Source organism: Phoenix dactylifera, chromosome 1, assembly GCF_051530095.1.
Source record: "Phoenix dactylifera cultivar Ajwa chromosome 1, Ajwa_hap1_PhDact_Kaust_v1.1, whole genome shotgun sequence".
NCBI lineage: Eukaryota > Viridiplantae > Streptophyta > Magnoliopsida > Arecales > Arecaceae > Phoenix > Phoenix dactylifera.
In genome coordinates, this window is record NC_143190.1 from 4,644,755 (window position 1) to 4,788,933 (window position 144,179).

General features: G+C 38.5%; 7 protein-coding genes and 2 pseudogenes across 18 annotated transcripts; 2 read left to right on the forward strand and 7 right to left on the reverse strand.

Annotated features, from left to right (window-relative positions):
• Positions 1-8,269: 8,269 nt before the first annotated feature.
• Positions 8,270-10,659, reverse strand: LOC103718376 (senescence-specific cysteine protease SAG39-like). The gene is made up of 2 exons (XM_039114406.2): positions 10,153-10,659; positions 8,270-9,180 (listed from the first exon to the last, which is right to left on the reverse strand). The coding sequence occupies exons 1-2, from the start codon at positions 10,586-10,588 to the stop codon at positions 8,588-8,590; spliced, it is 1,029 nt and encodes a 342-aa protein (XP_038970334.2). The 5' UTR covers positions 10,589-10,659; the 3' UTR covers positions 8,270-8,587.
• Positions 10,660-14,891: 4,232 nt separating this feature from the next.
• Positions 14,892-15,853, reverse strand: LOC103718377 (senescence-specific cysteine protease SAG39 pseudogene; annotated as a pseudogene).
• Positions 15,854-16,106: 253 nt separating this feature from the next.
• Positions 16,107-18,426, forward strand: LOC103700184 (senescence-specific cysteine protease SAG39-like). Its single transcript, XM_039114405.2, has 2 exons — positions 16,107-16,624; positions 17,603-18,426. The coding sequence occupies exons 1-2, from the start codon at positions 16,189-16,191 to the stop codon at positions 18,193-18,195; spliced, it is 1,029 nt and encodes a 342-aa protein (XP_038970333.2). The 5' UTR covers positions 16,107-16,188; the 3' UTR covers positions 18,196-18,426.
• A 19,282-nt stretch (positions 18,427-37,708) lies between these two features.
• On the reverse strand, positions 37,709-40,185 carry LOC103722754 (senescence-specific cysteine protease SAG39-like). Its single transcript, XM_039114407.2, has 2 exons — positions 39,676-40,185; positions 37,709-38,528 (listed from the first exon to the last, which is right to left on the reverse strand). Exons 1-2 carry the CDS (start codon positions 40,109-40,111, stop codon positions 37,936-37,938), a joined length of 1,029 nt encoding a protein of 342 aa, XP_038970335.2. The 5' UTR covers positions 40,112-40,185; the 3' UTR covers positions 37,709-37,935.
• A 10,457-nt stretch (positions 40,186-50,642) lies between these two features.
• Positions 50,643-60,059, forward strand: ASPGA1 (N-terminal nucleophile aminohydrolases (Ntn hydrolases) superfamily protein). 2 transcript variants are annotated; one of them, XM_008813419.4, is made up of 4 exons: positions 50,643-50,942; positions 52,839-53,072; positions 58,264-58,350; positions 59,391-60,059. In XM_008813419.4, the coding sequence occupies exons 1-4, from the start codon at positions 50,679-50,681 to the stop codon at positions 59,883-59,885; spliced, it is 1,080 nt and encodes a 359-aa protein (XP_008811641.3). In that variant the 5' UTR covers positions 50,643-50,678; the 3' UTR covers positions 59,886-60,059. The 2 variants fall into 2 exon arrangements, with proteins under 2 accessions (XP_008811641.3, XP_088574341.1); XM_088718215.1 differs by lacking the exon at positions 58,264-58,350 and having other exon boundaries at positions 50,685-50,942.
• Positions 60,060-71,403: 11,344 nt separating this feature from the next.
• LOC103698106 (nuclear transcription factor Y subunit B-3 pseudogene) lies at positions 71,404-72,659 on the reverse strand (annotated as a pseudogene).
• An 11,541-nt stretch (positions 72,660-84,200) lies between these two features.
• Positions 84,201-97,794, reverse strand: LOC103722745 (DEK domain-containing chromatin-associated protein 1-like). Of its 2 annotated transcripts, none has more exons than XM_008813416.5 (12): positions 97,661-97,794; positions 96,104-96,831; positions 95,965-95,998; positions 92,003-92,079; positions 88,159-88,218; positions 87,924-88,034; positions 87,723-87,803; positions 87,416-87,502; positions 86,709-87,156; positions 85,165-85,274; positions 84,771-84,801; positions 84,201-84,694 (listed from the first exon to the last, which is right to left on the reverse strand). In XM_008813416.5, exons 2-12 carry the CDS (start codon positions 96,821-96,823, stop codon positions 84,525-84,527), a joined length of 1,929 nt encoding a protein of 642 aa, XP_008811638.1. In that variant the 5' UTR covers positions 96,824-96,831; positions 97,661-97,794; the 3' UTR covers positions 84,201-84,524. The 2 variants fall into 2 exon arrangements, with proteins under 2 accessions (XP_008811638.1, XP_008811639.1); XM_008813417.5 differs by having other exon boundaries at positions 97,536-97,779.
• A 14,055-nt stretch (positions 97,795-111,849) lies between these two features.
• Positions 111,850-123,111, reverse strand: LOC103722744 (DEK domain-containing chromatin-associated protein 1-like). 10 transcript variants are annotated; one of them, XM_088718260.1, is made up of 13 exons: positions 122,964-123,080; positions 121,393-122,113; positions 121,253-121,286; positions 119,022-119,098; positions 115,870-115,929; positions 115,631-115,741; positions 115,430-115,510; positions 115,120-115,206; positions 114,413-114,860; positions 113,135-113,244; positions 112,816-112,846; positions 112,583-112,740; positions 111,850-112,214 (listed from the first exon to the last, which is right to left on the reverse strand). In XM_088718260.1, coding segments are annotated over exons 1-13 (1,929 nt in total). In that variant the 5' UTR covers positions 122,966-123,080; the 3' UTR covers positions 111,850-112,205. The 10 variants fall into 10 exon arrangements, with proteins under 10 accessions (XP_088574386.1, XP_008811637.1, XP_088574390.1 ...); XM_008813415.5 differs by having other exon boundaries at positions 114,413-114,866; XM_088718264.1 differs by having other exon boundaries at positions 121,393-122,120.
• A 10,962-nt stretch (positions 123,112-134,073) lies between these two features.
• Positions 134,074-143,562, reverse strand: MTACP3 (mitochondrial acyl carrier protein 3). The gene is made up of 3 exons (XM_039114408.2): positions 143,374-143,562; positions 142,042-142,270; positions 134,074-134,529 (listed from the first exon to the last, which is right to left on the reverse strand). The coding sequence occupies exons 2-3, from the start codon at positions 142,240-142,242 to the stop codon at positions 134,338-134,340; spliced, it is 393 nt and encodes a 130-aa protein (XP_038970336.1). The 5' UTR covers positions 142,243-142,270; positions 143,374-143,562; the 3' UTR covers positions 134,074-134,337.
• Between the last annotated feature and the right edge of the window lie 617 nt (positions 143,563-144,179).

Sequence of the window (144,179 nt, forward strand, 5' to 3'; positions counted from 1 at the left end):
ACATGCTCTGCAAGTTGCTCATTATAAGGATATTCATTTCTTAATCTCTAATTACTTGAGTCTAAAGTAATATTCCAGCATATGTCTCAGTTTGCCAATTTATGAAAGCTTGTTGAAATAATAAAATAAGAGATCCAGCCTTATAAGTTTTAGAAACAATTTGTTGTTAATATAATTGCGGGAAAAAGATTTATATTTAACACATATGGTTTTCTTATATATAGAATTAAAGACAGAACCTAGTTTGATCCACCAGATGTGCAACTAAGTTACCACCAATAAATGTATACTAAGAATCATGTAACAAAATCTAGAAATACGTCACTGTTCCTGAATAGCCGATGTCATGATTCTAAGTTCATACTAGCTAACACTATCAGCCTAATTTATTCAAATCAAAGGCATTCACTTAGTTGTTTTATTTGTTTATAATATTTATCTAATAAAAGATGTTTTATTGGTTTATCCCTCAATAAAATAGCAATCGGTAGCCTTATGATCCATAACAAGCTTTTCTTTGCATGGCTTATCTCTACCATACCCATATGTGGAGCCAAAAGTATCACAGGGTTGTTTTTTGGAATTTAGATAAATTGTGTGGGGTGCAGAAAATTACTGCCCAAAGTGTAGTAGGAGTCAAACCATAGCCTCTTTTATTGTCATACATTTTAATGACTTGAATGGGATTCAACTTTTGATTCTAGGTTAACCATCAGACACCTGTACTGCAATCAAAAGACAATGCCAGCAAGGGATCTAGGAGTAATTGTTGATATACAGGTTCTTCATTATTAAATTCCTATTTAAATGGAAGTCTCTACTATAAATACAAAATATATTGTAAGGACAAAGTTTGCCCTTGCATTAAAATTACTACCTAAGCATATTATCTCGATAAGATGTTTTTCCTTTCTTTTTGATGAAATATTAGTGTTTCATTGTTTATTTACTTTCATTACACCATCCCAGCATGATTTCAGTCGCAATGCTGCTGACAAAAGGTACCATACCAATGTGTAAAAGAATATTTGTTCATGATTCATAGACTAGTGTAAGATTATTTTCGACTCGGATGGATTTACATGGATACAGCTTTTAGATGGCAATCATTTTGATAACCAGTATTAAATTTGATTTTGTAAGTTTGATGCTTGAGCAATTTGAGTGAGATTTTTGAGTCCACCAAATTCTTCTTCCCTCATGACATGCATTTTTTTTCATCTCTGAGATATTCTTTAAAGGGGACAAATTGCTGTTCCTTAAAGAAAAACAATTGATTTGAAACTTTTGGTTCGCAGAAGTCCAATTAATGTTCTTTCCTCTCTGAAACAGTAAAGTTTAATGGATGTGTCAACTGTGCATCACTGTTAGACACTCTATCACGCAGGACTTACTAGGCATTACTTTTGATCAACAACACCCTAGTATCAATTTTTACGGTCTTATTATAGGTTCATCATTTCGGTACCGAATTTTGTATTAATGCCATACTAACACTGTGTAAGTATGGCACTAGACAGAATCTTTTCGATATACCGAGTATTCGTATACTATCTTTACCGGATATTGGAATGGCATGATATATTCTGTACTGTCTGGTTCGGACCGGTATAGCAAATAATGGTCTCATTCTTTTTATTTGTCGGACCTTATTTTTAACGGACAGAGCTGGCTTTCCATTATTTAGTGTAGTGGAATGCATGCCCCTTACCCAAAAAAAAAAAAAAATCTCCTGCAGTCTCAGAGATTGCAAATGGATGTTTTAATTTGCAGTCTGATCTAGGACATCGTTTTATTATTCATATCGCAAGAGACTTCCGTATTTTAGGAACCTGTAAGTTCTATAAGATCCAATTATGGATATAAATAATTTTACCTCAGAACTATAAAATGAATTCAGCAAGAACTACATGCTTTATTATAAGTTTCTTTGAACAGTGCGTTGAGACTAGACTATGCTCCTTGAAACATGTTGCTGAACTTCAAATCATGTAACTGAAGTAACCATCATGGTACATTTAAGATGGCATATATGTGGTTGACGTGTTTTGTTCTCCTGCATCTTTGGGAGAAGAAAAAGAAATACTATGTCGGACAGTAGTCTGGATACTGGCCCAAATCACTGGGAAAAAAAAAATCGCATCACGTCCCGACTGCGAGATATAAAGTGTGGCAAAACGTTACATAATCGAACAGAGGCTAACTTTGCACTCAGTCATTGAGAAGGATCAGATTAGACTTATAATCTCTTAGTGAAGGTAGGAAGGGGCTGACCACTCTCGTTTGTCTAAATTATCTACGGTTAGAAGTTTTTCTCAAGAGTAACAAGTTGGAGACGAGTTATTATTCAAAAACAAAAAAAAAAATCAGAAAAGAGTTTCACCTCGATTTTCTCAGAGGTCCATCTCTAAATCGCAATTATTGGAAGGGTAGAAAAAGGCCAGAGAAGCCATTAACAATGACTGTTTTGATGCACTGCAGAGAATCCAAAGCTACCCAATTGTTCCCCAGACTATAAATGCTTCTCCTGCTAGCTCAATACCCGCCATCCACTCCTATATAAAGCGCAGCAACCCTCTTCTGCTCTCCATCCATTTCTTTCTTATGGAGAATAAAATGATGACCAAAGCTTTCATCCTACTGTTCACCATCTTCGCCTCTACTGGGTTTCACTCAAAGCATGAAAGCGTGCCCCCTTCCACCTGCCCATGGTTGATGGTCAGGGAGGAAAACACTACCCAAATCCACACCTATATCATTCACATCTACCAAAGCAAGGACATTGATCTATCTCCCTAGCACCAGTCAATTGGAAGACTGGCGCAGGTCCTTCTTGACCTACTCCACCCTTAGAATCATGGGAGCCAATGGAATCCGGCTTTCATTTTTGAGGATATTCTCACTGAGGCTGATGATATCCGGCTTAAGAATGTCGTCGTTATGAGCGCTCCGTCCGTCCGCATAATGCATGACAATGCCAGAGTTGGTCGATGTCCAAAATGCTGTCTCCCTTGAATTATAGCACCCATCAGATTTCAGTCAATGAATATCAGAGGCAATAAATGATCTGATTAGCCTTTGCTCGAACTCAACTCAAAAAAAATTTGTGTAAGGAAATTTAAAATATATAAATAAATCTACATCATTTTATCAATTTAAGTTTTATGATAAGTGGTGATTTCAACATGGTCTTAGAGCTGAGGTTCTGAATTCGAACTCTGTCTCCTTACTCTTTAACCTCGTTATTAAAAATTTCACATGTTGGACAAGTGGTGATTTCAATAAGCTAAAATAAAATATAAACAAACCAAGCCTGAACCAATAATTTAGGCTCAAAATTAATATCAAAATACACGGGAACTTGTTGGAACAACTCTAATAGCAAGGGAAGGTAAATACATGGGCATGCTACTAATATTGATCAGCCAGAAAGATTGTAATTGAAGAAAAGATAAAGAGTAGTGTGGATCTATGTGCTTTAACCTTCAAGAACTTTCGTCACCATCGTGCCACCATCTAAAAGAGATGGATTTAGATAGATGTAGGGGTATAACACTAGAAAATAGTAATAGAAATTCTAAATTATAGCTACTCCTATTGTAAAAATTATTGATAGATTGAGAACTAAGATAAAATAAAATGCATTAGTTTGGATTGTCGAAAGATCCTCAAACAGAGTACAAATCCATTATGTATATTAAATAATAATAATTTTCCAGTCTAATAGTTATTATGCACATCTAGCCTCTACTTTTGGGGATTCTAGTAATCAATGCCAATTATCCTATTACGAGCGTGCGTCATAGCAACCTAACCTTATACTGCTTGTCAAGCCGATAATTGAACTTAGCCAAAACTTTTGTCACATCTTCATTTGGCCTACTTTATATTGGTGCCTTGTTTGGCTCTTTTCTTTTATGTATTTGTCCTTTGATTTGATTCGTTCATTAGCTCCCATACATCGACGTCCATTCAACCTCAACTCTTGGTATATTTTTGAAACCTATCGTACTTATTCTCGCTCCACTTATACGTCGATGTCAGTTTGTGCATGAATATGGTGTAGACACAACCATCTGGGTAATTGCATACATCCTGACTCACAATTCTATGCAACTTTATTGAATTCTTCTTTAGAGATACCACATGTATGATAATCCTTGGATATTGTGATAGAGTGTAAGCAATGCTTTCTATATCCCTTTAGCCATCAATCAGGTGTACTAGTCCCCACATCCGTTGACATGAATATGGTGTTCAGAAGTTTGAAGCACTTATACCTTTTGGAATTTTCATGCTTTCATCAAAACTCCCATCGATATGTGTCCCATCTCTTCAAGGACTATCTACATGGCTTAACGAGTTAGCTCACCCTTTAAAGTAGACCACTTCCAAAGCACCACAATTAATTAGAATCCTCTTAGGATACAACATTATGCAGTGCCAGAATCTTTCTAAAGAGCTCGAAGGGTTCGTCTTCCATCGCCACTTCTAGTAGCTCTTGTTTCCTTCATCTCATTCAAGCTTTAATGACTTCCACAGCAAGTTGAGCCAAGATCCTACCTCTCTTCATGCTCTCGCTCATGATAAATGAGATGAATTATAGAGCTGTGGGGTTTTGTAACCAATAGATCCTTAGGTATTGATCCAACAACCTTCCGATCTTTGTTTGCTAGGTCCCATCTTTAAATCTCCAATCTCTCAATATATTTCTTCCATTTTTCTGCATCACCACGAGGAAACCTTCCTTTATGAAAGGTCGGGGTTTAAAATCTTGATTTGAAAATCCTCCAATTAGTTACCATTGATCACGACCTCTTCGGAGTGAGCTATGGAACTGATAGCTTGATCGCTTTCCTGCCAAAAATTTTCTGTTTGGTAAAATAACAGTCTTTCCGATGTCTTCGCCTTGTCATGTTCACCTCCTAAAGCCACCTGACCATTGCTTCTTGTTACTCTGTGTTTTTGGTTTCGTTCAACCAATACCTTTCGTCTCAACCACACTTGACTAGCCTAAGTCTTTTGGATCTAGGTATTCTCTTCAATCTCAAATTAGTTGGTGAACCTTTTAATGCCAATACTCCCATTGACCTTCTTGATGATGATTCTGGCCTACTTGTAAATAAACATGTCAAATACAATTATTATGTTCAGTTTTATTGCCATTGCACTGTGCCAATCTCCCATTAGGATTACGTTGCCTTCTTTCTAGTTTGAATCTGCAACTGCCTTCTCTATTTTCGGTCAATCCAAATGGTCAAAGCACATCTTAGGTTGGTTAGTGCCCTTAGCGAAGACCATTCCATAGCCTTGGCTCCTTTTATTTTATCTTATCTCTGCTGGTGCCTTAGACAAATCACTTTCGGGCATTAGGGATATAGAGAATTTCTTTGGAAACTCTAGATTTGGTTGTATGCCTACTTTCCCAAGATCTGTCCATCTGTGATTGATGAGACCGATTGTTCCTATCGATCACCAATCTATTTATTCAGAGGGCCCATTCTTTTCTTCTCGAAATACTTCCAGTTCTTTTATGAGAGTTCCTCTTGCCAAGATCAAGCATTTTCTATCCTTTTCTCCACTCCCTGAAGCATGACTAGTTGTAATCCTTGATTCGGCCGTAGTGGAGATCGAAGCTATGGAACTTTTGTGTTAGTTCTTAGGGCTCTCCATGTCAGCTCAATTATTCAGTCGATAACAAATGCTCTATTGAGCATTACTCCCCCAATTTTTTTGCTCGCTAATTCGGTCTAGTCCAGAGCATCCTTTACCCGCCCTAGTATTCTCGAAACATTTTGCTTGCTGATTGACTTTTTATTACTAAGCTGCATCAAATGGAGTTAGAGGACTTCCAGTACCAACTATTGTGTTTGGACTATTAATTTGTACCCTTTGACCATAGGTTTGGCATGACAGGAGAGTTTTTAGATTGGTGAGATGCTCATATAGCCAATATTCAGAAGGAGCACACCACAACCATTTTGAGCCACGTCGACATTGGTTCTCTTGATTGAGCAACTAATACACCCTCCAGTTCATAACAGACCAACAACAAGTCCTCAGTATCTACAGGCCAGATTCTAGCTCCGATTAAGGATGAAGGTATGTGTATGCTTCTGAATGAATTGAATTGTTCTATTTAGTGACACAACTGTAATCATTTCTTAGATTACTACTAAGAGCATGGGAGGCTAATGTGACAACAATCTAAGAAGCAAAAGACCTCAACAACCTTTCTCTAGAAGAGCTGTTGGGATCACTAATGACTCATGATCTTACCATGAAGCACAACAATGAAGAAAAAGAGTCAGAGAAGAAGAAAACTATCACTCTCAAATTAGTAGCTCAAGAAGAAGAGGAGAGTGAGGACTTAGAGGATATTGAAGGTGATGAGAAGATGGTCTTAATCCCCAGAAAGTTCAAATGATTTATAAGGAGAAAAAGGCAAGAAATAAGAAAGAAGCCAATGGCTAAGGGGGAGCTAAGCAAAGAAAGAGAAAAGGAGTAGCTACTGGTGTGCTATGAATGCAAGAAACTAGGTCATGTTGGAGCAGACTACCCACTGGTTAAGAAAGTCTCCAGAAAGCCAAGGAAGAAAGCTATGACTTATGGCTTGGAGTAAGGTCGGTCAATGGATTTTCCTTCCTTTTGCCACATTTCGCTCAAAGGGTCCCACTGCCGCCCGCATTCTGGAATTGCTGAAAGTCTGGTTCTAACGTAGGATTTTTCAACAGGAAATTCTTTGTTTGAATGCTGTCCTTTCGCCTAGCGAGGAGTTGAGTTCAGAGAAAGAAGCCCAAGAAACAGTAAATCTTTGCCTCATGGCTTATAAGAATAAGGGTAAACTCTAAACATAAAAATGACTTTACTTTTGTCGAGCTTTAAGATGTCTTCATGATAGCATCTTGATAACTACCTGTGGGGTCCCACCAGATATGCCAGAGAAGATGTATTGGTGCTCTTTTTTGTCACAAAGTAGGATGCAGGTATCCTTGGCCGAATCGTTAAATCATGTGGGCAATGCCACCGGTATCTAAAATAAGAAAGAGGTAAGGGTAGCAGTGAGTCCAACTATGTGAGCTTCGAGGACGTTTAGCATTAAGGCACCGCCTTCTCTAAGGAGGAGGAAGTAGATGGGGCAATGAAACTAGACTAAGAGCGATAAACTAAGATAAAGCAAGGTAAATGAGGATAAATATAAAGGTAAAAAAAGATACCTTATAAGTATTTGATTGGCTAAGGATCATTATGTAGGATTACACTACATTCCAATATTTATACACCCTCTTCTAAAGCGGCCAGGCAATCGTCTATTCCTATTGATAACACATATTCACGCCTAACTTCCACTTTCTTTTGACAACTGCAGTAGCTGGAATCATCTGCTTCCAACTCCTCCTCTCACGTTCATGGCGTCAGTCCATATTCTATACCATGTCACCATCTTTAGTGCATAACTTTAGTGTTTGTTGAATAGATCATATTCGTAATGGTTGGCAAGGAGTAAATTAAAGATGCGATAAATTACAGAAGGTGGTCAACGTGCTCACGCTTGGCACTCAAATGTAAAGTATTTCGTTCTTTATGTTGATGGTAGTAGTAGTGGTCATAAAAGATAATTGGAAAACTTAGTGCGAGCAACATGAAAATATTTTTGCTACTGCTAAGGGCGATCAACTTGAAATATATTTTTTCTGCCGCTCACTGCCTATCATGGACTTGGCCCTTTTGCACATTTGGCGACAAAGTTATGCGTGGCCCGCATCCACCATCGTCTGGTTTGTGAAATGGGAGAAAAAAGAGGAAAATTTTGTGGCGTTGGTAGAATCGAAGCTGCCAATAAATTTTGAGTCTCTGGTTTGTGAAATGGAATGTGTTTGTTGTTTTGTTTGGAAACCTTACGTTAGCAGCTGATGGTATAACATCTAGGCTTTCTAACAAAAAGCAGTGCTAAACTGGAGATAATAGCTATCTTGTCAAGCGGCATGGAGCGGGCCCGAAAGAGTTCGATCCCGTCTTAAAAGGAATAATGACGAAGCCATGCACGTTGGGGAACTTGTTTGATTTAGTACCTTATATGTAATCTATCAGACTTATTAGTGGCAACCTCCTCCGTCCTATAGACAAGATTAATTTAATTTGATGAATAGATCAAATTCAAAAATGAAGATCCATAATATTAGTGCAAAGAAAAAGAAAGAAAAAGGGAAAGAAAACAAATTGATAGATCCCAATAAACTTGCTCCCAATAGTAAAGACTAAAGATCAATTTATAAGAAAATCAGCCACTATTAATCATTCGGATTAGAGACATCCAAATTGAGGTACGGTTAAACATACATGCATGAAGACATGGACAGATAGGCAGGGCACCTCTCGTGCTGCAAATTTTCATTGAATGTCAGCAAGATTGGGCACAACAAGTACACAACGAGCATATATGGAAGACATGTTACATAAGGGTATAGACTAGAGAAGCTTCTAGCCCGGTGGGTCCCTAAAGCTCACTAGGATAAGTGGCATTATTGAACCATCCAAAACAAAGAGCGACGAAATTGAAAATAGATATTAAACAGATATTTGTGCTTCAGGCAGTAGGGTAGGAAGCCTCCATGGCAATCCCGCAGAGCCCCTCCTTGGCAGCCACATCCCTCTCCATCCTTATGTATCCCTTCTCACCCCATGAGGAGCCCCATGAGTTCTTCACCAGCCAGTACTTAGTCCCATCTTTTCTCGTGCCATATCCAACCGTGGTCACGCCGTGGTCCAGATCAGTCCCGCAGGAGCCAGTGAAGATGCCACTCGAGTAGAATTGGAACGAACCACTGCTAGCCTCTATGGCAACCGAGACGGGCTGGTTGGCCACAGCTTTGAGAAGAGCTGCTTCGCTGTTGGCAGGCACGTCCTCGTAACCCTTGATGGAGGCAACATGGGAGGCAGACTTCTTGCTGTTGCAAGTGCCGTCGATGCCTTTGTAGGGGTAGTTGGTTTCCGTCGTGAGGCCACGATTGTTGATGATGAATTTGAACGCATTATCCATGAGGCCACCGTCGCAGCCCTGGTCGTCACTAGCCACGTCACAGTCCACAAGCTCTTGCTCCGATAGAGACATCAATTTACCTGTCTTGAGCTTCGTGATACCTTCCATTGCAGCAACTGCAGAGAAGGCCCAGCAGCATCCTGTTTTTTTTATTTTTTTGAATTTTCAGCAACTTCGTAACAACTATAAATTGTATTGATAATTTATATATAAGTATTACTTCTCATATATGGGATCATTGATTCATATTAACATAAGAAATATAATAATAAATTTTGTAATGATAGTGATTCATAAATTGTAGAATGTTCTAGATGGGTGAAGTTGGTGGACGGGAGCTGATGGCGTTAGCCCTTCTCTCGCGTCAGTTTCCGTCCCCCTGCATGACGAAATCCCACCCCGCTGCGTTGCTCCGCTCTTCAATGATGGGCTGACCATATTGCTTATTTTTCGATCAGATTTTATTACTATAATTCTATGGGGCCCAGCGTGGTGCAGCAAAGACCGTCGCCGTCCTTCCTTAGCCAAACAAAAAAAAAAAAGACCGTCGCCGTCCTTCATGCGCTCATGACTTCCCAATCACACTTTAATACGCACGAGCATACACAATCATGGCTCTCAAAGTATATGTGGTACGGACCAAGTGGACGCACGTGCGAAAGACTAGGAACCTTATTTAAAAAAGGAAAAGCAAAAGGAAGCCCGTTTCCCAGTCAAAATTTTTTGACTAGATAGGCCTTTTGACTCGAGCTGCTTTTCTGTGTTGGTGCTTTGATTTGGTTGACACTAGTTCAAGTGAGGGACACAATTACCTTCATGGTTCATATCATGAGCCATAGAGCTGATCGCATGTTGATGGGATAGACTATGCTATGCCGCAGGATGAGAGTAAAGTTAAACGGTACTGCTGTTAAATTAATTATTGTTTTAGCAAAGCATTTTATGCCAGTTTCTTTCTCAAGAGTTCATTTATTATTATTCTTGTTGATTTTATCTTAAGTAGATGAAGACGGATATATATGTAACAGGTGTCTCCTTTTGAAAGTTAATGTCATCTTGTATGCAAAGAAGAAGTTGAATAGTAATATAATTAATTGAGATTAATAGCTCACCACATTGGCCTTGATCTTTGATGGGAGTGACTGCACCCTTAGCCCTCCAATCCATGCTAACAGGCACGGCTGTAACGTTTTCATAGCTGAAAACATTCGTCGCCTTCAACGTCTTAAGAGTGGAAGGCTTAAAACCATTCATCATGGCCTTGAACTCCTCGTTGGTAAGGTCAGCAAATTGGTTTACGCCGAGCTTGTACTTACTGTTCCCTGCGTTGAACGATTCAATGAGCTCAACGTTAGCCTTAAAAATCTGATAGCGGCGCTCCTTCTCCGCCGAGTCTCTGTACGCGCGCCCCTGCTGAGCCATCCACTGCTCGTGCCTCTCAGCCATGGTCATTTCACTAAGCGTCCGGGCTGTGGCATGAGAAGCACAAGCACATAGCAGAAGAACGGAAAAGCCCATGCAAAGACTTTTCGGTAATGGGACAGTCATGGTGCTAGTTTAAGATTGAAAAAGTGATGCAATGGAAACACTACTATGAATCAGGAAGTGGTCAGGCTATGCATGTCCTTCAAGGCTAAGCGCGCACTCTTTATATAGAGGTTTGAGAGTGGGTTCGGTACTCAATTTTCTTTCATTTCGGCGGTGGACTTGCGTGCGTGCCGTGTACGTTCTAATTCCAATTAGCTCTTAATTTCGGAGTGAGAAAGGTGGGTTCCAACATTAGTTGTTATAAAACTCGAAACCTAATGTGGCAGCACTTTAACTTATGGTGCTGCTCTCAGTTGCGAGCTTAAGTAACAATCTTGCCTGGCCCCATAGAATTATGGCAATAAAACCTGGTCGAAAAATAAGCAATATGGTCCGCGCCATCAATGGAGACTGGAGCACGCAGTGGAGTGGGATTTCGTCATGCGGGGGGACGGAAACTGACGTGAGAGAAGGCCTAACGCCATCAACTCCCGTCCACTAACGCCGCACTCATGCTCCCAGAAAATGGAGAAAGAAAATTGCAACTAAACGTATTTTTCAATTTTTTTGTCATTTTTCACTGTCATTACAAACTTGCATCTTCACCGGCTCCTGTGGGACTGATCTGTACGATGGCGTGACCGTGCTCGGATGTGGTGAGGAAAAAGATGGGACTAAGTATACTGGCTGGTGAAAAACTCATGGCCTCCTCATTGGGTGAGAAGGGATACATGAGGATGGAGAGGCATGTGGCTGCCAAGAAGGGGCTCTGCGGGATTGCCATGGAGGCTTCCTACCCTCTGCCTGAAGCACAAATATTTGTTTAATATCTATTTTCGATTTCATCATTCTTTGTTTCGGATGGTCCAATAATATGGCTTATCCTTGTGAGCTTTACGGACCCACCGGGCTAGAAGCTTCTGTCTATATTCTTATGAAACCTATCTCTCATATATGCTAGTTGTGTATTTGTTGTGCCCAATCTTGCTAACGTTCAATGACAATTTGCAGCACGAGAGATGCCCTACCCATCTGTCTAGTCTTCATGCGTGTATGCTTAATCATACCTCAATTTGGATGTCTCTAATCCGAATGATTAATAGTGGTTGTTTTTTTTATAAATTGGCCTTTAGTCTTTACTATTGGGAGCTGTCAATTTCTTTTCTTTCCCCTTTTTTTTTCTTTTTTCTTTGCACTAATATTATGGATCTTCATTTTTGAATTTGGATGTCTCTAATCCGATCTTTTAGCACGAATTGGATAAGATGAAAGACCAAAGAAAAACCAACTGGAGACTGAGCAAGAAAAATCCTAAACCGACGGTAGCGATTCGAAGTACTTGAGGGGGGAGCAAACTGATCCTTCCTTCTGGTCTTTTTGGTGGCATTTCCAGAGCAGGAGAAGTGGGGAACCACCCCATCTCCACCTCCCTTCCGCTTTCTCTCTTTTGGAGAGAGAAGAAGCGAGGCCTAAAAAGAGAGATTGGAGCCAGCTGCCTAGTGCCTACGAACACAATGCCTAGTGCCTGCCGGGGCCTTTTTTTGGGCTGAGGCCTTAGGCTACTGCCTAGGTTGCCTAATGGTTGGGTTGGCCCTATTTATTAGTGACGCCCTCCTCCGTCCTATAGAGAGAATTAATTTAATTTGATGAATAGATCAAATTCAAAAATGAAGATCCATAATATTAGTGCAAAGAAAAAGAAAAAAAAAGGGAAAGAAAAGAAATTGACAGATCCCAATAAACTTGCTCCCAATAGTAAAGATTAAAGACCAATTTATAAGAAAATCAACCACTATTAATCATTCAGATTAGAGACATCTAAATTGAGGTACGATTAAACATACACGCATGGAGACACAGACAGATAGGTAGGGCATCTCTCGTGCTGTAAATTTTCATTGAACGTCAGCAAGATTGGGCGCAACAAGTACACAACTAGCATATATGGAAGACATGTTATTAAAAAGAGGACAACTTGAGAGCGAAAAGATATAAAGTTGCAAAAAGGCGAGAATAAAAACTCAACTCGTTTCCAAAAGTTGAGAGCGAAGAACGATTTAAGGATTTGGTTGTATACTTTTTCAACAACTCAGATCTCGACCTTAAGCTTCACAGCATTGAAGAGCCGGCAAAGATCCAACTCGTCTGTGCAAAAAATAAGATCCAACTTGTTGCCCTCGACACAATCCTTCACTTTTGCTTCTTGCCGAGGTGGTCCTCCAAGAAGTGGCCATACTCGAGATTGAAGGTCTTGGGGTCGTAGGAAAGCGGGCGGTGGATGTCCTGGGTCTTGGTGGGGAAGGAGAAGGTGTCGCGGTCGAGGGCGAAGGGGGGGGTTCCATGACTTGGAGGGCACGATGTGGTAGATGCCGAAGGGCTCGGCCTGGGGACGGATCTTGTCGATGAACTCCAAGGGGTTCTTGAACTCCTCCTCGGTGGGGTAGAACACAGGGGCTTGAAGAAGGGCTGCGGTGGAGGGGAAGGGGGAGGCATCATAGATGTACCCTAGAATGCCCTTCTCGATGGCACGAAGTCATCCTTTCCCTATGGAGGGAGGGAGGGAGGACATGAAGGGGGAGAGGGCTAGCCGAGTTGGATCAGGGGAGGGTGGGGGGGGGAGCTGGGATGATGGCGGCTGGGTGAAGGGGTTAGGGATTGTTCTCTGCACGCGCGAGAGAGAGAGAAGGGGTTGGGACCGGGGAGGAAGGAGGGTTTACTGCTGTTCTCGACGATTGTTCTCCGATGATGCTTTAGAAAGCGCCATCTTAGTTTGCTATTAGGCCTCTGACGATGTTTTTTAAAGCGTCGTCTTTAGGTGGAGATTAGCCCGAAGATGATTAGGCCTCCAACGACGCTTTGTAAGGCGTTGTCTTAGTAAGAGATTAGGTCGGGGATGCTTAGGCCTCCGATGACGCTTTCAAAAATATCGCGTTGGCACACTAAGACTTCCTACGATGCTTTCTAAAGCATCATCTTAGCTAAGGAATGTTGGGAGGGCTTCCGACGACGCTTTGAAGCGTCGTAGGATTCTGACGACGCTCATTGGCATCGTCTAATCTAGATTTCTCCCGATACTACTAAAAAGCATCGGCATGTAAGAGTCGGGAAACCCATTTTTATTGTAGTGGCTATAGGCTAAGGATAAACTAAGAAAAAGTAAGGTAAATAAGGATAAATATAAAGGTTAAAAAAGATACCTTAAAAGTATTTGATTGGCTAAGGATCATTATGTAGGATTACATTACATTCCAATTTTTATACACCCTCTTCTAAGCAGCCAGGCAATCGTCTATTTCTATTGATAACACATATTCACGCCTAACCTCCACTTTCTTTTGACAGCTGCAGTAGCTGGAATCATCTGCTTCCCACTCCCCCTCTCACGTTCTGGCGTCAGTCCATATTCTATACCATGTCACCATCTTTAGTGCTGCATAAACTTTAGTGTTTGTTGAATAGATCATATTCGTAATGGTTTGGAGGGAATAAAAGATGCGGTCAATTACAGAAGGTGGTCAACGTGGTCATCCTTGGCACCCAAATATAAAGTATTCTTTCTTTATGTTGATGGTAGTTGTAGTGATAGTAAAATATAATTGGAAAGCAGGAAAGATTTCAGTGCGATCAACATGAAAATAGTTTCCTACTGCTAAGGCCTAAGGGCTGTCAACTTGAAAATTATTTTTTCTGCTGCTCACCGCCCATCATAGACTTGGCGTTTTGCACGTTCGGCCACAAAGTTATGCGTGGACCGCATCCACCATCGTCTGGTTTGTGAAATGGAAGAAAAAAGAGGAAAATATTTGTGACGTTGATAGAATCGAAGCTGCCAATAAATTTTGAGTCTCGGGCCTTGACCACTGAGACTTATTAGTGGCGCCCTCCTCCATCCTATAGACGGGATTAATTTAATTTGATGAATAAATCAAATTCAAAAACAAAGATCCATAATATTAGTGGAGAGATCCCAATAAACCTGCTCCCAATAGTAAAGACTAAAGACCAATTTACAAGAGAATTAACCACTATTAATTATTCGAATTAGAGACATCCAAATTGAGCTACGATTAAGCATACACACATGAAGACATAGACAGATAGGCAGGAAACCTCTCTTGCTGCAAATTTTTATTGAACGTTAGCAAAATTAGGCACAACAAGTACACAACTAGCATATATGGGAGACAAGTTTTATAAGAATATAGACTAGAGAAGCTTCTGACCTGGTAGGTCCGTAAAACTCACTGGGATAAGTGGCATTATTGAACCATCCAAAACAAAGAGCAACAAAATTGAAAATAGATATTAAATTGATATTTGTGCTTCAGGCAGTAGTGGCAATCCCGCAAAGCCTCTCCTTGGCACCTAGATGCCTCTCCATCCTGATGTATCCCTTCTCACCCCATGAGGAGCCCCATGAGTTCTTCACCGGCCAGTACTTGGTCCCATCTTTTGCTATCTGACCACAGTCACGCCATGGTCCAGATCAGTCTCGCAGGAGCTGGTGAAGACATTGCTCGAGTAGAATTGGAACATAAAACTACTAGCTTTTATGGCAAACGAGACAGGCTGGTTGGCCACAACCTTAAGAAAGGCTATTTCGCTGTTGAAAGGCATGTCTTCGAAATCCTTGATAGAGGCAGCATGGGAGGCAGACTTTTTGGTGTTGCAAGTATGGTTGATGCCTTTGTAGGGATAATTGGTTTCCTTCGGGAGACCACCATTTTTGATGATAAATTTGAATGTATCATCCATGAGGCCACTTACGCAGCTCTGATCCTCACCAGCCACATGACACTCCACAAGCTTTTGCTCCGATAGAGAGATCCAATTACCTATCTTGAGCTTTGTGATACCTTTCCATTGCAGCAACTACAGAGAATGCCCGGCAACATCCTGTTTTTTTTTTTTTTTTTGGTCAACATGTCAGCAACTACGTAACAACTATAAATTCTATTGATAATTTATATATAAGTATTGCTTCTCACATATGGGATTATTAACTTAGATTAACACAAGAAATATAATAATAAATTTTGTAGTGATGGTGAAAAACGAGAAAAAAAATGAAAAATATGTTTAGTTGCAATTTTCTTTCTCCATTTTCCGGGAGCCTGAGTGCGGCGCACATGGGTGCAGCTAGCGGACGGGAGTTGATGGCGTTAGGCCTTCTCTCACGTCAGTTTCCGTCCCCCCGCATGACGACATCCCACTCCACTGCGTGCTCCAGTCTCCATTGATGGCGCTGACCATATTGCTTATTTTTCGACCAGGTTTTATTGCCATAATTCTATGGGGCCGAGGCAAGATTGTTACTTAAGCTCGCAACTGAGAACAGCACCATAAGTTAAAGTGTTGCCACATTAGGTTTCGAGTTTTATAACAACTAATGTTCGAACCCACCTTTCTCACTCCGAAATTAAGAGCTAATTGGAATTAGAACGTACACGGCACGCACGCAAGTCCACCGCCGAAATGAAAGAAAATTGAGTACCGAACCCACTCTCAAACCTCTATATAAAGAGTGCGCGCTTAGCCTTGAAGGACATGCATAGCCTGACCACTTCCTGATTCATAGTAGTGTTTCCATTGCATCACTTTTTCAATCTTAAACTAGCACCATGACTGTCCCATTACCGAAAAGTCTTTGCATGGGCTTTTCCGTTCTTCTGCTATGTGCTTGTGCCTCTCATGCCACAGCCCGGACGCTCAGTGAAATGACCATGGCTGAGAGGCACGAGCAGTGGATGGCTCAGCAGGGGCGCGTGTACAGAGACTCGGCGGAGAAGGAGCGCCGCTATCAGATTTTTAAGGCTAACGTTGAGCTCATTGAATCGTTCAACGCAGGGAACAGTAAGTACAAGCTCGGCGTAAACCAATTTGCTGACCTTACCAACGAGGAGTTCAAGGCCATGATGAATGGTTTTAAGCCTTCCACTCTTAAGACGTTGAAGGCGACGAATGTTTTCAGCTATGAAAACGTTACAGCCGTGCCTTCTAGCATGGATTGGAGGGCTAAGGGTGCAGTCACTCCCATCAAAGATCAAGGCCAATGTGGTGAGCTATTAATCTCAATTAATTATATTACTATTCAACTTCTTCTTTGCATACAAGATGACATTAACTTTCAAAAGGAGACACCTGTTACATATATATCCGTCTTCATCTACTTAAGATAAAATCAACAAGAAGAATAATAAATGAACTCTTGAGAAAGAAACTGGCATAAAATGCTTTGCTAAAACAATAATTAATTTAACAGCAGTACCGTTTAACTTTACTCTCATCCTGCAGCATAGCATAGTCTATCCCATCAACATGCGATCAGCTAGCTCTATCGCTCATGATATGAACTATGAAGGTAATTGTGTCCCTCACTTGAACTAGTGTCAACCAAATCAAAGCACCAACACAGAAAAGCAGCTCGAGTCAAAAGGCCTATCTAGTCAAAAAATTTTGACTGGGAAACGGGCTTCCTTTTGCTTTTCCTTTTTTGGATAAGGTTCCTAGTCTTTCGCACGTGCGTCCACTTGGTCCCATACCACATGTACTTTGAGAGCCATGATTGTGTATGCTCGTGCCGTGCGTCTTAAAGTGTGATTGGGAAGTCACGAGCGCATGAAGGACGGCGACGGTCTTTTTTTTTTTTTTTGCTAAGGAAGGACGGCGACGGTCTTTGCTGCACCACGCTGGGGCCCATAGAATTATAGTAATAAAATCTGATCGAAAAATAAGCAATATGGTCAGCCCATCATTGAAGACCGGAGCAACGCAGCGGGGTGGGATTTCGTCATGCGGGGGGACGGAAACTGACGCGAGAGAAGGGCTAACGCCATCAACTCCCGTCCACTAACTTCACCCATCTAGAACAATCTACAATTTATAAATCACCATCATTACAAAATTTATTATTATATTTCTTATGTTAATATAAATCAATAATCTCATATATGAGAAGTAATACTTATATATAAATTATCCATACAATTTATAGTTGTTACAAAGTTGCTGAAATATTCACACAAAAAAAAATAGGATGCTGCTGGGCCTTCTCTGCAGTTGCTGCAATGGAAGGTATCACGAAGCTCAAGACAGGTAAATTGATCTCTCTATCGGAGCAAGAGCTTGTGGACTGTGACGTGGCTAGTGACGACCAGGGCTGCGATGGTGGTCTCATGGATAATGCATTCAAATTCATCATCAACAACCATGGCCTTACGACGGAAACCAACTACCCCTACAAAGGCATTGACGGCACTTGCAACAGCAAGAAGTCTGCCTCCCATGCTGCCTCCATCAAGGGTTACGAGGACGTGCCTGCCAACAGCGAAGCAGCTCTTCTCAAAGCTGTGGCCAACCAGCCTGTCTCGGTTGCCATAGAAGCTAGCGGATATGATTTCCAATTCTACTCGAGCGGGGTCTTCAACGGCTCCTGCAAGACATATTTGGACCACGGCGTGACCGCGGTCGGATATGGCACGGCAAAAGATGGGACTAAGTACTGGCTGGTGAAGAACTCATGGGGCTCCTCATGGGGTGAGAAGGGATACATAAGGATGGAGAGGGATGTGGCTGCCAAGGAGGGGCTCTGCGGGATTGCCATGGAGGCTTCCTACCCTACTGCCTGAAGCACAAATATCTGTTTAATATCTATTTTCAATTTCGTCGCTCTTTGTTTTGGATGGTTCAATAATACCGCTTATCCTAGTAAGCTTTAGGGACCCACCGGGCTAGAAGCTTCTCTAGTCTATACCCTTATGTAACATGTCTTCCATATATGCTCGTTGTGTACTTGTTGTGCCCAATATTCTTACTGACGTTCAATGAAAATTTGCAGCACGAGAGGTGCCCTGCCTATCTGTCCATGTCTTCATGCGTGTATGTTTAACCGTACCTCAATTTGAATGTCTCTAATTCGAATGATTAATGGTGGCTGATTTTCTTATAAATTGGTCTTTAGTCTTTACTATTGGGAGCAAGTTTATTGGGACCTATCAATTTGTTTTCTTTCCCTTTTTCTTTCTTTTTCTTTGCACTAATATTATGGATCTTCATTTTTGAATTTGATCTATTCATCAAATTAAATTAATCTTGTCTATAGGACGGAGGAGGTTGCCACTAATAAGTCTGATAGATTACATATAAGGTACTAAATCAAACAAGTTCCCCAACGTGCATGGCTTCGTCATTATTCCTTTTAAGACGGGATCGAACTCTTTCGGGCCCGCTCCATGCCGCTTGACAAGATAGCTATTATCTCCAGTTTAGCACTGCTTTTTGTTAGATAGCCTAGATGTTATACCATCAGCTGCTAACGTAAGGTTTCCAAACAAAACAACAAACACATTCCATTTCACAAACCAGAGACTCAAAATTTATTGGCAGCTTCGATTCTATCAACGCCACAAAATTTTCCTCTTTTTTCTCCCATTTCACAAACCAGACGATGGTGGATGCGGGCCACGCATAACTTTGTCGCCAAATGTGCAAAAGGGCCAAGTCCATGATAGGCAGTGAGCGGCAGAAAAAATATATTTCAAGTTGATCGCCCTTAGCAGTAGGAAAAATATTTTCATGTTGCTCGCACTAAGTTTTCCAATTATCTTTTATGACCACTACTACTACCATCAACATAAAGAACGAAATACTTTACATTTGAGTGCCAAGCGTGAGCACGTTGACCACCTTCTGTAATTTATCGCATCTTTAATTTACTCCTTGCCAACCATTACGAATATGATCTATTCAACAAACACTAAAGTTATGCACTAAAGATGGTGACATGGTATAGAATATGGACTGACGCCAGAACGTGAGAGGAGTTGGAAGCAGATGATTCCAGCTACTGCAGTTGTCAAAAGAAAGTGGAAGTTAGGCGTGAATATGTGTTATCAATAGGAATAGACGATTGCCTGGCCGCTTTAGAAGAGGGTGTATAAATATTGGAATGTAGTGTAATCCTACATAATGATCCTTAGCCAATCAAATACTTATAAGGTATCTTTTTTTACCTTTATATTTATCCTCATTTACCTTGCTTTATCTTAGTTTATCCTGTTCCACGGGTGCATGCTTGCCAAAAGAAGTGTTGCAGGAATCACGCTTACAAAGATTCCTACCATAGAATTTGGTCATCCCCTAGCGGTAATGGATGGAGCAATAGTTCCATCACCCTACGATGTAACCTACCCTTGTTCCAAAGGTTGGGGCACAACCATTCTAGTGGGTACCACCGTCCTTTCTCTCGCTATTGTGCACATTAGATTCATATGCCAAGATGCCAAGGGGCAACCTCAGGTTGATACTCCCTAGAGAGAGTTTTATTTAGCCTAGAAATCAGTTATTTGGTATCGAAAATCCTCACGTTGATTCTCATACTTCGAGTGTTCATGGAGGATGGAATGGGGGTACCAAGGTCAGTCTAGAACCGAGGGATTGTGAATAAAAAGAAGAATACGACAATACTGATTGGCCTTCAAATAAAATAATTTTTCATTATATATACCTACATACATACATACACATGTACCTACATACATACATATGTACATACATATATATTTATATATTGATTTTGAAGAATAAATATATATAACAAGCCATAGAGATATATATACAGAAAAACTCTTTTTTAAAAAATAATTGTAGTTATCTTTTAGTTCTGCTTTGCTTTTACCATTACATTTATTGTGCCAATTAAAGTACATCTCTCTTTGAGGATTCTTCCTCCCTATGCATGCATCAATCTTTTTCTTTTCTTTTGGTACAAGCATCAATCTCTCCAGAAGAGAGTATTTCTCTTTGATGCAGAAAAAGGAGTCCCAACGCTTTTATATTCCTAACTTGGGCTAGAACAATTTCAGCTGAAGCTTATTAATGCATCTGGTTAATCTGACCATGCCAGCCTTGGCATATGGGCCGGGTTTAGTTTGTGTCTACCACTTCGGCCGAGAATTGCTCAATATAATAATAATGTAAAATGTTTCATACCAAATCTTGCAAACTAATTGAATACTTCAGATACGATGCAAATGGATCATATAATCCTTGTGAGCAAACCATAAGGAATCTAGCCTGTCTCATTATCATAAATGTCAATGTCTGTTCTCTTTGCAAGAACGCCAATACCAATAAATCCAAGATATGATGTAAATGGAACATTGACTCCTTAAACTCCAAGTAAGCCGGATGGTTTCCAGGGCTCCAGGCATCCTTCAGTATGAAACGGTTCTCTTTTTTAAAAGCAACAAGAATAATAAGTACCCATGCCTGAAGGACGAACATAACCAACAAGCCAACTATAAACGCCCTTCAGCCTTATCATAGCGTGTTAGAAGAGCATTCTCTGATAGGACATCCAAAAAATTGCAATTAATGGAGAGACTCAGACGGTAAAATCGCAAACAATGGCACTGATATGCCCCCAACCAACTACAGCCAGCATACAAAACTGATCAATCAGAGCTTGCTATGTATGAAGCTCCTATCTACTAGTCAAAACCCATCACATAGCCAACCCAGATGCACACGAAGAGTTCTTCGAATTTCAAATCCTATCCCCAGCTTGTGACATCTCGGTTGCGATCATAAGCGGTTTCCATAACTATGTTGACGAGATACGTGGAACGTAATGCATGGGCGAATGCTCATGAGTAACCGTCGGGATGTACGATGAGCTCCCAAAAATGGCCAATCACATGCCTAAATCCTTCGGCGGTGGGCACCAACCCTCGCCTAACAAACCATTTCAAGGGACCCTCCAAGTAAGGGCTCTCAAGATCTTTGAGATGTCGTTATGTTGCTCTAACAACACCTCCGCCGTTCCCTAAGAATCTATCTAACTTAAGCATTAAAGGATCCTCATCAGACACTCTCCAATAAGAGAACTTTTTCATCGTTGTTGTTGACCCAAAAGATTTGATTTTGATGATACAAGACGTTTGAGTAAAAAGTTTACTAATCAATTGCTTCGACTGTACTAGAATATTCTCATGAAGCTAAGAAGATATCGTCCTATAACTCTCAATGTAGAATAATGAAACTTAATTTTCTAAATCTCTACATAAGAAGAGTCGACTCCAAGAATATTTTGAGTCAACCCCTGAATGCTCACAGGTAAAGACAAAAGAATTAAACTTTGGGCAATCTTAAGAGTCGACCTCTGGAGTATAATTAGTCGACTCTTGCACACTAAAATAAACTGGTATGCTTTTATGAGTCAACCCCAGAAAAGTCTCAGAAGACAGACGAAGAGCAATGAAAATCTTTGCTTTCACAAGTCAACATCTAGATCATGCGAGTCAACCCCAAAACAATCTCAAACAAAAGACAGAGAGTAGTCAAAATCAACATGTTAATGAGTTGACCCTTGAAGATTATGAGTCGACTCCTATTGAATAAGAGTCAACCCTAGAAACAAATGAGTCGACTCTAGATGACCACAAATAGAAGATAGAAAAAAGCAAAATTTAGTATATTAACTAGTCGACACTGGAGGATAACAAATCGACCCTTGTCAATGGATGAGACAACCCCTAAACTAAAAGAGTCAATCCCACAATAGCCACATGAGAAAGACAGAGCGTAGCAAAAATAGGAGCTATTTTGAGTCGACCCCTAAAAATAATGAGTTGATCCCTGAAAATTATGAGTTGACCCTTTTCTTAAGTTGATCCAGCTGTGCTTGACAATGATAACGACTAGTTTTTTTGTTAATTAGAATGGTCATTTTTGCCTTACAATGGCTCTTTCAGTTTGTCTAATGGCTAGAAACATCTTCCAACCACCTTTTGATAATATAAATGCATGGGAACACCAAAAAAGAAAATGAGATTGAATAACAAGACAATAAATTGAGCAACAAAAAAAAGAATTGAGCATAAGTGAAAAAGAAAGAGAAAACTTCAAGTGCATTTATTGAGAGCCAAATGGGCACATCTTTCACCATCAAGGAGAGTTGGTGAAGAGCATTCAAATCCATTTTTAAGGCCAACTAACTACTTTCAGAGCTCTATTTATTCTTTGTCTATTTGTCTTTGAGGAGATGTATTTTATTTTGTTACTTATTCTTTTCATACTCTATTGTAACAAGTTTCGGAGATTGAAAGAAACTTGGAAAATGGTCCATCCAAATCTGAAATTAGATTGTATTGAGCCTAGAAAAATGCTTGGTGGTGGTCTTGGTTGCTTTTCAACGAAAATCAACTGGGTTGGTTATGAGGTCAATCAAAATAATCATACTGTAATCTTGGAAGGATTATAGTAAACATTTTCAAGAATGGTGTCTTGGGGGGTAGATGTAGGAGCAGAGTTGGTACCAAACCACTATAAATTTTTATGTTTGTAGTGATTTATTTTTGTACTTTATTCTCTCGCATTCTTACTTGTTTGTAGCTTATATTTCCAATCATACTCATTAAATCTTTATTTAGCTACATTTATTGCTTAAAATTTTGAAAAACCCAATTCACCCTTCCCTCTTGGGCTGCAAAGCTGGGCAATAATTGCTATTTCAAATTGGATTGCATTGGAGCAAAGATTCGAGCACGATCTCCTTCTTCCAACACCACCTCGAGAGCGACTAGTGTTGGAGTCATCACCATCTAAGCACGGCGCCCACCACCTCGCCACATCAAAGGCACATTGCGACCTTTGGCCGACCTCTATGGTTTGAATGGCCATTCACTCAAGCCCTCTAGCAACTCAGCCAGGTTAGCACCTTGTTCAAGCCGATTCCCAGCGGCAATAGTTTGGCATTAGAGGAAGGATTCGTGATCCCACTATTGAAGGTTTCATCAGTCATCAAACAACTCACAACCATGAAGTCTTGAAGAGCACAGGCAGCACCCTCACTACCTAGCCAAACATGCTTGTAGAGTCCAACAGCTCTCTAGAGAGCCCTTAAAGAGCTCTGCCTCCACCGAACTGCAAGCAGCACTAACGATTACTATCGTCAACGCCAACGATTACTGCTGAGCGGTTTTAGTTATTCATTTTGCAGCAGGTTCAGGTGTTAACTACAGTCATTTGAATTTGCAGTAGACGACTGCCAAGTAACATTAGCAGCAATAGTAGAAGCAGGCTTGCGAGCCATGCTACCATGAAGTTCTGGCATAACCGAGTCACAACTTCGCTACTTGGAGTCCAAGGTGGGCTCAGCAGAGCCATCACTCCCATCCTCGAAGCTTGAGGAGGTTCTCTTATAGCCACCTATCTGGTTCAAGGAGCCTTAGATGGGATGGAAGGTCTTGATCCCCAAGCTCACCATCTCAGGAGGGATCGACATCTGGCCACTCCTCACCCCACCGATTTGAGAGGGCCTTCAGGAGGGGGGCTTACTTTGACCACAAGCTTAAGGAGATAGTCACCACCTTGAAGCTTTAAGGCAGCACCAAGCCAAGCTCAAGAATGATGTCGAGTTCACAATCGAGCCTCCATTCTTAGTGAAGATCATAGAGGAGCCTATTCCTCCTCATTTCAAAAACCCATAGATCGAGACATAGGATGAGGCTACCAACCCCTTGGACCATTTAGAGAGCTTCAAAGTTCTTAAGTTGCTCTAGGAGGCCACCCACTTGGTACTGTGTAGAGCCTTTCTACCACACTATAAAAGGTTGCTCGTTTGTGGTACACCAGGTTTTAGTCGAAGTCCATCCATTCTTTTGAGTAGTTCGGCTGGATGTTTGCTGCTTATTTTATAAGTAGTCGAAGGCAAAGGAAGGTTTTAGACACCCTTTTCACCATCAAGCAGCAAAAAGATGAGTCCCTTTGGGACTATGTCAGCCGCTACAACATGGCTACCTTGAAGATTCGTGACCTGAACTATTGGCTCGCCATGTTTGCCATGAGGAGCGGATAGAAGATGAATCGGTTTCTTTTCTCCCTGAAAAAAAAGGCTCCTACAAATTATGCCTGGCTCTTGGCTTGAGATGATAAGTTCATCAATGCAAAGGAGGCCATGGCAGCTCACTGAGGTTTAGCTAGGGGCAGACCCGGCAAGGAGAAGAAAATAAGTGGGTTGAGGAGGACCTAGAAGAGCCTAGCAAAAAGCCAAGGAAGAATGAGGAGAGTTCTCGCTAACTGAGGAGTCCTTCTTAGACATTCGAGAGATACACACTTCTCAACATGTGCTGAGGGCAGATCCTCATCGAGATCCATTACTAGAGCTATATAAAATGGCCCTAGAAGACGAAGTTAGCCCCCCATAAAGATATGAGCAAATTTTGCAAGTTACACTAAGATTATGGGTACGACACCACGAATTGTGTCCAACTCAAAAATGAGATTGAGGCCCTCATCTGGTGGGGCTACCTTGGTGCATACATAAACGACCCACAAGACTGAGCTGACATCTATTGGGAGCAGCTTTTCTCAAGCTATAGATCGACGACCAGCTGACCATGGGAGTTATCAACACCATCTCGAGGGGACCGGTAGTTGGTAGAATGAGCTTGTTTGCACGAAGAACCTATGCATGGGGGCATAGACAGGGAGCCTGATACTGAAGAGCTCCCAGGCAACTAACCAAGAGGTTAGAGTAAGTAGTCAACTTCGCCTCTTTACTCATGATTTAAGCCTAAGCCTCGAGAGTCAACTCCTATTTGCAAATCAATAGCGGTTATCGTCATTTCGTCCTTAGTTCCAAGGTCCTCACGAAGGCTAGGCTGGCTGCATGCTCAACCAGCAGGTTGTCCTCAGTCAACATCCCCATTCCACTAGCATTTCAGCTGAAACTTTAACGGCTAGGAGGATGATTCAAATTGTCATTGATGTTGATCTTGATGATCTTGCTAGTTCTTGAAAGATGGCTATGGTTACCTTGTTGTCCATTACCAATCTCCAAGTTATTGTCAAGTGGCAAACTTGACCAATCTGAAAGACAAACTTTCATGCTTCACCCAAACTCACCACTCGTTAACTTCATTGGCCCAAATTGTTGAGCAAGCAACTTCTCAAAAGGAGGAGCTTGAGTTTGAAGTAGTCATCCTCGAAAATGAGCTAAAACCAATCATGAACACCTATGATGATGTTTAGGAGCAAATTGTTCAATAGAATACCTAATAGCCCCTTTGAAAACCTAATTGATCGAAGCCTATGATTGGTTCTGGACACAGCACGAGCTTGGCTCCACGACTGTACTTTCCAGCTTCTTGAACTTCTCTCTAGAATGGACGAATCCAACAAAAAAGGCCAAGCAAGTGCAAAATAAATGAAAGCAGATCAAGAGCATAGCTAAGAATCAATAAGCTTCCTTTACTTGTTTATTTTGTATATGATGGGGACATCAGCTAGGTCCCCATTTTATTTGCATATTTGCTTATTGTTATTTCTGGGTTTATTTGTGTTTTAGGATTTATTTGTGATTTACTTTATTCTGGGCTTATTTGCATTTTAGGGCTTATTTGTGGGGAATTATTTTATGTAAGGGGTTTATTTTAATTGTTCTTATGGGGGCCCTATTTATAGGGAACTTTTATGTTGATTAGGATTTTAATGAAGAATTAAATATTTCTTTTCCCCACGTTTTCCTCTTCTTCTCTTCTCCTCCCTTCTCCTTCTTCTCTTCTTCTTCCTCCTTCTCTTCCCCTCTTCTCCTGCTTCCATTTTAAATTTGGTCCGGCATCAACTTGGTATCAGAGCAAGGCTGGTTTTGCCCCTGCTGCCAAAGCCCCGATCCATCTCCCGGCTACTTCTTCCAAACAAAAAAAAAAAAAAAAAAGGTTCTGCAGCCGAGAGAGAAGAAAGAGCCACAGCCCCTGCACCAGACTCTCCTTCGCGTCTCTCTGACTTGATCCATCAGTCGCCGCCGCTTTCCCCACCACCGGCAAACACTGTCAGCCGGTGTATGGCCGAGCGCCGACGGATCCCCGGTTTCCTGTGGCCGCACGAATACTACGCCGTACGTCGACCACGGACGCCGGAGCGTGTCGAAGGGCCACGAGTGGTTCCCGCCGCCGGAAAGAAGAAGAACGTCACCGCCCTCCTTGTAGCTTTGTCCCTCGAAATCGGAGTCACCACTGCGTCGGCCGCCCCGCCTGCAACCGCCGATTCGCCCTCCGTTCCGGCTGCAATTGCCGCTGTGTCTTCCTTCCCGACTGTAGCCGCCGCCGATCAGAGCCCCGTGGCTATTGGCTGCGCCGCCGGTCCCCTCGGTCGCTCCGCAACGACCGCCGAGCAACCCAGGTCATCCTCCCATTTCGGTCGGGAGGTTCGGGAGGTTGAAGACGGGTGGTAACGGGTGAGTTCTAAACCCGTTACCCCAAAACCCGATAGCCCGGGTCCACATCCAGTAAGTTAAAAAAAAAAAAAAAATTGGCACGTGACCCGCACGTGCTGAGTTTCACAGTTATCGGAGCGGGTCTCATTCGAAACCCGAATCCGATAACCCAAGCCCGTCAAGGTTCAAAAAAAAAAAAAAAAAGAGAAAAAAAAAGAAAAAAAAATCCCTTCGGATCACGTGACCTGCACGTGTTCCTAAAAAAAAAGACTAACCTCTGTTCTGCCGAAGAGGAAACCCTAGGGTTTCCACCGCCTCCTTCGCCGCCGTCGCCGAGCTCAGCCTGCAGCGCCACCACCGGCCACTCCGCCTTTTCCTCCTCGCCGCCTCTGCCGTGCCGTCTCTGCCGCCGACGCCATCTCCTCCGTCACCCGAGCCCGCGCCGCCCCTGTGCCCGTGCCGCCCGTGTCGCTCCGCCGTCGCCGCCTCCACCCGTGCCGCTTCCTGCCGCCGCCGAGATCCGTTCCATCCTCCTTCTCCTCCTTCGTCCACCGCCCGAGCCGCCGGTGCCCGAGCTGACGCCACCATCCCGCCGGGGCCCGAGCTGACGCCGACGGCCTCATCGTACATCCCCTCCCATTTTCCTCACCACCGGCCGACTCCACAGGCCGCCCGCCGCCCTCCTTCCGCCGTCCTCTCCTCCTCACGGTCCGACTGCCCCGCCGCTACGCCCACCTCCGCTTGCCGTTGCACCAGACCACCGCCTCCACCTTTCCCTTTTCTCTCCACTCCCCTTTCGGTCCCCAGTTTCTTCCTTCACTCGAGCTCCATCGCGCCCCCCCCCCCCCTTTTTTTTCCTTCCCTCTCTCTGAACCGCGCCCCATTCCTGCGCCCGATCCACCGTAGCACCTGCGGCCCAACTGACTGCAGGGCCCGCCACTAATTCAAGGGTCAACTCACAAGCCTCCCTCATTTACAGGCCCGCTAGCCACACCATACAGTATACCCCAAAGTTGACAGGTTCAGCAGGTCCCCAGTTGCTGTAACTCGACCAGATTCACGCCATCCGACGAGCCGACTCACCGCGCCCCCGACCGTCGCCCCAGCCCATGAGTACATGATTCTGATTGGCTGTATCCGCCACAGGTAATAGGTTCTTCCTCCTTTGGGCTTGTTTATCTAAATATGTTCTAGTTCTCTTGCATGACAACCCTATCTTGAAACTTATTTTATTGTCAAACTGCAAAACCCAGAACATTTACTACCACACCCATCCTATCCACCATTTAAATCTAAATATTAAATTAGCACACCTTAGCGACTGGATAGTTCTCAACATCCATAGATCAGATTACTTTCGGACTTTGAATGACCGTAAAACGTGCTTGCAACCTAATTTCTTATAGTGACTAATTTTCTACTTTAATTCTGAGATAACCAAAGTACCAATTAGTAACATTTAATTTTGAGTTACTTTTGTGAAAATTTGCTGATTTCCGACTTCATAGTAGGTTGCATTAGTAGGTTGTCCTGCATCACATTTGGTCAATTAGGGTTCATTAGTAGCATTGCATATCATATCACCAACTAGAATAGTTCCTGCATGCCCACCCGTAGTGGTCGAGAGTACCTCCTTACTGACTCTCAGTCCCCTTTACCCACCATGGACCCCAGAGTTTTACAAGATATTTTGGACCAACTAGCTGCATTACGAGCTGATCAAGAGGAATTCAAACGAGAGATCCGTGCTCTAGTGCAACCTCCTACGAATCCTGAGCCGTCAACCCCATTCGCGGCTTACCCTAAGCTTGGTTTGGCTACACCTAGGAACCAACTTCCTCCTAGGAACCAACTTCCTCCTGATCACCAGCGCGATCTTGATGAGCGACTACTTCGTACCGTACGAGTAGAAGCTCCCACATTTGCTGGTCAATTAGAGCCTAGCGTGTACCTTGATTGGAGAGCAGCCATGGATAATTATTTTGAGTGGTACGATATGACTGATGATAGAAAAGTACGGTTTGCCAAAATGAAGCTTATTGGGCAAGCTCACTGGTACTGGCATAACGTTGAACATCGGCGTGAGACCCAGAGGCTTCCACGCATCACCACTTGGGAGGATATGAAAGAAAAACTGAATAAGAAGTATCTGCCATTCTCTTACCGACAACGCCTTATGGATAGATGGCAGAAACTAACTCAAGGATCCTCAACTGTTGCCGATTACATTGAACGATTTGAAGAGTTTCACATGAGATGCGGTGTAATCCAAGAGGAGACTGTTACTCTTTCTAGGTTTCGGGCAGGACTCCGCGAGGAGATCCAGAAAGAATTGATTCTCCGAGAGATTACTACCCTTGGCCAGGCATACCAATTGGCTCAGGATGTGGATAGTTTTTTACGAGTCCCTGTGGTGAGACGTACCGACTCTCGGTTCTTACCCCCAGGAGCCCGACCTAGTCAAAGCTATCTCCCACAACCTAGACCACTCTCCAATCATCCTTCCCAGCCCGGTTCTAGCCAAACACCGACTAGGACGTTCCCAGTGCCTGTTCAAAGTACATCAACTGATAAAGGAAAAGGCATATTAGGGTCCAACCCGCCCTTAAGAAACCAAACCCAGTGTTTCAGGTGCCAAAAGTTTGGCCATATTGCGTCCCAATGTAATGCCAAGACCTATTTAATGACTGAACTGGAAGCAGGAACCCAGGATACTGAATGTGTCGAAGAAGTCTATGAACCAAACATCGAGGATTTTGTAGATGACTTTGGAGACGAAACGACCGGATTAGAGTTTGTTCAGACTGAATACCAAAATGAGCCCACTGATAGGAATGACCAAAACCATAGGCTCCATGTGGTTAGGTGCACACTAGCCCAAACAAAGACCGAACAAGACTGGCGAAGGACCTCCCTATTTTATACACTTATTAAGATCAATGGTAAAACATGCAAAATCTTATTTGATAGCGGGAGTTGCATCAATGCCATTGCGTCTGGAGTTGTTTCTCGCCTTGGCCTGAAATCTACCCCTCATCCTAATCCATATAAAGTAGCCTGGGTAGATAAGACGTCCATTTCGGTATCAGAAAGATGCCTTGTCCCGATTCAATTCCTATCTTATAAAGACGAGATTTGGTGCGACTGCCTTCCGATGGACGTAAGTCAAGTCATTCTAGGAAGACCTTGGTTATACGATAGGGACGTCACACTTCATGGTCGGTCAAATTCGTGTAGTTTCATGTTCCAGGGTCGGAAAATTATATTGAATTCATTGCCTCCTAGAGAGCCCGGCCCTGAGAAGAAGGGTGCTACACCACAAAAAGATGAATCACTTCACATCATTACTTCGAAAGAGGTAATGAAAGATATCGAAAGCCAATCACCTGTGTTCGCCCTTGTGGCTAGAGTTATCAATGTGGAGTCAAATGCCGAACATCCGGCCGCCGTAGTTCCTCTGTTGGAGGAGTTTCACTCTGTCTTCCCAACTGATCTTCCAGAGACACTCCCTCCAATGCGTGATATCCAGCACGTAATTGATCTCATTCCTGGAGCATCGCTGCCAAATCGTCCCCACCATAGACTCAATCCAAACGAGCACACTGAACTGAAACGCCAAGTTGACGAACTCGTCACTCGAGGGTATATTCGTGAGAGTTTAAGTCCCTGTGCTGTACCTGCACTCCTCACTCCCAAGAAAGATGGTTCTTGGAGGATGTGCGTCGATAGCCGTGCTATCAATAAAATCACGGTTAAGTATCGTTTTCCCATTCCTAGGCTGGACGACCTTTTAGACTATATGTCTGGTGCTACAGTTTTTTTCCAAGATCGACCTAAAGAGTGGGTACCACCAGATTCGGATTCGTCCTGGGGATGAATGGAAAACTGCATTCAAAACTAAAGATGGACTCTACGAATGGTTAGTAATGCCTTTCGGACTAACAAATGCTCCAAGTACTTTTATGAGGGTGATGACACAGATCTTTCGACCTTTCTTGAACAAATTTGTCATTGTATATTTTGATGACATCCTCATCTATAGTCAAACTCAAGAGCTCCATCTCTCACACCTAAGGCAGGTTTGTGAAGTCCTGCGGAAAGAAAGCTTCTTTGCAAACCCTAAGAAGTGTGCCTTCCTGACTGATCACGTCACTTTCTTAGGATTCATAGTGTCTTCCAAGGGTGTCTCCGCTGATCCAGAAAAAGTAAGCGCGATAGTCGATTGGCCTGAGTCCAAGACCTTAGCAGAAGTACGTAGTTTTCATGGTCTGGCTACTTTCTATCGTCGCTTCATTAGGAATTTTAGTTCAATAATGTCTCCCATCACAGATTGCATGAAGAAAGGAGACTTTATCTGGACTAAGTCGGCCTCCCAAGCATTTAACGATATTAAGCATAGGATGACCGAAGCACCTGTCTTGCGCCTCCCTGATTTCACTAAGGTATTCGAGGTCGCATGTGATGCCTCTGGCGTTGGCATAGGTGGTGTGTTAAGCTAAGAAGGTCACCCTGTCGCGTTCTTTAGCGAAAAATTAAGTGACGGCAGGTTGCGTTATTCCACCTATGATAAGGAATTCTATGCGGTAGTGCAAACTTTGCGACATTGGCGACACTATTTGCTACCGCAAGAATTTGTCCTGTATTCAGACCATGAGGCTTTAAAGTATCTCAATTCTCAAAAAAAACTAAACCTTCGACACGGCCGATGGATTGAGTTTCTACAAGCATATACTTTTGTGCTGAAACATAAAGCTGGAGTTGAAAATAAGGCTGCTGATGCGCTCAGTCGACGGATCTTCCTCCTATCAATGATGAGCACTGAAGTAATTGGTTTTGAAAGGATCAGGGAACAATATACCACCTGTCCTGATTTTAGTAATATATACCTGACCTTACGAGATGGAGTAGAGAGAGAGCACGATGATTTCTTTTTACAAGATGATTATCTCTTTCGCTCCGACCGATTGTGTATTCCTCGAACTTCTTTAAGAGATTTTCTAGTATGGGAAGTACACGCTGGAGGACTGTCTGGGCATTTCGGGAGAGACAAAACCATTGAGATGGTGGAAAGACGTTTCTTCTGGCCGAGTCTCAAGAGAGACGTGGCCAAGATCGTCGCTCAGTGCCGCACATGTCAGTTAGCCAAACAACGTAAACAGAACACTGGGCTTTACACTCCACTACCTGTTCTTGATTGTCCGTGGCAAGATGTTAGCATGGATTTTGTGTTAGGGCTTCCACGTACCTCGACCAAACACGATTCCATTTTTGTAGTAGTGGACCGGTTCTCTAAAATGGCTCATTTTCTCCCATGTTCTAAGACTTCTGATGCTTCTAGGATTGCGAAACTCTATTTTGACGAAGTCGTTAGACTCCATGGTCTCCCTAAATCTATTGTGTCTGATAGGGATGTTAAATTTATGAGCTATTTTTGGAAAACTCTTTGGCACATGATGGGTACCAAGTTAAAATTTTCCTCTGCCTATCATCCTCAAACTGATGGCCAGACCGAAGTTGTCAACCGAAGTCTAGGGAGTCTTCTCAGATGTCTGGTAGTGAGCATACTAGGACTTGGGATCTCGTGTTACCAACTGCCGAGTTTGCATATAATAGTTCGGTCAATAGGACCTTAGGCATGAGTCCTTTTGAAGTGGTGAATGGCTATAAACCTAGGCAACCCATAGACTTGATTCCTATGTCTCATCACCATAGAGTCTCTGAGTCTGCACAATCATTTGCTTCACACCTGCATTCATTGCATCAGGAGATCAGCAAACTTATTCACTCTAATAACTTAAAATATAAATCCCTTGCTGATTTGCACCGACGTTATAAAGAATTAAATGTAGGTGATTCAGTCATGGTAAGAATTAGACCTGAACGACTTCCTTCGGGAACGTTCAAAAAGTTGTAATCTCGTAGTGCGGGACCGTTCAAAGTCCTAAAGAAAATCAGTTCGAATGCGTATGTTGTAGATCTTCCTGAAGACTATGGGATTAGTGCGACATTTAATATTGAAGATTTAGTCCCATACAAGAAATCAACATTCATTCCTTCTGACCCTTTTGTTGATACATCCACTGTTGTTGATCACCCTGGTCTAGCACCTGCTAGTGAGCCTCCACCTCCACAGTTTCATGCACGCAGAGAACATATAGAACATATATTAGATGAGCAGGTTATATCTACCAGGAGAGGAAGCTACCAACGTTACCTTGTTAGGTGGAAAGGTCGACCCGAATCAGATGTGTCGTGGATTTCGCGAGCTGAGTTGCAGCGCCTTGACCCGGATCTTCTAGAGCAGTACGACAGCCGACCCGATCTACACTCGACGGGGTCGAGCTTTTCTCACCCGGGAGGAGTTGATGGGGACATCAGCTAGGTCCCCATTTTATTTGCATATTTGCTTATTGTTATTTCTGGATTTATTTGTGTTTTAGGATTTATTTGTGATTTATTTTATTCTGGGCTTATTTGCATTTTAGGGCTTATTTGTGGGGAATTATTTTATGTAAGGGGTTTATTTTAATTGTTCTTATGGGGGCCCTATTTATAGGGAACTTTTATGTTGATTAGGGTTTTAATGAAGAATTAAAGATTTCTTTCCCCCACGTTTTCCTCTTCTTCTCTTCTCCTCCCTTCTCCTTCTTCTCTTCTTCTTCCTCCTTCTCTTCCCCTCTTCTCCTGCTTCCATTTTAAATTTGGTCCGGCATCAGTATAACTATCACTACAAGAAACTTGGACATTAGCGACGCTTTTTTTGGCTATTAGCGACGCTTAAAAGCGTCGGTAGAAACCATCCCGACGCTTTCCAAAGCGTCGGTAAAGCGTCGCCTATGCTACAGTGGAAAAAATATTTTCTGACGCTTTTAAAAGCGTCGCTAATTTCAATTTAGCGACGCTTTAAAGCGTCGCTTTTTCCCGACGCTTTAAAGCGTCGCGAATTCCCGACGCTTTAAAGCGTCGCGAATTCCCATTTGCAAAAAAAATTACCATTTTCGGTCTGCATCTTCTCCTCCATTCAGAAATACAAACAACCTTCCCGATCGGTACCTTCATTCCGTCCGTGCAGAGTGGTTGGGTTTGGCCATATAAACAAAATTTTTTTTCAGATCCGCCGATGTGGGACTAAAATGAGGTGATTTTTTGGCTTCCGACGACGCTTTTAACGACGCTTTTAAGCGTCGTTATTTAACAACGCTAAAAAGCGTCGTTAAAAGTGTCGTCAATTACATATTAACTTCGACGACGCTTATAAGCGTCGTCATTAGCCGACGCTTTTAAAAAGCGTCGGCAAATGTTGACGGGAAAAATTTTTTGCCGATGCTTAGAATAAGCGTCGGCAAATAAGAGTCGGTAATGTCCTTTTTTTGTGTAGTGTATGGATTTTTATGCTAGAATGATGTATAGGCCTTTTGGCCAAAAATGATATATAATGAAAAATTATTTTATTTGATGGACAATCAGTATTGCTGTATTCTTTTTATTCACAATCCCTCAATTCTAGACTGATCTTGGTACTCCCCATTCCATCCTCCCTGAACACTCAAAGTAAGAGAATCAATGTGAGGATTTTGGATACCAAATAACTGATTTCTAGGCTGAATAAAACTCTCTCTAGGGAGCATCAACCTGAGGTTGCCTCCTGACATTATATGAATCTAATATGCACAATAGCTAGAGAAAGAATGGTAGTACCCACTAGGATGGTTGTCCCCCAATTTTTGGAACAAGGGTAGGTTATATCGTAGGGTGATGGAAATATTACCCCCATTCATTACCGCTAGAGGATGACCAAATTCTATAATCGGGATCTTTGTTAGTGTGATTCCCGCAACACTTCTTTTGGCAAGCACCCATGGAATATATAGGATAACCAAAGTCTATCCTAGGCTTGGGTGTTGGCCTGATATTGATCCTCTAGTCTTGCATTCACTTGCAAAGTAGTCTCTCAGTCACCTCGGTCTTTAGATCTCAAGGACTCTCCAGGGCAATATTCGGTTATGCCTTTCTCATAGGCCATAAATTTTGTAAGGCTAGGCTTCTCAAGGATATTCACACTCCAATACTGAAAACATTGATAGGCTAATATGCCCACCATAGGGAAATGATCGACCGTGTCTCATGGGATATACCGGAGTATGTTGTAGCACTTGATACTGACTCGAAATCATAGAGATAAGCTTCTCGATCTGCTTTGCCATCAAGGTGGAGGATGTCTTATGTTGCTCCACAAATAGCCTCAAAACAATAATCACTAGATTGGCAATGACTTCTAGCAACTCTCACTAGCTTTCATTCATGTAGAATTTGAATTGCAAGACCTTTTCTTGCCCAGGACCAGCTGATTGATGAATTATTTTCGCCCGAGGAACATGGCTTCCAAAACTAGGATCCCGAGGAGGAGAAATTCTGATCTATTTGCTAAGAACTTGAATTATTTCGTGAGCCTGACGACCTTGTCATTCAACCTAGTCTGTGAGTAAGGTTTTTTGACAGTGTAGTGGTAGATTAGCTGGCAGTCTTGATATCTTAGCATCTTTCTTTTTTTTATGGTAAAACTGCAATTCATATAGCTCTAATGTGAGTACATCATTCCAAGTCAAGAGAAAGTAAAAAGTACAAGGGTTGGGGTATGCCCCCCGCCGATGTCTACAAAAACTTTCTGGAGTGTCGGGCGACGAAATAAGCGACCCAGTCCGTAGCACTGTTCGCCTCCCTGAACAAATGTGATATCTGAACCTCCCTAAACTCCTAGACCAGTCTGCAACACTCTCGGATGAGAGGATGGCCATCACCGTACCTATCTACTCTTCGAATCCAATCAATCACGATCGATGAATCACCCTCAAGGTGCACACACTCTGCGGCCAGCGCCCTCCTAACATTAGAGATCCCCTCCCATGCTGTCCGAAGCTTTGTCCCAAGTGCTGTGAGACCAGGTGTGCGCCGACCTTCAGTTGCAATCAGTCTGCTGAGATGATCTCGGATAACAAAACCAACACCTCCAAACACTCCATCCGCCGACTTACTACCATCGAAGTTCACTTTTTTTTTTTTTTGTATGGCAGCATCTTGATAACTACATGTGAGGTCCCATTGGGTATGCCAGAGAAGATGTATTGGTGCTCTTTTTTGTCACAAAGAAGAATGCAGGTATCTTTGGCCGAGTTGTCAAATCATATGGGCGATGCCACCAGTATCTAAAATAAGAGAGAAGTTAAGGGTAGTAGTGAGTTTAACTGTGTGGAGCTTCGAGGACTTTTAACATTATGGCATCGCCTTCTCTAAGGAGGAGAAAGTAGATGGGGCAATGAATCTAGACTAAGAGCTGTAGGCTAAGGATAAAGTAAGATAAAGCAAGGCAAATAAAGATAAATACAAAGATAAAAAATACCTGATAAGTATTTGATTGGCTAAGGATCCTTATGTAGGATTACATTCAAATATTTATACACCGTTTTCTAATTGGCTAAGGATCCTTCTGAATAGATCATATTTATAATGGTTGGGAAGGAGTAAAAGATGTGGTAAAATACAGAAGGTGGTCAATGTGATCACCCTTGGCACCCAAATATAAAAATATTGTTTCTTTATGCTGATGGTAGTACTGTAGTAGTAGTAAAAGTAAATAGGAAATTAGAAAGCGGTGGTAGTGAAAGATAATTGGAAAATAGGGAAGACTGTAAAGCGATCAACATCAAAATATTTTTTCTACTGCTAAGGGTGATCAACTGGAAAAATATTTTTTCTGCTGCTCATGGTCTATCACAGACTTGGCCCTTTGCACGGTCGGTGACAAAGTTGCTCGTGGCCCGCATCAACCATCGCCTGGTTTGTGAAAAAAAAAAAGGAAAAAAAGGGGAAACCAATAAATTTCGATCTCTGTCCTTGGCCACTGCGACATATCAACGCCACCATGTGTTATAGCTTTTCTGCTGTATTTAGAAGCAGGCAAAGGGAATACCCGACCGAGACTCGGCAACCTTGGTGGAGGTGGTCCCAGCGTTGATGGGGAAGGGTTTGCTAAGTTTTGTAGAACCATTATAGCTAACGGCAAAGTCGGCAGAACCATTCCGATCCGGACAGTTTTGGACATTCCGAACTATATCGATGGCTTACCGGTATGGTTCCGACAATGAAAACGAGACTCGTTACTGGAGCTGGAGAAGAAAAAAGAGAACGAGCAGGGAAGAGAGGAAGAAGGAGGGCCGTAATGGGCCCGGTGGAGGTCGGGGCGAGCGAGGCCGCAGCTGGTTCCTCTGTTTCGAACGAAATAGGGGCCTGGTCGCGACTTAAAAATTTTTAGAAATTTTATACGAAGGGCCGACAGAGGCCGCGGGGGGCTAGGCCACAGCCCGTTCCTTTGTTTCAAACGAAACAGGGAAATTGGTCGCGGCCTCGCCCCCTGCGGTCTCTGATGGTCTTCCATGGCCCTCCGCTAGCGTCCGCTGCTCTCTGCCAACCTTTCTCCCCCTTCTCTGTCTCTTGTCTTCTCTCTCACGATATTGTGCCCTTATCAGTACAGGCTCGATATGACCCGTATTGACTCGTGCCATCGGAAAATTGGTATGGTACATAATATCGGTTCTTCGGACCTTGGCTGATAATATAATATTTAAGCTTTCTAGCAAACAGCGGTGCTACTGAGACCATCTGAGGAGAAACTGGAGCAAATAGCTACCTTGTCAAGTGGCGTGGAACAGAGCCGAAAGAGTTCCTGTTTTGAAAAAGAATAATGATGAAGCGATGCACTGATGCACGTTGGGGAACTGTTTTGATTTAGTACCTTACAGGTAATCTATGAGATACATTAGTGGCACCCTCCTCCATCCTATAGACACGATTGATTTAATTTGATGGATAGGTCAAATTCAGAAATGAAGATCCATAAGATTAGTAGAAACAAAAAGGAAAGAAAGAAGGAAAGAAATGGACAGATCCCAATAAACTTGCTCCCAAAGACAAAAGACCAATTTACAAGAAAATCAACCACTATTAATCATACACACATGATGAAATGGACAATTAGGCAGAGCACCCCTCTTGCTGCAAATTTATAGTGAGCGTCAGCAAGTTTGGCCACAACAAGCATACAACAAGCATATATGCAGGGACACTGACATCATGAGAATATATACAAATTTGTGATTCAGACAGTAGGGTAGGAAGCCTGCATGGCAATCCCACAGAGCCCCTCCTTAGCAGCCACATCCCTCTCCATCCTTACGTATCCCTTCTCACCCCATGACGAGCCCCATGAGTTCTTCACCAGCCAGTACTTAGTCCCATCTTTTGCTGTGCCATATCCGACCGCGGTCACGCCGTGGTCTAGATCGGTCCCACAGGAGCCGGTGAAGATGCCGCTCGAGTAGAATTGGAACGAAGAACCGCTAGCTTCTATGGCAACCGAGACAGGCTGGTTGGTCACAGCCTTGAGAAGGGCTGCTTCGCTATTGGCAGGCACGTCCTCGTAACCCTTGATGGAGGCGGCATGGGAGGGGGACTTCTTGTTGTTGCAAGTGCCGTCGATGCCTTTGTAGGGGTAGTTGGTTTCCGTCGTGAGGCCACCTGTTCTGATGATGAATTTGAATGCATCATCCATAAGGCCACCTTCGCAGCCCTGGTCCTCACCAGCGACATCACAGTCTACAAGCTCTTGCTCCGATAGAGAGATCAAATTACCAGTCTTAAGCTTCGTAATACCTTCCATTGCAGCAACTGCAGAGAAAGCCCAACAGCATCCTGTTTTTTTTGTCAACATATCAGCAACTACGTAACAACTATAAATTTTATTGATAATTTATATGTAAGTATTAAGTTATATTAACATAAGAAATAAAATAATAAATTTTGTAATGACAGCGATAACAACAAATACTTTGAAAAACATGTTTAGTTTTAATTTTCTTTCTCCATTTTCTGGGAGCATGAGTGGGGCGCGTAGAATGTTCTAGACGGGTGAAGTTAGTGGATGGGAGTTGATGGTGTGAGCTCCTCTCACGTCAGTGTCCGTCCCCCCTGCATTACTCCATCGCGACCATCACTCCCTCTCCGAGCAGATTTTATTACTATAATTCTATGGGGCCCAGCGTGGTGAATCAAAGACCATCACCATGCGCACACGACTGCCCAATCACACTTTAAGATGCATGATCATGCACGAGCACGGCTCTCAAAGTATCACTGGTATGGGACCAAGTGGATGCACGTGCGAAAGACTAGGAAGTCTTCGCTCGAAAGATCTTACAGTCCCATTAATGTTTCTCCTGCGGCTGGGCCTCTTAGTATTTTCCTTGCTTAATTCTATTTTTTCAGGATATTGCTTGATTATCAGACTCTTGGCTTCTTAAACTCTACGAATTCTTTTCTTTTTCATGAAAGGGAGATCAAAGATCACCCAGAACTCTACGAACTCATTAATTAAGGTGTTCCTGCACGTCAAGTAATAGTAGATCAGGTAATAAAGGAACGCTGTTGATTTACCACAAAAAGAAAAGGAAGACTGTTTTCCTGTCAAAAATTTTTGACTAGGTAGTCCTTCTCGACTCAAGCTGCTTTTCTGTTTTGCTGTTTTGATTTGGTTGACGCTAGTTTGAGTGAGAGACACAATTACCTTTGATAGTTCATATCATGAGCCATAGAGCTGATCGCATATTGATGGGATAGGCTATGCTAAGCTGCAGGATGAGAGTAAAGTTAAACGGTACTATTATTAAATTATTGTTTTAGCAAAGCTTTTTATGCCAGTTTCTTTCTTAAGAGTTCATTAATTTATCTTAAGTAGATGAAGACGGATATGTAACAGGTGTCTCCTTTTGAAAGTTAATGTCATCTTGCATGCAAAGAAGAAGTTTAATAGTGATATTATTAATTGAGATTAATAGCTCACCACATTGGCCTTGATCTTTGATGGGAGTGACTGCACCCTTAGCCCTCCAATCCATGCTAGTAGGCACGGCTGTAACGTTTTCATAGCTGAAAACATTCGTCGCCTTCAACGTCTTAAGAGTGGAAGGCTTAAAACCATTCATCATGGCCCTGAACTCCTCGTTGGTAAGGTCAGCAAATTGGTTTACGCCGAGCTTGTACTTACTGTTCCCTGCGTTGAACGATTCAATGAGCTCAACGTTAGACTTAAAAATCTGATAGCGGCGCTCCTTCTCCGCCGAGTCTCTGTACGCGCGCCCCTGCTGAGCCATCCACTGCTCGTGCCTCTCAGCCATGGTCATTTCACTAAGCGTCCGGGCTGTGGCATGAGAAGCACAAGCACATAGCAGAAGAACGGAAAAGCCCATGCAAAGACTTTTCGGTAATGGGACAGTCATGGTGCTAGTTTAAGATTGAAAAAGTGATGCAATGGAAACACTACTATATGAATCAGGAAGTGGTCAGGCTATGCATGTCCTTTAAGGCTAAGCGCGCGCACTCTATATAGAGGTTTGAGAGTGGGTTCGGTACTCAATTCCTCTATCATTGGGGTGGTGGAGAAGGACTTGTGCGTGCCGTGGATTGCGTTCTGATTCCATTAGCTCTTTTGGAGTGAGAACGACGGGTTCGAACCGTAGTTGTTATAAAACTCGATCGATACCGTGATATACCGTCTTTCTGCTGAAGATTTCATGCATCTCAAGAGCTACTGTGAGCCATTAATTGGTCAAGCTTTCATTGTCTGGGTCTCTCCATAAATGGCAGTTTTTTGGATGTCCCATCAGAGAATGCTCTTCTAACACGCTATTATAAGGGGGCGTTTATGATTGCTTGTTGGTTTTGCCCTTCGTACATGGGTACTTATTATACTCGTGGCTGCTAAAAAAGAGAACCTTTTTCATACTGAAGGATGCCTCGAACCCAGAAGCCATCCGGCTTACTTGGAGGTTTAGGATTCTATGATTCATCTACATCAGATATTGGATTTATTCATATTGGCTTTCATGCAAGAGAGAATAGACATTGACATTTATGCTACTGAGACAGGCCAGATTCCTTGTGGTTTGCTCATAAGGATTCTTTTATCCGTTTGCATCGTATCCGAAGTGTTCAATTAGTTTGCTAATTTTGTATGAAATATTTCACATCATTATTATATTGAGCAATCTAGATTGAAGTGGTTGACACAAATTAACTAAAGCCGACCCAAATCCAAGGCCAGCATGATCAGACTGATCAGAAGCGTTAGTAAGCTTCTGCTGAAACTGTTCTAGCCTAAGTTAGGAATTTAAAAGCGTGGGGATTCTATTTTCTACATCAAAGAGAAATACTCTCTTTGAGAGAGATTGATGCATGTACCAAAAGAAAAAATAAAGATTAATGCGTAAGGAGGAAGAATTCTTAGCTAGAAGATGTACTCTAATTGGCACAATAAATCTAATGATAAAAACAATGTGGCACTAAATGATAACTAAAAAAAAGAATTTTAAAAAAGAAATTTTCCGCATATATATCTCATAACGATGGCTAGCTTGTTATATATATTTATCCTTCAAAATTGATATATAAGCGTATGTATGTATGAATGTATGGATAGATGTAGAGTGTAAATATATAAATACATGCATACATGCATACCTACATTCATTTGTCTGTGCATGCAAACATATATACCTACATACATATATGCATACGTACATAGGTACACACGTACGTACATACATACATTTATAGATTGATTTTCAAGGATATATGTATGTAGATATCAAGTATAGTTACGATATATATATATATATATATATATATATATATATATATATATATATATATATATGCAGAAATACTGTTTTTTGAAAATATATTTTAGTTATCATTTAGTTCCGGTTTGCTTTTACCATTAGATTTATTGTGGCAATTAGAGTACCTCTTCTATATATATATATATATATATATATATATATATATATATATATATATATATATATATATATATATGCAGAAATACTGTTTTTTGAAAATATATTTTAGTTATCATTTAGTTCCGGTTTGCTTTTACCATTAGATTTATTGTGGCAATTAGAGTACCTCTTCTGGTTAAGGATTCTTCCTGATCCTTATACATGCATCAATCTTCTTTTTTATTTTTCTCCTTTTGGTACATGCCTCAATCTCTCTTAGGAAGAGTATTTCTCTTTGACGTAGAAAAGAGAGTCCCAACGCTTTTAAATTCCTAACTTGGGCTAGAACAATTTCAGCTAAAGCTTACAAACGCATCTGGTCAGTCTGACCATGCCGGCCATGGCATTTGGGTTGGGTTTAGTTTGTGTTAACCACTTCAATCTAGCATTGCTTCCTATAAACATGATGTAAAATGTTTCATACAAAATCTAACAAACTAAAGGAACACTTCAGATACGATGCAAATGGATCATAGAATCCTCGTGAGCAAACCATAGAGAATCTGACCAGTCTCAGTATCATAAATATCAATGTCTATTCTCTTTTGCATGAAAGCCAATACCAATAAATCCAACATATGATGTAGATGGATCGTATACTCCTTGATCCCCAAGCAAGCCGGATGGTTTCTAGACTCCAGGCATCCTTCAGTAAGAAAAAAGTTATTTTCTTAGCAGCCACAAGTATAATAAGTACAAATTTATGAAGGACAAACTTTTAGCCAACAAGCCAATGAGAAATGCCCTTCAGCTTCATCATTGCGTGTTAGAAGAGCATTCTCTGATAGGACATCCAAAAAAAACTGCAAGCAATGGAGAGACAGATAGTGAAAGCTTGACCAATGGCAGCATAGATTCCCCATGCACCAGGATCATAATTTGCTCTTGCGATGCATGGAATCTTCAGCAGAAAGACGGTATCTCACGGTATCGACTTTCATAACTAACGTTCGAACCCGTCGTTCTCACTTCAACAGAGCTAATCGGAGTCAGAAGGTAATCCACGGTACGCACAAATCCTTCTCCACCACCCCAAAGATAAGAGGAATTGAGTACAGAACCCTTTCTCAAACCTCTACATAAAACAGTGTGCGCTTAGCCTTAATAGGACATGCATAGCCTTACCGCTTCTTGATTCATAGTAGTCTTTCCATTGCATCACTTTTATAATCTAAAAATTAGAATTTCTCATAAAATGAGCTTCCATTGGTTATGGACTAATTTTGTTTTAATTTATTATAAATAATATAGGCTAAGTTGTTGTTTGAATGAATATGTAAGAAGCCTATAATTAATTTGTAATCATATGATTATTTTGGGCATTATTATCTTAGTCATATGGTGTAATGAGTATTAGTATATGTCTGATTCGATTAATAAGCTTTGTAATAAATGGTTCCATTAGCATTAATAATTAGGCTATGTTTCCACTCTACTTATATATATATATATATATATATATATATATATATGTAGGAAAATTCTAGAAAATTAAGATTTTAACATTTGTCTACGGGCACCTACTCTATTGAGAAGATAGATATCAAGGAGGAGAAGAAGAGAAAGAACTACCACTACAAGAAAATTCATCTTTTCCGACACTTTTTATAATCTTTACCGACGCTTATAAACGTCGGTTAAAGTTCCCGCGACGCAAACAGAAGCGTCGCAAAAGCGTCAGCGATACCGGAGTGGCAAAAGTTTTTGCCGACGCTAAGAGAAAGCGTCGGCAAAAATGACATTCGCCAAAGCGTCAGGAAAGCCCAAAGCATGCCCAGTTCTGGGTTTTCGCCGACGTTTTAAAGCGTCGGCAAATGTAAAAAGCGTCGGCAAAAAAGGGTCGATAAAACCCCATTTTCTTGTAATGTACCCTGATTGTTATGCTTTCTTCTTTTAAAAAATCTCACTGCAGCGATCATCAACGATTGCTCAACGATCTCAGAGGGTGCTTTGATTGTTTTTGATTTATTTATATTTTTTTAATATTGTCTTCTTATTATTTATAAAAAATCACACATATGATATCAAAGCCTGAATTTTATAGGAGATTAGAATCGAAATTACGGATTCAATAATTAAGGTAAAAACTAGAAAAAAAGGGTGAAAGGAAGAAATCAAAAAAAAAAAAGAAAGAAAAGGGGGAAGAAAAAGAGGGACGGCAGTACTCAAGTTCCCCATTGTCGTTGGCCGCTGTCTAGGATAGGCCGACGGTGAGCTCGTTGAGCCACTACGAATTCCTTTCTTCTTTCCATCTGGTTTCAAGGAAAATACAAAAAAGGGCAACCAGTTGCTAGACTCGAAGCCAACAGCCAACGGCGCAAACATCGAGCTTGAACGACCGGTCGCAAGCAGAATTGTGGTTTTCTGATGACTACCCATTGTTTAATTATAAAAAAGGAACTATTAGATCTCAATTAACTAGCGGTTCCCCTCTCAATCGCCGGCAAACCGATGATGGGTGGAGTGGGAGAGGGCAGCGGTCCACCAATTGGAGTTTTCTGACGGTCGTTTGCCGAGTTTTGGTAGGGAGGAACGCCGGTTTTGGCCCCATCCTCCTCCCCAACGCAGAGGGAAGAAGATGAGGACTTCGGTTTCGAGTTTTGGGTTTCGACTTGAAATCCAAACCCAATTAGCCCAAAAAATATGAATAAAATAAAAGGAACAAGAAATTTTCAATTTAGTCCTTTAACAAATATTTTATTTCATAAAAGTTCTTCAAAAATGGCATGTTAATGCCTATGATAAAATTTTATTACATAAAGGTACCTTAATAATTATTTGTCCCTGCGCTAAAGTATTATTATGTAGTGGTCCTTCAATGTTTATGTTATGGCCCCTATAATATAATTTTATTCCATAAAGGTCCTTAAATACGCTATTGTAAATTTTGTGTACTCTTATATTTAGATTTAATAACAATGTGCTTAGAGTTATGTTAATTTTTGTTGAATTGCATGCTGGTGGTGCATCAAGGTTAATGAATGGATTTATGCGCATAGCCCTATTTTTTTGAAGGTTGTAGATTTCAATAGATGGTGACCACCAAAGTGATTGAAAGGGATTGAGAATTGTTGTGGAATTATTGCACACAATCATCTCCCCAAAGAAAGTTTATTTCATATTATAATTCTACTGTAGATTTTTTTTTTTTTTGGCTAGTGAGTGCATGTGCATGCTCTAGGGGATTGATTCTACCAAAGTAAATAGATCTTCGAAGGCAGATGATACCTTACTAGTTAATCCCACTGTACGCTAGAAAGAATACCTTATGTGAGTCACTTTCTTTCCAAAGAAAGTTTGTGGCATTGTACCAATGGCTCTCATTAGCATAATGCTTATAAATATTTTCATGTATATTTGTTGCCTATATTTGTCCATTAATTAACTACATAAAGATTGTTTAGCAGTTGGCACCTTTGTTGTGAATAACATTACTTCTCCTATTGAAACTTTGATCGAAACAAACTATAAAACATGAAAACATGATATTGAGCTAGCGCTAATTTTGATGGACTTGGATATTGCATTGCATGATGATCCTCCATTTCATATCACTTTAGAACAAAAGTCTGCCTATAAGAAGTGAGAGAAAACGAATCATTTTAGCTTGATAATCATGAAAAGGTCCCTATTTGATTCCATTTGATATACTATACCTAATAATGGTAACGCTAAGCAATTCTTTGATGCCATAAGTAAGAGGCATGTAGAATCTGATTAGGCTGAGGCTAGAGAGCTAATAAATAAATTTATCAATATGAGGTATGAGGGTACTAATGGTGTTAGGACTAACATCATGAAACTAAATAGTATTGCATCCAAGCTCAGTCATCTTGAGATCTATATCCCTGATGCTTTTCTTATTCATCAACTTTTAGTTCTCTCCCTGTGCAATTTAGTCACCTTAAAACTTTATATAATGCATAGAGGGATAAGTGGAACATGAATGAACTCATTTCTGTTTATGTTCAAAAGGACAAAAAATATCTTAGAAAAAAATATGAGAGTGCTGATGTGGTGTATCAGTCACGCCCTAAGGGCCCCGCACATAATAAGAAAAAGGGTAATGGTTCTAAAAGGGATGGTCAGGCTCACAATTCTGAGAGTGAAAACCAGAACCTTGGAGGCCCACAAACTGCTATTAAGAAAATTTTCAAGTGTTTCTTCTGTAAAAAAAGGTCATAAGAAATCTGAATGTTTGAAGAATAAGAATTGGTTAGAGAAGAAGAACATGCATTAAGGTAACTCACTAGCCCTTCTTTGTTTTGAATCTGGATTAGTAGATATTCCATTACATTCTTGGTGGTTATATAGTGGAGCATTTATTCATGTTACTAATTCTTTGTAGAAATTCATAAACAAGCGGAGGACAAGTGAGGATGAAGTCAATGTATTCATCGGAAATGGAGTCGGAGTTTAAGTTGAGCTTGTAGGAGATATTAGACTAGAATTAAAGTCTCGATTTACTCTTATTTTAGAGAATACTATTTATGTACCATCCATAAGGCAAAATTTAATTTCTCTTTCTAAACTTGATTCTAGTGGTTTTAGATTGCTTTGGGTAATGGAAATTTTGAACTATTTTTTGGCTCTAAGTTGTTGGTGGAGGACTTTTATGTGTTGGTTTACATCGTCTTAACATTGTCTCTAGAAATGAATTCTCTTCTATGCATGTAGACGGTATTTTCTCTAAAAAGCAATTGGCCAAGGATAAATCCTCTATGTCATGGCATGAGTGAATGGGTCATATTCTAAAGAGAGGATTAAAAGGTGAATTAATGATGAAATTCCACTTTCGCTTGACTTTAGTGATTTTTACACCTGTGTTGATTGTCTTAGGGGCAAATTTATCAAAACTAAAAAAAAGAATCCACACATAGTAATAAACTTTTAGAACTTATTCATACAGATATTAGCGGACTCCTAAATCTGTGTTAATAGGTATTTCATTATTGTCATTGATGACTTTTCTCACTATCGGTATGTCTATCTTTTTAAGAAAACTTTGAAGCACTTGACAAGTTTAAAATATTTAAAATCGAGATTGAAAAATAGCATGGGAAGATAATAAAGGTTGCGAGATCTAATTGTGGTGGTGAATATTATGTTCGATATAGTGAATTTGGCTAATAAATGGAACCATTTGCCAAATATTAGCAGGAATGTGAGATAGTTGCTTGATACACCAAAAAATAATATTGACAAAAAAGTCGTCACCAAAAAATCAATTTTGTCATAAAAAGTTTTTGTTGATGAAAAAAATGTTCATGATGCTCATTAGGAAAAGTGGGTCACTAAAGGTATATGGTGACGATAGAAGTATTTCGCCAACAAATATGTATTAATTATGATAAAAACATATTCATCATCAAATAATATATTTGGTTATGATAGTTTTTGTCACAAAAAATTGACAATTTCATCATGATATAATATTTTTTATATCACCAAAAATTTATCTATGGTGATATAAACGAATTCATCATCAAAGAGATTATAATTTGTGACAATATTATTCATCACAAAAGGTAAAAGAATTTCATGAATAAAATATATTCTTCAGCACTAAAGATTAATCTATGGTAATGTAACCAAACTCATCATCAAAAAGGTTATATTTTTGTGATAATATTGTCACAAAATGTAAGAAAATTTCGTCACTATTGAATTCATATATGGGTCAGGATATATGCTTACAATTTAATAGAAGAGAAAATTCTTTTTAATACCTATAGAAGGAATCAAACCCAAGACCTCTTGTAATGTTGTGTGCTACTTAGCCACTTTGATAATATTGACTTATAATATATAATTATAGTTTATAATACTTATTCGAACTTATTAATATCATAAAGATATGCTTATTTCAAATATATCATGGTAATTTATATTTCAATAATTAGTTATTTTCATGTAAAGTTCAATCCTCTTCGTTTTGATAAAAAATGATTAACTTTATTTTGTTCTTTATAATATTCTAAAATTTTTATTTAAAATATTTTGAAATATCGACAATTCACATATTTCAATATTCTTATATATTTTCTAAAGTTCTTTAAAAATACATAATTGATGATTATGTTTATTTATGCTACAATGAAAAAGTAATAACATGAACCCTTGCAACTCAGGAAAGATCTCACCTATGAAAAGTATCATAGGTATTTTGCAATGCAATTCACATATTTATGCTAATTGTAGATTGAAATGTTTAGGTATTACAGCGATGTATTATCTCGTATGTGTTAGCTCTCCTTTTTTGCCCCATTCTAGGTGTGCTAGAGAACTTTGGGTTAGAGGAAACTCGGTTGGCTGGTAGAGGGAGAAATATGATGATCCTGAAGGGAGGATAAAGAGTAGCATGAGTCCAAGTGCCTAGACCTTGAAGGATGTTCGTCATCATCATACCACTATTCATAGGATATTAATTAGATGGGAATGTGGGATTACGATGGAAAAAGGTTGTAGCCAAGTCTATGTAAATATGTAATGCAGAGCTATGGTAAGGGGTGCAATGTGGAGCTATGGTAAAGGGTGTAGTGCATAGCTATAGCAAAAGAACTAAATTACGCATACTCTTAGTATAAAAGATAAAGATAAGAAAAATGAACTAGATTGATTGATTGTTAAAGGGTCCTTTATAGAGTAGCATCTACTTATTTATACTAGTACATAATAATTGCCCAAAAATATAATATCCACTTTGACATTTGCTTGTCACATCTAGTCTTCACTTTCAAGGGTTTTGGTAACTGCCATCAACCATCTCTCTACTACACATAAGCATGGTCATTATGCAACTAATAGACTGATAGTCATACATTATTGGCCTTCAACTCATCCTGACATAGCTTGTATTGACTGTCTCTCCTTATTCAATCTATAAGGGAATCCTTTGCTCTTGAGAATCTAAAACCGTTATAATTGCCTCTGCCTTCTACCGACTATCTTCCATTACCAAGACTTGACCTTTTGACCTGCTAATCTACAATAGGGCCAAATTATACCAATTCAACCTAGTCTCTACCCTTTACACAATCTTCTCAGTTAGGCACTAATGTTGGGAAGTGTTTGCAAAATTCACCAGCGATCCTTTGACTCGCTCTTTGACTGATGATCTCTAGTTTCGACCAGGTACTGATCGAAACAATCCTTGATGGTTCAATTTGTTGTATCTTTATTGGCATAACTTCCATGGTACCTCGATCAGTAGGTTCTGAGGTTTCCATGATGTAATCTTTATTTATTGCCACATGATGAGCTAGAGACTCTAACTTTGGTTCCTTATGCACTATAGTACTTTCACACTTTCATTGATGAGCCAATTTGTCCAACACAAAGATGGGCATGGTTGACTTTATCATAGAACTCACTAGAATGCACTACGGTTTTCAACTATGGAAACAAGTCTTTCAAAATGTCCCACTATGAGAGCCGAAGATGGCACATATCACTCTAAAAGTGGTATTAATATAACAACCACTTTCTCTGTAGTTGCTTCCTTGGCTTCTTTTGATAGTGACATGATGGTAGCTATGCAATTATCCCATCAAAACTAGTGTGATGATGACTATGCAATATCTTATTAAAGACAATGTGATGATGACTACACAGTGTCCCACCGGAGATAATGTAACGATGACTACACAACATCCCACTAGACATGCTAAAGAAGTTTGTTGTTCCTCTCTTTTCTACCCCATTCTAGATGTGCTAAAAAATTTAGGATTCTAGAAAACTCGGCTAGCTAGCAAGAGGTAACGAGTTCTAGCAGTGCTAGAAGATGTGTGCATGGGCACACCACCGATGTTTGACTAATAGGAAGGATGATGATCGAAAGGGAGGATAGAGAGTAGCGTGAGTTCAAGTGCCTTGACTTTCACGGATTTTGGCTACCGTCTCACTATCATTTGATGGAGATGGATCTGGATAGGAATGTAGCATGGGGCTGCGGTGGAAAAGTTGTAGCGCTAAGCTACGATAAAGGGTGTAATACAGAACTACGGTAAAGGGTGTAGTGTGGAACCATGGTAAAAGAACTATGCTACGCCTACTTCTAAGATAAAAGATAAAAAAAAAAGTAGAATAAATGAACTGGATAGATTGGTTATCGAAGGATCTTATATAGAGTACCATTTCACTTATTTATATTAATACATAATAATTGTCCACAAATATAATAATTATCCACTCTGAAAGTTGCTTTTCACGTCTAGTCTCTACTCCCAATATTTCTAGTAATTGTCGTCAGCCATCTCCCCACTACATGTAAACATAGTCATTCTGTAACTACCAGACTAATAGTCATGCCTTATCGGCCTTCAACTCACCCGTTGTAATTTGTTTTGACCGTCTTTCTTTTATTTTTTAGAATCTAAAATAGTTATAATCATTTTTGCCTTTTGTGGCTATCTTCCATAGCTAAGACTTCACATTTTGGCCTACTAATCTACATTATGGCCAAATTCCACCGATTCGGCCTATGAAGGCTATTAGAGTTCATCTAAGCATGGTTGAAGGCTCACAAATCTCCCACTTACTACTTGCCTATGATGAATATTTGGTGGCTAGAACTTCAGGATCTAATGTTTCGAAGCTCAAGAAAATAAATTTTACAATAAAAAGAAAAGCTCAAGAAAATTATGATTAGATATTACAATCAATCAAACCAAACTATCAATTTGATCATGTTCTATATCCACTACTGTCTACAGTTCGGCTACTTTGTACGGGGAAGATAACCAACCAACTCATTGGCTCGTTGGTACTTGGATTCATTCATGGTCTCATGCTTGCAAAATCCTCGTTTTGATTGTAGATTTGATGGAAACAAAGGTATTTCTTGTCTCTTTATTTGTTTATTTTTAGATATTTATACACATTTTTTAGAAAAGATAACTGGCTGAAAATTAAGTGAGCTGGTTCAGGCTCAAGCTTTAAGCTTGATTTCCAAAGAAGACGAGCTTGGACCAGGGCCGGCTCGCTCGAGCTCGGCTCGTTTATACCCATGGAATCTCGAACCAGGCCCACTCACCTACTACAACTTAGACGCTCCCCCGGAGGAGATCGAGCGAGAGCGCCGCAGGGGGCGGAGAGAGAAAGCTTGGAGATGGGATGGTCGATAGCTCTCCATGGAGGAGCGGGCGACATCCCTTACTCGCTCCCTCCGGAGCGGAGGGCGCCGCGCGAGGCCGCCCTCCGCCAATGCCTCGCCATCGGGGTCGCCGCCCTCAAAGCCAGCCGACCTCCGCTCGATGTCGTGGAGCTCGTGGTAACCCACCAAAAATCCTATCTATCTCCCATGATGCCAGTCTTTGCCCCCACCCCCACCTAATATCTCTTCTCTGTTTTACTTCTTTACGATCCATACTATATGGATTCCTCAATACTTGTGTCTCTGTGCGTGACTTGATTAGTTGTTTTGAATATAACCTCATTTGTGCTTCCTAGTCTATCGAATTATTGTTTCCGTTTCGAATAATCTTGTGCTAATTCTGATTTTCCTCTACGGTATCAGAACCTAGGTGGAATGGTAATTAACGTTCCTCAGAATTAGACCTTGGAATCGTGCAGTTCGGAATGTTTGCGAACCCTGATATTATTTGTTTGTTTATTTATACATTGGATGAGGGCTTGATGATCCTGGTTATGATTATGGCATTGTGATGTTAGAAATGTTTCTCTGGAAAATTAGCAGGGTTTTAGGGCGTCAAGGTGTGCTATTTTACTGCGTTTTACTGCTGTAATTTGATAAAAGAGTGAATAATCTAGGTTGGACAAAAAGGATATAATTTTATATCTACTCTATGTAGTTTTCGTGATATAGTTCTTTTTTTCCTTACATGTTTCTTGGGAGAAATATAAAAGGTGATTGTGTAAAATGGACCATTTTTTAATTTGAAAATTGTGTAAAATGACGTTTTATTGCCAAATAGTCTTCTTCTTTAAAAATCCTAAATTCTGCACCTATCTTTGCTTCAATGATCATTCACTGCTTGTAACTTCCAAAAGTTTCTCACATATCTCTTCCTAATTGAGACCCATTAGTGGATGGATCAGAATAGAATAAAGGATATATAAACGAATGAATATCTCCTCTAGGACAAGGAATCTCTTTTATTTGATCCTTTTTCCATCCTAATCTATTCATTATTTATCGAGGACAACTCTGGCTAGTACAAGGAATGCAGAAAACTGTTACGGGACATATTTCTATGATATTATATTTGTTAAGGAGAAATGGTAAATAAGGTAAATGATTGAGAAGAACAACAAATGTTGCAGACTTGGGAATTTTAACGTGGTTGTGTAGTAAACTGAAAAGTGCGATAATGAGATCATGCATGTAGAAGATCTAATGATGTTAATATATCTTTTCCTCCTGAAAGAGGTGCTAAACATAAGATTTGAGCTTTCATCACAACAGAGAAATGCCACACCAGTAACATAATTTCTGCTGAGATACATCTAACGTGAGGTAATCTTATGCCATGTCATTCAAAATTCCTTGTAAACCTTCGGTCAGTTTCTTTGCTGAGCCTAGATTGCCGTTCTTTTAATAACTTAGACTTAGACATGCCTTATCTGTTTAATTATGAAAGAAGTGTTCATTATGCTGACTAAAAAACTGAATACTTCAACATGGTGCTTTATATCAAAGGATATGGCATTTTTTGTAAATACTGGCTTATCTTTATTGGTTTCATACACTGGAAAAGATGAAGCTATTAACTGATTATATCATCCTCTTAAGCTGTATGTTTCATTCTGATACATAAACACATATATGAACTTAACATTCTTGTTCTAGGAGCAAGCCTACTGATACATTTGTTTTTCTAAAAGATGCTGAGGTTGCCTGGGATATCAGATACCATGCTTCTAGTTGTGGTATTTTGGTACTTGGCATCTTTCAAGCTGACTTCTCAACTTCAGTCTCCATGCAATTCTTGCTCAGTCAATGAAGTCCACAAGTGTGGAAGATCTCTTAGTGGTTTTATAAATTGGGCCACATTTACTGCCATGGTAGATTGAGAACTGCTAGCATTTTGTCTAACATTACTGCAAGTTCCTGCTGATTAGGCCCAGAAACATTTTAGAATAAATGCTGTTCTCATATTTATTTTTCCCCTCAAATAGTCTCTTCAAATTTGAATGCATTCTGCAGGTTCGTGAACTGGAAAACTGTCCCCACTTTAATGCTGGCAAAGGATCTGTTTTGACCACCGATGGTACTGTTGAAATGGAAGCTTGCATCATGGATGGTAACACCCAGAAATGTGGAGCCGTCTCAGGTCTATCTACTGTTGTTAATGCCATATCTCTTGCACGACTTGTGATGGAGAAGACTCCGCATATTTATCTAGCTTTTGATGGTGCTGAGGCATTTGCAAGGGAGCAAGTTAGTGCTATCTGGATACCTTTCTTCTTGTCATTCATTGTGGAAAACCGGATAATAGAAGGAATACCTTGACTATCGATTATCTTATATTATTCATGGGGTTCCTATTCTGTCATCTGAGATTCTTTTCCTATGCTCAATTGTATTAGTAAACCGCTGGTTTTATTTCTCTAGCTGTCTCAATTTGCATAGTCATTGTATAACAAAAATGGTGATATGTGATTTATATGTTTATTTTATATAATTTATATTTTTCTTTTATATAATTTATATTTAAACTAATGCTAATTGTTTCAGAAGTTGAACTAATGTTAATTTAAACAAGTGTTATCATCGTATTATTATAGATATATGGTTAGGTTATGAACACTGTAAGGAATTGTAGTGGAAATTCTTATTTTTATAGATCCAAAATTTTGTCAAACCAGTGCAAGCGGTACATGAAATTGCATTTTAGTGGGTGTGCACACTCAAATGGTTCCCTGGTTGATATTGAAGAACAACCCCATTTTGTTTTTATCTCCATCTAGAATTTTTATTTTTTTCTTTCCATTTCATTGTGAATGCGTATGTATTATATACACATGTGCATGCATGTATATATGTGTGAATGTAGGTAGGTAGGTAATTAGGAAGACTCAAGATGTCCATCCGCACCATAATTGTATTGATCATGCTAGCTGATTATGAACAACATGGCATGGGTGGATATCTCTATACTAAGCTTCTCAGCAAGTTTTGTTGAAGCGGTACTAAGGCTCGCACTAGTTGGTGACTGGCATAGTATGGTGTAGGTCCATACCATGCTGTTCTAGGACGTACCAAGACAAGGAAAGAGAGGGGGAGAGGAAGATGGGGAGAGAGAGAGGGAGGGTGGGAGGGAGGAGCGAAGAAGGGAAGGAGAGAGGGAGTGAGAGCACATCGTATTTTTCCTATTGCTCATGCTCGGCCTCCTCTGCCTTCTCTTTGTATTGGAGATGGCGGAGAGCATCGAAGGGGTTTGAACCCTCCACCCCTTTGACCAATCAAGATGGGAAAGGGTTCTGAAGAAGGCCCTCTTCTCGAAAAGTGAGATAGGGGGCATGGGGGCCTTCGCCATGGGATAGGCGCACAATAAGCAAAGCAATGCATGATAAGCAATGACCATAGAGTGGGAGAGAGAGAAGGGGGGAGAGGGAGAGGGCGAGAGGACTTCTTTCAGGGCTTTAGCGGGGGTTCGAGGGGCTCGGGATGCACAACGACATCTCAGGGGCCTCTAAAAGGCGGGAACGATGGCATCGGAGACTTTAAATGGCTGAACAGGGGGCTTGGGAGGTTTTAAAAGGCCAAACCAACCTGACGGTTTGAGCTCAATACGGTCCAAACTGGCTGATTTGGATTGGTTCGGCCAACCATGCTTCTTAGTGTATATTTCTTTGAATGCATCAAGACATGGCAATTTGCACTCTTATAAGCTTGACCTTGCTTTCATGTTTTGAACCTATATTTGCCCAGTCGAATGCCTTCCTTGGTACTCTAGGAGCTTATTGATTTTCATTTTTTATATGTTAATAATAATTTCATCACTTGATCATTACATTGGTATCATGGTGAAATAAAATTTGTCATAAATATTGAACAAATGGTTCAACTCATGATATCTCCTAGTATATAAACTTCAAACAATAGTATCAGCAAATGAGCTGTCCAAAGTACCAATCGTATCCATCTTCTACTTAATTTATGTTGTTAATGTGCAAATTTAGTTACATGTTTCCATGTAACCTTTATAGGCTTTATCATGAATCTTGAGTTTATTTGTATCATTGCTGTGTAAATAATTGCATAATATCAATTTTATGACCGATTATTGAATATATGAAATTCTCAAATATACTTCAATGGACTTAGATATCTAGGATAATTCATGATCCTAGCTCTCTGTAGGTTAGTTAAAATTATGTTCTTTTTTCTTAAAACATGTCTGTGCACTAGTATTAAAACAATTTAAATTGATTATATTTAAAAAAAGTTAAGTCGACTATGATATGTTGATGTGTCAATTGCAGGTTTTGTAATAGACTTGCATATTTTTCCATGAAATTGCTTGCCAAGTGTTGGGATGATATGCATGTGGCGCTGATCTCTGAGGCAGGATTCATGATACTTTGATCCTTTCTTTATAATGGGAGTGGAGAAAGCTTTAAGAAGAAGAAAAGGATTCTCATGCCAAGTGGTAATGAGAAAGCAGAATTTTAGGATGGTACAGAATACTAAATGTGACCAGGTTTGCCCTGGAGAACTGTAGCTGAAGTAATCAATACATATCTCCCTATATAGAAGGAAAATAAGTTCCACTTGCATTTACAGCTAGTGTCAATCTGCATGACTGCACAATAAGCTAGCTAGAAGTGAATGTGCACAACAAAATGATGCTCATATTCCAATGGGAAAGGTCTAGGAGAGAAGAAATTGAAATTTCCCTTGATCTTTGCTCCAAATCTTACAGATTCTAATCACATTCTTCTGTCCATGTTAGGCTTATGGCAATGTGGGAACCCACAAGCACAAGCAAAAACCAAATCCTAAAGAAAACTTGGGCTTCCTAGACTTTCCTTTTGTCATCAAGTTTATCCATGTATTAGGAAACATTATATGGACCTGTAAAAGGCTTGGTTCTTTACTTTCTAACTTCTCATATCACTGTGCTTGAATCAAGATGTAGTTTTAATGATGAGGTAAGCTTATTGGATTATCATCTTAAGAAATCTACATATTGATGGGCTTGAAGTAACTTCATAGTCATTCACCTCTAAAGTCCAATCAAACCTTGATGTTTTGCAAATGCAAATTTTATGGCAATAGAACACCAAGTGACCCTTTTATGCCCCCCCATATTAAATTGGTCCTTAAACCAAACTCCCAGTACTAGGACCAGTCCCAATTTAGGGCCTGATTGGTATGGTACTGAGATGATCATTGATAAGAATATTAAGAAGAATAAAAAGAAAAATAAAAAACAATCAAAAAATTGGTGCTCGGATGCTAGCCATCCCAAATGTCGAGAGGCAACTGTCTTGGTCTATCTTGGTCCATCCCAGCAAGGATGAATTAAGATGACCGGCTCTGGAGGGACTTGAGGTCTCTTCATGATCAAGCACAGTACCATTAGAAAGGACTGGGTCCTTAATGTTTGCCCTAAACTTTTGATTTGCCTATCTTTCATGAGTTCCTTCCATAGGTAGGACATGTACCTAATAAGAATATGACATTATTTCATTTTCAAAATTGACACCTTGCTCCAAACCGAGGAATCATTCCAATTAGCTGACTCCACTTGAACACTCCAATCCTCAATTCCTCCTGCCCGATACATTTAAACTTAAGTCTCTTCAATCCTCGCCTTAAGATTACCTTTTGCCTTGACCCTTTCACACTTTATTCCACCTCATAAGGTGATATTGCCTTTAACCATATTACTCTCGTTTCTATAGTCGAAGCCGAGTATTAAATGGGATTGTTGGACAAAACAGATTGGACGAGGGTAAATTTTATACCCGAGAAAATGAGTTCTGCTACCCCTATGAGCCCAATCCTTTCCCCTCACTGGTTTTCGACATGTTTACGTGGTTCTGTCTGCCTAGCCGAAACTCTTCCTCAAAGTTGTTACTATCCTCTTGCAAGACAGTCTTTGCAACTTTAGTGCTTGTAGAATTATATTTTAGGGCCATGAGACTCAATGTCTACTCAAAGTAACCTAGATGAATTGTTGGTTTACAAAGTTATGCCATATTCTCACAAAACAAAATGAGGCTATATTAATGTTGCAAACGTGGCTTACAGTTTAAGAACTTCATAAGTCAAATCTGAATGTTGTTTAACAACAGTTTGACTCTGTTATATAAATAAAAGGACTAAAAGGAAATATGATAATTTTGGACTCAAATTTTAGCAGACTAATGGTGTAATTCTCTGTAGGAGTTATGTCCGTTGGATCTTGCATAAGGGATATGTGGGAGGACTTAGTATAAAGGCCTTCACTGATGGTTGAGAATTTATCCGTGAATAGGAGTAGATTTGAGGAAGAACTAATTGATTTGACTAAATAGGTAATATGTATAGCTTATTTCCCCTTCTGTAGTTCGACAAGCTTTCAAACTTCCAAGTTCTTCTCACCTTCACCTCCTCTTCCTCCTTCCCCGCACACACCCCCCCCCCCCCCCCCCCCCCCAATCCCCGCCCCCACCTGCCCAATCCAAGACAAATTTCTCGTGTTAATTTTGAGTGATTGGTGACATTGGAATACTCAATACAAAATCTTCCTTCGTATCTGTATTTGTAGCGTGCACATGTCCATCTTATTGGCAAATGCATTTAGCATGCATTCAGCTAAGTCCTTTTTTTTCACTTTTTGATTTTTGTGAACCACTTTCTATAGGTACAGGAATACACAATTATTTACCCAATCAGTGAATTACCTGTGACCCAACTATGTACCATAAACTACTCAGTAGGTGGAAGAATTACTGAAGAGATGACATGCTTTAAGATTGTTTATAAATCGCACAGGCTACTCTTGTAAATAAGGGAGTCAGAAATTGTAATGATGTGCATTAAGGAAGTTATTCACTGTATCTTATATAGAGAACTAATCAGCATTGAAGTTATCTTGTAGTCCAGCAGTAGGAGTCATGTACATTGGATCTCGCATGCAATCTAGAGTTGGCTCGTTCCCACACCTAATATCCAGATCTGGATATTCTAGAAGTTCAGTCATCTGGCTTGTAGAATATAGTCTGTATGCAAATCTGTTCTTGATTCAGTCCGCTGAGTGATGTAGCAAGCTAGTAGTTTTTTTCATAAAGGAACAGGGCATTGTTTGCTCTGCTAATCTTACAATCTATTCCTGCTTTACACTTTATAAATTGTGTCTTGATAAGAACTAAAAAATTCATCTCAAATTCCTTGAAAAGATTACTTGTATGGACTGTGTCAGTATAGAACATGATCATCTATTCCTATTTTTATCGCAGTTATCCCTCTGATGCTACAAATGCACCATGGCCGCATTTCCAGAGTTTCATCTCATGTCATGCAATGAATAATCTCTTAGTTTCTCAGTTGGATCCTGATTTAGTTTATTTCTGCTTGACTAAAGTGGTTGTGGATTTGTATTTGCCCAATTATCTGACTGGATATGTTAAATTTACAGGGTGTAGAAACTGTAGATGCAAATCATTTCATCACTCCTGAAAATGTTGAGAGACTGAAGCAAGCAAAAGAAGCTAACCGTGTGCAAGTATGCTTCTGAGTTTGCTCCAAATTATGCTTTGCATTCTTTCTTTTACAGCACATTTGTCATGTTTATCTGGCCCTATTTTTGCAGACTTAACACAATATTTGAGCCTTCATGACTTTACATTTGTGAAACACTCATGAAATATCATGGGCAATGTCACTTGATTTGTCCTTTCCTCTTCATCAGCTTTCATCTGGACATACTTGCACTTTGGAACTCAAAATGTTGAATAACTTTGCCTTGCATTCCTAGGAAGCATTCCCCCCTCCATCATTTCAAATAAACATGTACTAAAGCAATTTCACATTTCAATCTGGAATTTTTGTATGTCATAGCTCATCGTATAGTTCTTAGGGTGTGTTTGGCTGGGTGGAAGTCGCAGCCTTGTACTTTGGTTTCAGCAGAAGTCAGCAGTTCCATCTGTTTGTGGTTCAGTGAAAGTGGAAAAGTTTCCTTTAACTTTGGCAGGGTTTGTGCTGAAGTCAAATCCAAGGAAATGGACTCCTGCACCTCTGCCATTTCGTTCCAACCTAACATATCTTTAATGTCTCAAGGTCCACTTTCTAGACATCAATGCATATTGCACTCTTGGATAGTATTAATAGACTTAAAAGAGAAGCATAATGAACATTTTGTCAGTGTCTATTTTTTTTTTGAATGTGATACTCAACTTTAATGAGTTATGACAGCCTATCCAGTTAGTGCATTTGGTTTGATTTTCTTTGTGGACTGCAGCCCTTAGGTTTCTCTACTCAAGACCATAATGGTTGTCCTATTTGATTACCATTTGGATTGTTTCTCTTGTAAGTTTCTTAATATTGAAAATTATACCATAGGTGACTGGGGTCCTTCACCTAGTTTGTTTAAGCCATCACATGTACGACAAGTGGGTCATCAAATGGCTATGATCGAATAATTCTGTTGCCTTTTTGAAGTTTTTCCAGGAGCAATAGCACTGTGTCACCACACGCCTGATGAAAAGCATTATCGAATTATTTACTGATTTTACAAGTGATGATTTGAGTAAATGCACTTTGCAGATTGATTATACCCAGCCTGTCAAAGAGGACAAGCCTCAAGAAACATCTAGCGGCAAAGGTGACAGCCAGATTGGGACTGTTGGATGTGTTGCTGTTGATGGCAGTGGAAACTTAGCTGCAGCAACATCCACAGGTGGATTGGTGAACAAGATGGTGGGTAGGATAGGAGACACTCCCATCATAGGTGCAGGAACATATGCGAATTCCTTCTGTGCAGTCTCTGCTACAGGCAAAGGTGAATCCATCATCCGAGCTACCATTGCCCGGGATGTAGCTGCATTGATGGAGTACAAAGGGCTTTCACTGAAGGAGGCTGCAGCCTATGTTGTCAATAATGTTCCAAGGGGAAATGTCGGTCTAGTTGCTGTTTCTGCCAAAGGAGAAGTTACCATGCCTTTTAACACAAGGGGAATGTTTAGGGCCTGTGCAACTGAGGATGGTTACTCAGAGATTGGAATATGGCCTTCTGAGACTGATTGTGTTCTTAGACCCTAAACGATAAGGAACTAAGTTCCCAATTTGTCTCTCATTCATCTCTATATTATTCTGTGGAAAATTAAAATATTGGATATTGAACATGGCAAAGGCTGGATGTTGGATGTCTTTCAGTCTTTCCTAGAACTAGTAATATTTCTCCATGTCTACAGGAAATCATGATTTCTCTCTTTAGCTGGATAAATTCTGTAAATGTTATTGCGATGTTGGCTTGCATCATCTGTAAAATGGACGAGTGGAAGACAAACAGCAGGCTAAATGATGACCGTGATTTGATGTGGTGTCCACGATGCATTGTATTGCTAGGAATTAGCCATCAGGTTATTGAATCTTCAAAGTGGTGGACCACAATTCTTTTAAGTCCATTGAATGAGGCAATGGTTGGAGAATTCTTCCACAAAGAAGCTTCTTCCTAGTGGCAGTAGCTTTCCACTTAGAGCATCTTTCTCATCACTTGCAGGTCATGTTAAGGGGCTTTCTGGAATGCTTATGATGGGAGCATTCTTCTTTGCTTGTATACAGTGATACTCTAGAAGGAACTGGGACCAAATGCTGAGTAGTACTGTAGTAGTATCTACTGTTTTTAGTGGAATACAGCATTCAGATATCTTTTCCCACTTACTGGTGCTCAGGTCAACCTGGGTTGGCGATCAAATCAGGGATCTTTCAACCGCTAACAATTCCTAGTTGATGGCCAGAAATGCTTTCCTTCTCTCTCGCAATTGCTACTTGGCTGGAGCTAATGGCCAACGTGGAGACGAGGGCACTTGGCTAGTTGGATATTTTGCTTTTGCAGCGTTTCACTGTGTTTTATTTAATAGAGTCATGTCAAGCTTTTTTTTCTTTTTCTTTTTTTTTCTTCCGACTATAGGGGCCAAGGGATGCGTATTTTTTTTTGATTATTTTTACAAGTAGGAGGACTGCATATGAAACAAGAGAGAGGCATATGATTATTAATCTTTGAGTAAATTATAAAACTCTCCCTGAGATTAAATGTAAATTATACTTACACCCATTAGTTTGCAAAACCAACACTTACATACTTGAGATTTATTTTCAGCCCACACTTTAACCGATACTGTTCGGCAAACCGGTAATCCTAAATTGGACGTTAAAATAATTGTATGAAATGATTAAAATAACCTTCAACAATAAAATGCTAAAACGAAGCTGAAACCTTCTCCATTCATCCCCTTCTTTAATAATCGATCTCTTCTCTCTTCCTACCTAGCTCCATTCTTCTCCTTGGGTGACGACAGCCTCATGCTCGCGTGCACCTCAGTTGTCTTTCAAATTCTTCCCTCCTACTCAAAACTTGCTTCACCATCTCCTTCTTTATCAGATGTTTTTGGTTTAAAATTAACGTCAGCGCTCGTAGTATTATTTCGGATGAAGTTTATTCTAATTGAATTTATTAGATGTTTATTGTTTGAAGTCCTTAGAAATTTATCAATAGTTTCTGCTTGAAATTAATGTTACTAGATTTTAGATCAAACATGTGTTTACTACTTGTTTTGACCATTCTAACTAATTGAATCTAACTGAATGTAGTAGAAAATATTTTGTATACTATCCTAGTTTAGATGTTCATAATGAATCAAAAGACAAGTTTTAATCGCATGTTGTTTTGGCCTCAAATTAATATCACTTCATCTACTTCTATTTCATCTTATTATTGAACCAAGTTAATGTCGTTTGTTTTTTTTGCAGGACATCCTAATGTCTCAACTCAGTGTACGTTCTCAGAATAGTTCATCGTGGCTAGATTATTGCAACAAGCGGTGCCATTGTAGCCACCTAGCATCGATAAAAATTTCAAATTATCAAAAATAATCCAAACAAGTTGTATTATAGTTGTGAAGAACATCGATTTATGGATTGGTGTTTGCCCGCAAATGATCAATGAAGAAGTCACTCGTCGATATTGGTTGATGATTCACTTCGAGATATAAGAAGAGAAATTAGTGATTTAAGGGTGGAGTCAAAAAAGTTGTATTGTAAGATTAAAGAATTAGGTAAAAGTAATGCTATGACAAATAGACTTTTATTTGGAAAGTTAGCACTACTTGTTTTTGTAATAGTGTTTATATTTAAGTGACCATAATTGTATTAGTGTTTCGGAAAAATTACTATTGTAATGATCATTGGAGTTAAATGAACATGGTACTATTTCTATTAAATGGCTATCATGTTTTCTTGTTGTTTAGTTTTATTTTTTGCTTCATTGATAGCACTTATTTGTACTCCCTCAACTAAAAAGAAAGAAAAATGATAATCCTTATTTAGTTGCTTTAACTGAGTTGCTCGACGCTTATGATTTACACCTATCTCCTCCTATGATGTTAACTTGTAAGGCTTGATGACATCCAATGAGTATCCTATCTGTGGGGCAAGAGCCAGACAAACTTGGAAAGCATCTGGCTTAACAAAATATAGGACTCCACTAACGTCTATATCCACTTCCACAACGCCTTCAAATTGAAACTTGATTTCAGGAACTTGATCTTTAGTGCCTTATAGACTGAAGGGACAAGCCTGGTAATTACTATCCCTAAGTCGATAAGAACACTAGCATTAGTAAATCCTGAAGCTCGAATAACCACCCTATCAATGCTTATTTTAGTAAGGTTGAGAAAATAGAAGGGGCCTCGCTGAGGATCAGAAAGCATCCTAGTATATACAAATGGAGTTGAATTAAGCTTTGTAATTTGGCCTCCTTGCTTCTCATATTAACCTGTTCCATTTTCCTATACAAACAATTGATTCCATGAAAATACAGCTACTAATAGGACAGTAATATTATAATATTGTACTTGTGTTGTCTGAGATGATGCTTAGGCAAATGACCGATGCTATCTTAGCTCCCAGTATGCAAAGCTTGAGACTGAAAAACAACAATGATATGTAAATGTTCTGAAACAACACATGAAAGAACATGTAAAAGCATGCCTTAGCCATTGGTCAAAAAGCATGCCTTAATTAACAAAGTAACAAATTCCCATTATTTGATTAAATAAGATATCCAAAGTAGTAACCATGCTTTACATCCATAGATTCCTGTCCCTTAATTAACAAACATCCAAAAAAGACATAAAAACTAGAGCACTTTAACTAGAGCAGTAATTATGTTTTACATCTACGGACATAAAAAAACAAAGCACATAGCATCAAAAGTAATAACAATCCTTTACCTACAAAAGGACAAAAAGAAAAAAAACAATCCAAATAGCCCACTTGAACCAGGGCCACAACTCTCTCGTGTTCTGAATGCTACTCTCCCTTGAACCATGGCCACCACTCCCTCAACCACCTCCTCGAGGCCTCCCTATTCTAACAAATCCACCTCTTGTAGTAGATCTACCCTTCCCCTTAAAGGAGATCTAGTTTTAAGTATTCCATCACATACTTGGGACTGTTGGGATATACTAGCTTGGCTTGAGGAGTGTTCTTATGCTTTTTTCTGTAAAAATCACAAGAAAATGTTGTAATATGATCTAATGAAGTTAAAAATCTTGAGAAAATTTATCTTTTTTGCCACAGGAGCACACTAGCAGGTCCTCCTATTATGGCCAAATTTCTTACAATTATCACACCTCATAGTGGTTGACCTTTTTCTCCCAATGGGTTCACCTTCATATTTTCTCCTTTTTTTTTCGTAGCCTTCCAAGCAATCTTTTGAGAGATGGAGGCTGTAAATTCTCACCAGCATTTCTTGGATCAAGGTTTGTATCAAGTAATAGATGAATGGCATAGTTGTATGCTTTCAAGTATTTTTCTACTATATAACATTCATCATACTATTCCTCCAAATTTCCTCTTGTATAACCAACACATACCATTGCTTGTTTACGATGTAATCCAGTGATCTCATTCTCAACATTGGTACAACTTTTTTTACTCAAATTAACAACAATTTTTCTACTTCCTTCCAGCACTTGGAATTCTTGCTTGCTTGCTGGTATCAACTTACAGACCCTTGAAACTTCTGTAGTTTTATCCAATCTTGGCCTAGCAAAAGGAGTATGTTTGTCCTCCCAAGTACATCCCTTTGCATACCTCTTCTGTAGTCTACCATCAGCTTCATCCTCATATTCTCAAGCAAGCCAAGAATGGGCTTGCTCCTAAACTTTCCCACCCATTGATTAAAAGACTCACACATATTATTTGTGATATGGTTACTGCGAGCTTCTCGACAAAAAGCATTCCTTGCCCACATTAATAGAGGTATTTTCATCATGTGTTGATAAGCCTCAGCATAATGCCCCTTCATTCTTTTCTTGGCGTCTTCAAACAAAACCTGATCATATGCTTTCACAGCATTCTAAAAGTCAAACTTCAGCAATAAACTACAAAACTTTGATCTGAAATTGCTATACAAATGCCTAGCACAGAATCTATGACTGGCATCTGAGAATATCTCAGTAACTACCTCAACCAAACCCTACACATTGATTAGGCAGTATGAGTAAACTATTCACATAATGGAAATTAAACAACTTGTAAGCAAATTAAAGCATGGAATGTGAAAGAACTACATTTTTTTCGCTTATAAGACATTATAATTAATGGCCTTTCTACGGTGTCCCCACCAAAGCAAACATATAGATGCTCCAAAAAAAATCTTCAGCTATCCTTGCACTCAATCTCCACCACACCATAAGCCACAGGAAGCAATCCCCTTTTTCCGACAATGAAAACTGGACAAAGTGGTACACCACCAAAGGACCCTTTCGAATGACAACCATCCAATCATATCAAGGGTATGCAACCCTCTAAATAGCCCTTCATCAGTGCCTCAAAGCATACAAAGATCCTATTAAACATTGGGGGCTCTTTAGATTGCACATGCCTCTCATGTAACTCAATTTTGATCAATGTACTAGGATATTTTGCCCCAACTATTTCAGCATATCTAGACAACTTGGAATAGCACTCACTATGCTTCCCCTCCACCCCTTCTAGAGCTTTTCTTTTTGCTCTATATAGCTACATCATGTGAGGCTCAATGCTATACTTTTCAGCCAAAATTTGGTACATTAGCTCATAATTCATATGTGGATCTGCCTTTAAGTGATACTCTAATACCTTGGCTATCTATTTAGAGTTTGCATTATTATTCTTTATAGGTCTTACACATGTATACTGCCCCTTTGGATTTTAGCATGAATGTTCTACGGTTAGGTATAATAGATACATGAATTCTCTAATTACATCATTGACCTAAGTAGTGGGCAATCACTTTGTCAGGTTCATTCTTATCCCTCTTAAGTTCATGGACACCTTGGATAGCATAATTTCTTAATGCATTCCTGAACTCATTCTTATCCACAAATAGTTACCCTTTCTCAAACACAATTTCCCTCGCCTCTACAACCTTAAATGGTTTGCCCTATATAATCAGTGAGAAGTTCCTTCTCCTCACCCTAGAACTGGACTTTTCATCATTGTTCACTAGATCAATTGACGCACCAGAGTTCACATTACTTAGCTGATCATCACTGCCATCATCCTTAGATATCTCATCATCAACCCCATCAGTTGACTCATTCCCATCCACATCATTTGGCTCTTCCTCCATCATCCAGTCACCATTATCTGAGTTAGAAAAAGGATACATCTAACAATTCCGACACATCTTCTTCCGTACCAATATCTATTGATTCACTCTATCTACTATCTTTCTCATATCTACCTCCAACTTTCCCTCCAACATCCGCTCCAACTTCCCCTCCAACTTCACCTCCAACATCCCCTCCAACTTGACCTTTAACTTCAACTTCACCTACATCCCATCCAGAAGGAATAACTATAGAGGGAACTGGATTATCAACATTATCTTTAACAACAAGTGAATCTCATTAACTCCATGTGTGCTAAACATACGGATTAGATCATTATCATTCTTAATCAAATACCCACTAGTACTGCCACGTGAGATAGTAAGATTCGCATCGTTCTTACCAATTAGTGCATACACATCAGCCACCATTTCCAAGTGCGAATAATAATCTTCGTCTACATTGTCAATCCAAAATTGTCAATCCCCATAGTGCACAACCAAATTATGATAAGCCATTACACCCCCACATAAATCAATCACTATATATTAGTTCATATTAAAGTGAATAGCTCATTATGTAAAAGATGGTGTTCTAACTAAAATGAAATAGTTACAAACAGTAACAAAAAAACTGATAAATCCCTTGAATGAATGAGTTGAACAGTCATTATATTATTAATATGTAAAAGCTAAAAGTGCAGGCCTTTTTTTTTTTTTAATTTGAAAGAAAACAAGAGCACAATGCTGCACATATAGCACTAACAGAGTAAAGAAAATGCTGCTATGAGCCACCATTGTTTTAAATTCAGCAATGAAAACTTAGGGTGGGACATAGAAAGCAACGTTTGAAAAAAGCCACCATTGTTGCTGCAAGCCTGGACCAGCATAGGAGGAAGGAGACCACTAGAGTTCATTTATAAAAAATTCAATTGACCTATATTTTAAAAACTTCAAGTTGACATTTCTTTTTCAAGCATATCTAAAATTACAACTAGAGTTGATTTACAACTTGAGTTTATTTTCTACAACTAGTTAGAATTCTTTTACAACACCATAAGGGGAAAGGAACCATGTATGGATATTTTTCTAGAACTTCAGATGGAAATATTTCATTTCTGACATTGATGCAACACAAAGAAATAGGATAGGGGGTGAACAAAAAACATCAATCCTCACTTTTTTTTCCAAAAAAGTGCAAATTTAAGATTTTTCAAAAAAAAATGGAACCAAGGTGAACTTATCGAACAGTAGGCTCAGTCACTTAGATACGCTTGGTTGATCGAGTAATATTCTTGCTCCCTACAAGATTAATCAAAGAAGGGAGGAACCCTAATCTTCGGAGGAAAGGGGATGACGAGATAGGGAAAAAGGGCCGAGATCGACTGGTTAGGCATCAATAATATTTAGGGGTACTTTCATCTTTTCATATTACGTAAACGATTTAACATACGTTGTTAAATCCTAAGGGTATAAGTGTAGGTTTTCCAAACTAATAGGTGTACCTAGAATAAACACAAACCTCAGGAGGATTTTTGTAATTTACTCTGAATCTTTTTTTCTTATCCAGTACAGGGCTTCATACTTTCAAATGGCCACATGAAGCAGACTCAAAGATTTTCGATTATAAACTAATTCCGGTCATTCATTCATTCATATGGATAGAAAAGAAACAACAGGAGAAAAAAAATACTTAAGGGACACTTTGGTATTGCTTCGATTTTTTCGTTTTAGTTTTCAAAAGCGCAAGAAGAACCTCAAAAAAAAAAAAAGGAAACTAGACTGCAAAATATTTATGATGAAACTTTTTTTAAGAAAATTGTTTGTAAATTCTAGAGCATTTGGTAGCAAAGATTTATTTTTTTTTTAAAAAAAAGTGAAAGTAAAAGCAAGGAATAGCAGAAATCTTGTGCAAATACTATCTTCGACATTAATCTGCATGTTATATTTCATTAAATTGTAGAGAAAATAGCATTTTTTATCCAATCTATTTTTCTCCTTATATTTGGAAAAGATGAAAATTTCAGAATAAGAAATTAGAAAAAAAACAAATAGACCCTAAATAATAAATAGCGCTCGCACATTCAATAAAATTATAACCTGGCTGCATGGAGGATTTCTGACTCCACCCCCATCTCCTCGTCTTTTCTGCCTACAGTTTTGGCCAAATTTCTTGTTCTTTTCTTATTTACTTTGAACTCTTTGCGGTTGTATTATTTTATAATTCTTGCACTCTCAGCCAAGGGATCAGCCATTCTATTCTCAGGACTTTGAATATATTTGCTAGTATCATCAACGCCTTGAGATACTTACCAGCAATCATCTATCCACTTTATTTGAATCTTGGATATAGTATTAAGCTTTGGGCTGCCTCTTGAAATCTGTTCTGAAAATCCTCAAATATGTGCTGAAATATTCTTTTGGGTTTTTTTAAAAGATAAGTTTGCTCAACAAAGGAGTAACATAGACAGCCTCTACATATACGGTTTTGCACGAGCGATTGTTGTTGAGAATAATCCCTAATATCATCATTGTCAACATCCATTTGTTCAAACGGAGGTGGATTGCAGTTTCAAGTCACTAAGAATATGCTGAGCTGATCCATTGAATACCTAAGTCTAACTAAGTTAATCACCAAGGAAGTTATATGCTATGATGTCAATAGCACGTAATTTGTTTTACTACTTTTATTATATTTCTTATTTAGTGCATATGATTTAAGACTCAGAATGAAGTTTCTCATAAGTTAGAATCATGAAGGAGTGTATTAGAATCCAAGAGTTTTAGGTTAAGTAGGATTAAGACGGAAACACAAAATATAATGTTAGTAAAATTCGAAATAGAAATGAAGGTAGAGTAAAAAATTAAGGAACATGAAGTTTCTAAGAAAGACTACTTTTGGTATTTTAAAATTAATTATTTATAATATACAGGATGTTATCAATTGGACTAAGTTGGATGAAATGGAAAAATAAACTTTAAATAATATATGATTAGATACCTACTAAGTTGAAAGAAAATTTTTATAGAATAACTATATGACTTGTTATGTTTTACGATGCTGAATATTTAGGCAGCTAAAAGACAATATATGCATAAGATGAGCGTGGCCAAAGTGAGAATCTTGAGATGGATTTGTGCTAATACAAGAAAATATAGGATAAAAAATAAAATTATTTGCAAAAGATGGAGATAGAATCAATTAAGAACAAGAGAAGAACGACTTCGATGGTCTAAACATATACAACATAGACCAATAGATGTATAAGGACAAAGAAATGATTTGATATATGCAGAAGGAATGAGGTATTAAGAAAAGAATTGATATCTCAATAGTTTTCAAAAAGTATGACACTCATCCAAGTGGAGTGGACTAGTTTGGGATAAAGATTTAGTTAAGTATTAGTTTTTTATTTATTATTAATAAATTACCACTATTTGATTACTATAATATTAAAGAAAGTACTGGAGAAAGAAAGTATTTTTACCAAAAAAAAACAGAGTATTTAACTAGTATAGGTAAGTAGGTGATTATGGTTTTATTTGCAAATAGAAGACTAGCACAGGTAATATTTTAATGACGAGATACCGTTGGATAGTTAACTCCTCCCAAATTTCAGAAAAGAATTCAAATCGTGTAATCAAGGAAGAAAATAAAAAATTTTATAAACTTTTGAATGCAAAGAAAACAAAATTTAGGTTAATTAGTTGGGATCTCATCAAATAGTTCTATAAATTTAATTAGTCACATTGGTCCTTATTCATATTTTCCCCACCTTTATCTATATTGCAAGAGCTTCAAGTAAAAGGGGCTCTAGAATTCAACTAGTATTGCTTCGGAATCACACCACATAGCACAACACCAAAGAATATTAACAAAAGCCATTTAAAAGCTTCAATACCTTTAGTGTATACCAAAAGAAGGGAACTAGGAGATATTTAAACTATCTTAAAGTCCTTTGCATTTACTAGGACTCTTGGGTGTTTCTAGAATTCAACTCAAGTGTTTGCTAAATAAAGATAGGATTTTCTAGCTAATCCCCTGCCTAAATAGCAGTTGCATGCTCTTGAAAAAGTGACGAAATAAAGGCACCACTCAATTCCTTTAATAGTAGTAAATGGCTATAATCAAAGGCTTTCCTACACCTAAAAGGAGTCCTTTATATCAATAAAAGAAGGTGCGGGGTTTTTAAAAAAAAATCAGGTTTAAGAAAACTAAAAAGGAGGATTTTTCATCATTAAACTGAATCAATTGGCTTGGTTACAATATTTAAATTTCGTAGCTTTAATAGCTTTGGTGCAACTTTTGTATTTCAATCATAACTTTCTCTTCTAACATCATATTGAGAATATATATATTAGAAATCTAACTTGATACCAAATATAATCAGTGTGATTTCATTCAGATATTTCAGCTATGCTATATACTAAATCTTCAAAGTTTTTGGTACTTCAAATATATCCCAGGTCCTAACATTGAAATGGTTGAAGCTCTTTAAGCACTTGAGGGTCAAATGCCATCGCATGACCATAGCACTTTCTAGCTTTTCAACTCCTTTGCGTAAATCTGAAAACAAAGGTACTTTTATCTCAAATCATGTCTTCAGAGTGGGTTAATACAACACAGGTTGACTTAATTTTTCGTTTAAATCCAATGATTTTTTTATAAAAGTCTGCCATTTCAAAACGGATCTTAAAGACTAATTTTTGAATTAGATTTTAAACTTAAGTTCTTGAACACATGATGTTGTTTAATCGAAAGCGATACAGGAATGCAAGACTTGTTGGTGCAAATATGATATATAATCTTCTTTGCGAAATTAGAACTTGGTCTAAATTTGAGGTTCTTTTTCAAAACCCAGAACTAGAATGAACTTTGTGGAGAGAGAAAACATATGACATCTAACTAGCAGCATTTGTTGCAGTATTCCTAGCTTGTGTGATGTTGTGTATGCTGCGAAGATAATCTATAAACTTAAAATGTTTTGGACCATATTATATCAAATCGTTAGTAAATATTTAAATGATTCCAAAATCAATGTTAGGATATTTAAATTAAAGATCCACATCTTCAATTATTATCTAAATTTGTATGAATCTGTAGAAATATATATATATTTTTTTTGAAGTTCTCTAACCTACATATCTTGTGGATGAAAATAGGCAGTGTCCATTAGACTAGCATGCTGAAATATATGGAAGGATATTCAGTTTAAGAATATTTTTATTAATCATGATCTGCATAAATAAATAAAAAATGTATAGACTAAAAATTCAAAAAAGATTATGATTCCCAGGTCATAACAAAATATGTTCTCATCTCATTAAAATCAATAATTTTTGTATCCACTTGATCCATAAGTTAGAGACAAGAAAAAAATATAATTCTCAGATAGACTGTGTAAAAACATCCTTAATAGTACGGATCTTCAATCTAAAAAGTCGATCATTGAGTCTAAATTAGTAAAGATTTAATAAAATCTATCCAATTTATAAACTTTAAATAATTATTTATTAAAAATTTTAAAATGTTAAATTAAATATTAAACTGTAGACTATCCTTTTCTAGGTTCCAATTTCTTTTCCCTTCTCTTTCTTGCACAGCTATCTGCATACATTGGAAAACAAGTATGACCTAGGGCACATGTGGGAAAGGTCAGTAGGAATGCTTTTTCCTATGATCCAATAGTTGTAGGACAGACCCCATATAACCCCCAGAGCTCCTTTTCCTCCTAACTCCCAACACAAAGTCACACAGTATCCTTTACCCATTTTTCCCTAATCCACATTTTCCAAAGAAAAATAATATTATCCATTTCATTCAAGTCTCCAAGAAGACTGCCCAAGTAAATAAGACTATGGAAGTAAAAGGGGAGAAATAGAAACCTGTAAATAAATAATTCATTCTTTCCTCTAAAGAGGAAAGAAAAACCACACCATCACATAGAAATGGAATACTGATAATACAAAGCACACAATGGATTATCATTTTTACACTAAAAATGGTTCTTATATACCAAATCTGCAACTGCAAATAATAAAATAAAAAGAGATTAGATCTCAACATGTAAATAACAAAAATACCAGTAATAAATAATATGCATCTCTCCTCCTAGAACCCATCTATCAATGATACAACAGAGAGAAATGCTAAGATAAGTAAATCCATTTCGCATCAATATCACCATTTTAATTCCTCAGAGGTCTAGGATGTTTCTTCTTGCTCACCTTTCTCCCACCATCAAAGGCTACACTATGATATACATCACTTCCTTCTCCACATGAGAATTAAGACAAGAATAACCAAATCAACCGACCTTAACTAACTAAACCAACATATGTCACTCATACCCTTCCTTGCCTTGCAAGCCCTGGGGAAGAAGAAGAAGAACCACCACCTCCACCGCCGCCGCCGCCGCCGCCGCCCATGCTGCTCCTCCCACTCGTAGTCATAGTAGACATCTGGTGGTGATAGGATGGCGGTGACGCATACATCTGCTGCCCCATCATCATCATCATCATCCCACCAGCGCCACCACCACCACCACCGAAACCAACTATATTGTTCCCCATGCTCGGCGCGCCGCCGCCTGCTCCACCATCGCCGCCGTCGTTGTACTGAGACTGGGAGGAGGCGGAGGCGCCGGCGCTACACTTCTCTCCCTCCATCTCGCGGAACCTGTGGAGGTAGACCTTGAGAGGCTCGACGTAGTCCTCGAAGCCGAGGGTGGTCATGGCCCAGAGAAGGTCGTCGCCGTTGATGGTCTTGCGCTTCTCGCGCTGGCACTTGTCGGCGGCCTCGCCGGTGATGAAGCTGATGAACTCGGAGACGCACTCCTGCACCGTCTCCTTGGCGTCCTTGGAGATCTTGGCGTTCGCCGGCAGCGCCTTCTTCATGATCCGGCTCACGTTGGCGATCGGCAGGAAGCGGTCCTGCTCCCTCGGCGACGAGTACTCCCCCGCATTATTATTGCTGTTGTTCTGCCCCCCTGACTCGTTATCCGAATCCGGCATCAATATCGGTCAGAATCTCCGGTGAAAAACTCCCCAGTATAATCGCCAATGGTCGATATCTCTAGGAACAGAAACGCTTCTTTGAGCTGTAGATTTCCCTAAAAGTAGAAATTAGGGTGGAGAATGTTGGAATATTCGGGGAAAGGGGGGAAAATAAGAGAAAAAGAAAGGGAGAAGTGACTTTATTTCAGGCCTCTTTTTGTATTTGGGACATCCCAAAAATTGCATACGTTCATATACGGACTCAATATATAAAAAATAATTTAGGCATCTCATTAATAATAAAAAATATTATAAATAATACTCTGGCCGCTAAAATTATTTTAACAAAATTATACTAATAAAAAAATACATTGATACAGAATTATATTGATAAAAAAAATATTATGAGTGATGAAGTTATTACGTGATCACTGAAATTATTCTAGTGGACAGCAATAGAGATTAGGGTTTCTAAGAAAGGAGCAGTTTTTAAGGCTCTTCAACTAAAGAATCGAGAATGAATTGGGGTCTTCAACCATTAAGTTTTAGAGAATCCCTGAGAAAAGGTGCGTGCGCGAGGACCATGGAGAGCGGATGGCTGGGTCCGTTGGATCTTGGTCCCGATATCGGATCATTGATGGCGATGCATGGAGGGATAGCGGTCGTTTGTTTCTCGACAAGCACGAGCCTTGTTGGATCTTCGACGACCTGGATGACCTTCGCGTCTCCCCCAACAACATCATTTGTTTTTACAATTATTGTGGAAGGAGATCATCTCCGCACAAAATTGGCAGCTGCAAATCCTGTCCGCCATTCAAGGTATGCTAATCTCCTATTTGTTTTGCCAAAATCCTAGTTTTCTGATCAGCAATTTTTTCTGGCCCAAGTTGTGGCTACATTTTATGGCACGATACTCCAGCTCTAGTCCATGGAGAAAAAAAAATTATGAACAAGCTCATCCAAAATAAATTTAAAAAAAAGTTTAGAAAGCGAGTGAGCGAGCTTAGAAAATGCAAGGCTAGAGGGAAGTGCATTATCTAGTATTTAGTGGCATCACCGCTGCTCAAGGGCATGGCATCACTATACCTTCTGGTTGGTGGGTAGCTATGGGAAGCAGAATCTCAATTTGGGAGTTAATCTATAGATTATATGAGTTGTCTTTCTTTTTTTTTTTCCGAAAGCAGATAATTTATATAGTTTTAGTACGGATACATCCAATAAATTCAGAACAACAAATCCCGAAATGCTCTAGGCAACTTTCTCTTTTCGACCCATAGAACACCTCCGGAATGACTAGCTACATATGAGGCCACCTAGGCTATGGCCTCATTGGCCTCTCTGAACACATGCTCGGTCCAGAAGGCCATACTACCACTAGCCATAGCTCAGATTTTCCAAAGTAGTGGGTGCCATATGGCACCTCCGGAGTGACTAGCTACATACGAGGCCATCCAGTCTGTGGCCTCATTAGCCTCTTTGAACATATGTTTAGCCCTGGAGGCTATACCGCTACTAGTCATAGCCCAGATGTCCTGAAGTAGTGGGTGGCACCCTCTTGTACTATCAGTGCCACCCTGAAATTCTATATGAGTTGTCTTTTTCATGGGGTTTTAATTTGTTGGCCGATGACCTAGTATTTGTTGATGGCGAGACCATGCATACTGAACTGTTTGTTTGCTGCAATAATATATCTATTTCTTCCTACATAATACGAAGTTTACCGTATTATGTGGTATAATATTAAAATATTTTTAAGACCAAGTACTAAGCTAAGCTAAGGAGGTATGACACGTGCAAGCATGCACCTAGAAGCAATACATACAATATGTGAACTAATTTTCTTGAACCTGGACAGCAGTCCATTAACAACAATCACGTAAACAATAAATGAACTAATTATCATAAACCATTAATCGAACTGCCAATGAAATTATAACCAATAACCAGGACGATACCTGTGCTTGGGACTGTCACTGCACTGCAATCCTAAGTGCAATTCATTTAGAAATCAAAGTTCACTGCCATGAACCACTGAGAAGACTGATACCAAGTGAAATTTCAAAAACCACCAACAAACCATTAAAAAGGTCCTTCACTGTTACAAACAAGTGAAAAAACCAAAGTCCAACACAATTTACTCACAATCCATTTACAATCAAATTCACATGTTATCTTTAGTTGGAATAAGGTAAACGCTATCCTGCCATCCCACAACTTGATTTAAAAAATCATTCAAAACCTGGTTGTAACCATACGCCCCTGATACTACATCAGTCACAGGAATTTGAATCAGGTTAAATACAGTAAATTACCAAAAGTATTGTTGATGCCCAAATCCTATCTGATGATGGTCTAATGATCTCGAAATGTAGAGGGTGCTAATCAATCCACTCAATCTGCGATGGTAGAAGATGGAGCGTCAATCTGCCATGGAGAGTCACAGATCTACAACAAAAGGAAGAGAAAAGCTTGCTAGATTTGCTTCGGTTGGGCCTTTCGATGCCTAAGTCAAATAGAGTATTAAGAACAATGGGAGAAGGAAAGAAGAAGAGTATGGTGTAGAATAACCTATGTCTCTCCTTTGCATACCTAGTTCTTGAGTCCTTTTTATAAATGAAGAGTCCCTTTTCCATTGGAATTAGACTCTTTGGAGTTTGAATTTTAGTGGGAGCCTTGTAAAAGGAGAGTGGAGGCCTTTGTGAGTCTGTTGTATTTGGAGAAGTTCTGAGTGCCCTTTCTATCATAATGAGAGGTTTTTGCAAAACCTACTCGCTGAATCATCCCAGATCATCTTAGGGTGGTGGTTCTATTGCTTCTCCTTCTTCTTTTCCTCTAAGGAGAATAGTCCTTTTGCCAATCTTCCTTTCTCTTCTATGTAATATGGACTTTCCATGAGAAAGATGTCTTCAGTATCATATGGAGAAGCTCCAGTTGGCCTTCCAAGATGCTAGGGAGAAGGCCGCTAAGGCAGAAGCTAAGATGAGATTCTTCAAGAGCGGGCTAGCTGTAGAGAAGGATCGGATCAAAGTGGCCCTACTCTAGGAAGCTGCGGCAGAGGAAGAACTAAAGATCGCTCAGTTTTGGATCACCAAGGCCAAGAAGAGAGCTTTTTGAGTCATGAAGAAGTTCAAGGCATCGGAGAGCTATCATGCATGGCTCACCTAGTATTGAAGCTAGGTGTCGAGGCTCTTCCCTGGGGCGAACTTCAGTGGCCTCGACCCAGTCATGGACAACAACAAGGAGGATAGGGAGCAGGACAATGATGGCAAAGTTGGGAGCCATCGAGCCCCAAGCTATAGGTTTCTATAGGCCCCCATTTTGCACTTCTTGGTGCCACCATAGAGGAGTAGGATGAGGTAAAGGATGGTCTCCTGAACCAAGTGGCCTTGTCAGAGTTGTCAACCTTGAAGAACTAGTGCTTGGCCAGTCTAGTTCTTCTTCTTTCGTAGTAGTCTAGTTCAATCTTTGACCTGCTATATAATCATATACTATTAATGAAATCATTTCAAGCATACCTTTATCTTTTGCTTGTCATCTGAATGTTTGCTCGAGGTTGTTTTAAGGATGCCGAGGTGGGACAGATCAGGCTAGTGATATATAGATATAAGTAAGGTTGGCTAAATAAAGCTAGGCAGCAAGTAGGTCGAGATAAAGGCTTAATCAAATAACCAAGTACTAAAGGTCAGCTGAATGCTTTGAGAAAAAGCCACAACATTATAATGTCTTTAGAGGCTCGCCGAGATGAAGATCATGGGATCATAATGAGATGAGATTATACCAATATTAGCCAAGCTAAAATATTTGCAGAGACCAATCAGTATAACTATAAGTGCTTTTAAGATATGATAATAATGCTTCTTAAAGACAAGATGAAATATAATCAAAATTCCATGATAGCCATAGTGATGGAGGAAATAAGTTGAAGCACCTTCCAAACATATCATATAATAAGATCAAAATTCCACGAAGTGTGTAAAGTCGACAGAAATATCATCAGGGCATATAAGAAGTATTGAAAATCACCTTATTGAAGTAGAATATAATCTTTCATAAAGCCTTGATGGGAGGAGAATACTTGGCTAAGGACGAGTATAAGAGCCAACTAGCCTGCTCGAACCTTAGAGCTAACAGGCCTTGAGAATATACAAGAACGAGTATAAGGGTTAGCAAGCCTGCTCGAACCTCAAAGGCAAACAAGCCTTAAGAATTTGCGAGAATAAGTATAAGGACCAGCAGGCCTGCTCGAACCTCGAGGGCCAATGAGCTTTGAGAATATATGAGAAAAAGTATAAGGACCGACTGGCCTGCTTGATTCTCGATAACCAATTGGCCTTGAGAATATACAAGGATGAGTATAAGGGCTAGCGAACTTGCTCGAACTTTGGAGGCTAAGGAGCCTTGAGTAGCAAACACTTTGGATGATCAGACCGAGTGTACCTCCTAGGCTATGATAAGACTTTTTGGATGGAGTGATATTTCGAGGTTGTTAGCTTCTAGAAATGGTACGACCCGTAATACTTTGACTCTTTGAGAAAATTTGAAACATATTTCCATTGGTGATTAGCAGCCAGAAATATAAAGAGCAACAAGCATGAGCAACCAAAGGCGTATGTGGATGGTGTGTGTGATGGAGGAGACAGCCTCACAGATGGCATATGTGGACGATGTCTATGACCAAGGAGATCTTGATGGTGCGGGAGCAAGGGGATTCCCATGGAGAACTGCTCGATGTGGATGGTCTGCCTCACGGAGGAGGGTTGGATGGGAGTCTGATGCCTTCATGCATAGTAGGAATCCGAGGCATGCGATGCCTTAAAATTTGTTTTTGGCAATAGAAGTCTGATGCTGGATGAGAATCCACCTCATGGAGGAGTCTGATGGGAGTCTACTCCTAGCTTTTTTTATGGGAGTCCGATGTGGTGTGCTCCTGATTCATGCTGAATGATGTCTCTCAAACGTCCAATGCTGGATGGTTTTTCCATCTCACATAGACCGCCCAGATTCCTCAGTATTGGATGTCCAGTAAAAAGTTGCTTTAATTCCTTGCTGGTCCTAATGTCTATAGGAGTCCGATCTTAGCGGGAGATTATTCGTGAGGTAAATGCCTTCTTATGTGATTTGGGCACAGGAGAAGTCCAGTACTGTTTGCCTTCTTTCAATTTTTTTTGGTAATAAGAGTTTCAAGCTTTGTGGAGATGTATGTGATGAGGGGAACTCCTTGTACGTGATGGATATGGAAGATCTTTTAAGCAATATGCGGGCCATTTTTGGTGCACAAAAGTGTTACATGAAGGAAGATGTGACAGAAGCATAGAGCTCAGAGGAATCCAAAAAGTTGCTTTGATTCCTTGCTGGTCCTGATATCCATAGGAGTCCGATCTTAGCAGGAGATTATCCGCGACGTAAATGCCTTCTTATGTGATTTGGGCACAGGAGAAGTCCAGTACTGTTTGCCTTCTTTCAATTTTTTTTGGTAATAAGAGTTCCAAGCTTTGTGGAGATGTATGTGATGAGGGGAACTCCTTGTACGTGATGGATATGGAAGATCTTTTAAGCAATATGCGGGCCATTTTTGGTGCACAAAAGTGTTGCATGAAGGAAGATGAGACAGAAGCATAGAGCTCAGAGGAATCGAAAAAGTTGCGAGTAGATTATCAAAAGTGGAAATGATGCTTTGGTAAAACGGCAATACTCAATCAGCAAATCAATACTATAAATAAAGAATTTTATTCTGCAGGTACCAAGGGGATGATGACAGATATCCCATCAGCCTCTTGATCATTGGCCAATAAGATATGCGCGGTATTGTTTACTATCCCATCTCAGTAATCCAGCTGATGGTTGAGAGCAAACGCCATTTCGGATTAAGTTTGATGAAATCAGAGTAGATGAAGGTCATGTGATTCTTATTGAACTAGCTAAGAGTTCGGCCACGACAAATTTCACCAAGTAAGAAGGCACAGACTGAATGAGGAGGGTTCAGTCATGGTATTGATAACCAAACTGAAAACTTAGGACCTAGCCCTGATCAACCATATTACTTAGGAGTAGACCAAGACAACTAAAGCGAATTTAGAGATACTCCCAAGTATAAAAATTGTATTATAGGCCAAAATAAAAGAGACAGTCAATATAAGCCATGTTAGCATAAGCTAAGACCGATAAAATTAATGGTCTAACAGTTGATGCAAGGCAGCCGTGCCAACGAGCGTATGTAGTAGAGGATAACTGGTGTCGGTTATCGGAACCACTGAAAATGGAGACTAGATATGCGTGGTAATTATCAGAGTGGGCAGTTATTATATTTAGTATAAATAATAGATTTATACTCTGTATGAGGGATCCTTCAACAGTTCAAATCAATACATTTTATCATGTCTTAGTTTTTAATCTACCAATAGTTTCTATCTTAAGAGTAGCTATAACATAGAATCTCTACTACTGTAGCTCAGTGCTACACTCCTATCTCTAAATTTATCTCTTTTAAACAGTAGTGTGATGGTGGCGAAAGCTCTTGAAGATCAAAATACCTAGACCATGCTACTATATCCTTCCTTCAATCACCATCTTTCTGACTTATCCTATACCGGTGGCATGCCCATGCATCTATCGACCCTTACTATTGGACTTGTGCTAACAAGTTTTCTGACATGCATATCCTTCTAGGTGGTGTGAGAGAAGCTTTATACAAACAATTGGAAACAATGCTCCAAAGTTCAATGGCTCAAAGAGGAAGATAACAACACATAATTTTTCATAGATTTGCTAATTACCATCAAAAATTTAATTGGATTTCTAACTTGAAATGGAAAGGCCAAGAAATTCCATATGGGGTGGAAATTAAAAAAGCATTATTATCCTTCTTCAGGAAAAGATTCACCATTGTAGGGATTTCTCTTGACCTGGATTGGTGTAGTCTATACTCTCCATTGTACCTTGACCTACAGTGTCTTGGCTCACCCTTTTTGTCTCAAGGAAATTAAAAAAGTAATTTTTAGTTTCAAAAGCGATAAGAGCCCAACCTCACATGGTTTCTCCTCATGCATTTTCCAATGCTTCTGGGACTTATTAAGTGGGACCTTATTTCTCTTTACAATCAATTACATGATAGCAATTTGAATATGGCAAGATTAAACTACGACTTCCTCACCCTAATACAAAATAGAAGGCAGCAAAATGTCCTATTGATCTCCGATCCAATCAGCCTAATCTACAATTGCATCAAAATCATTTTAAATGTACTTGCAAATCATGCGCAACCTTTCATGTCTTCTCTTATTGACCCAATCAAGATGCACTTTAAAGGCATGACAATCCTTGATAACATTCTGTGTGTCAACGAAGTCATTCATCACTCAAAAAGATCATCTGATGGAATTATCTGCCCACTTGACTTTGGAAAGGCATTTAATAATCTCACCTTGGACTTCTTTTCAAAACTTCTAGTACACAGAGTGATCCCTGACAAGTGGATTGGTTGGATGCAAAATATCCTTTCTCCTCCAAAATAGCAATGAATGCCAATGGAGTTTTAGGCAACTAGATTCTCTACATGAAAGGTCCAAGGCAAGGAGATCCACCATCCTGCTATTTATTCATATTAACGGCACTCCTAGTGTGGAATGCTCAACAAGATAGCTCTTTCTAGGATTTTAGAAGGATTGGGAATCCCCTGGATTTATGGAGGAACCAAGATTCCTCGATATGCGGATGAAACCCTTGTTTTTGCCCAAGCCAAAAAAAAAAAAAAGGAGAATATTGCTGTCTTTAAAGTCATTCTCTATACCTTTGAACTCATTTCTGGCCTTTCCATCAACTTTGCGAACAATGCGGACTATTATTGCCAACCTCTTATTTGAAGCTAAGAGATGTGCCTCATAGCTCCCCTACAAACTTACACTGCTACCACTTTACTTGGGACTCCCATTAAAAGCAGGTAAGCTAACTAAAACCAATTAGTTGTCTCTCATTCAAAAGGTAGAATTAAAATTGTTAGCTTGGAAACGAAAGCTCCTTTCCATTGGAGAAAGGCTCACACTGACTAATTCTATACTCCCAGCTCTTCCTCTGTACTATATGCTAATAAACAACTCTTCTTGGATCACTCATAGAATAGATAAGTTCATAAAGACATTCGTGTAGTCAGGTTCTGGCACTACTGTTGGAACTAGTCGCAAAGTAAGCTGGGAAAAGGTCTGCATGAAGAAAGAGGAAAATGGCTTAGGGGTGAAATATCTAAGAGTTCTTAACCAATCTGTATTGGCAAAGTGGGTTGGTGTCTTTTACGAAATGAATCAAGCCCATGCAAAAGTCAACTTATCATCAAGTACCATAGGAAATTAAATTATCAACAAATTGGAAGCCATCAAGAAGGTGCTTAAAAGTCTAGAGAGATGTGATCACTTTGCTACCACCTTTTGGGAACAAGGTATGATTCAGACTTGGCAATGGACTTATAGCTCTCTTTTTGGGAAGATAGCTATATAGATGAGACTCCTCTCAAGTTTTCCTTCAAAAATTTATACCATCTCTGCAGGTGCAAAAGCTATGTGGTGACATGGTTCTTCAACTCATGAATGATCTTGAACCTCAGAATTTCAACTCCTGTCTCTCTAGTGGCATTGGAAGAATAGGAAAGCTCATAAATCTCCTTGTAAGTATTGATCTCAACTCAGTTCTAGATGAGCTAATGGGAGATAGGATCGAAAGGGAATTTTCACTACCTTGTCCCTTCACAATTTATTTTGTATCAGAGGAAAAACATGGAAGCATTCCTCTTTACCATGGAAGTTGAGGGTCCTAATCAAAATTAATGCTTTCTGTGGCTCACATTGACGAAAAAACTTAACACAAGGGATAACATTTCATGAAAGACGAGAAGACATTTGGTGGATATACATTTTGTGGCAAACCTTCTGAATCTCGAGACTATATCTTCATCTTGTCCTTAAATATAGTAGTTTTGGATAGCTTTCTCCCTTTATCTTTGGTGTTTGCCAACCTCTGCATTACTCACAGATCTCATCTCCACCTAGAGGTTGCAACAATTCCCTAAAGAAATGCATTCATCTATTCTCATGCTTATCTCTGCAGTGTCATGGACTATGTAGAAAGAGAGGAAATCTGGAATTTTCTAGAACAGAGCTGCTTCAGTTGCCTTCACAATATCCAACTGTTATAGTCTTTTCAATAATTGGTCTATGCTTTCAGACCAGCTAGACTTACCAAGCTTTGTGAAACTTTAGATAAAAGTAAGAATATGTATCAAGACTCAGGGGGACTATGTAGAAAGAGAGGAACTCTAGAGTTTTCTGGAACAGAGCTGCTTCAGTTACCTTCCCAAAATCTAGTTGTTATAGTCTTTTCAATAATTGGTCTCTGCTTTGAGACCAGTTAGACTTACCTGGTTTCGTGAAGCTTTAGATAAAAGTAAGAATATGTATCAAGACTCGGGGATGACTAAGGATTGTAGAAAAATCATGAAGATTGTCCTATATTTCTATAACTTAATTCAACACTTTTTGATTCAACATCCTGTTTCCTTGATGGAATAATTTTTTTTACAGAACAGTAGACTTATGTTAAACTGCTAAAACTCAAGGTACGTTGTATCGACCCGAACCGAACGGTATAGGGTTTAGCGTAGCATACCGATTCGGTACTAGTACACAGTATGGGTGACGTACCGATACTCGATATATTAAAAAAACTCCATACCATGCAATACCGACACTATACTAGAGTGGCACCGGTACAGGGTCCGGTACCAAGACGGCAAGCCTTACTAAAACACTTCTCCATGTTCCAACATATACTGAAACTCTTCTCTCCACTGCCTCCTCCCTGGGTGCCATACTGGATATCTTGTAAATTTCTATCAAAGAGTGGATGGTGCAACTAGCTCACCGTTTCTCAATATCCATCTTAAGCTCTCCCACTGTCCAATCCTCCTCCCCACCTCTTGTAAATACCTTTTGCTTTCGATTGGGTGGTTTTTAACCTCCCTTTTCAACCAAAAAAGAATATCACAGGCATAAAAGGGCATCCTAATCCATAAGGTTTCTACCATTGCAATATCCAAAGAGATCAGGGGCACAAAGTCTTATCGTTGCATGCCGGAAGTCTATTTTCATGTTTCAAACTCATGACACCAAGTCACAGTGGAACAACTTTATGGTTGCAAAATCATTCAATTCAGGTGCTCGTCTCGAATGTAAGTATCAATGCATGAGTTGCAGTTGACACAACAGCATATGCAGCAACATGATGGATCATATCTTTGTGGGTGAGTGATAACTAGATTGCCTTTACAAACTTTCTTCCAACTCATGACCAAGCAAATGCATGACAAAACTGTTCAGATATGAACTGACCCAGAACCAGCCAGTTGTAGGTTTGCCTACATTTGAATCCATCCACTACCATTCCAAGAATTTGATCGTGACAGCTTCAGAGAGGATTGGGTCATGTAGGATTAGATATAGATCAACATCATGTCCAGATCTTGAGTGTATACCATCATTTGCCAAGTTCAAACCTGTTCATGCCCTCCAATATATACTCTATGTAAGCTCAAAATAACTAAAGAAAAAGTTTGGGTCAACTATTGGATGTTGAAGTTCCAATTTGGGTCCAATCCATGAAAATCAAAAACATGCTCTGATGTACATATTTTACTACCCTGTCCGAATAGGATCAGGTAAAGTCTTTTACCCAGAGACCTGAATACGAACATGAAAAATTACATTGCACTATATTTGATCCCATATACCAAAAGCCCTAAGACCAAGTTGGATGAAGAGACATCCCTACCTAATTTTAGCAGCTTGAGTGTCTTGCACAATTATAATCTCGAAATATTCAACTAAACGGTCCGCAAAACCACCTGACACTTCAAAATTCAAATGCCATCAATTCAAATTCATTCAGACCCAGCATGGATTTTTGATAAACCTCCAAAATTTGAGCTTCAGGAAGCACTAGTGCACAGCTTTGGTCAAGCACCAACGAAACATTTTCAGGTTCGGCCATGCTCTAGGGTTTTCCAGGCCTTGCTCTACCATACATTATAAGGGACATGACGATGTCAAATGAGCGTTCAATAAAAACCACTAGTCCAACCAATGGTGCAAATAATCCTTTTAAATAACTTCCTAAATTGAGCACTTATCTCCCAATGTAAAGGCCGTGACACTGCAATTTGCGAGTGGAGAAGCATTATATATACTCATCAAACACCAAAGTACAGATCAAAAGAACTAAAATGGATGTGCTAACCACAGGCCGAAACCCAGATTTGGTTAACTTTCATTGTTCAAAAATCAGCCATGACATGATATCTCAATTCCAATACATGGTTAGCAAAAGATTTCAACAGCAATGCTGCTTAGCCACAACGAGAAAGAGAGCACCGGAAAACAACAAAATAATGCGCACATTCAGGAAATACATGCCAGGAGTTGGCCGGCCAAGTTCATCCCTCACAACAATCAAGTTACACAAGCTCAAATATGAAAGACACCATTCCAAGAAAAGAAGACAGCTGAACTTGAAATATTGACTGAAGGCATCAGATACCAGCCTTCTACAATTTACAGCTGCACGATATAACCATTAAACAAGAAGAGTGATCACACAACAGAAGCACAGCGATGAGTTTCCAGTAACTAGGGCTTGAAATTAAGTCGTGAAAAGGATATTTCCAGGCATCCAACTTCGAAGGTTATAAAGGCTGTACCCAAAAGAGAAAAAAGGGCCGTAGAGAATGGAAAAGTTTGTCATTTTAGATTTGTTTAACTCAAAGTCAGCACCAAACAGGTGTAATCAGGTATATGATGTTTGAGTATATAATAATTAAAACTGCAGATACCTAACAACATCTCCAGGTCAGTAAACTTAATGTTAAGATGATGGCCACAAAACTATGTTATAAATACACAGCATGACTAGGGAGAGGAAAAGGTCTGAGCAATCGGCATCATAAATAATGCGATAAATGATGCCAGACCGCCATGACAGGCAGGCTAACTTCGACAGGAGAACATTATTGAGTCAATATCAGTGCCATGCCCCTACTTAAGCTGCAATCAAGTTTTCACCTCTTTGCCACTAGGTTCTGGATTTTCTTCCTTCTCGGCATCTTCATCTTCATCATCCTCATCTTCTTCTGCTTCATCCGCTAGCTTGGTTAACTCCTCTTGGATCAATTCCTTTATAGCTGGTTTTCTAGGAGTTAGGTCCTTTTTGTAATGGGTTGCTGGGAAAAGCACACTTTTGTAAGTATTTCAGAAAGGTCCAGATTAAAGAAACAAGGATAAGTCAGAAGGACATACCAAGCTGTTTAAGAATGTCAGTGAAAGTGGCCTGAAACAGAACAGCAGAATGTAGTTAACAAAGCTGAAGAAATCATATGCCATACTGTATATGGGCATAATAGGGTCTAAGAGTCGTACTAAAATGGACAAATAAAGGCATAAATGACAGGAAGAAGCAATCGCAACTTGATGATATCTAGGTTACTACTAGGAAGACTGACAGATCCTGAGCATAACCCGACAAGGATGAAGATAGGCCGCCTAATATCTGATGCAACTTTCTTTGGATTAACAATTATGTACAACTAAAATGTACTACAAACATTAATTTTTTCACACATATACATACTCATATGCAGCTTCTTAATATTTAATTTTCCAAATAATACAGGGTAATATCAGAATAACTCACAGTGTTAAAATCAACTTCCTTCAGAATTTCACATATAGTCTTCCTCAGTTCCTCCTCGCTTGGATGCTCCCCCTCCATTGATTTTCCCTTGCCTCTAGCCGCCCTTTTACCTTGATCAAATAACAGATGAGTCAAGTAGTGATCAGTCATTCACAAAAAATGTGGAGGAGACACCACAGACAAGCATAGAGTTCAACAAGAGCCACAAGAGTCAGTTCTCATTCTCACAAAATCTTAAACAGACAGCACTGTGCTGGGAGGCAAAGAAGCTTCAACACATGAACATCCTTTATCTTTATGACAGAAAACTTAGAAATAGATGGAACGGAGACATGCAACAGACTACAGTCACAATCAGGAGACTGCTGCATAGATAATATAGCAGCCATCAAACATGACATGAGCAGGTCAGAAAAGTTGGCATTAAACGATACAACATGCTTTGCAAGAATATAAAGTTTCATACAATAATATCGCTTATAAAGCCGATGACAAAGCAGTAACAGTCTAAAATCAATTGTTCTACAACAGATTTCCTTTTTCTATCAAATCCGTGGATTCTAGATGAGTGCTGATGACATCTTAAAAACCAAGCAAGCTTAGCTACTACAACCTTAAGGCCACTAGCTAAATATTTTTATAAGGTCAGAAACCATCAGGCCAAGCAAAATCAATGTAATTGTGTATTAAGAGCTTCCCTCCTTGCCTTTCTATTCAGTTATCTGTGTTTAAATGTTAATTACTGTGACCGAAAAGAGTTCTTGACTTCAGGTGCAAATATATTCTTCAAATAATTTTTGATGCAACAAACCCATGAGATAACATTAAACTAGAACAATGGTAGCCACATCACTCAGAACATGTTCAGTGAACAGCTTTAATTGCGAGAATAATCAATTTGGCCCGTCTCTCTAATTTCTGCATGCTAGCTAATCCAAAGAGAACTTCATGCATTGCACACACGTGCATGCATGCACATTCACACACATACACATACAGACGGGATGGGTTACACTCCTCTCCAGAGGAGAGGCATCTAGTCCTAAGTCTAAAATTAATAATCCAGCACCGAAATTGAAGATCTACAGCACTGATCATGATTTATATCTTTAAAAATACCTAGAAACCAAAAATCACATGTATTGGTGGTTTCTAACCTATGCATCAACTTGACACAAAACAAGATGGTGTCCATTGTGCTAGTGTGCCAAAATACATGATAAAATGTTCAAAGTAAAAATCCACCGCAGCGATCATTATCTACATATGTTAAAACATGCAAGGATTGAAAATCAATAAATTTTAATGCTCAGATCATAGAAAAACATGGTTTGATATCATTTTAACTGTACATTTTCCTATCCACTTGATACATAGGTTAGAGACCATAAAAACACATGATTTTTTATCTCTGGGCATTCTTATACATGTATATATGGATGCAAGCATGCATGTAGCCATAACAAGATCAACACAAAGCGATACCGTGGATTTTTACCCTCCTATATCTATGTATTAGCAAAGTTTACAGATCAAAGGCATACCAGTAGCTCTCTCCTTCTTATCTGATTTTAGAGTTGGTTTTTCCCTAGCCACATCAACATTTCTCTTTTTTCTGGAGAAAACCTTTGCACCTACATCCTTATCGTCTTCAGCCTTGAGACGTTTGGAAGATGATATTTTAGTAGGGGTCTTGGTGCTTGTTGGGAAAGAGGACTTTCTAGAGCTGGTCTCCACCTTTGACTTTTCTTTACCAACAGAACCTCGCCGTTTTGAAGATCTCTTCTTATCCTCTTTGCCTTTTCCTGAGTCTTCATTATCATCGCCATCTTCATCAGCAGCTTCTTCAGATTCACTTTCTTTCGCCCCACACTCAGACTGTTTAAATGCTTCATCCTCATCAGAAATACCATTCCCATTATCCTCTTCATCTTCTTCTTCATTTTCTTGTACATTCTTCCCTTTGCTATTTGAGCTGTCTTCTCTTTTTTTCTGTCTCCGCAAAAATGCAGTAGTCTCAAACAAACATCAGGACTATCTTGACAAGAACAACTCTTAATGTAATTGAACAATGCAAATGCACATAGCACAGATAGTTAATGGGAGATGACTAGAATAAATAAAATGAAAGAGGTGGCTTTGTTGCAAATAAAAGTTAAAATTGTATAAATCAAGTATGATTCAAGAACAAAATATTATTAAGAAATAGTAACATAAAATCACTTATATTTGTGTTGTTCCATCAACAAACCTTCCTAGACTGCTTAGTGGGTGTTTCTGCCACACTTTTAGAAGCACTTCCTTTAGTCACCCTCTTACGTTTTCGAGATTTCATCGACTGTTGAAAAAAAGGGAACAAAAGAAACAGTTAGATTCAACGCATAAAATACCCATTGTACGTGAAAAATTTACCGCAGGAAATATTCGCATTATCTAATATTGCTAGGTCCCACGTGCATAAATTTCAGCCAGAAAATCCTATCCCATCTAAATGAACATTTATTATCAGTACCACGCACCACCAAAGAACATAGCATGTTTTAGCAGCAAGGGCAAACCTGCTGCTTGTCAGCAAGTATCACATCAGTAGTAGCATGAGGTGCAACCATAAAATCCAATAACTTTGCTACAAGGTCTTCCTGTGGGAACATTGAAAATACACATGTTAATCAGTCTGATCAGCGTTTAGTGTCACAAGCAAAACACAGCTTTGACTTGAATAATCATACACGAAGACTTTGGAACAACAGACCACCAACCTTTCTCATGGCTGTTTTTGAAACTGGTATATCAAACAAATCACATAGATCCAATAATGTATCCTTTACATATTTGTCAAGTTTCTCCTTCATTTTAGCTCTCTGTTTTTCCTATAAGAAAGGTTATTCAAAAAGGAAATCAAAATTTTAGAACAATATAAGGTTTAGAAAACAAGTAAATATGATTGCACAGGAATCAAACAGAGTATATCTCAAGTATGAAATGAAGGCTTACATCGCTCTCGTGCCAGACAAATCCAGAAAATTGGAGAATATGATTTTTAAAATTTACAGCCTGCAATCAGAAATGCAACAATGATCCTCCACGAAAGAGAAGGCAGAAAAGAAAAAATAAATTATTAAAACCAAAAGAAGATCAGATAAAACTTCTGCCTTAATAATAATTATATAGATAAGTAACCTCATCAATGGGAGTTATTTACAGTATGCACATAGTGATGAGACCTTACCTTACTAGTTACTAGGAAAAACGAGTTCAATTAATAAAGGAAACCAAAAAAGAGGAAAATATGGAAAGAACAAATAGCAGAAATTAAGTGGAATTTCTCACTTAAAGAAAAATAACCTGATTTCATTACCAACTGAAACAACACAAGTTCACCTCGATACAAAAATTAGGGGTGCATCTTAACAAGCGCAATGATCACATCAACCAAAAAGAGCTGCTATCATGATAACAAAGTCAAATATCATTTACAACTCAACACAACTATGCCTTGATCCCAAACTAGTATAAATGTTCCGGAAAACCTAGCTAGGGGCGAATACTAAACCTTAAAACTTTCATACTCATATGGTCAAATTAGTTCATAGAGCTTATCTCCACTCTTAAGTTGAGAAAGTTCAAATGCATCAATCAATGTGAGATTGTTCATCTCAAAACCTTCGGTCTAGTGATGTTTTGACAATTCGATAATTTGACCTTCCTCAAATCTTCCACTTGCAAGAATAATGTGCACCTGAAGACTTGTAAAATCTTCAACATCAAAAATCTAACCTTCCCTCACAGAACTAACACAAAATAAATGGGTATAAGAAGTGACTCTCATTATGAATCTAACCTTCTGCTCTAACATTCATATTTTTGCTCATGCAAGAAAGACAGGATCATCACTATGAAGATGAAGAATGTAATGGCGAAACATGCATAAAGATGTTGTTGAGAACCATCACAAATGCATGAAAATGATCATCTATCTTCTCTTACAATGATACTGTCCTTCACACTGAAAGACGAAGTATATGATAAATGGTTGTAACAAACCAAGATGCATATCTCTATAGTTGTCACCCTCTTATAAAGTGTCAAGGCACTAATAAGATGCTGATCATAAGCAAAAGTTCTATTGCATCAGAAAGATCAAGCAAAATGGAGCTTTCTATCAAGACTGTGTGCTTAATAGCAAATGATAATAAATAAAATATCTACAAATGTATAGAAACAAGCAGGTTTAGCAGCAAAAGAAAAGTTACATTTAAAACTAAGTTGAGTGCATTGCATTCCCATGAGAGATTAGATTCTGGTACTAGAATGAGGGATAAGCAGGTGGAGCTCACAAAAGGTTTTAGGATATTGAATTAACCAAGAAGCATTTGTATAAAAATTTTAATAATTTTATAAAATGTAGAAATGCAGTTATTTGGTTAGAACCTTCAGTGGATAATTATGATGCAGAATAATGGACAGTTAACAAAAAGTAGATTAGTTCCAAATAGTGGTGGCAACAACAGGTGCCTGATGAAGCAGCTGTAAGAACAAGAATGAGATTCCAATAGGTAGGCTAGGAACATACTGAGACAGGTTGGGCTAAGGCTAAGCCACAACTCAAGATCAAATTCCAACATGCTAGGCTAAGCATAAAACAGTGGACCTCATAACTAAGTTCTACATCCTGCCCAGTCACCCAGCCCACCCCATCAATTTCCTAGGTAGGTCAATTCCCATTCCACCAAAAGGAGGGATAGGGTGAGGGGCATCGATGGTGGTGAGGGTGTCGAAGACACTCATGGGAACAAATGGGGACACTAGTGGCAAGGGTGACAAATAAAGTTCGCCGTCTTGGCACCGGACTCCCTACCGGTGCCACAATAGCACTACATCGGCACGATACAGAGTCTTTTCAATATACCTAGTGTCGATACGTCTTCCGTACCAAATACCGGTACTGATCCGGTACGGTATAATACCGAACCGGTACAGTATGGTACGCATTGTACCGCCCGGTTCAAGCCAGTACGGCGAACCATGGTTGCAAATAACAAAGTAGAAATAGACCAAGACAGCAAGGCTGACAACAAAAAGAGAGTACATGTGTTTGTGCGTGTATGTGTTGGATTAACTTCAATTAGGGTCTAGTAAAATTCAAAATGGGCAGTCTCTTCCCAAAATAAAAAAGGTGACTTTTTCTGTAAATTTGATAATCTAAGAAATCTCTCTGCAAATACCCTATAATATTACATCTGCACCCATTAATTATAATCAATATCTGCTTTAGCTTGCTCTCAGGGAGATGTAAGCTAATATGTATGCATCAACTGAAATAAATGTGCATATTCATCTGAGAATGGGGATATAATAGTCCAAAATGTGGAGTGTTTATGCGGGGAAAAAACAAGACCTTTCTCTAAATATGGAAACATTGTGCATTTATTCTGCAAATCCCCTAATATATAATATAGCATACATTTCAGGTCAAACTTGGATGCTTTAAGTAAGCTGAGGCCCAGCCTACCTCAATGGGCTGGAAATGCATGTCCAGGGCCGCCAATCGGCCAAGCTAGATCCAGCAAACCAAGTGAGTTTGGCAGCCCATGTCCTAGTGTACAAGCAGGTGCAATATCTAAGACAAAACACTCCAACTATTCTGGATTACCAAGAATATTGGATGAATGTAGAGATTAGGGGAAAATTATATTTAACAGAACACAGAGAGATATGGAATGTGTCACCCAAACAAGAGAATCTTGATTTTCACCAGCAAATAATCAATATAGTTTCCACAGCCCACAACAGACCATTTTTCAAGGCATCAAAATAAACCTAAAACAATCACTCAAAACAATGTGTGTTTTCCTAAATGTAACTTAACCCCCTGAAAAAACATACTAATCACTCGTAGAATCTCATCACATGTAGAAATGAAGTAATGGGTATGGATATAACACACATGGGCTGTAAAGAGAGGCCTTTACACCAACCACCAAATTCAACATCAATGGTCAAAAAATGAAAATGTGAGCCATCAGATGTGATTTAGAAGGCTTAAAATATCTATGTACGAAAAATCATATGATTTGGAGACCTCGAATCTATACATCAAGTCACCCAGAATATATAATTACAATGGAATGTTATAGTGCACTGATTGTGGGGTGACTTGATTCACAATCTAGGAGTCTAGAAAACATAGGATGTTTAGTATATAAATATTTTAGGCCTCCTAGATCACATTCAATGGCTCACTGTATCTTTTGATCACCAACATTGAATTTGGTAGTGGGCGTAACATTGTTTCTTTACAATTACATCTGCACTTAAAAATATAACCTCAGACTTCTAACAGGAAAATAAATTTCAATTGACCAGTTATTGGATTTTCTAGCATTTCTGCTAAAAAAAATGCAAAAAATAACACAACATGGATAAAATACTAGCAAACAAGAAACATTTTCTGGTTGTATGACACCATTGGTCCAACAACACATACAAATGTGATCAACTTTCAAGAAGTACATGAAAGAAATTAAAAGGATAGTACTATGTAAAATAGACATCAATTTAAATACCAATGTCAACAAACCATAGTAGTATCTGAAGATAAATTACTTCAGATGGATAGTAGGTTCTTCCCTCAATATCAAGATTACCATAAATCCACACTTAATCAACTTAAGTAAGCAATTATTAGCTCCAGAGCAACTACATAAACACCAATACATATGCACGCCACCAGCAGCAGCAGCATAAAATAATAAAAGCAAATGTATGATAACCAACAAGGATCTTAGAACCCAAATGTAACATTAAAGAAGCAAATAAATGTAACATCTTTAACTACCTTTCCTTTCCTTCCAAAAAGAGTCTGATGAAGCAATTTAAGATCTGCAGGCTTCTTTCTTCCTAATTTGTAAGCCACTGAGCACAAGATTGGACACAGGTCATGAATGAATTTTGTACCAGATATAGACTTAAAGATAGAAGATAAACTAATAAAAAACGGGAAGTATGAAAAGCACATCAAAAATCAGTAAACTGCAACAAATCAAGAAGGCATGCTAATATAGAAATCCACATAGCAGATCTCAACTTTGCATTAACAGTCAGCATCAACATGTAAAGAGAAGATTACTCCTTTACCCCATGATTCCAAAAGGTGTTTTGGACAGCATGCAGAGTTCAGATAAGGACTTTCATCTTATAACTATATGTATCAATATCAGTTATTTGTTATCCTATGGCCAAGGTTCAAAATACCAAGGATTGATATTGTATCAACAGAGGGTGGATAAGGCATGCACCATATCAGAGATCACGACAGCAAAGCATACTTACTGGTACGCATAAATACACTGCAAACACCCTTTGTACAGCCTTTCTTGGTTGCAAATTTTTGGTTATGGAATTCTTTTGCAGCCATGTTTTCTTATCTAAAAGCTCGATAGTTGCAAGAAATAAGATAGGACCATCGAGTGAAATTCCCTGGTCAAGGTTTTCTGTGTGCTAAGTCATTAACATGCATAAATATTACAAAGTGTCAAATAGTTTGAATTATAAAATACTTTTAAAGACATATATTATATCAGCAATTGAAATGCACGTAAACAAAGAAATAATAAGTTTATAATATTGTTTAACAATAATAGCTCATGTAACCCAAGATCATCCAAATATCATTACTATTGTCAATGATCACAAACTAGGCACTAGTTTACTTATCCATATATTCCTATCAATCATTAATTTTTCAAAACTTTTATAGCATGACCATGCCAAACAAGTAACGTACCAATAAGGTACAAGCACCTCGATTGCAGACCTTGATCTGAAATAAGTTCTTGGAGGAACTACTTAGGATCTGAACCTTAAATGCACACATGCCTAAAAGGCATGCATCAACATATATGACATCTATTTCCTCAATAAAACAGAAGCATGCTTTCATTTTTCTATCCAATTATCCACATGATTTAAATAACACGTGCAGCAATGCACTAAAGTGGTGTTTGGCTGCAAAATAAGTGGCTGAAAGAATATCCTTTGCGCTATTGAAAGAATAGACCTATTCTGTGGAATAGGTATGTTTTGGTATTTGGCCGAGGAATAAATGCAAGGAATAGGTGGAGTGAATAAGTTACATTTTACGCACATTGAACTTTGCCACCTTTTGGATTTTATAGCAAAGACCAAATTTTCCTCTCACTTTTTTGAGTGTTTATAAAATAAATAGGGGCAAAATGGTAATTAAAAGGAAACAGGGACAAGCCTATTCTGCAGTATAAGCCAGCATTTTGGTGGAATAAACTTACAACACATCCACAGTATAAACTCCAATTCTTTCGTGTTTAACAAGATTGTGATAGGATGCCCCCCACTTTGGGGTATACCATCCCCCCACTTATTTTACAACCAAACAACACCTAAATAAACAATTATGGCAAGTATGTGTCATGCATAAGGAATACCAATTATGCATTCCTAGGGGGATATCTCCCCACTTATGTTGCAACCAAACAACACCTAAATAAACATTTATGGCAAGCATATGTGATGCATGAAGGAATTCCACCTATGCATTCCACCCAAGTAACATAAATACATACATATAATTCATTTTACCAATATATAGATCCAAAAATCCATACATGTACATGTATACAAAGACATATATATACACACATCATACCCTCTCAAACACCATTCTTTAATATGCAAAAAATCTTATGCATCAATCTAGTTCATTGCAATTCATGAGCATCAAAAATGTTCTCTGATTCAATAAAATAACAATTATCACCTTGAGAATAAAAAAGATAGATATGATCTAAATTTGTTAACAAACATGCAAAATACTGCCATACCAGATAATCATGCACTCCAAAATAAATTATGGTTATTATGATCCAAAATTCCAAATGAACCAGATCATTATAAACAAGGATGGATGTGAAAAGAAGATAATGACCAATGTGCTTTAATTGTATTTACTATAATATTACCATTCATGTGAAGGATTCTATTACTTGTGCAAGCATGGGAACATCAAACGGCTTTTATACCAAAAATAGGTCATTTAAATGTCTACGGGTTTGCTTTGTCTCATTTTACTCCACGTCAAACCAGCACATTTTTTTGAGAAAGAAAGAACTCAAAGCAAAGATGGCCTTGCCATAACCAAAGTTGAATAAAGATGACCAAGCATATACAAAAAGCATCACAGTATGCAAGAAAGTAGGAACTAGAACTGAATGACGAACTTTAAGTGTCAAAAGGGTAAAGAACTATGATACTACAAGTATTCATGAAGCCCTGCTGGTCCATGGGGAACTAGGGGTGCAAATGGGTCGGGTCGGGTCGGGTCGGATCCTGGGTGACCCCGATCCGACCCAATTTTTTGTTCGGATCCTAATTTTGGACCCAGACCCGACCCGGTTGAAGATCGGGTCGGGTCGGGCCGGGTCTGAGTTGGGTCCGGGTCTGAATCGGGTCGTGTTCGGGTCCGAATCGGGTCTAATTTTTTTGTATTTTTGGGAAAGAATTTGGGCAAATCTAATTTGGTCATATCATAATTATGAGGTGCTGGGTGACCCATGACTTGAAAGACTTGCAATTGATCTCCAGTCAGAATAGATGACCCCGACTTACTAACTAAGTCGGTCTACAAGCTAAATTTCATATCACACTATTTTTTGTCCATGTGACTGATTGGACGGAACTTGGTGTCTCCCAGCTCCCCTCTCACGAGGACAAAAAAAATCCCAGACCTTCTTCCAAAATCCAATTCCATTGCAGAAAACTGGCACATGACCCATATTCAGTTCGGTGTTCCCTCACTTCCTCCCAGTAAAAGTTAAAAAAAACAGAAACCAAAAAACCGAAGGAAAAAAAAAAAAGAAAAGCCAGCTATCGAGACACGACCCAGAGGTATCAACAGTGTAATAGACCGAGAGAGGATCCTGACGGACCAATAGTGCCACGACCCACAAAAAAAAAAGAAGAAAAAAACTCTCTTTTGCTTTTTCCCCCTCTCTTTCTCTCTTCGGGTCCATTCGAGTCAGATCGGGTCCGTTCGGTAAACCCAGACCCGACCCAGAAAATGATTCGGATCCAATTTTAGGACCCGACCCGGACCCGCGGGTCCTAAAATTCGGGGTCAGGTCGGGTCTACGCGGGTCGGGCCGGGTCGGGTCTCGGGTCAACCCGACCCATTTGCAGCCTTATGGGGAACAGGATGCATTTTTTTTGTTAGAATGTGACACGGATGAGAATGCATAATATAATCTTGAAGCAAGTTACTAAAAGCATATATGAAATATATCGGTTTGAAAGAGAAGGTAGACCCCTATAGGAATGAACAATAAATATGGATTCACGAGGCAACTCCCAATTAGTTTGTACAAAGTCTGGTTAGCAACAATTCAACAACTACTGTAAATAAGGGTTCATCAACTCATCCTCATTTAATCTGTATGATGCTTGATGGCTATGAACAAACAAATAGAAACTAGAAAAAGAAGTATCAAATTATCATTGAATGGATTTAAAACCAAACCACAATCTCAAAATACAAGAAAATAAAATCAATCAAGAAAAAGGACAGCATGAGTAACTCCACAAACTTAGATAACTGGCATGAAAATTATATAGAGAGAAACAAGAAGGGCTTGCGGATAAAAGATTTATCTCCATAGCTTGGAATTCACGAAGAGGAATTCCCAAAGAAGACAACATAATTCATGGTAATGCATCATAAACTGCATGTAGTAAGCCATCGGCAAAATTTGCAACAGTTCAAAACCTTACCATTTGGTATATCTTTCAGCGGAATGCCACGGCCCTAAAAACCAAATGTTAAACAGAAAAATGAGCATTTCAATAACAACAATAAAGATGATGGAACCCACTAAAAATACATGAGGAAAATTAAGCATGAAATCTGCACCTTCTCAACTAGGAATTCCTTATCTGGCTCTTTCTCAATAACTTCAACGAGTCTTTCCACAGTTTTTCTCTCACGCACAGGACGATCAATAAAAGATGGTGTAGGAGTACTCAGCAATTCCTTTGACTTTGTACCTCTTTCTTTCTTCTCCTTTGCTTCCCCTTTATCGCTGACCTTCTGACTCCTAGCCCTCTTTTTCTTTAACCCTTCCACCTTATTGTCATCAACCTTCTTCTCCATATTTCCATTATCTTCTTTCACATCAATCGATTGCTTCAGGTTTGAATCCGCTCCCCCCTCTTCTTCTCCAACTTCTTTGACCCCGTCTTCCTCATCTCCAGAGTCCTCCGCATCCACCATTTTCACATCCTTGCTTTCCACTGTTTTCACATCCTCAGCATCTACCATTTTCACATCTTCAGCTTCTCCTGTATTCACGTCCTCAGTTTTCTTTTCGTCTTTTCCTTCTTCTTCAACTTCTACTTTTTTCATGCCATTTTCCTCAGTTTCCTTCTTTCCTTCCATATCTTTCTTATCTTCACCATCCTTATTCTGGTCTCCAACCTTATTCTCATCTCCATCCTTTTTTTCATCTCCATTATTCTTTTCCTCACTGTCCTTTTCAGCAACAGCCTCCGCACCCATATCCTCAGACAGGGGGCCAGACCCATTGGCCATCTTAGCTGCTTCCACTTCAGATGCTGGCTCTGGTCCAGACATCCTGATTGCTGCCAAAGTTATAATGTCAACAAAGTAATTATCAGATCGGAACTTCTAACTTATCAAGATTCTGATAACATAACGACTGAAATCATGCACAAGGGAAACTCATTAATGAACGCAAATTGAAAAAAAAACCACGATAACAACGAATATACCTTTTATAACAGAAATCACCGATTGCAGAAGCTTATTAGCTATCAAACTAAAGCAAATTTCGAATAGAAAATAACTATTCTAAAATATGGACATCGTATTGGAGAAAGAAGGTATGTACAAGCAAATTGAATAACAAACTAACATGTTCAACGAACAACAAATAGAATCACAAAGACCAGAGATGCGAAAAGGTAGGCTGGCAAACCCTGATCAAAATAAATTGCATATTTTTTTTAAGAAACCAACTTTTATTAACCTAAAGACCAGGGAAACAGCATAGAAACCTTAAAACATGAAACAACGATAAAAGACATCTCCAAGGTTAGTGCAGGAACAAACGCTCGAGTAAAGAGCATAAAAAGTTGAAACTTTGAGACCCCCGAGACCGGAAAAACGGAGGAAGGCCGCAGAACCGGCAATCTGCCCGCAGCACAAATGGCAAGAAGTGCTTCAGATTAGAAAACTTACCTTAATGTTATAGAATCAGAGAAAAACTTTTAAAAGAAACCTTTAAAACATCAACAAACGCGAGATAAAAGCAGGAAAATATCACCTTCGTGCCGAATTTTCGAAACCCTAGCTCGACAGAACGAACTCTTCCCAAGCAATCACCTCAAAAAAAAAAAAATCCAAGGAAATGCTCTATATCTCATCACGACGGAGCGAGTAGACACTTACAGAAGATCTCAGAGCAGTCGAATCGACGAAAATTCGCAGTGAATCTTCTCACCCCTCTCCCTCGAGAGAGCGAGACAGCGAACGAAGAAGAACTTAATTTTTCCCTCCTCGAAGCGCCCTCACTTTCTTCTCCGCCTTTTTTATAGTCCGGACTCCAAGCCGAAGTCCATTAGGGTTTTCTTGACGTGTCCGGTCCAAGTGTCACCGTCAAGCTGAGAGACGCACTACGTCCAATCCCTCGCTTCAAGATCTGAGAGAGTTTTTTTAGGGTCTCTTTTTGGTTTTCTTTGGAGTTGCTCCTTTTTTTTTTTTGGATTAAATGATAACCTTATCCATCGTACGGTCGAGATCTGTTGGTAGCTCATTGCTAAAACTCTGTTGGTTCCTTGTGGCCGCGCCACGTACAATAGTTTTAGGACAGCCACGAGGCGGATCGGACAGTCCTGCCCCTTGCAACCGTTTGATTGTAAGGTCGTTGTGGTGGGGCACCCTGTTGCCAAGTCATAAGCTTTTTTTTTTTTGGTCCCCCTTTCGTCATGTTACAAGCCTTCTAGAGGTTAAACTGCCAGTATACGGCACTTGATTTACCAAAATAGGCCAATGCAAGTGCACAATGCAGGATTATAAAGATTTCCTGAATGCCACCAGAATGGTAGTCTCGTGGTAACAAAGCGATAATTCCATTCAAATTATTCGGATTTAAAACACGTAGGCATCGATTAAATTCGGAGACCGGATGTTCCACGTCCGGATGGCTTGTTAGCGGTTATGCTTTCCTTCCATCTGTACCTGAATGGTGCCAGATATGACGTACTCACCTTCAGATGAAGAAGATATGAGTTAAACAGAGTCTACCCGCGTCGAATATTCTTCTGGCCGGGCGAGGGCCCAGTAGGGGCTGCTACGCGGGGGTGGGCTGATCCCTTTCTCCCCTTACCCCTTTTCCTAAGAAAAAAAAAGATTTTCTGAATACATAGATAAGTAAATAGTGATTCAAGATCACAAACAAAATTGGCATGTTTGATTACAATAAAAAAAAAGTTATTTATTCTAATATGTAACAAGAAGTTTCTAAAACAACACTGCATCCGAGGTTGTTTGTCATCTCCATGCATGAATGAGTTAGAACTTTCGAACGGCTTTACTAGTATATTATAAACAACTTTGTTACATACCACAATGAATTCTGCTACTATAATGCGCAAACTAAGAGAAAATTCTCTTACAGTATGGCATTGCAGGAATACTACAAACTACTTTGTTACAAATCTACACGAACACTCCTACATTCATATTTATATGTTTATTTTATTTTTCTCACTTTTTATGTGAATTAAAGCAAGACTTACAAGGGTAAGTCATATTGGAAAAGTTAATTGAGATTCGAGATCACATAAGAATGCAGCTCTAATATTGAGCTTAATAATAATTATAAAGTTGAAGGATCCATCTAAGCCTTCTACATGTCTAAGTGGAAAAAAATAGAATAGCTAGTTAATTTTCTTCTCCTCCTCTATTCTATGTATACTTCATCGCTTGGTCTACCACCAACTCCATTCCTAGCCCTGACCACTTCCATCTTGGCCATCATGAAGAGAACGAGAACCGATTGGTTTTATCTTCTTTGTCTTTATTCCTTTGGACCCTATGAAAGAATATTGATCAATCTATCTATATATTTAAAATGTTGCTATAAATTGGAAAAGGTGTGGAAGCAAGAGATCAACCAGGGGGAGGGAGAGAAGAGGGGTAAAGAAGATTCAAAAGGCATAACTCAAGAGAACTCAATTTGGTTGGAATCGTGGGCATTGGTTTTGAATTTGGAATTAAATAGCCGTAGTTTGGTATTGATTAGGATAAGAGACATGATTGAAGGCAGAAAGGGCCACGACTGGAACTCATGAAGGTTCCAATGGAAGCAGAGAGGGTCAGGAATAAAGGTGGAAATTGGAATGGAGCCAATTATGGATAAGGCAATAAAGTCACTGCTTTCACTCGATTGTGAAAAGAAAAATGGAGGAGAAGGGACTTTACCGGCTATTCTAGTTGAACATTTAGACATGTGGATGGCTAAAATGGACCCTTCAAATTGTTATTGTTAGCGAGCTCAAAACTTGAGTTGAACTCTCCCAATACGTAGTTGTCTATCTTATTTTCTTGCATAGGATGAGCCCCATGAATGATAATATTTGGAAACCTATCTACGTTAACTCCCTAAAATGCCCATGCATGAGATGTCATCCGTTGTCAACATCTCTTCATATTTATTTGTTTATTTATTTCTCTCTTTTCGGGCCCATAATTAGAACTTGCTAAAAAAAATTAATTAGGACTTTGAAACACGTATACCACACTAAATATAATCTATTCCCACATTTGTTATTATGATATATACTAGAATCATCACCACAAATATTTTGGTTACTACATTTATCCATAAACATCATCGTGGATATGATTTTGCAATTTATGTTTTACTAAACATTGTAATATTACACTTTTTATTACATTTACAAATGTAGCAATAGACCTACCCTAGTAAATATCACAATAGATTTATTAAAAATAATAAAAAGAAAAAATATCGCTAGTGTTTCTTTTACATGCATCTAACTTTTTTACGAAATATGAATATTCAATTTCTTTATGGGAAATAATCTAGACTTTTTAAATATAGTTATTTTCCTTCTCACCATGTTTCCCCCTCATAAGCCTTACATTCCATCATGTTGCCCCAAATTTTGACTCCTTTACTTCTTTTCCCTCCACTTTGGCATCATTTGTTCATCATTGCTCACCACTATAGAACTAGCTGGCCGGGATCCAAGTGCAATAGCTAATCTCCATTCTCTCTCTCAACTAATTGTCCCTTTTTTTTCCTTTGTTTAATGTTGGTGATTGATAAAAAGCCCTAAATTTCATCAAACCCTAATTCTCAAAAACAAAGAGTCCCAAATAATATTAAAAATTAGTAACTACTAGGTTCATACTGATTATGGACTGCCATACCAGAGAGGCTAGGTAGCAAGGGGGGAGGTGAAGGAGGCCAAGGGGTTGAGGATGAGAAGACATGGGATGAAGGTGGACCTATACGGCAAAGTGGGAGGCTAGTTATTCTTGGAAAGAATGATCTTGAGTGAGGGACAAGAGGCGACGAGAGCTTGAGACACAATATCTCTAGCAAGGGAGGCTAAGGCAAGGAGCTGGAGGTGGTGAGTGGTGAAGGTGGAGGAGGCCGATGAAGGCATAGGAGGCCAATGTCTCACCATAAGAGGACGATATTGAGTGGAGAAGGTGAGGCAATGAGGGCCTAATACAAGGTTCTTCGACAAAATCTAACCAGGCAAGGAATGGAAGGCTAAATGATGGGAGAAGGCTGGCAAAGGTAGAGGAGCATCTTGTGCTCAAAGAGGAAGAGATTGAGGGATGAGTAGGAGGCAACAGTGGCCTAAGACAAAGAACTTTTTTAGTGAGATTGATGGGGGAGAAGATGAGAGTGCAAGCCTAATGGTAGTGCTCAAGCAACAACCATTGGATCGGAAAAAAAAAAAGCACCAGGCCTTCAAGGGTTTTCAGAGGAATTGAGGGATCGAATCAATTGTCATAGGAATTGGTGGGATATCCCAAATAAAGATTATAAGGTATCCAGTATATCGACTATAATAACAATAATAAAAGCTGGATAGGAATAATTCACCCTTTAATTGATATCCTTTCTAGAAAAAACTTATTGAAATATGATTTAAAGGTAATCTAAAATAAATTTGATGATTTAGTTTATTGATAATATTCAACTGGGACAAATTAGATATAGTTTATTGATTTAGGTTAGAATTTCATATGTTATCACTAGATAGATCTACTCAACATTTTAGTATATTGAGCATCCTAGAGTTTAGGAGACATCAACCATTCAAATGAGAATAACACATGAAAATTGCTCCCTATGATAGGCATGTTTAAATATATCATTTTAGCATATTCTTTATTACTAATGCCTTTAAAAGCACACATGAACATTTTACTTTTGCTTCTTATTATTGGTTATTGCTTTTTATATATAGATAGCATACTTTGTATTTATCCAAAAGATGAACTATTAGCTATCCGTGTATAATGTCTTGCCAAATTATTTCCAAATTTTATAGGAATTTGTCAGAAGTTGTTTATAATATTCTAGTGACTACTAATAAAAGTAGTCTAGATGTAATTTTACTGTATTAAATGATCATTGTTGGTGTAATTTTCTTTGGGATCGGAGTTGGTGTAGTTTACTTTTTTATCAATTATTTTATATACTAAGTTGCCAATGGTTCATAAGCGGATCAAACAATTAATTCTTATAGTAAGAAAGTAGGTATGTCTCCATTAACTTATGCCTCATGACTATCCACTAGATGAAAAGTAGTTCATCTAGATGCTAAAGAATTTGCTGGACACTCTGCAAATATTTTTTGGCAACACCTACCAACTTCATCTTAACAAAATGAACTCTCTCTCTCTCTCTATTTGTCATATCATACTAATCAAAGTAATCCTCAAGCTCATCCAACCAATCTAGGAAGGTGTTAGGGTCTAATTAACTATCCCAAGATCGTGTTAGGGTATAATTAACTATCATAAAATCGCACATCTACCTTAACTAACCTAGTAATGCCATAAGTGTCCTCTTGATCATATCTATAGGGTAGAGAAGAATGCCTATTAACCTTATTAGGATGTCTGACATGCTGATCAACTTACCTATGATGGACTTCACCTAGACGAGCATGAAATGGCTGCCTATAGTCTTGTCTATGCTGTTGCCTTGGAATCTAGTGTGTCTCTATAAACTCATCCTCCACATGTATATCCTTATGAGCTTTAGACTCCACATTATAATAAAGATCCCTAGGTAAGACTCTAATAGCATATCTAGGGGTATAACTCATCCTATTAGTAGTTACTATTGATTCGAAAGTGGGCAAGATACTTTGTACAGACTCAACTAAATGAAGAGGCCCATCAGGTTGCCTAACAGACTCATCTAGCCCTAAGCCTCTTAGAGCTTAATCTACCTGCTAACTTAATTATTCATATTGTTGACTCCATCATTAAAATTTATGGTCTACAGAGCTCATCAAGGCTTGAGGGTCAAATGGTGGTGAAGAAGTGGAGGGAACAATATTTGGGATAGTTTGGTCCATAGTGGATAGGTGGGTATTCTGTTTGTTCTTGGTTATGGTGTGATACACTCAAGTATAGGGTAATAATACAAAGATAGAATAAAAATTACAATACATAATTAAGAATCCTAAACTAGTACCATATATACATGTAAAACTAATAAATTTAATGCAGCTAATATGACAAAGTTGAGAAACTATGATGGATGCAACATAACAAGGCCATATGCAAATAAAGGTTAGGTATGTCGATTTCTTTTTCTTTTTTCTTTGTAAAAGAGAAGGGATAAGATTAAAAGTTGGAACTAAAGTAATTTACCAGTTATCCAATCAAATAAATATCAATCGAGCTTTTAAAGAGAAATATATTATCTCATAAAGAACACTTTAAGCCATAACTTCACATTATAGCAAAGAAAAACTCACTATACTAGTAGAATCAGCAGAAACAAACATCAAAAATGGAATCAATATATCAAAATAAGCTAGGGCATATTTCCAATGCTGATGTGGTAGTTGACATGTTGTCGATGTGGCAAGGACCACTAACGTAGCAAATGATGTCAGCAGGTTGCATAGCAATACAGACATGTCAAAGATTGTTGAATAGATGCTGATATATGCTGATAGCTGGCTGATGATGTGGCCCCACTGGTGATGTGGCACCAATATATCGGGTTGATACATCAAATGTGATTCAGACCCATATCCACAGGCTCCTTACCGAATCTGGATTGGATCTGGGTTAGACTCGAACTTGGTTGGGCCCTTTGTTCCTTACAAGGGCTTTGTTCCAAAGCCCTAGATGCTAGGCAGCACTCCACTCGGTGATGACCAGCAATTGGCTATCGAGTTTGGGTAAAGGACATTGCAGAGGCCTCTTGGCAGTGGAGATCGATGGAAATTAGTGGATCCTCAACAGAGAGGAGTTGTCAAAGCTGAAGAACACGAAGGCAGAACTTGTCGATAGGAACCTTGCGATGGAGCTCTAGTGTGGCAGGGGTGGTGGTAGTTGTTGAAGAGGAGGGCATTGCAAGGGGCCGTATGGGCAATGCAAGGTGCTGATGAGGGTAGCAATGGCCGAGCGCAGGTGGTTGATGGAAAACTCATGAGATTCGGTGATCAATCTCTTCAGGAGGATGATGTAGCTAGTGTAGGATATAGAGATCCATGCCTACGTGGTTGTGCGGGCATGGCAGGGCTTCGGTAAAGGGCGATGGGTTTCCAATGGCTGATGGAGATAGGGGAAGGAGAGTAGCTAAAAATAGGAGAGGAAATAAAGGGTGGTGGTGGACAAAGTAATCGTCCCTATTTTTTTCCTTTTTTTCCCTCTGTCTTTCTTTTTTTTTGATGGTGCTGTGGTGGGGCATAGATGGCAGATCCGAGGAGGGTGGTTTGAGATGTTGGGCTATAGTAACGGAGCAGTAAAGATACAGTAGTGGTGGTTAATTAAAATTACTTTGATACCAAATTGCCACAAGACAAGCTTGAGAGGCAGAAAGAATAGGATGCTCTTATACCAAATTGACGCATGATAGAAGTAGGAGAGAGCAGAAGAGGAAGGAAGAGAAGAAAAGAGAACAGAAAAGTAGATAGAGGGTAACTCTATATTTAGTATTCTCAAAACTCAATAATGCAAATTATATTCTCAATTAATACAATAATATGTTTATAATATAAAATTCAAAATCCTAATCAAAGTCCACATAAAAGAAAAATACTAGAGTTCTCATAATATTCTAGTCCTAGAGTCCAAATAAAAAAATACAATTTTGCATTTCCTAAATAAAATGAAATTTTCTAATTTCTATATTTATACCTGATAGAAGTGCACTTAGACCTCTTACATGACGGTCCTCTCTCACCCATTTGATATACTAGGCTCCTGAGGCGAGTAGCTATCATGATCCCTACTCTATGGATCATTGTTACACTCTCTTGCGTCTAACGATGATCCTCCATCTACTAGCTCTAATAGTAAAACTATAAACTATCGATTGACATATTTTTAAACCATATTTTGATTATTATATATAAGTCATGTATTTTATGCTTTTTTTTCCTTCCATGTCCTACAGATTGATATATGTGTTCTTCTAGTCTATTTTTGCAAGTTGGAGATATATGATCCAAACTTCTTCTAATTTTCTACTTTAGTTGAAGATGTGATATTTTTAATTTATCTAAGACTTTTACTCAAGTGAACACCTTCAAATACTTTTTTGCTTCAATTCTGGTAATATAAATGTCTGGTAAATTGAAAATGCGTATTTGATGTAGGTTTGGTGCATTGAACAAAAGTATTATTGGAATAGTTATATGAATTTCACATATTGGAATTCTAATATGTATGTAGACAAGTATATGCTCATTATTAATCTTGACAAATAGAGGGGGGGAAAAGGCCCTAATCGATGATTAAAAAAATATTATAGGACCACTAAATTGCTTGGTTTTTGGCAACATTTAAAAATATCTATAATAATACTTATAAAAGTACAAAAATGTTGTAGATAAAATAATTTTAAACGATATTTATAAATGTTGCTTAAGAAGATAACATGACACTTATCATCACATTAATGAAATGCTAGAGCTATGTTTACAAGTGTTACAAGTGTTGCAATATTCAAAAGACATTATTAAATATCGCAATAAAATACTAATGTGACAAAAAAGCTTATGACCTCTATTGACGTTTGTCAAAAATGCACTTATAGTTAAAGAGACGGTTGCTTAAGTCACACTTCTAATAAATATTAGTAAGTCATTGATTAAATTCTGTTTTTTTAATTTTTTATGATATAGTTTGAAATGCTAGAATAGACTATATTTGTGGTAGTAGTAGGAGACTCCATACATAATTTTCTATCTTTTTCTTGCATTGGATTGGGTCAAGAGAGAAGAATGCCAAAAATTCTTTTTTTTCCACTCACATTCTTATCTATTTCTTAGCCATGTGTTGCACATGCAATATTCTAGTCTATACAATATATAAAAATAATTTATCTTAGAAAATATATTAACTACCTAGCTACTCTCACTGTTAACTATCTCACATGTTCTCGCCTCCCTTCCTAATAATAACAGACCTCTTTCCTAAAACTCTTAAACAAATAAACTCCATCTTTCTCTAATTTGACTCCTAAAAAGGTTTGATTCTGATATTCCTTAAAAGCCTTCTTTTAGAATACTATACATTGGAAAGCACAACAATTGAATAATATCACATATAAAATAAAGTAATAATACGTAGTTGCACCTCACTTTTTACACTCAACAACCATGCTTCTTGATTGGTGTAGAATATTGTTTTAGATAAACTATAAGAACATTAAAAGAAAAATACCTAGTCTTGAATTATCCTTCTCTATTTCAAATCTCTTTCCCCCTTCCTAACCTTGATTCCAGGCTTAGATGAAGTGCTCCTTTTGTTTCAACTCTTTTTTTCATCCTTAACCTTGACTCTCATGCCCTAATCCTTCTTATTTCATACTCTCTTTTTTGTCAATGGTGCCTAGGAAACCTTCTTAGCCTGCTTTATTTATTCTCACTTGTTTTTTGATTTATAGATCCACTTTCTTTTGAGAATGGATGTATTTTGTCAAACTTTGTGTTTCGTATTAACAAATTTTGTTAAGATAGTTAATTTGGAGTCTTATCCCATAGTTGGTCCTTTACTACTCTTACCCCATATCAAAGCCTCTTACGTCAAAGTTTTTAGCACACACCTTACAAACCAAATTAATTGTTTTCAATATTGGAAGTGAGAACTAAATCATGAATGTACAAAAGAAAACTTTGAGAATCTTAAATAGAAGAGGAAAGTGGTTGCAGTATGGGCATCTCTAGGAGAAGTGGAACAAAGTGGTAGCTTTTATAGGTTACTTTATAAAATTAGAATAAAAAGTACAAAGGCAAAGTTGGAATACACTTTATCTATTAAATTGCTCAAAGACTTTTGCCAGAAAATGCACTTGCCAATCACATAGCTATAGGATTAGGTTGACTATTCTTCGGTCATTGGTGAAGGGTTGTCACTCCTATAGTACTTTATCCAGCTCCAAGATAGAACCCGCCACTATAACAAAACTATATGATTGCCACCCAACAATTCGCTTCTGCTAGCTTGCCAAGATGCCACCTTCGAAGAGCTATCTGCTTCTGAGTCTACCTCCCCAAGATAGAGTGTTCTTTATATAGAGGTCTTGATCATGCCAAGAGTCTTCCTATAAGAAATATTAAGCAAACATGAGAATTATTGGGTGCAAGGATCTTAAATCAACACTCAGGAGGATTGTGGGACTAATCGTGTCAAGAGTAATCTTGGATATTGGTAGGGAAGGAAGAGGGTATAGCCACCTTTCCTTCTCCTTAAAACTCCCAAGGAGAAAAAAACAAATAGGATGGCTATGCTATGCTATGGCTAAGGAGAAACTAAGAGTAGAAAGAAAGAATGGAAGAAAAAGAAAGCTTCTTTTACATGTTGTCCCCTCGCTTGAATATCTCGAAGGTACAGAATAATTGTTACATGGCTACTTTTAGACAAGCAAGTCATCGGCTCTCTTTGCAAGTTATGTTTGAGCTTTGCTAAAAGGCTACTAGGTGCTTATTGGTTGAAAATATGGGATAGAGGGATTTATATAGGATCTTCTAGGAGGCCCCAAGCCTTTGTGTGAGTAATGTGGAACTAAAAGAATAGTAGAAAAGATTCTAAAACTCTTGAAACTTGAAGAAAGGGTCCAAGCTAGCTTTACCTCTTTTGATAGTAGACATATACCATCAAAAGAGTTATAATGGCAAGATCCCTATCGTCAAATCAAGTTTAATGGCAAGGGCTTATTCTCAAACTTTGGTAGTCGACTGGATATATTTGACGAGGCTGGATGTCGGATGGATATGCAACCACCTTCTAAAGTTATCGATCAATAGAAGGCTTACCATACGAATAAGTCGGTTGTTAAGGGTCATGTTGTCTAACGATATCTAATGGTATAATATCTGTCATTAGATCCTTTTTTTTGAGACCCAACTTCTCTTGTGAAAAGTCAAGTAATACACATAGATGGTATGCGAAATGCAAGCATGGTTGGGCTATTTTTTTGGCAATAGTAGTGCCCTAAGGTGTGCTATTTAAGATACTTGGCTTATTTATGAGCATCAAAAGTGGTCTATGTAAAATAGTCTGAAAGTAGAGCATTGGAGTTAAGGCGTAGCATTCCATATAAAATGTGGTCATTCACGATTGGAAGTAAAAATTTCATGATAGAATACATTCTGAATAATAAGAGGGGAATATATATATATATATATATATATATATATATATATATATATATTGTGGTAAGTGGAAGGCTATCAACCCTCATTTTTACCAATGAAAGAAAGAAATAGATAACACATCAGCACTATAAAGATAAAGAAAGAGGATGGAGGATTGGAGAAAGGGAGGAAGCTTAGTTGGCAAGAAAATCGGCAAGCTGATTCCCCTTAATGTAGGCGTAAGAAATCTTAATATGTGAGAAAGAGGCTAAAAGGTTGGCAAGTCTTTGAAGAAGGGATAATCGATAATGGATCCTTGAGCAGACAAGCAATTTCGTCATTGAATTTCCTTCAATCCATATATTCATGGCATGCAACATATAAATAACAGCTTTCCATCCATGCCACGTAATTATTACTTCAACAAGAGGGACCGATCTGGAGCTTAGTGGGATAACCCTAGCAAGAATAAGTCTACCCAGCTACTCTAATAAGAACTCTAGAACCAAAGTAATGTGGATGCACATCACCAACAAATTAATTGGAAAGTTGAAGGACGGAGTGTCTGAGGACACTGAAAGGAGAGCAACAACAACTGCTTTTCATGGTTAAAAGCTACAAAACGGGGTGGCTATATTCTTCAGACGTTATAGTAGCACCAACAATAATAGACTGCAAGTTGATGGTTAGGTGCCTTGGAAGACCACCTCAATCCTCAACTTTCATGTGTGCCAACTAAGGTACAAGAGAATGGATTTGATGCCCTCAAAGTCAATGTCATGGGAAAGAGTGGAAAGAAACTCATGACTATGAGTTGTTTATCCAAAAGATAAACAAGTAAGCTAACCAAAGCTGATTGGTTGCCTTTGATTCAAAAGGTAGAATCAAAATTGGAAAGGAAGGCTTCTCTCCACTAGAGGAAGGCTCACACCGATTAATGTTGTACTCTCATCTCTCTCTCTCTATACTATATTTTAATAAACAACTATCATCTTGTATCGCTCATAAAATAGATAAGTTCATAAGGGCATTCATATAGTCAGATTTGGCACTACAAAGCAAGTTGGGTCGAGACTCTATACAAAAAAAGAGGAAAGTGGCTTAGGGGTGAAAGATCTAAGAATTTTCCACCAGTCTGTATTAACAAAGTGGGATTGGTGTCTTTACGAAATGACTCAAGCCCATACCCAACTTATCAATAAGTACCGTAGGAAAATTAAATTATTAGCAAATTAGAAGCCGCCAAGAAGGTGCTTAAAAGTTAGATGTGATCACTTCAGTACCACCTTTGGAGAACATGGTACGATTCCGACTTGGCAATGGACTTATAGCTCTCTTTTTGGAAAGACAGGTGGATAGATGAAACTACTCTCAAGTTTACCTTCACAAACTCGCATCATCTCTATAAGTACAAAAATTGTGTGGTGACACAGTTATTCAACTCATGAATGACCCAGGACCTCAAAATTTCAACTCCTCTCTATAGTGGCATGGGAAGAATCAGGAAAGCTCATAAATCTCCTTATAGGTATTTATCTCAACTCAGTTCTAGATGAGCTGGTGGGAGATAGAATGGAAAAAAAAAAATTCACTACCTTGTCCCTCTACATTTTCTTTTGTTTCAGAGGAATAACACGGAAGCATTCCTCTTTAACATGGAAGCTGAAGGTCCTAATCAAAGTTAAATGCTTTCTATGGCTCACATTGATGAATAAACTTAATACAAGGGATAATATTTAATGAAAGACAAGAAAACATTTGGTGGATATACATTTTGCGGTAAACCTTCTGAGTCTTGAGACCATATCTTCATCTTTTGTCCTTAAATAGAATAGTTTTGGATAGCTTTCTCTCTTATCTTTGGTGTTTGCCAACCCCTTGCTTCACTCACAAATCTCATCTCCACTAGAGGTTGCAACAATTGCCTAAACGAATGTATTCAGCTATCCTCTGCTTATCTCTGCAGTGTCATAGACTATAATTGGAACAGAGTTTTCTGGAACAGAGCAGCTTCAGTTGCCTCCACAATATCCAACAGTTATAGTCTTTTCAATAATTGGTCTCTGCTTTGAGACCAGCTAGACTTACCTGGCTTTGTGACACTTTAGATAAAAGTAACCATTGAACTTCCCGTTCCCTTGATGGAACAATCTTTTTTTGCAGAAGAATAGACTTATGTTAGACTGCAAAAACTCTTCCCGTTCCCTTGATGGAACAATCTTTTTTTGCAGAAGAATAGACTTATGTTAGACTGCAAAAACTCTTCTCCTTGCTCACTGTTTCTCAATATTCATCTTAAGCTCTCCCACTGTCCAACCCTCCTCCCCACCTCTTATAAATACTTGTTTCTTTTGATTGGGTGGTTTTCAACCTCCCTTTTCGACAAAAAAAAAAAATCACAGGCATCAACAAAAAAAGACGTCCTAATGCATAAGAGTCCTACCATTGCAATGTCCAAAGAGGCCAAAGGCACAAAGTCTTATCCCTGCACGCTGGAAGACTATTTTGGAGTTTTAAACTCATGACACCAAGTCGCAGTGGAACAACCTTATAGTTGCAAAACCATTCAATTCACGTGCTCTTCTCAAATGTAAGTATCAATGCATGAGTTGCAGTTGAAACAACAGCATATGCAGCAACCTGATGGATCATATCTTTGTGGGTGAGTGATAACTAGATTGCCTTTACAAACATTCTTCCAACTCATGACCAAGCAAATGCATGACAAAACTATTCAGATATTAACTGAACCAGAACCAGCCAGTTGGAGGTTTGTCTACATTTGAATCCATACACTGCCAATCCAAGAATTTGATCGTGTCAGCTTCAGAGAAGATTGGGTCATGTAGGATTAGATATATATAAACATCAAGTCCAGATTTTGAGTGTACCATTATTTGTCAAGTTCAAACCTGTTCATGCCCTCCAATATATACCCTATGTAAGCTCAAATAATTAAAGAAAAAGTTTGGATAAACTATTGGATGTTGATGGAGTTCCAATTTGGGTCTAATCCATGAAAATCAAAAACATGCTCTGATGTGCATATGATAGTACCGCGTTTGAATAGGATCAGGTAAAGTCTTTTAATAAGATACCTGAATCCGAATATGAAAAATTACATTGCACCATATTTGATGCCATATACCAAAATCCCTAAGAAGAATTTCGATGAAGAGACATCCCTCCCTAATTTTAGCAGCTTGGAGTGTCTTGCACAATTATTATCCCGAAAATATTCAACTAAACCGTCCGCAAAACAACCTGACACTTCAACATTCAAATGTCATTAATTCAAATTCATTCAGACCCGGCATGGATTTTTGATAAACCTCCAAACTTGAGCTTCAGGAAGTACTAGTGCACAGCTTGGTCAAGCACCAACGAAACATTTTCGGGTTCGGCCATGCTCTAGGGTTTCCCAGGCCTTGCTCTAGCATACATTGCAAGGGACATGAAGATGTCATATGAGTGTTCAATAAAAACCACTAACTCGTCCAACCAATGGTGCAAATAATCTTTTTAAATAAATTCCTAAATTGAGCAATCATCCTCACCATGTAAAGGCCGTGACACTGCGATTTGCAGATGGAGAAGCATTATATATACTCAACACCAAAGTTTATATCAAAAGAACTAAAATGGATGTGCTAACCACAGGCTGAAACTCAGATACCAAGTTCAAAGTGGTTGCGGCAGAGCAGATTATCTTTCATTGTTCAAAAATCAGCCATGACATGAGATCTCAATTCCAATACAAGGTTAGCAAAAGATTTCAACTGCTGTGCTGCTTAGCCACAACGAGCAAGAGAGCACCGGGCAGCAACAAAATATTGCATACATTTAGGAAATACATGCCAGAAGGAGTTGGCCAGCCAAGGTTCATCCCTCACAACAATCAAGTTACACAAGCTCAAATATGAAAGACACCCTTCCAAGAAAAGAAGACAGCTTAACTTGAGGGCATCAAATAACAGCATTCTACAATTTACAACTGCATGATATAACCATTAAACAAGAAGAGTGATCACACAACAGAAGCACAGCGATAAATCTCCAGTCACTAGGGCTTGCAATAAGTCATGAAGAAGATATTTCCAGGCATCCAACTTCGAAAGTTATAAATGCTGTACCCAGAAGATAAAAAAGGGTTGTAGAGAATGGAAAAGTTGATGTCATTTTTGATTTAACTCAAAGTCAGCACCAAACAGGTGTAATCAGGTATATGATGTTTGAGTATATAATGATTAAAGCTGCAGATACCTAACAACATCTCCAGGTCAGTAAACTTAAGGTTGAGATGATGGCCACAAAACTATGTTATAAATACATAGCATGACTAGGGGGGGAGGGGGAAGGTCTTAGCAATCGGCATCATAGATAATGCAATAAAATGATGCCAGACCACCATGGCAGGCAGGCTAACTTCGACAGGAGAACATTATTGAGTAAATATAGTGACATGCCCCTACTTAAGCTGCAATCAAGTTTTCACCTTCTTGCCACTAGGTTCTGAATTTTCTTCCTTCTTGGCATCTTCATCTTCATCATCCTCATCCTCTTCTGCTTCATCCGCAAGCTTGGTTAACTCCTCTTGGATCAATTCCTTTATAGCTGGTTTTCTAGGAGATAGGTCCATTTTGTAATGGGTTGCTGGGAAAAGCAAACTTTTTAAGTATTTCAGAAAGGTCCAGATTAAAGAAATAAGGATGATTCAGAAAGACATACCAAGCTGTTTAAGAATGTCAGTGAAAGTGGCCTGAAACAGAACAGGAGAATGTAGTTAATAAAACTGAAGAAATCATATGCCATACTGTATATGGGCATCATATGGTCAAGAGCATAAATGACGGGAAGAAGCAATAGCAATTTGATGATATCTAGGTTACTACTAGAAAGACCAACAGATCCTGAGCAACACGGATGAAGATAGCCTGCCTAATATCTGATGCAACTTTCTTTGGATTAACAATGATGTACAACTAAAATGCAAGCTTCTTAATATTTAATTTTCCAAATAATACAGGGTATTATCAGAATAACTCACAGTGTTAAAATCAACTTCCCTCAGAATTTCACATATAGTCTTCCTCAGTTCCTCCGCGCTTGGATACTCCGCCTCCATTGATTTTCCCTTGCCTCTAGCCGCCCTTTTACCTTGATCAAATAACAGATAAGTTAAGTAGTGATCAGTCATTCACAAAAAATGTGGAGGAGACACCACAGACAAGCATAGAGTTCAATAAGAGCCACAAGAGTCAGTTCTCATTCTTACAAAATCTTAAACATTGACAGTACTGTGGTGGGAGGCAAAGAAGCTTCAACACATGAACATCCTTTATCTTTATGATAGAAAACTTAGAAATAGATGGAACAGAGACATGCAACAGACTACAGCCACAATCAGGAGACTGCTGCATGGTTAATATAGCAGCCGTCAGACATGACATGAGGAGGTCAGAAAAGTTTTGGCATTAAACGATACACATGTTCTGCAAAAATATAAAATTTCATCCCACAATATCACCTGTAGAAAAGCCGATGACAAAGCAGTAACAGTCTAACATCAATTGTTTTACAATAGATTTACTTTTCCTATCAAATCCGTGGGTTCTAGATGAGTGCTGATGACATCTTAATAACCAAGCAAGCTTAGGTACTACAATCTCTAGGCCACTAGCTAAATATTTTGATAAGGTCAGAAGCCATCAGGCCAAGTAAAAACAATGTAATTGTGTATTAAGAGCTTCCCTCCTTGCCTTTCTATTCAGCTATCTGTGTATCCTGTACTTACTAAGCTCTTAAATGAGCAAAAAGAGTTCTTGATTTTCAGATGTAAATATATTCTTCAAATAATGTTTTTGATGCAACAAACCCTTGGGACAACATTAAACGAGAACAATGTAGCCACATCACTCAGAACATGTTCCATGAACAGCTCTAATTGTGAGAATAATCAATTAGGCTCTTGTTTCTCTAGTTCTGCATACCAACTAATCCAAAGAGAACTTCAGGCATGCACACACACGCACGCATACACGCTCGCACACATACACATACAGATGGGATGGGTTACACACCTCTCCAGAGGAGAGAATTACTTAAGTCCAAAATCAATAATCCTGCACCAAAATCGAAGATCTACAGCATTGATCATGATCTATATCACTAAAAATACACAGAAACCAAAAATCACATGTATTGGTTGTTTCTAACCTATGGATGCATGCACGCATGTAGCCATACAAGATCAACATTAAGAGATACTGTGGATTCTACCATCCTATATCTACGCATTAGCAAAGTTTACAGATCAAAGGCATACCAGTAACTTTCTCCTTCTTATCTGATTTAAGAGTTGATTTTTTCGTGGCTACATCAACATTTCTCTTTTTCCTGGAGAAAACCTTTGCACCTACATCCTTAACGTCTTCAGCCTTGGGATGTTTGGAAGATGATATGTTAATAGGTTTCTTGGTGGTTGTTGGGAAAGAGGACTTTCTAGAACTGGTCTCCACCTTTGACTTTTCTTTACCAACAGAACCTAGTTGTTTTGAAGATCTCTTCTTATCCTCTTTGCTTTTTCCTGAGTCTTCATTATTATCTTCATCTTCATCAGCAGCTTTTTCAGCTTCACTTTCTTTTGCCTCACACTCAGACCGTTTAAGTGTTTCGTCCTCATCAGAAATACCATTCTCATTATCCTCTTCATCTTCTTCTTCATTTTCTTGTACACCCTTCCCTTTGCCATCTGAGCTGTCTTCTCCTTTGGTCTGTTTCTGCAAAAATGCAGTTGTCTCAAACAAACATCAGGGCTATCTTGACAAGGATAACCCTTAATGTAATTGAACAATGCAAATGCGCATAGCACAGATAGTTAATGAGAAATGACTCGCACAAATAAGACGAAAGAGGTGGCTTTGTTGCAAATAAAAGTTAAAATTGTAGAAATCAAGTATTATTCAAGAACAAAATATCATTAAGAAATAGTAACATAAAATCACTTATATGCAAGTTGTTCTATCAACAAACCTTCCTAGACCGCTTAGTGGGTGCTCCTGCCACACTTTTATACGCACTTCCTTTAGTCACCCTCTTACGTTTTTGAGATTTTATCAACTGCGGAAAAAAAGGAACAAAAGAAACAGTTAGATTCAACCCACAAAATACCCCTTAAACCTCAAAAATTTACCACAGGTAAAGATTCACATTATCTAATATTGCTATGTCCCATGTGCATAAATTTCAGCCAGAAAATCCTAACCCATCTAAATGAACATCTAATACCAGTACCAAGCACCGCAAAAGAAGAACATAGCAAGTTTTAGCAGCAAAGCCAAACCTGCTGCTTGTCAGAAAGTGTCACATCAGTAGAAGCATGAGGTGCAACCATAAAATCCAATAACTTGGCTACAAGGTCTTCCTGTGGGAACATTGAAAGTATGAATCTTAATCAGTCTGATCAGCGACAAGTGTCACAAGCAAAACTCAGCTTTGATTTGAATAATCATCCATGAAGACTTTAGAACAACAGACCACCAACCTTTCTCATGGTTGTTTTTGAAACAGGTATATCAAACAAATCACATAGATCCAATAATGTATCCTTTACATATTTGTCAAGTTTTTCCTTCATTTTAGCTCTCTGTTTTTCCTATAAGAAAGGTTATTCAAAAAGGAAGTCAAAATTTTGGAACAATATCTCAAAGGTTTAGAAAACAAGTAAATATGATTATACAGGAGTCAAACAGAGTATATCTCAAGTATGAAATGACTGCTTACATCGCTCTCGTGCCAGACAAATCCAGAAAATTGGAGAATATGATTTTTAAAATTTATAGCCTGCAATCAGAAATGCAACAATGACCCATCATGAAATAGAAGGCAGAAAAGAAAAAATAGATTATTAAAATCAAAAGAAGATCAGATAAAACTTTTGCCTTAATAGTAATTATTTAGATAAGTAACCTCATCAATGGGAGTTATTTACATTATGCATGTAGTGATGAGACCCTTACCTTACTAGTTACTAGGGAAAACGAGTTCAATTAATAAAGGAAACAAAAAAAGATAAAATTAAATGGAATTTTTATCTTAAAGAAAAATAAACTAATTTCATTATCAACTGAAACAACACAAGTTCGTCTCGGCAAAAAAATCGGGGGCGCATCTCAACAAGCGCAATGATCACATCAACCAAAAAGAACTGCTGCCATGATAATGAAGTCAAATATCATTTACAACTCAACCCAACTCAAATAAGCCTTGATCCCAAACTAGTATCAATGTTCCAGAAAATCTAGCCAGTGGCGCATACTAAACCTTAAAACTTTCATGCTCATATGGTCAAATTAGTTCATAGAGCTTATCTCAACTCTTAAGTTGAGATAGTTCAAATGCATCAATCAATGTGAGACTGTTCATCTCACAATCTTTGGTCTAGTGATGTTTTGACACTGCAATGATTTGACCTTCCTCGAGTTATTGAGTCAAATCTTCCACTTGCTAGAATATGTTCATCTGAAGGCTTGTAAAATCTTTGATGTCAAAAGTCTAACCTTCCCTTACAGAACTAGTACAAAATAAACGGGTATAGAAAGTGACCCTCATTATGAAACTAACCTTCTGCTCTAAAAATTAATATTTTTGCCCATGCAAGAAAGGATCATCAATATGAAGATGAAGAATGTAATGGCGAAACATGCATGAAGATGTTGTTGAGAACCATCGCAAATGCATGAGAATGATCATCTATCTTCTCTTATAATGATACTATCCTTCCCACTGAAAGATGAAGCATATAATAAATGGCTGTAAGAAACCAAGATGCATATCTCTAGAGTTGTCACCCCGCTTATAAAGTGTCAAGACACTAATAAGATGCTGGCCACAAGCAAAAGTTCTATTGCCTCAGAAAGATCAAGCAAAATGAATCTTTCTACCAAGACTGTATACTCTAATAGAAAATGATAATGAATAGATTATCTATAAATGTATGAAAACAAGTGGGTTTAGCAGCAAAAGAAAAGTAACATTAATAGCTAAGTTGAGTGCATTGCATTTCCATGAGAGATTGGATTCTGGTGCTAGAATGAGGGATAAGCAGGTGGAGCTCACAAAAGGTTTTAGGATATTGAATTAACCAGGAAGCATTTGTCTAAAAATTTTAATAATTTTATTAAATGTAGAAATGCAGCTATTTGGTTAGAACCTTCAGTGGATAATTATGATACAGAATAATGGATAGTTAACACAAAGTAGATTAGTTCTAAATAGCGGTAGCAATGAAAGGTGCCTGATGAAGCAGCTGTGAGAACAAGAATGAGATTCCGATAGGTAGGCCTGGAATTGACTGAGACAGGTTGGGCTAAGGCCAAGCGACAACTCAAGATCAAGTTCCAACATGCTAGGCTAAGCATAAAACAGAGGACCTCAAAACTAATTTCTACATCCTGCCTAGTCACCCAGCACACCCCATCAATTTCCCAGGTAGGTCAATTCCCATTCCACCAAAAGGAGGGAAAGGGTCAGGGGCATCGACGGTGGTGAGGGTGTTGAAGACACTGATGATGAGGAAGGGCAGGGAACAAATGGGAATACTGGTGGCAAGGGTGACAAATAACATAGTAGTAGACCAAGACAGTGAGGCCGGCAACAAAAGGGAGTGTATGTATGTGCATGGGATAAACTACAATACCAGTAAAATTCAAAACAGACAAGTCTCTTCCAGAAAAAAAAGGTTCCATTTTCTGTAAATTTGATAATCTAAGAGATTTCTTTGCAAACCTATATTATTACATCTAAACCCATTACTTAATTATAAACAATATCTACCTTAGTTTACTCTCAAGAAGATGTAAGATAATTTGTATACATCAACAGAAATAAATGTGCATATTCATCTGAGAATGGGGACAAAATGGTCCACAATGTCGAGTGTTTATGCGGGGAGAAAACATGACCTTTCTCTAAATATGGAAACATTGGGTATTTATTCTGCAAATCCCCTAAAATATAATATAGCATACATGTCAGGTCAAGCTTGGATGCTTTAAGCTGAGGCCCAGCCTACCTCAATGGGCTGGAAATGCATGTCCAGGGCCGCCAATTGCCCAAGCTAGATCCAGCAAACCAAGTGAGTTTGGCAGCCCATGCCCAAGTGTACAAGCAGGTGCAATATCTAAGATAAAACATTCCAAATATTAAGGATTACCTAGAATATCTAGATGAATGTAGAGATTAGCGGAAAATTATATTTATAATAAGACAGAGAGATGTCGAATATGTCACCCAGACAAAAGAAGCTTGATTTTCACCTGCAAATAATCAATATAGTTTCCACAGCCCACAATGGACCATTTTCAAGGCATCAAAATAAACCTAAAACAATCACTCACTACAATGTGCATTTTCCTAAATGTAACTTAAACCCCTGAAAAACAGACTAATCACTCATAGAATGTCATCACATATAGAAATGAAGAAATGGGTATGTATATAATACACATGGGGTGTAAGGACTTTACACCAACCACCAAACTCAACATCACTGGTCAAAAAATAAAACTGTGAGCAAACAGACAAATGTGATCAACTTTCAAGAAGTGCATGAAAGAAATAAAAAAGATAGTACTATGTAAAATAGACATCAATTTAAACACCAATGACAACAAACCAGGGTAGCATCTGAAGACAAGTTACTTCAGATAGATAGTAGATTCTTCCCTCAATGTCAAGATTACCATGACTCCACACTTAATCAGCTTAAGCAAACAATTGTTAGCTCCAGAACAACTACATAAACACCAATACATATGCATGCCACCAGCAGAAGCAGCATAAAATAATAAAAGCAAATGTATGATAACCAACAAGGATCTTAAAAACCCAAATGTAACATAAAAGAAGCAATTAAATGTAACATCTTTAACTACCTTTCCTTTCCTTCCAAAAAGAGTCTGATGAAGCAATTTAAGATCTGCAGGCTTCTTTCTTGCTAATTTATAAGCCACTGAGAACAAGATTTAGGACATAGGTCATAAAAGAATTTTGCACCAAATATAGACTTAAAGACAGAAGATAAACTAATACAAAAATGGGAAGTATGAAAAGCACATCAAAAATTAGGAAACTGCAATAAATCAAGAAGGCATGCTAATATTAGAAATCCACATAGCAGATCTCAACTTTGAGTTAACAGCCAGCATTCAACATGTAAAGAGAAGATTACTCCTTTACTCCATGATTCTAAAAGGTGCTTTGGACAGCATGCAGAGTTCAGATAAGGACTTTTATCTTATAACTATAAGTATCAATATCAGTTATTTGTTATCCTATGGCCAAGGTTCAAAATACCAGGGATTGATATCGTATCAACAGAGTGTGGATAACGCATGCCAGCAAAGTATACTTATTGGTACGCATAATATACCGCAAACACCCTTTGTACAGCCTTTCTTGGCTGCAAAATTTTGGTTACAGAATTCTTTTTCAGTCATGTTTTCTTATCCAAAAGCTCAATAGTTGCAAGAAATAAGAGAGGACCATCGAGTCAAATTCCCTGGTCAAGGTGTTTTGTGTGCTAAGTCATAAACATGCAGAAATATTACATAGTATCACATAATTTGAATTATAAAATACATTTTAAAGACATATATCATATCAGCAATCGAAATGCAAGTAAACAAAGAAATAATATATTTATAATATTGTTTAACAGTAATAGCTCATACAACCCAAGATCATCCAAATATCATTACTATTGTCAATGATCACAAACTAGCCACTAGTTTACTTATCCATATATTCCTATCAATTATTTAATTTTTCAAAACTTTTATAGCATGACCATACCGAGCCAGTAATATACCAATAAGGTACCCGCAACAAGATAATTCATTTTACCAATATAGATCCAAACATCCATACATGTACATGTATACAAATACATATATACACACATGATACCCTCTCAAACACCATTCTTTAATTTGCAAAAAAAAAAATTTATGAACAATCTAGCTCATAGCAATTCATAAACATCAAAAATGATCTCTGATTCAATAAAATAACAATTATCACCTTGAGAACAAAAAAGATAGATATGATCTAATTTTGCTAACAAACATGCCAAATAATACCCTACAATATAATCACGCACTCCATAATAAATTATGGTTATTATGATCCAAATGAAGCAGATCTTTATAAACAAGGATAGATGTGCAAAGAAGATAATGACCAATGTGCTTTAATTGTATCCACTATAATATTACCATTATATTATTTGTGCAAGCATGGGAGCACCAAACAGCTTTATACCAAAAATAGGTCATTTAAATGTCTATGGGTTTGCTTTTTCTCATTTTACTCCACCACAAACCGGCACATCTTTTTGGAGGAAGCAAGAACTCAAAGTAGAGATGGCCTTGGCATAACCATTGTTGAATAAATATGACCAAGCGTATACAAAAAGCATCACAATATTCAAGATAGTAGGGGCTAGAACTCAATGACCAACTTAAGTGTCAAAAGTGTAAAGTACTATGATACTACAAGTATTTATAGACCCTGCTGGTCCATAGGGAACAGGACACATATTTGTGTTAGAATATGACAAGGATGAGAATACATAATATAAACTTGAAGCAAGTTACTAAAAGCATATTTGAAATATATCGGTTTGAAAGAGAAGATAGACCCCAATAGGAATGAACAATAAATAAAGATTCATGAGGCAACTCCCAATTAATTTGTACAAAGACTGGTTAGCAACGATTCAACAACTATTGTAAATAAGGGTTCATCAACTGATCCTCATTTAATTTGTATGGGGCTTGATGGCTATGACTAAACAAATCAAAACTAGAAAAAGAAGTATCCTATTGTGATTGCATGGATTTAAAACCAAACCACAATCTCAAAACATAAGAAAGTAAAATCAATCAAGACAAAGGACAGCATGAGTAACTCCAAAAACTTAGATAATTAGCACTAAAATTATATAGAGAGGAAAACAAGAAGGGCTACTGGGTAAGAGATTTATGTCCATAGCTCGTAATTCACGAAGAGGAATTTCCAAAGAAGACAACAAAATTCATGGTAAGGCATCATAAAGTGCACGTAGTAAGAGATCATCAAAATTTGCAACGGTTCATAACCTTACCATTTGGTATATCTTTTAGGGGAGTGCCACGGCCCTACAAAAGAAATGTTGAACAGAAAATAAATATTTCATTAAAAACACTGAAGATGAAGGAACCCACTAAAAATATATGAGGAAAAATTGAGCATGAATGTCTGCACCTTTTCAACTAGGAATTCCTTATTTGGCTCTTTCTCAATAACTTCAACGAGTCTTTCCACAGTTTTTCTCTCACGCACAGGGCGATCAATCGAAGATGGCGTAGGAGTACTCAGCAATTCCTTCGACTTTGTACCTCTTTGTTTCTTCGCCTTCGCTTCCTCTTTATCGCTGATCTTCTGACTCCTTGCCCTTTTTCTCTTTAACCCTTCCACCTTATTGTCATCAACCTTCTTCTCCATATTTTCATTATCTTCTTTCACATCATCCGCCTCTTTCAACTTTGAATCCGCTCCTCCCTCTTCTTCTCCAACTTCTTTGACCCCGTCTTCCTCATCTCTAGAGTCATCCGCATCCACCATTTTCACATCCTTGCCTTCCACTGTTTTCACATCCTCAGCATCTACCATTTTCACATCTTCAGCTTCTCCTGTATTCACGTCCTCAGTTTTCTTTTCGTCTTTTCCTTCTTCTTCAACTTCTACTTTTTTCATGCCATTTTCCTCACTTTCCTTCTTTCCTTCCATATCTTTCTTATCTTCAACATCCTTATTCTGGTCTCCAACCTTTTTCTCAACTCCATCCTTTTTTTCATCTCCATTATTCTTTTCCTCACTGTTCTTTTCAGCAACAGCCTCCACACCCACATCCTCAGGGAGGGGGGCAGACCCATTGGCCATCTTAGCTGCTTCCACTTCAGATGCTGGCTCTGGTCCAGACATCCTGATTGCTTCCAAAGTTATAATGTCAATGGAGTAATTATCAGATCGGAACTTCTAACTTATCAAGATTCCGTTAACATAATGACTGAAATCATGCACATGGGAAACTCATTAATTAATGCAAACCGAGAAAAATAAAATCCACGATAACAACGAATATACCTTTTATAACACAAAATATGAAATCACCGATTGCAGAAGCTCATTAGCTATCAAAAACTGAAGCAAAGTCCGAATAGAAAAATAACTATTAAAATATATGGACATCATATTGGAGAAAGAAAGTATGTACAGGCAAATTGAATAAAAAATCAACATGTTCAAGGAATAACAAATAGAATCACAAAGAGCAGAGATGCCAAAAGGTAGGCTGACAAACCTTATCAAAATAAATCGCATATTTTTTCAAGACACCAACTTTTATCAACCTAAAGACCAGGGAAACAGCATAGAAACCTTAAAACATGAAACAACGATAAAAGACATCTCCAAGGTTAGTGCAGGAACAAACACTCAAGTAGCGAGCATAAAGTTGATCCTTTGAGACCCCAGAGACCGGAAAAGAGAAGGAAAGCTGCAGAACCAGCAATCTGCCCCCACCACAAATGGCAAGAAGTGCTTCAGATTAGAAAAACTACCCAAATCTTATAAAATCAGAGAAAAACTTTTAAAAGAGTCCCTTCAGACACCAAAAAAACGCGAAATAAAAGAAGGAAAATATCACCTTCATGCCGAATTTTCGAAACCCTAGCTCGATAGAACGAACTTTTTCCATGCGATAACCTCAAAAAATCAGAAAACTCCAAGAAAATGCTCTATATCTCATCACGACAGAGTGAGTAGACACTTACATAAGATCTCAGAGCAGTCGAATCGACGAAAATTGGCAGTGGATCTTCTCGCCCCTCTCCCTCGAGAGAGCGAGCTAGCGAACGAAAGAACTTAATTTTTCCCTCCTCGACGCGCCCTCATATTTCTTCTCCGCCTTCTTTATAGTCCGGACTCCAAGCCGAAGTCCATTACGGTTTTATTGACGTGTCGGGTCCAAGCGTCACCGTCGAGCTGAGAGACGCACCACGTCCGATCCCTCGCTTCAAAGTCTGGGCGAGTTTCTTAAAGGGTCTCTGCTTGGGTGTTTATTTCCTTTTTTTTGGATAAAAGAAATGCTTCTCGAACGTACGGTCGAGATCTGTTTGTTGCCTATTGCTAAAACGTCCGTTGGTTTCTTGTCGGCGCGCCACGTGTAATACTTTCAGGATCGCCACAAGGCGGATCGGACAGTCCTGCCCTTTGCAACCGTTTGATTCTAAGGTCGTTGTGGTGGGGCAACCTGTCGCTAAGTCATAAGTTGTTTTTTTTTTTCTCTCTTTCATCAGAGTTACAAGCTGTTTAAGAAGTTAAAGTGCCATATACCGCATTTGATTTATCCAAAAAAGCTCAATGCTAGCTCGAGCACAATGCACGATGATAAAGATTTTTTGAAGACATAGATGAGTAAATATTGATTCAAGATCACAAATAAAATTGGAATGTTTGATTACAACAAAGAAAAGAGAAAAAAATTGCTTGTTCTAATTAATTCTGAAATAAATGTGAATGGATGGTTGTCTGTTGTCCAAATAAGTTAGAACTTTTTTACAACTTTATCAAAATGTTAATAACTCCGTTACATACTACTATGAACTCCACTATTATAATGCACAAACTATGAGAAATTTCTCTTGCAGTGTTGCAGAACTGCCGCAAACTACTTTGTTGCAAACCTGCACAAACGCCACTCCCTTCATATTTATATATTTGTTTTATTTTTCTCTCTTTTCTATTTGAAAGTAAGACTCATAAGTGTAAGTTGTATTGGAGAAGTTAATTGAGATTCGAGACCATATAGGAATGCAGCTCCATTATTGAGTTCAGCAACAATTATAAAGTTAAAAGATCCATCTCAACCTTTTACATATCTAAGTGGGCAAGAAAAAAATAAAATGTCTCGTTAATTTTCTTTTCCTCCTTTATTATCTTTATACTCCATTGTCTAGTCCACCACCTAGTCCATTCTTGGCCCTTACCCCTTCCATCCTAACCATCATAAAGGAATTAGAACAACTAATTGGTTCTATCTTCTATGTCTTTATTCCTTTGAACCCTTCTAAAAGAATATTAATCATCTTTTAACTATCTCCCTATACATTCAAAAATATTGCTATAAATAGGAAAAGGGATAGAAGCAAGAGATATCAAGGTCGAGGCAGAGAAGAGGGGCAGAGAAGATTGAAATGTCATGGCTCAAGAGACCTCAATTTGGTTGGAATCACGAGCATTGGTGCCAAATTTAGAATCAGATAGCAGTAATTTTCTATTTATTAGGATGAAAAACATGATTGGAGGCAGAAAGGGCCATGACTAGAACTCACGAAGGTTGCGATGGAAGCAAGGAGGGTCAGTAACAAAGGTGACAATTGGAATGGAGCCAATGATAGATAGGGTGATGGAGTCACTAGTTTCCTTAAAGTGCAAAAAGAAAAAAAAGGAGGACAAGTGACTTTACCGGCTATTTTGGTTTCCTTTAATTATTTGGACATGTGGATGTCTTAAATGAACTCTTCAAATTTATATTATTAGGGAGCCAAATTTTACCTGTTTTCTATCTTTTTTCTTTGGATACAATGGGGCTTATGGATGAAGAACTTTGGAAAACTATCTACGTTAACTGTCTAAAGTGCCCATGCATGAGACATCGTCTGTTGTCAACATCTCTCTATATTTATTTGTTTATTTACTTCTCTCTTTTTTATGTGAAAATGAGGCCTATAACTAGAACTTGCTAAAGAAATTAGTTAGGACTTGAAAACATGTACACTACACCAAATATAATCTATTCCCCCATTTATTATTGGGATATATGAAAATCATCGCCACAAAAGTTTATTACCACATGTATCCATAAACATCACTATGAATTTGATTTTGCAATTTTTAACATGACCTAATTTACAAAGCATTATATTATTACACTTTTTATTACATTTACAAATATAGCAATATACCTACTCTAGTAAATATCATAATAGATTTATTAAAAATAATAAAAAGATAAAAAAGCCACCGCTTGTGTTACATCTACATGCATCTAATTTTTTTAAGAAATATAGCTTTCCAAATTTTCAAAGAAGAAACAATCTAGACTTTCCAAATACAGTTATTTTCCTTCTCACCATGTTGTTTTCTCATAAACCTTACATCCCCATTGCGCCACCCCAGATATGGATTCCTCTTTTTCTCTTCCCTCCACTTTGGTGTTACTCGTTCATCATTGCTCGTCACAATAGAATCAACTAATTAGGATCCAACTACAACAAATAATCTTTGTTCGCTCTTTCATCTGATTGTCATTTTTTTTTGTTTCATGCTAGTGATTGATAGAAAGTCCTAGTTTTTATTAAATCCTAATTCTCATAAACAAAGAATCCTAAATAATATTAAGAATCAACAACTACTGAAATCATGTTAAGCATAGACCATTGCACGAGGAAGGTTGAGCGGTGAGGAGTGGAGGCGGAGGAGGCCAAGAGACTGAAGATGAGGCGACATAGGGTGAAGGTGGACTTATTTGGTGAAGTGGGAGGTCTATTATGCTTGGATAGGATGATCTTAAGGGGAGGTGGGATGTAGCAAGGGTCTGAAACAAAGTATCTCCAGCCAAGGGGGCTAAAACAAGGAGCGGAAGGTGGTGACCGGTGGAGGTAGAGGAGGCCAATGAAGGCATAGGAGGCTAGTGTCTCACTACCAGTTGAAGGTATTGAGTGGGAAACTTGATGCAGCAAGGGCTTGATGCAAGCTTCTTCGGCGAAGTTCGACCAAGAGAGGAATGGGAGGTCAACAAGAGGTGGATGTGAAAAAAACCAACAAAGGTAGGGGAGGGTCTTGTGCCTGGCAAGGAAGAGATTGAGGGGTAAGTGGGAAGTGGCGATTGCCTGAGGTGGAGAATATTTCTAATGAGATTGATGGGGGAGGACATGAGAGTATAGGTCTAGTGGCGGTGCTCAAGTAGCAATCATTGGAGAATAGAAAAAAAAACTCCAAACCTTTGAGGGTTTCCGAAGGAATTGAGGCCTCAAATCAATTGTAATAAGGATTGGTGGGATATCCCAAAAAACGATTGTGGGGTATCCAGTATATAGACTCTAATAACAATAATAAAAGTTGGATAGGAACAATTCACTCTTTAATTGATATCCTTTCATGAAGAAAACTTATCAAAATACGATTTAGTGGAAATCTAGAAGAAATTTGATAATTTAGAACATGATAATTGTAATGATACTTGAAAGAAAAATCAATAATATTCAACTAGGATAAATTATATTATATTAATTGATTTAGGTTAGAATTGATATATTATGGCTGGACAAATCTGCTCAGCATTTTAATATATTGAGGATCCTAGAGTTTAAGAGACATCAACCGTTCAAATGAGATAATAATAGGCAAAAATTGCTCCCTATGATAGGCAAGTTTAAGTATATCATTTTAGCATATTCTTCATTAGTAATATCTATAAAAACACACTTGAATATTTTACTTTTGCTTCTTATTATTAGTTATTGCATTTTATATTTAGACAACACACTTATTATTTTCCAAAAGACATACTATTAGCTAATTGTGTATTGCCAAATTATTTCCATTTTTCATAAGAATTTATCACAAATTGTTTATATTATTCAAGTGACTACTATAAAAAAAGTTCAGACGTAATTTTACTGTATTAAATGATCATCATTGATGTAGTTTTCTTTTATGCCACTTATTTATATTCTAAGTTGCTTCTATTTTGTATACAAATAAAAGAGAGTTTATAAAAATATAATTGATGGCTAAAAGTTGGATACATGAGCCACACAAAGTTAGTGCAAGATATTTGGAACGTCTTTCTAGCTTTTTAGAATTTCTATTAAGGTCTTATGAGGATGGTCATATTGCTTGTTCTTGCATAAAGCGCGTCAATAAACTTTATTATACTTAAAGATGTTATCATGGAGCATGCATTGACTCCTAAACTTGGTCATGCTTATACTCATTGAACAACTATGATGCAATGGCACTTTGATAGCTATAAGAATGATTGTGCTTAAGATATCCAATTGATGATTGTGCATAGAAGTGGTTTGATGCTTAATACTTCGCCTTAGCCATAGTACATGGCCGATTGTCATAATTCCATAAACTTACCACCATAGATATGCATGAAGCAACCATCTTTCATGTTGTCATTGCTCGATTCTAGATCAAAGTCACCACAAAATAATATTAATATCTAGTTGCTGCCTTTAATTGACGAGCTGGAGAAGCTATGGGATAGTGGAACGGAAACATATGATATTGCTAAAAAGTAGAATTTTTGGATGCATATTGCAAATTTTTCGAATTTTTGGAATGATGCTTAATACTCCGATTCTTGCGTATGGATCAACCATTTTGAAGTGACAACCGCAAATTTAATGAAAACAAAGAACGGTATATGGCACGAATTTCACCACTTAGATCTAATATTTTGGAAGGCTTGGAATTAGTAATTGGATGAGGGTTAGTTGACTTGGCACAAGTAAAAGAGGCATAGAAGAAGAAAAGCATATTTTTGCTAGGGGTACAATTTGCTTCAACATAACTTTGATGTTGTGCATATCGTGTAGAATGTGTGTGACAATTGTTAGATACATTGCTAAACATGGATAAAAAAAAAGAAAGATAATTTAAAGTCGCATTTTGATCTTAGAGAAATGGATATAAGGAGCGTGCTTCAACCAAAGGAGCTTCCAAATGAAAAAATGTTCTTTCTCTCAGCTTGCTACACTCTATCTTCAATAAAAAAAGAACACATGCTTGGAGTGTTGAAAGGATTGAAAGTGCTAGATAGCTATTTATCAAACATTTTAAGATAAAGCAACGTAAAAATTATGGGACTTAAAAATCAAGATTATCGCATCTTGATGCAGGATTTTCTTCCAATATCTATAAGAGTTCTAAATGACCAAGTAAATAAAGCAATAATTGATCTATGCGTTTATTTTCAGAATATATATTCCAAAGTACTCAAAGTAAGCCCTCTTGAAGAACTAGAGGCACAAACAGGAGAAATACTTTCTTACATGGAAATGATTTTTTCTCCATATTTTTTCATTATTATGGTGCATTTGATCATTCATTTGGCTTCTGAGACGAAGCCTACCGGACCAGTGCCTTATTAATGGATGTACCCAATTGAGAGGTGTGTTTTAAAATTTTGTCTCTTTTTGATTTCACATGTTCATTATCTTGTACTATTGTAGTGCTGATATAGTTTAATTAGTAGTACATTCTTGTTAACTGTTAAATCCTATGTTCGAAAAAAAGCCCATCATGAAGGTTCAATTGCATAGAGATATTTAGTAGAGGACTCCATATAATTTTCTTCAAGATACTTTGAAGGTATTGAGATAAAGTTTAGTCGATCATTTTGGAATATGGATAGCTTGTTCTTGAACCTATGCAAGATGCACCTTTGCTTATTATAGCCGGTCATCCTATAGAAAAAGTGGCTAATATATTATTCTGGAGATAGAATAACCTTTGCTTATTATAGCACATCTGTGTATGCTATACAACCATAACTTAGTCATTACATTCATCGAGTAAGTGCTAAGATTCTTAGTTAAATTGATTTTATGGCTCTTATGTAATAACCATACTAATTGGGTCAATTACTTATTAATGAGCATTGGAGAGAGGTCAAGTGGCAACATCGCAACCATCATCCATCATAAATGGAGATAGAAAATGAATATAGCAAGCTTGAGGTCCAAACAATGGGGCAAAAGGTCCAAAGGATATCTATCTTATTAGAAATAGAAGGTTTCGCACAGAAGATCAGAAGAAAAATAGGAGAACACAAAATATTGGAATTATCATCACAACAAAGACATCAAGCTTACCAGATGATGTTGCCTTCTTTGGCAAGTTAATAGATAATTGAATTAAATTATTATGAGAGTTTTAAAGTTGCCTTATTTAAGTGGGATTGGGTTGATGTAGAGTAGGGAAAAGGGTTGAAGAAAGATGTATTTGGATTCACACCTGTGAATTTCTCAAAGTTGGTGCATATAAGTGCAAATTTGGCCGATGACCTTTTTATTCTAGCATCACGGTGTTGCAAGTTTTTTATGTCGAATATCCATTGAATCCTAAATAGTGTGTTGTTGAGACAAAGACTCGTGACTTATATGATATGGGTGATGAATCATCCATCAAGACAAACAATGAGCATTTGTATATCAATGATGGGTTAAGGAAGGAATCTACACAAGCTTCACAAGATGAAGTAAATTGGATTAGGAATGATATCAACGACACGGCCATTGATTTAGGAAATGGAGTATATATAAACCTATATTGGATGAGGATACATAGTGCTTTTTATTTTAGTTAGAAAGCTATAAGGAAAATATAACAGTTGGATGATTTTTCATGAACTTCTATTTCACTTGATGTTAATTTGGTAAGCCACATTTGGTTAATTTAACATGTTATGATAACAACTATAATTAAAAATATACTTCAGTGGGTTTTTTATCTCTTGGTTGGGCCACTAATGATGGCCATAGAGATGGAACCTCATACTCTGCATTGATGCTTGGGTGTTCTATCTACTCAATTCAATACTCCACCCATTATAACGCATTCATTCTAATCCTTATCATTATGTTGATTACTGTTGAATGTTCCCATGAACTTTTGGAATAAAATGGTCAAGATTTCCGTACCTAGTTGCTCTCTCTCTCTCTGCGCGCGCGCGTGCATGCGCGCGCGTGCATGCGCGCGCTTGTCTCTCAGTGTGTTTGTGTATCTCTATCACTCTATGTGCATGCACGTATGCATGCGCATGCGAGTGAGCATGTGGACGACTTATAGCCAACAAGCAGCTTGTTTGTTTCTTTATGCATATGAAACTTCTCCGAAAAAAGACTATAGTTATAGTAATAGTCTGAAGAATGTCACAAAAAGTTCATTTAGAAGCCCTCTAGTTTTTCAACTATATGTTGTTCGTTAACTTATTATGAAGTAAGGAGGAAGTCTAACATGAGGGCACCAACAGGTTGAGTTGATAAATTTATTAGTTGGATACCTGCCAAGTATATTTTTGATACTGTCATTAATACCGATTTGGCCAGGCTTAGTTAAAACAAAGAGGAATAAGGCTAATATGTAACAAAGATACTAAAAGAATGGTGAATGCTATACATAACAAAGATACAAAATTTAGAAGGTACAAATGCCTCATGTTAACCACATCAATATTGTTGTCATGATATCAACAAATTCACAGAGTCTTAGAATGCAACAGGCAACTCTAAATACAGATTACAGAGGCATAGTCATGGAACCTTAATTACGGATCGTATAAACTTCAGATGTTATGCGTGCATGAGAAACTACAATATTTATAGTATTTGACATCTTCATAGCATTTGTTGTATTCTTCTCCTACGTCAACGAGAAGGACGAGAAGGGTTCAGTGTTAAAACTTTATATACAAGATTCTGTATTCGAAGTTCCAAGCTTGTGTTCCTTGCAAAGAGTCTCGGAACATCTGATAAAAAGTCATATACAAACGGTTAGGCTCAATAGTTATGACACCATTCCTTCATTTTTATTTTTATTTTTATTTCTGCTCGAGCGGGCGATTCATACCTGTCAAGTACGAATACACCCAATAAAATCAGAAAACAAAATATCTCGGAACGTCCGAGGTAGCTCCCCATCCCCAACCCATAAAGTACTACCTGTATGGCTGGTTGCATAAGCAGCCATCCAGTCCGCAGCTCCATTAGCTTCTCGAAATATATGCTTGGCCGAAAAGGCTCTTCCATTCTTCGTCATTGCCCAGATATCTCGGAGTAATGGGTGGTCGCAACCAACACCCCTTGGACCTCCTCGAATCCAACATCTTATAACGCCATTCTTCATATTACAATTACATGACTACATATTACTGCTTCCCTACGAAGGATAAAATGAATTTTCGCATTAAGTTTGTGTGAACAGGCCACATACTGCACAGCAACTGATCCCCAGACTAGGATTTTGACCGTTGTATCTTAATTTGTGTAACATTCTTTGTCAAAATCTCCAAAGTTATTGACACAAATATCTTAATCCACACATTCACAATTTGATATTGTCACGCCCCGAATTCGGTTCATGACACGGCCGTGTTATTGCCAAGTTAAGCATACAATAACACACAGCCACTTTAAATCTTCAAATTGTAAACAACTATATTCCTGAAAGTTATTAAATGTTCATGTATTAAAATCCATACAAAGCTTCTAAAAACAATATCAACATTTAACATTCACCTTTCCCATAACCCTGGAGTATGTTACGCTCCTTGTTCCTAGCATCTCCTATTCATCTGTAAAGACATAAATAGAATGATGTGAGCTATAAAGCCCAGTAAGTAAACAAGCATAATCTTATCGGATCAAGCATAATATTCTTCATACTAGTACATTATTTTAAGAAACTAAAGGTTGTAATAAAGTAAACACTTTATACAACATATAATCGAACCAGACTTAAAACTTGTCTTTATTCCATGCTTTGAAATCCGTACTCATCATTATTCTTACTTTGAAATCCGTACTTATCATTATTCATGCTTTGAAATCTGTGCTGTCATTATTCATGCTTTGAAATCTGTGCTTGTAATAAAGTAAATATTTCATATAATCCAACCAGTCATAAAACTATGCAAGTCCATTTATGCAACTTCATAAATATGATTATACATCATAAAACTTTTGGTATTTATACATCATAAAACTTTTGCCATTTATGCATCATAAAACCTTTACCATTTATTTAATTGGGTTCTGAATAAGGCCCTTGGCCTGATTTAATTACTGGGCCCACTTATATTCAGGCCCAAAAACACTATTGGTTAATTTATAATTATACCTTATCAGTTCTAGTTAATTTAAAGAGAACCTAGCCTCAAACTATATTCAATATAGTCCCTATATTAAAATTTGAGCTCTTCAGGCCCAGTTAGTTTTGGTTTTAAGAACACTGAGCTCGGACCAGGGCCCAGCCTGGCCTCAGGCTTCTAAAGCCAAATTTATTTGAAGCCCACTCCGGAATCAGGCCCATTTCGGCCCACAGCTATTTTTTATTTATTTTTCTTTCTTCTTTTCTTTTCTTTCTTTTCTTCTTTTCTTTTCTTTTCTTTTCTTCTTTTTCTTTTCTTTTCCTTTTTCTTTCTTTTTTTCTTCTCTTCTCCCTTCCCGAACCTTCTTCTTCTTCCTTCTTCTTCTTTCCGTCCCGATCTCCTCCCCCTCCTCTTCTCCTCCTCACTTGAAGCGAGGCGGCTCATGGAGTACTCGGGAGGAGCCGGGTCCGAGGTCGACGGTGCCGGCGGCCGGCCAACATCGCCCGCTGCTCGGCCTGTAGCGGCCGATCCCCCCTTCTTCATCATCCTTCTTCTCTTGAGAAGGGAGGAGGGCGGCTCCCCCTCACGGAAAAGGTCGACCGCGACTGGCGGCGCCCACGGTTGAACCCGTCGCCGCGCCCGCGGCGGCCGGCTTCCTTCTGTTCCTTGGTGGAAATGGGGTGTCGAGACCACCCTCTCGAAAGAAAGGGGCCTCCGGCCCGCCGCAGTTCCGACCGAAGGCCGATAGAGCCTGCAGTTGGAGCCGAAGGCTCCTCCCTCGTTCCTATTGGGGTAGGGGAAGTAACCCACGACCGTGGCCATCGATGCAGCCATGGCAGCGGCCGAGCTCGCTGCGACCAAAGGAGCGGAGGAAGAGCCTCTGGCCGTCAACGGCTGCGGCTGAGTATGCCAGGTAAACTCTTCCCCTTTCTTCCCTCCTCTTCTTCTTCTTCTTCTTCTTATTTTTATTCTTCCTATTCTTTTTTCTTTTGTTTTCATTCTTTCCTTTTCCTGTCTTGATCTCTTCTATTTCTTTCTCTCTCTGTCTTGTTGTTTCATGATTAAGCTAGATCTACTTACATAATACCAGGGAAGAAGAAGTCAGAGACTTACCTAGCTCTGGGACAACTCTATGATGTTCCCTCCGGCGGCTCAGATCCCTACTCTTCCGTTCCTTGTAGCAGGAGAAAAAAAGGAGTGAGGGGCAGTGAGAGGTGAGGAATGAAACATCCGTGAGAAGAGCCCCTGGTTCTTATGGCACTCGGTGGGGAGGAAGAAGAATGGTGGTGATCGTGGCTGTCAGGCAGTTGTAACCGCCGGACAGCTGGCGATTACCGCCTCCATCTTCTTCCCGAAAGGCTACTTGGATTTTCAGATGGGCCAGCCATGTTGGGCTTGGCCCATTAGTCCACTGTGTGTGGGCTGGTCCTCACAGATATCACCTCTGAACATAAGCTGGAAAACATAAAGACCTTTTCATCACATACATGCCTGCCAAATTCGACCCAAAATCGACATGATCATCAATTAAACATGCTTCATCCACACAGAGCTATATAAAAGTGGGACACATATTTGGCTCCATAATGCTAAACAGGTCATATATGCAGCTGCAAAACGCTAATTGAGCCACATATACGGCCAAATGGTGCTAAATCGAGTGCCTTTTCGGTCCGTATGCATTATGACCACTTATAGTAACTACATATAAGCAATGCAATGCGGTCAGAGATCTGCACATGCATACGCAGCCTTATGCGCCATTTATATCATTTCCATTGATCTGATAAGATAGTATTATCAACTAGAAAACAGGAAAGAAAATGGGTAAAAATTAATAAGGTTCAGGATAAGCAGCTATAACAGGCTTCCAAATATTTTACATACCAAATTAAAACAAAAAATAGAACAATCAGGTCCTACATGCAATACAAGTCAAATGATAATGCATTGCAAATGTGCCCGAGAAATGTTATTTCCCAATAACAACTCAATGATGTGCTAATTTCAACAGTCTGTCATTTCTATATTGTAACAGAGTCCATCTAACTAAATGTAAACAACAAGCCTTCTCACATCATGAAGTACTAATTGAAGAATACAAACGATTATAGTAATTCATACCATGATGCCCATGACAAATGATTTCAAAAATCTTATGAAATCAGACAGAAACAACAGAAAATGGAAAGATTAAAAATGATTTGCCACAAGGAAACCCTAAAGATTCTTTCTGCCGTATCAAAGGACTAACTATCCAATCAGGAGCTCCCTACATTATTGGGCTGAGCTTCAGATAATATGTATTTCACCACATCAGCACAACAAGAAAGTTTATCTGCCTTCTCATCAGGAATATCAATGGAAAACTCCTGCTCAAAAGCCATAACCAGCTCCACCCTATCCAAGCTGTCCAAACATAAGTCCTTTTGGAAATCAGCTGTCTCTGTGACCTGTAGCAAGTTCCAATTTGACGGTAGTCAGATATTTTTCATAGAAAACATCCATAATAACATCTAGATTGAGAGAAAAATGAAGGAAGACCAACAAAGGGAGTTCAGAAAGATTTAAGTCAAATGCGATAATAGGTCACCTACTTGTTACTACACTCTTGCAAACAAAAATAAAAACAGTCAAAAAATGCATATGGCAGCTCCCATAAATTCAGGAGATACAAGAGCATCATGATATGTATTATCATAATACATATGGCAGCTCCCATAAAGATATATATTGGAATTCCACATTATTATCATACCAATAATTAGGATATTCCAAACAAATTATATTATCCCACAAGTATCTAGATTCCTTTCACCATCTTCTTCTACATCCTTCAACTAAAAAAGTAGGGAGTGAATGCAGATAAAGCACCCAGGGAAGGTAACCCATCTGAATGCTCCAGGAAGTTCGATAGGCGTCTCCCATAAAGCCTCAGACCAACTGACATGAAGGCAGCCATGTAGAGAGAGAACCATTCCAGAACTGTCATTCAAGTTACTGCTAAGTCTCGAGAAAGGAGAGGGATTCAGTAGGTGCAATTATGTAGGTTAATTATGTGACTAAAGAGGTTTCAGTGAAGGTGAGCAAATGATAGAACCATTTCTTCAACAACATAAAGAGGTTTGGGAAATGACAGGTGGAATTAAAAATTTTAAAAACTCACAAAATAAACTTTACTTGCATAATTCTTACTAGAAGCAAAAAGAAAACGTGGCAAAAGTAGACACATCATGAATTCAATTACAAGAAATGTGTGTTCCACAAATTAAGGGAAAAATTCCTTCCAAAGTCAATAGCAGGAGGTGCTTGGACTTTGCAGGAGGGAAAGTTGCAGTGTGGCAGAAGGTAGAATAGGTGAATGATGTGGTGTTTCCCTTGTGATGGAAATTTTGCTTCAGTACTGACTGAGGAAGTGGGATGAGACAACGAAAATCCTGACAAAGGAACAAGAAAGCAGAAAGTAAAGAGAGTAGGGAGATTAGAAGGTTTTGGGGCACAGAAAGTGCCTAGATAATAATAATATTTCTGATATAAAACAGTGGCTAGAATTGAGCTTTACAATCAAAAAATCCAAACCCAGTATGAAAATAAAGCTTGTGTTAAACCCATGAGCTAAACTATTGCAGATACCTCAATAAGGCAATATGTTAGGTAAAATGGTACCCAATATCCATTTAAACATTTCCCAATTTCATTTACAAAACTTCCATTTTATATGAACTTCAATAAAAGGCAAGACAGGTTCTAATGTTTTTTGGTTCAAACAAACATCAAAACTGCAAGAGCAATTTATAAAGAAGTAATCACTTGCATTCAAAAAACGGAAGGTACAGAAAGCTCTCTAGCAGCTACTGGAAACAGTAAAAGTCAAAAGAAGTCATCAAATTCATATATCCTTTTAATGACACTTCAAATGACATGCCATGTCCACATTGTATCCATATCAAATATTGATACTCGTCAGATACTTCTCAGATACCTGCCTAATACTTGTGTTAAGCAGCATATTTTTCAAAATTTAAAAAACACCCCAGATACTTTTTGGATACACTTCAGATACTTCCCCAATACCTTCAAAAATAAAAGGGAGGATCAATTTTGTAGTCTATTGATATTATATTAAATATAAGTATGGATTATAATTTATGGCATAATGACTAATTATGAGCTAGTAGAAGTTCTAGTGTATAAAGTGTTGACTATTGTTCTAAAAGGCTAATATGCGTAATCAATGTCTCTTTCATTTGTATACACCTGTAATTTGTGTGTATGGATGTATATGCATGTGTATAAAATAAATAATACATAGATATATATGCATATATATAGATATGCATGTCTATATATATCTTGACATATCCTAGCCGTATCATATCTTACATTCTCAAGATTTGCCTTATCGTTGTGTCTGTATCATGCCGTATTCTATATCCATGTCCATGCTTCGTAGGTACTCATCACATGGTTAACTTTACTGAACATTTTTGATGCAGGAAACTACCTGAAAGAACAAACTAGGTTTTCTGGAAGGAAGACAGAAGACAAGCATAAAATAATATCCACATAGAATGAGATTTGGTGGTTTGGAAGCCACGGATTGCACATAGACCCCAAAAATAGATGTATTTTGTATTTGTATATATATAACTGATACATGTAATGGTCCACAGATAGGCTATATACAGGATGTTAGTTGGGACGGATTTTCAGCAAAGCAAGCAAAAATCTCCTGTAATGAAGTCGGCAGTAAATTGGTTTTGTAGAAAAAAAGGTTTTGAGCAAACTGGACGGGATTCAGATCTAATAGCAGTTCATTGGATCTGATCGGATCTGGTGCTGTTGGCTGCATTAGGAAAAATACAGCAAATGGAAAGGGACAAAGAAAAAAAATCTAAGTAGAAAATAAACTTTATGAATAAAACACAGAAAAATATAAGAAAGACTCAAGGGAGAAGACAAAGGATGATATTGGACTCTGGCACCAAGGAATGACACCCAGGGTTGAAGGCCTCACACCTCCGTTATGGAATGATAGTGCAGTGGAAAAAAAAAGAAAACTTGCTTGATTCATATTCTGCATAAAAACTTAATTGCATAATATCCATATTTATAGAAAAGGGAAACCCTAACTATTCTTCCAAAAATACTCTTCATAAAGTGCTAGTCACTAATTCATGACTACTACTATACCATGATTAATATCACGTGAACAGTACCACAAGAAATAACTGCACCTTTTAAGTTGTCAAATAACATCTAAGATCTTTCAATCCCAGCCAAAGTCGGCCGTACCGCCCCATACCTTTCCGGAAGAAAATTGGTACGAAACACACCTTCAAGTCGGTACAAGTTCCGTACCAAAGCGTACGAAGGTGCGTATTGAGAAAAATAGTTAGAGAGTTATTTCGGCACAGAAGTGTACCGTACCGTACCGATATGGTACCTAGTACTGAGATTACAAACCTTGAACCCGGCCCTTAATTCAATACAACTATTACTGAAACCAATGTCGGGGGAACCGATACCGGGCACTATACCGATTGCCCGATAGTACGAGTTGGTACGGGCCTGTGCCGGGCCCGTACCGACACAGTAGAGGAGGCGGGGGAGACAGGAAAAAAGAGAGAGAAAGGGAAGAGAGGGAGGGAAACCGGCGGAGGGTGGCGGAGGCCGACAAAGGGCCAATGGAGGCCAGTGGAGGGTCGTCGAAGGCCGGCAACCCAAGCAAGAGGTGGAGAAAACCTCCGCGGCCAAAAAATACGGCGGGTTTGTTTGCCGGCTGTGGAGCCCAGAGGAGCGTCCTCCACGCGGCTCGCCGACCAGCCTCCACCTTTCTCTCTCTTCCTTCCTCTCCCTCGCCCTCCATCCCCTGCTTGCTCTCTCTCTTTCTCTCTTTCCTTCTTCTCCCCCTCTGGCAATAGATTTCGTGTCCGTTGCCGGAACCGTGCCGATCAGCCACCAAGATGGCTCGGAATGGCCGAAACCGGCCGGTTCGGGTCGGTTCCACTGACCCTGACTGAAACCATTATGAACAAAAGGAAAACAACAAATGCAAAAGTAATATTGAATTAACAAATGTCTATAAGCCATTCAGCCTTCCGCTGCATCATGACACAATCAAGGGTTTCCATTTGGTTTCTGCTATGTAGGAATGCATCTCAAGTTCTTCGAAGTTAAAACTACATAAATTCAACATCTGGTTAATGATTAACTTCTGATTTATGATTGACTGATTGATATGCCTAATAGTAGATGTCATGAGAGTTTTGGAACCCTGCAACTCGAACCCCTGCAAGTTTAGCTGAAAGTTAGATCCAATCATTGTTTGAAGGGTGCATTTCAAGCAATTGAGCCAATTTGACCTAAGGCTGGTTACAGATTAAACTCTAATTGCAGTAGCCAAAATTAGGGCCAAAAGTACCGCATGTCGAGCTATAATAGCTCAGCCTGGGATCAAGAAAGTTTTGAGTCATTGCTTGATCAAGGAATTCCCATCCTCCCCTAACTTTGCACCCTCTCTTGATGACTTCCACCGCTCTGATCAACACCTCACTACTATCTCCACAAAGATCTCGAGCTCCTTGGCTGACTCCTCCTTACCTTTGCTAGCTTTGTGTCTATCTCCATAATGCAAACCACCCCAAAAAATAGCCAGCCCTTCTAAAAGGTTTGAGATTAGTATTCTCACCAGCAATGAGAATATCGACCCAATCAACATTCTCTCCTATCTCACAGCAAGCTCCAATAGAGGCTTCGAAGTTGTGATCCTCTTTAGTGAGGATAAGACTTAATCTACCTTGAAATCTCTATTCCTCTCCATCTTCAAATGATTTGAACTTGTCATGGATCTTAGCTAGCTTCTATCAAACTTATGGTAAAGAAAAGGGAAGTGTAGATTCATTTCCACTTGATTGGATGGTGTCCTCAGTGAATAAGCTACTAGCACCAAAGAGGGTTATGAGTAGACCACAATGGGCATGATTGGGAAGGAGACTCCTCTGGAGTCTTCCTTTTCCTTATTCCCCTGCTCCCATTCCCTTTCTTTCCACTTTTTTTCTTTTTTCATAATCAAAAGTTGTCTTTTGAATTTCCATGATAATATGTCAATTTAAAAAATATTTAAAATATTGAAAAGCGTCCATCTGCATCAACAAGTGTCAATGTGAATGTAGTAAAAAATCTGGAACATGTGTTTAATAGGATTTATAACAGTTGCTATAATATCATGACAATATTTATATGGGTTCAAATGCCTTCTATTATGAATCTTTACTTGGAATATTTTTGGCCATTATTTTTCTATAAAAATCATTAGATAACACAACTAACACTTGTTATTTTAGTATGACTGTACGGTCAGTAATTTAAGCAAATAATGCTGCCATTTTTTGTTATTCTTATTTCTAGTGACAAATAATAATCATTACAACAATTAAAATTTTATTCTCAAATATTCCTAGTTTAACAGATTTAAGAAAATACTGACCATACTTTTGATTATGACAGTGAATAATTGTAAGGGAGGAGTTCATTAAATAAGGATATTGGTATCTTTGAAACCTTGTTTATGATAGTCAAAATAAATGTTTATAACTTGAGATGTGAGGGGTAAGTTCACCATCCTATTTGCAAGGTGATCTTATCTTTTGCATTGCACCCAATCAAATAGAAAATCCGTGGTTATTGTAGTTCGAGTTGCATCCAACCAAACAGGATCAAGCCAGTTGCATGGACCTGAATTGCTGCAAGTTCAGCTCCATGCAACTTTATTTGCAGTGCATTTTGAGTCACAATGAGCCAAACAACCCCATGATCAAACTTGATCTCCAGCTGATGAACAATCCCATGCAATAAGAATGTACTTGACTAAAATAACTCATGAATGCCTCTGAATAAGCCCCAGTTTTATTAGTTACCAAGCTAGTATTGCCCATATGATATCATCTTGAAAGGCATAAACATGATCAGCATTTCTCCCATATGAGATGACAATATATTTGAAATTCAGGGGATCATGCATGTTTCTTTTTCTTTAAATTTTGCAAAATCTTGAGAACCAAGTTTTCCAACTACTTTGGCTTCTTCCTATGGAAATTCAACATCCAAATAGCCTTCTATTGATAAATAAGCACCAGTCATGATTTTTTTTTTCTAACATTATTGCAGAATCACTGTATTCATTGTTTAATCATCATTTACTTCATTAAGATTTTCAGTATTATGTGATATTGTTCTTTACTTCCACATTGTCTTTAAGATCTTGTACATCATCCAATTTTAAGGGAAGCTCCTTTACCTCTTTTTTCACTTCCGTGGTCAACAAAAGCAGATTTAATGCTCTCTATACTGCCCTATGCCCTAGTCTGATGCAAATTGAGAAGTTCTTGAGTTCTACAAGATTGTTGGCTTCTACAATATTGCTTTTCAACAACCCTTCCATCATTAAACCAAGATCGTCTGTTAAGTAGAGCCTTGAAAATTGAGAAGTTTCTCACCTTCTGTAAATTTATTCTTTTGGAATCTTCTTGGAAATAGGTTGACCATATCTATTACCGTGCTAAAGGTTAAAGGGATTTCTGATGGCAACAAATATCTCGACTTGAGCAACTTCTTTATCTCTTCATAGTTAACAATTGGAACTCGGCATGGCACATAATCTGATTTTCTATGCTCTCCACCATGTATAAGCTTGGACTTTTAGTTTTGGCATGGTGAAGTTTATGCATATTTGGTCAGGCATATCATACTAATTGAAGTAATCTTCTAGATCAGGGATCAACTCTAGAAACTCACATGATTCAAGTTCCCTAGTGAAATCTCCATCGAGATACTCATAATAACATCAGCAATCTTTGCACTAGGTATCGTACAAGTATATTACCAGTTCGGTACGGCATGGTCGAGTATGATACAGTATGCATCCTGTATCAAGACCCCTTTTTCTTATTTTTTATCATAATACCTCTCGAAAATGGATGGTACAGGTTAGCACAAGTTGGAAAGGTGCAATACGCATCCTAGTTTGGAGCAGGACCAGGCAATATATATCGATATGGTTGGTTTCAATATGGGACATGTACCAACTTGATTGATGTTTTTCATACTGGTTCTAATCCGGTACGGTATGATATACCCTGAACTGTTTTGTTTAGGGCAATATGGTAAACCTTGCTTATAAAGATATTGTTGATAACCATATATGCTCCATGAATTGGATTTGCCACTGCGACAACATTATGGCATAACAAAGGTTCTGATACCAAATTGATGTACGAAAGCCTACTTTAAAACAACAAATTAGGTTTTTGGAAGGAAGATAAAAGACAAATATGGAATAATGTCAACTTAGAAGCCATGAATTGGACATGGATCAGAAAATAATTGATGTGCTTCAGATATATTAATCGTAGTCATTCATGTAGATGAAAAATAACTGATACATGTAATGGCTCACAAGCAGGCTATATAGGATATTAGTTGGGAAGGGTTTGCTGAAAATCAAAGAAAAATCTGCCAGCATAAAATCTGCAGAAAATTAACTTGTCAAAAAAAGGTTTATGAGCAAATTGACAGGTTCAGATCTAATAGCAGTTCACTATATCTAATCAGATCTGATTGTTGCTGTTGGCTGCAGAGGGAAAATATAGTAAAACGAAAGGGGAAAAATTGATCTACTTGTCTGAGATGGTTGACTTCATGGGGAGCATTTTACAGAGGAAGTTAATGAACCTGGTCTTATTGAATATATTCATATAATAACAAGATGCAGATGGCATGCTTCTTTATTGACCTACACACTCTCAGTAGTATAGTTGGCATTTTCCTTTTAAAAGCACTAGAGAATATTTAACCAAGTGATATTCCTGATCTACTTTCTTTTGTTTCTAGAGTCATATTGGCAGATAAGCTAATGCACTAATTTTATGTAAGACAGAAGAGACTTGTTTATGATAAAGAATCACCTTGCTAGAATCTATCTTATCAAACTTTTTAACCAGCTGAATTACACGAGCCATGAGATGTTCAGAGCCAGAATTGTTTGATGCCAGAGACATGTATCTGATAGGCCCAAAGAGTGACTTTCGACATGTGTTAAGCCCATGTAGTTGCGTGGAGCAGCTCAATTGCACATGCTTCAGTACAGAATTTCGTAAGTGTTGCATGTTACCCAAAGCTGAATCAAAGAAAAACCTAGCCAGGACACAAGAAAACCGAGCCAATTATAAATTAAGCATCAATGTATGAAATGTCCTATTTATCTGCTAACTAATCATAACATACATGAGAATCTAAAACATAGTTGAAAACATTCAAACAAAAAGTCCAACTCCCTGCCAATTATTATGTGTAACATAAGTTTCGCCTACAATGTGCCAGTCATTGATTATAAAGCATGTGTGATAGTGTACCAAAAGCTGATGCAGGTGTGAAAGTTCTTCGGACACCGCATGGCATATTGCAAGCACTGACAAGAAACCATGCAGGCAAGTAAACATGTCCCAAAAGAGCAAGTACCTGATCCTTCAGTTAGCTTAACAAGCAAAACTCAAATCTCTCAATGCATATGTAGCTTGCCTAAAATTGCCAGCCAAAACTCAGGAATTGGCTGTGAAATTTCTACACTGCAGACTTAGCTGTGACTTCATATATTAATAGGTCGTCAGCTGAAGAGCCAGATCATTTCTCTTGCTTTCCTTCTTTTCGTGTTTTTTAGCAGTCATATCGGTGCAAATTGCTCAAGAAAGAACGAAGAAATGAATGCAACTACAGAAGTAAAGCAAAAAATTTTAAATTTTCAAATGTATCAAGTGTAACTCAGTAAAGAACCCACCGAATGAATGACTTTAATGAAAATGATTCTACAGCGCTCTGTGTGGAGAACTCCTATGATTGTAATATCAATATAATTTCCCCCCTCTCCCAGCAAAAGATAACCATTTTATAAATGCATAGAAAAATATATCCGATTCATTGAATAATATTTTGAAGTGAAAATGATCGAGAACATTGGGAGGCAATCCACATCAACTAAATGATCCTTGTTCTTTTTCAACGAAACAATAAAAAAGAATCCACCAATCCCCTCTTCCACTCACCACAACTTACAAGATTCTAACAAAAGATAAGAAGAACTCATGAACAATATTGTATAGAAGTGGTGACAATTATTAACTTCAACTTCGACAGCCCTCAAAAAATTCGAGCTTAAGATATGCAAGGAATCCCAAAAAAACAAGGTTAAAACCCTAATCACCAATCTGTAATCTATCCATGAAGTAAGGAAGAAGAGATACCGATCCTAATGGGAAATCGAAACCTTGATCTTGAAATGGGGGAAAGAGAGGTTTGGAAAGCGAAAGAAGTTAACCGCCACGCGTGTCTCGCCGGGCTTCTCGCGCACGGGGGACGGAGACGACAGCGGCGCACGCAGCGAAGACGGAGCGTTTACTCTGTTTTACCTTGTGTTATAAGTATTGGGTCTAAGGGTTGTCGGGTCCAAATTAGCGTACATGATGGTACATATCCAATTCATATCTAAAATAAATTATATCGATGAATCCAAAGTTTGTCAAAAAAAAAATTAGGATTGGATTGGGATAATTTCGGTCCATCCTCATCAAAAGCAAATCATTTGGAGCACTATTAACACTGCCGAGTACTAGCACGTTCGGAAGCAATCTTACTCTAAGCACGAGTGTCAAGGTGTTGGATTTAATTATGATACCGGAATCCTAATGGAACATCTAATTGATGGGCCCTCCCCCTCTTTGGTACAAAGGTCTGTATTCCACTGAAAAATTAAGGTACGATAATAAAGTTTATGATTGATTTGAATCAGGGTAATCTGGCATGAGCAAACATATCTGATATCATATTACTATACTTGCTACGAAAAGAAAATTAAAAAAATAGTAAAATAAATAATAGATTTCATGTTGATTTTTATTAAGAAAGAAAGTAAAATAAATTTTATTAATAGTTGGAGACTTTAGCTCATCAAGAGGCAACAACTGAAGACTATTCTATAGAGATCTTGGAACCTACTGATCGGGGATTGAAAAAAATTATGCCAACAAAATTGTAGTAGACCGAACCATCA

Bases quoted from the DNA above. Each gene is read 5' to 3' on its own strand.
- MTACP3 (XM_039114408.2), bottom strand. From the start codon at position 142,242: ATGCAACACTTACGAAATTCTGTACTGAAGCATGTGCAATTGAGCTGC. The intron at 134,530-142,041 runs GTGATTCTTTAT...AACTTGCTACAG, and splicing joins ATAAGATAGATTCTAGCAAG to GTCACAGAGACAGCTGATTT.
- LOC103718376 (XM_039114406.2), bottom strand. From the start codon at position 10,588: ATGACTGTCCCATTACCGAAAAGTCTTTGCATGGGCTTTTCCGTTCTT. The intron at 9,181-10,152 runs GTGAGCTATTAA...TAAAAAAAACAG, and splicing joins CAAAGATCAAGGCCAATGTG to GATGCTGCTGGGCCTTCTCT.
- LOC103722754 (XM_039114407.2), bottom strand. From the start codon at position 40,111: ATGACTGTCCCATTACCGAAAAGTCTTTGCATGGGCTTTTCCGTTCTT. The intron at 38,529-39,675 runs GTGAGCTATTAA...CAAAAAAAACAG, and splicing joins CAAAGATCAAGGCCAATGTG to GATGCTGTTGGGCTTTCTCT.
- LOC103722744 (XM_008813412.5), bottom strand. The intron at 115,930-119,021 runs GTAGTTAAAGAT...TTCTGATTGCAG, and splicing joins TTTTTGGAAGGAAAGGAAAG to GCTATAAATTTTAAAAATCA. The intron at 112,847-113,134 runs GTGAGTTATTCT...GTTCTGTTTCAG, and splicing joins GGGAAGTTGATTTTAACACT to GCCACTTTCACTGACATTCT.
- LOC103722745 (XM_008813416.5), bottom strand. From the start codon at position 96,823: ATGTCTGGACCAGAGCCAGCATCTGAAGTGGAAGCAGCTAAGATGGCC. The intron at 92,080-95,964 runs GTAAGGTTTTGA...TCTTGTGCTCAG, and splicing joins GCTGAAAGATATACCAAATG to TGGCTTACAAATTAGGAAGA. The intron at 88,035-88,158 runs GTAAGCCTTCAT...CCTTTCTTATAG, and splicing joins TTGTCTGGCACGAGAGCGAT to GAAAAACAGAGAGCTAAAAT.
- ASPGA1 (XM_008813419.4), top strand. From the start codon at position 50,679: ATGGAATCTCGAACCAGGCCCACTCACCTACTACAACTTAGACGCTCC. The intron at 50,943-52,838 runs GTAACCCACCAA...TGCATTCTGCAG, and splicing joins TCGATGTCGTGGAGCTCGTG to GTTCGTGAACTGGAAAACTG. The intron at 53,073-58,263 runs GTTAGTGCTATC...TTAAATTTACAG, and splicing joins AGGCATTTGCAAGGGAGCAA to GGTGTAGAAACTGTAGATGC.
- LOC103700184 (XM_039114405.2), top strand. From the start codon at position 16,189: ATGACTGTCCCATTACCGAAAAGTCTTTGCATGGGCTTTTCCGTTCTT. The intron at 16,625-17,602 runs GTGAGCTATTAA...AAAAAAAAATAG, and splicing joins CAAAGATCAAGGCCAATGTG to GATGCTGCTGGGCCTTCTCT.